At 44.9% G+C, this 144,179-nt stretch overlaps 2 protein-coding genes, 1 non-coding gene and 1 pseudogene across 4 annotated transcripts; 3 read left to right on the top strand and 1 right to left on the bottom strand.

Annotated features, from left to right (window-relative positions):
• The first annotated feature begins 12,480 nt into the window (after window positions 1-12,480).
• On the top strand, window positions 12,481-59,973 carry LOC124006006 (annotated as a pseudogene).
• Window positions 59,974-72,421: 12,448 nt separating this feature from the next.
• LOC124004988 (Wilms tumor protein 1-interacting protein-like) lies at window positions 72,422-117,276 on the top strand. 2 transcript variants are annotated; one of them, XM_046313790.1, is made up of 8 exons: window positions 72,422-74,547; window positions 93,905-94,006; window positions 107,561-107,628; window positions 108,356-108,418; window positions 109,179-109,309; window positions 111,549-111,600; window positions 115,679-115,747; window positions 116,781-117,276. In XM_046313790.1, the coding sequence occupies exons 1-8, from the start codon at window positions 73,134-73,136 to the stop codon at window positions 116,922-116,924; spliced, it is 2,043 nt and encodes a 680-aa protein (XP_046169746.1). In that variant the 5' UTR covers window positions 72,422-73,133; the 3' UTR covers window positions 116,925-117,276. The 2 variants fall into 2 exon arrangements, with proteins under 2 accessions (XP_046169746.1, XP_046169747.1); XM_046313791.1 differs by lacking the exons at window positions 115,679-115,747; window positions 116,781-117,276 and adding an exon at window positions 115,241-115,672.
• Window positions 117,277-119,999: 2,723 nt separating this feature from the next.
• On the bottom strand, window positions 120,000-120,072 carry trnar-acg. The gene has a single exon. It is a non-coding gene; the product is annotated as a tRNA-Arg (tRNA).
• A 173-nt stretch (window positions 120,073-120,245) lies between these two features.
• On the top strand, window positions 120,246-138,977 carry LOC124004987 (phosphatidylinositol-3-phosphatase SAC1-B). The gene is made up of 18 exons (XM_046313789.1): window positions 120,246-120,375; window positions 120,915-121,012; window positions 121,716-121,790; window positions 121,949-122,076; window positions 122,766-122,915; window positions 129,155-129,214; window positions 129,327-129,360; window positions 129,983-130,084; window positions 132,275-132,447; window positions 132,616-132,764; window positions 132,961-133,059; window positions 133,200-133,338; window positions 134,338-134,407; window positions 134,599-134,671; window positions 135,123-135,216; window positions 135,321-135,413; window positions 135,548-135,605; window positions 135,882-138,977. Exons 1-18 carry the CDS (start codon window positions 120,347-120,349, stop codon window positions 136,016-136,018), a joined length of 1,761 nt encoding a protein of 586 aa, XP_046169745.1. The 5' UTR covers window positions 120,246-120,346; the 3' UTR covers window positions 136,019-138,977.
• The last annotated feature ends 5,202 nt before the right edge of the window (window positions 138,978-144,179 follow it).

The following is a 144,179-nucleotide window of genomic DNA, read 5'->3' as shown; positions in this document are numbered from 1 at the left end:
TTACCGTGAAATGCTTTACTTACAAGCCCTTAACCAATTCCAGTTCAAGAAATATTTACTAAATAAACTAAAGTTTAAAAAATGTACATCTAAAAGTAACAGAACAAAATGACATAACAATAACGAGGCTATATAGAGTTTGTGACAGACAGCCGTTATGGAGTAGCTATGGTGCACTCAAGGATAGCCAGGCACATCAGTGAACATCTGTCTCTCTCTATAAGTGTCGGTAGGGCACCTTGTGAGAGTAACTCAGCTGTTCTGTGACACATAGGAATAGTCTTTGACTGTATTTAATGTTGGAAAATACAATGAACCTGTCACGACTTCTGCCGAAGTCGGTCCCTCTACTTGTTCGGGCGGCGTGCGGCGGTCGACGTCACCGGTCTTCTAGCCATCGCCGCTCCATCTTTTATTTTCCATTTGTTTTGTCTTGTTTTCCTGCACACCTGGTTTACGTCTCCTCATAATTACTATGTGTATTTAGCCCTCTGTTCTTTCCATGTTTGTGTGGGGTATTGTTTATTGTCGAGGTTGGCATGCTTCCGGCTGGTTAGCGCCAGGTTTTATGTATACCTGTGTTTTGTGGCAGCCGGTACTTTGTACTTTGTTTGTGGTACTGTGTGCGGCCTTACTCGTTTTGGGCATTTGGTATTGGTGACGCTGTTGCGTTCTGGTCTTACTACTTGCCTCAGTAAAGTACTTCGTGTTCACTCATCTCTGCTCTCCTGCGCCTGACTTCTATGCACCAGCTACACCCACCGTTGACAGAACCTCAATGTGTTAGGAACACCTCCATTTTGTGAGTTGGGAAACCTGATTAGAATTACAGCCACAGTACTGGGGCAGAGCTGGCTGCAGTGTTGGCAGGGCTCTTTAATCAAGGTTTACATATTTTACTGACACACCTGTTCTACTTTGGCATGTGACAATGTCCGAAACCTCTCATCTGCCACCATGTAGGCTATTGTTCTGGTTTTGTATAGATTTGACTAGATTACGCTCACACATATTGCTGTGTCACAGAGTCCAATGGAAGACGTCTATATCACATGTCTGGCTTGAAGCCTGGCTGAAGAGAAAAAAACACATTCTGACTGCTTGTCTTGTTGTAGTTGACAGTTTCAAAACAGAGAATTTATCCCACAAAACACTTCATAATTTAGACCACAGGTATGCATAAATCACATTCATTGCAGGGTGAAATAAACTAAAGATGATTGTTACGAATTCCCTGCAGGTGACTGTTATCAGCACCTCACAACTGTAAGCTCCATACTCCACTCCCCATCCCCCATGACCGGAGCCTGAGAATCTAGACTCTAGTGGGTAACAAAAACCTGCCCCGCAAACTCCCTCTGACCTGTATGACCTGTGTGACCTGTGCCCTGATAGATCGCTAGGGAGGTTACTAGAGGTCCGGACATCTGCCCATCATCTTGACTCTGCAGGTTACACTATACTGTCAGTCTCCCTCAAGCAGTGGTAGAGAGCAACATCTGTCTCTGACCATCAACAACTGGACTCACTCATATCTCTGGACTGGTGGGATGGTGTGGGTGTCCAAAGTGAGTTGTGTGACATTTGTATGTTGTTCTTCATAGTTAGTTGCTATGATTGTCTATTGTATGTCACTCCTCTGAGTTGGCATATGCAATCTATACAGTCCTTTCACATTTACTACTGCTATATTCTGTAAGATTCTGTATCTATGCATTTGTGCCCTGATGTATTCGTTCGGTATGTGTGTATTATTTACCTCTGTTTCTGTCCATTACAGAACCATTACACTCTAAGAAAAAATGTGATATCTAGAACCTTAAAGGGTTCTTTGGCTGTCCCCATAGGAAAACCCTTTGAAGAACCTTTTTTTGGTTTCAGGTAGAACCCTTTTGGGTTCCATGTAGAACCCTTTCTACAGAGGTTTCTACATGGAACCCAAAAACGGTTCTTCCTGGAACCAAAATGCTTCTCCTATGGGGACAGCCGAAGAACCCTTTTGGAACCCTTTTCTCTAAGAGTGTACCATTTCACGATCTTTCCCACCTTATGTGCATCCCCATATTAACCTTCCTCTGTGTGTTTAAATAAAGTTCCTGTGTGTTAACTCTTAGGCAGCTTTATTCCCCTCTAACCGGGGGCGATGCCATTGAGTCACAAACCAGTAAAATACTTGGAGCCGGATCACTGTCTTTCACTGATATACACTGATGTCATATGGGATATTCCTTATTCTAACTGCCGTTTAATGTTTCAGCCAGAAAACCACTATTAACGTGAGAGCCCTTTTCAAAAGATAAGAGCCAGGCTTTACAGGGTTAACCGTCACAAGGGTCATCAACTTGGAGAGTGAAAAAAGCAAAACAACAATGACACAGTTTCTCTTTTTATGTTTGTCGGGAATATGTATGACACTTGTATGAATGATATTTCCCTTTGAGCTGCTTGAATGGTTTAATTTGCTGTGAAGGACTGCCTCCAGCCTTTTGATGTGAGCACCAGCTGAAGTAAAAGACAGGTCACCTCTGGCCTCAATTTGCACCTGAAAACACCTCTCCTCCTCTATTCCTCCCCTGTTGTTTATTAGGTCCTATTCTGTTCCATCTTTTCCTTCGAAACTCCCACACACACTCCTCCACTACACACACACACACACACACACACACACACACACACACACACACACACACACACACACACACACACACACACACACACACACACACACACACACACACACACACACACACACACACACACACACACACACACACACACACACACACACACACACACACACTGCTTGACACACTGATCGAAACACACAATTACAGAGACACTGACACACCAACTCACCCACACATTCCCAAATACTGGCCCCCTCCAAATATCAAATATGCTCCAGACAATGTGCCCGGCGAATGGAGCGAAAATGTCAATTACTTTCTTGTTCATTAATTATGCTATAAAAATGTAAATTGCTTCAGCGCCAAAAATGCTAATGGGACAGAGATAAAAGTCTCTCTTGTGCCAAAGGAGAATGTATAAAAGATTCATTTTCTCAGAGTGTATCTCTTTTTACCGGGGACCTTGCTAAAAAGAGACCTGTTCGTGGCTCCTGGTCTCTCCTCCATCCACCCTCACTGTGCAGGAGCAGACAGGCACTATTTCTCTGTACTATCGGCTGCTCACATAGACAACGTGTTTAATTAGATATTGGCTATTGGACACATTTGTCTTCACATCCTCCGTGCTCTCACTCCTTCTGTGGATCTGAGCCTTGTGACTGACTCCCTTGATACTTCCTACTTCTGCTGTTCCTTTTCATTCCAACAATGGCAAGGCAAGTCCCCTGACCCATCACCATGGTAACCAGCTGACCTTTACTTATTGGTTGAGATGAGGGACAATTTAGAAGTGGAGAGATTTAGAGAGGAATGATATTATTAATGCCCATTTTTAGGAGAAATGTGAAAAGTGCCTCTGGGTAGGATGTGTGTTCAGTTTAGGGTTTATGTTCGTTTCTATAGCTACTTGCAAGGCTGGTGCATTGACTTACATCAGATAGCACGTTGATTCCACCTGCACGGATTGAGGGACGAGCATCGCGGAAAAGTGACGCCATCTGACGTGAGACAATGTGGCTGGAGTGGTTTCGTGTGTACTCATACAGTGAATGAGAAGTTTGATATGATTACATTTGTATATGCCTTAAAAAACTACAACAGCGACAACACCAATATAAATGAGGGGACTGACACACCAACACACACACACAGAGACACTAACACATACATTATTTTTGTACTGTTTGTATATGAATGTATTTTACATTTGTGTGACTGTCCTTGTCTATCAGTGTAGCAGTGTTTTCTGATTTATCATGTTTTGTGTTTTATGTGGACCACAGGAAGAACAGCTGCTGCCCCTGTGAAAGCTAATTGGGATTGAAATAAACAAATCAATCAAATGGACTACTATATAGATTGAGTGTTGGACAGGCAGACTCAAATGCACCCAGCATATATTGTGATTTTGTGGAGTAACAAAATGTTTCGATCGGCAGAGATCAGGGTACCCACCACCTTCCCTCCCCCTAACCCCCAAGTCTGTGAGACTGCAGAGGGATCCACAGGAGAGAGGAGCACTAATTAGTAGCATTAACTAACGAGGAGTCCTGTTAGGAGCCGGGCGGGATGGCGGGCGAAGGAAGGAAGGAAGTGCTGTGTTGTTATGTACTGTATGTGGAAGTGCTCATCTCTCTCACAGGAAACAGAACTATCAGCCTTGATGAGGCAAAGCAGCACAGTTTATTAGACACACAACATCAAGACACTGATTAAAACAAGACAATGTGAATCTGAACTCCCATGTCAACCTATTATAATGGCATGGGAAAGATCAGAGGAATGATACCAACTATAATGTCTCTGTATTTCTTAAAAGGCCCTCTCAGGAGATTCAGTGGTTGTTGTGGGCTGGATGGGTTAGTATGGGGCAATATAGTTTGGGGCAAATTATGGATTTGATTAGAAACTCATGTATTGGCACGTGAGGTATAGGCACTAATACCAAACTACTTTTTCGTTAAGTTATGTATCTGAGTTTATTGTAATGCAGTTTCTTACTACAGTACTATGATGGTTTGTCAGAATGCATACCCCTGTTAGTGAAAAGTAAGAAACTGTAAAACAATGCTTCTGAGAAGTAATCGTTCTCAAAATAGAGCTGATCTTGCTGTTCCATCTGACAAATAAGAACACCAGGATCATAGTTAACACACTTGCTTGAACACCAAGGCAAATGTTACAGTTGACATGCTAATGAGCTTGGATGTCGGTGTCCAGGCGTTTCTATGGTCTCTATAACTAACAATTCTACTCCTTCTGCCTATCAGAACCGTCCAGCTTCACCATACCACCGTGTTCCTCCTTTTCTATCTTTGTCTTCTCTGGGAAAAGATCAAAGAAGGACACAGTGCACAGGAGGCCGGGCCCATGCTGAGGGGCTGTCGACGTGAAATAGGCCCTGGAAATAACATCACACTTATCAGACCCTCTGAACAATGGTCACAGGCAGAGGCTGATCAGGCCCTTCCTCATTGGACTCTGGGAGCCAAGATGGTGTGAGATTGCTTCTTGCCTGCGCCGATGCCGCCACTTCTCAGCACGGCTGACGTGGACGTGAATTACATGGCCGTCCTCCAAAAGGTCACCTTTTGATGGGTGGGAACCGACCAGTCCCCCACATCACCTTCCACCCAAACACCCCACCGACACCTCTCCTCTATCCAGTCACACAGAGGAGGAACGTTCTCTCTCTGATGCTGTGTGGTCAGTTGTCTTCTGTCTGTGTGTGTGTGTGTGTGTGTGTGTGTGTGTGTGTGTGTGTGTGTGTGTGTGTGTGTGTGTGTGTGTGTGTGTGTGTGTGTGTGTGTGTGTGTGTGTGTGTGTGTGTGTGTGTGTGTGTGTGTGTGTGTGTGTGTGTGTGTGTGTGTGTGTGTGTGTGAACTGTAACCACCCTCCGAAACATGGCGAGAGGGTGTGATTAACATGGGTTGTTTGTCATGGTTGAGCCTGAGAGGAGGGAGGGAGGGGTGTGGGTGAAGGTGGATTTCTGCTTGCAGAAGAGATTACTTTAGTTTGAAAACAGGCATCAGAGAAAGTGTTTGAAATTACATTCAAAGGCAAAGAGGGAGCTGATCAAATCTGTCAGTCATTAGCTCATCCCAGAGTAATTGTGGACGAATAGATGGCTGTGTTATTTTCCTTTATTGGTTTGAGATCTATTACTTAAATTGCAAATTAAAGAAGTAGAATCATGTAATAATTGTGAAACTAAGATGGAGAGAATGAGAGAAAAATAGATGAAGGGTAAAAGAGAGTCTTATCCCAACCACTGAGCAACTTATCCTGTGTGTCCCCTCCAAACCAAAAACAACCTTCCAACAACCACAATAAGATGACATTCCTGGTTCATTGCAGCCATTGAAATAACCCACAGTCCTCCTGCTTTGATCTCACATAACCTCCCACACTGTTAAAATGAACTAAGGCAGTGTTTCACATCTACCTTCTACCGCATCTACCTTCTCACATGCATACCAGTGTTACATCTGCTATAACTTACATAGTCCTAAACATTTTGATTGTAACATTATTTATAATCTCACAATGGGCCTGGCAGCTATTGCCTATAACAAGTCCCAAAGTCTACCATATAGGAGCAATTTTCATTTCACAGTCTTCTTTAAAATGTTAACAAAATACTGACTGTAATTATCCATCAATATGTATGCTATAAACCAATTAAACATGTAAAACTATTTGATTGAATGAGAGACACAGTCTAACAAAACATAATTTTTGTGTTTTAATGCTACCTTTTACATGCACTGAAACACCAAAAAGGGTTTTCACAACACTCTTAAAAACACAACAAAACCCTATTAAAAACACAATTACTCAGGTTGAAGAACCACTTTGGGTGTTTCAGGCTGCTTCCATTCTGTTTTGAAATCATTTGTATCAGACAGAACACTTACATTGCGCTTACATTCAAACACCCTCCAAACACCAGATCTCAGTTTAAGTGCACTATTTATGGTTTCACTACACGATGATAGTGTTTTGAGTCGTTCTATTTTAACAGTACAGAGTCCAGGAAGATAAATCCTTTGTCCACACAGAGAACTCCCTCACACTGTGAAGTGAACTCCCAGGCTGTTTCACCTTGTGTCTTTAGCTAAGGGTCTGTATTGAACCACAACATCAAAGCACATCAATGGAGATTGACTTTAGGATTAGGGACCCTCAGACAAACCCATCCTGTTCTCAAATTTCTAAATACAATCCATTGTCTATCTATACAACTCATAGGCAATCCTGTTATAGTTTCATGACAATCCTCCTACTGGCCTTGTTTCTTTATTTTTAAGATCAGATGATAGAACAGTACCACTTTGAATCGAAGGAGAATTTTGACCTTCATGAATGTATCAAGTACATAAGTACTGTACTTATGTGCCCAGTGTCCTGTTCGTTCATTCATTCATCAGTGATCAGCTGAAGGAAGCGTATTCTTTAATAGGGCAGGTGATGGAAACTGTCTAAATAGTGTCAAAAACCCATTTTCCTCTTCCATACTTCTCCTCATAACCACATGCTGTGAGTTGTGTCCTGGGCAGGGACGTGGTCCGCTTGACTGTGATATACAACATGACAGCAGACCGGCCACGGCACCCCAGGTTAGTTTAGTACACTGACATCAGACTATGGATAGTACAGAGACTTTCTGTTCTGTGCTGTTTCTCTGCCTCTCACTATCCCTCCCACCCCACCACACCTCCACCAACCACCCGTCTCTATCTTTCACTTCTATTTTCCCCTTTTCTGTGTTCCTTCCCTCTGTCTGCTAGTTAGTCAGATCAAAGGTGCATGCTCAGGGGATCTCTCATAGAGAAATGCCTCTGATTAGACGAGGCATCCTCCTCCATGTTGGATCTATCTCTTCTGTAATGGAGATGGAGTGCATGGGAACACTAGTCTGTACTCTATACAGTCCTCATATTACCATGGAAGTCGACATCAAAGAGGCACGTGCTACTGCAAGACATAACAGAAGGCCTTTCTGTTTTTGTGTAGTAGTTAGTGATTTTATAACTTTCGCTCTGTAACAAGTTTAAGGAGAGCCTTTGTGTGTGTGTGTGTGTGTGTGTGTGTGTGTGTGTGTGTGTGTGTGTGTGTGTGTGTGTGTGCGTGCGTGCGTGCGTGCGTGCGTGCGTGCGTGCGTGTGTGTGTTGGTTCGCCTAACTCATTCCACAAATCTAAATCCTTTAACTGAAAACAATCTGGTGTGGAGATAAAAGGGTTGCTACGGTAACCAGCAGAACCATCTCGTGCCTGCCAGCCATTACAATGAATAAAATAAAGCAAATGCTGTTGTGTAAAGTTTGAACCTTTTACATGTATAGCTCAATATTTAGCTGTTAGATCCAAGTTATTTCATTTGAATGAGAACAATAACTTATGTGTAGCCTAAAGTCAACAATTTCCCTTTATTGACACCAAACACTCCATAACCTATGCAATACAGACTCACTGAATGTAATACAGACTCACAGAACGTAATACAGACTCACTAAATGTAATACAGACTCACAGAATGTAATAGAGACTCACAGAACGTAATACAGACTCACTGAATGTAATACAGACTCACAGAATGTAATAGAGACTCACAGAACGTAATACAGACTCACTGAATGTAATACAGACTCACTGAATGTAATACAGACTCACAGAATGTAATACAGACTCACTAAATGTAATACAGACTCACTGAATGTAATACAGACTTACTGAATGTAATACAGACTCACTGAATGTAATACAGACTCACTGAATGTAATACAGACTCACTGAATGTAATACAGACTCACTGAATGTAATACAGCCTTACTGAATGTAATACAGACTCACTGAATGTAATACAGACTCACTGAATTTAATACAGACTGAATTAGAAGATAGAAGTTGGGGTTGACTACACAGTATATCTTGGTCATTGCTGACTGTTATTGTCAAGGTGACTATGTATTTCTTTCAGTTGGTGCCTGAGGATATCATCATGTGACAAAACAGGTTGACAATGTGGGCAGAAACCATGTCATTTTAGAATGCAACTGCAAGTTTTTCCCTTTCAGATCACAACTATGGGACAAATTGCATCAAGGCGGCACTGAGAATGCCTATACTGAATTTGTATCAGTCGGCATGGTGTCTGTTATGACAGTGAAACAGAGAAAAGTTGAGGTGTTTGAAATATATTCACATCACATCGACAACAATGAACAAACGAGAAGTTGAGCTGACTGTGCAACTAGGACATGCTGACCTTGAGAAAATAGTCTCAATCCTATCCCATCTAACTTCATCCAAAGCTTCAAATAGACTTTTCTATTTCTTAGTATCCAAAATGCCCACATTTTCATATACATTAATCTGTCATGTTTTGATTGGTTTCAGTTAACTGATTTGTTTTCATTTTGGGGATAATGACAAGATGCCTTGTCTGGTAGGCACACATAGGAACTCAGATGAACTCACATGCCCGTCCGCCCGCCCGCCCGCCCGCGCGCGCGCACACACACACACACACACACACACACACACACACACACACACACACACACACACACACACACACACACACACACACACACACACACACACACACACACACACACACACACACACACACACACACACACACACACACACACACACACACACACACACACACACACACACACACACACACACACACACACACACACACACACACACACACACACACACACACACACACACACACACACACACACACACACACACACACACACAAAGGAAATATATGAGCACAGCTGCAGATAGAGATAGCCACACACTGTAGGAGAGACCCCCTAACTCCCCTGGCTGCCCAAACAGTTGAGTTGTGGAACAGACCAGACCCGTTTTGGATGACTGTTGGGTATAAAATAATGTCTAGGGTCCTGCAAAAGTGTGCCACACAGATGACATGTAACATGTTACACTCAGAAAAAAAGGGTTCTAAACAGGTTCTTTGGATGTCCCCATAGGATAACCCTTTATTGATTCCAGGTAGAACCGTTTTAGGTCCCATGTAGAACCCTCTGTGGAAAGGGTTTTACATGGAACCCCAAATAGTTTGACCTAATACCAAAATAGTTCTACCTGGAACCAAAAAGGGTTCTTCAAAGGGTTATCTTATGGGGACAGCTGGAGAACCCATTAACCCTTACATGTAGAAAATGATATCTCAAACGTATATTTAACCTCTTAATTTAAAATTCATAGTAATCAAAAAACGAAAAACATTAGTGTTTATTAGTAAAGTACTTTGGAATCCACCCTGTTACAATGTTCTAAGAGGAAGCTGTCAATAAAGCTTTTAAAAACAAACACGGCGGCACACATGGAGGATGTGTGAGCTATGACAACAGGGGTAATACAACGACTTTACGTGCACAAGAACATTTTGAATTTGATATAGATAATGGATCATGATAAAATCCATATAGCTTAACGCAAGGAGTTGGAAATTGAACACAGTGAGTAACTTCAAACCCTGTGATCAAAGCTTTTTTTTAACAGACGTTCAACAATGCATCTAGCTTACAAATGTCACTAGCTAGTTAATGTGGCTGTCAGTGTCATGTCAAGAATGGATAGCTCGAGTCGCGATCTAACTTAGCTAGCTAGCTATGTTTCTTATTAACTCTTATTAACGGTATTCGTGATTCATTTCTTGAATAACTAACAAGCACATAAAACTATCTTACACAAATACTAATGTGTTTACCCAATGTGAACTTGGAACAACGTGATTTGCATCGCCTGAATCTCTCAAGGTTTATGCAAGGCTCTCCATGGTAAAGATATGGAATTCACAAGGGTCAATGTAACCATAGAAACATCTCATTCTCCATCTGTCTCTCCTACACACTATCATATGCATAGACACAACGTTGTTTATGTCTCTTTCTACCTATATCTCTCTCTCTCTCTGCTCTATCTGGAGGATAGTGTGTTTGTGGCATTCCACTGATGTCCCATAGAGACTATAGAGTAGCTAGGCTACAGCAGAGAAGATGTCTCTACCTATGGTTTGAGTGGGTGTTTGAGGAGAATGAATGGTGCTGACTGGTGAGCGAGCGACACTTACTCTACAGTCTGCAGACAATCATCATTTCAAATGTTTCAATATTATTGACTTGGTTGTGCATGAAATATACTGACATTTACTGTTTGTGTATTTAGTGATTTTTTTTGTGTGCTTTGTTTGTCATATTTGGAGGTACTAAACATTTGGTTGAATTCTCAAAGACAGATAGCTTATGTGAAACAACTCCTTCAAGTTATCCATATCAGTAGGCTTACTGATTCATTGTGTCGTCACCTGTATAGATATGGATGAGCTAACTACCACTAGGCTATAGGCTCTTTAGAGAAGTCCCCAGGGGGTCCCTCCATAGGCCCAGTCCACCAGCTCAGGGATATAGTCTAGCATACTGTATAAAGTGAGAACCTCTAACTGTCTTCTATGGCAGTCTTGCAATGATGATTTAGTGACCAGGAAAATACCCTACTACTAAAGGCAGTTGCAAGGGGCAATTGTAGGTTGACACGTCTGACCCACTTGTGTTACCAAGGGCCTTGACTTATATGCTGTGTGGGATGGAACACTTCTTGGTAAATATTTTCATGATGTGTCATGTCAGCAGCATCGGTGTCACTTGAGAGGCTATGTGTGTGTACTCTGTTCCCAAGGTTGTTGTTGCTATTTGAATTCAATCACTTTTTGACAGCATCCCTTTTGATTTAAATAACGTTCTATACTTGTTTGCCCGTCATGGAAGAAGTGGATGGGCAGTATCCAGATTTTCATATCGTTCTCTCACCGTGGGATATACGTTTATTTTTAGATATATACAGTACCAGTCAAATGTTTGGACACAATTACTCATTGCATTTGTTTCTACATTTTCTACATTGTAGAATAATAGTGAAGACATCAAAACTATGAAATAACACACATGGAATTTTTCTATAAACCAAAATAGTGTTAAACAAATCAAAGTATATTTTATATTTGAGATTCTTCAAACTAGTCACATTTTGCCTTAATGACAGCTTTGCACACTCTTGGCATTGTGTCACACTCTGACCATTATTTGCGTTGTTTGTGTCTATGTTTTGTTTGGTCAGGGTGTGATATGAGTGGGCATTCTATGTTGCATGTCTAGTTAGTCTGTTTCTATGTGTTTTGGCCTGATATGGTTCTCAATCAGAGGCAGGTGTTTGTCGTTGTCTCTGATTGGGAACCATATTTAGGTTGCCTGTTTTGTATTGTGGTTCGTGGGTTATTGTCTATGTCTAGTTACCTGTGTCTGCACTGTTGATATATAGCGTCATGTTTGTTTGTAGTTTTGTAAGTTTGTTTCAGTGGTTTTTCTTCATTAAATATAGAACATGTATTCATATCACGCTGCACTTTGGTCTCCTCACTACGACGATCGTGACACATTGAGTTATTGGGTATGAAAAATGGGTCAACTTTGAGCACATTCGTGTACAAAAGGTCACTTTCTGAGCACTTCTACAATGGGCAAATATGTATGGAAGATTTAGTTGAAATCAAAAGGAGTGCTGTCAAAAAGTGATTGAATTCAAATGGATTTACCCTAAAAATATCTTCTTGGGTTACCTTGGTGACTGTGTGAATGTGTGTGCCTTTTTGCAGCAAAGTTTTTGCCTTATGCGATCTGATGCCTTCAGGTGTTATTGAACATCTATTACTGTGTTAATTAACAGGTATTACTCACCAGCTATCGTTAACCAGAATCAAACTCCAGACTGTTATTTTCATCCTGTTCCAAGCAGCCTATTTTCCTTAAGAATGGGTACGAGCTGACTGAGGCTTTAGCTGCAGCTACTGTGTGCTCTGCTGTCTTTTCTTGTGAGCAGAGCACTGACTAATAGAACTGTGTCCTTGTGTTGCCTAGGTAACAGAGCCATGCAGATGGCAGTGTACAATGTGTCTCTCTGCCCGCGTGACAGTGGCCTGTTCAGGTTGGGATTGGGCAGACCCAGGTCCAGGGCTGACTGTGCCCTCATGGCCCCCATGCCCCACCTCCTCTCCTCCTGCCCCAGAGTCAGGGCTCGGACCCTGTTCAGCGAGACAGTGGTCTGGGACAGGGACTATAAAGCGGACACCAGACACAGGGTGGAGTGCTGGTGGCACCCCCCGTATCATGGAGCAGTGGTAAAGGGATACGCTGGAGGAGGTGAGTTGGCAGCAATTCTTAAGTTCTCTCTTTGCTTTATGTTGGCCCTTAGTAGAGGCTTCTGGGAAAGATTGTCAGATTAATATTTTAAAACACCCCTGGCTTTAGTTCCAATTATAATCTAGCCTAATATTAAACCATACTCTGGTCATTAAGCATCCTTCAGAATAACCATAGTCATCATGGGACATTAGTACCTGGCCCTATTGCTATGTTTATATGTGTGTGTCTGTCTGGTTGAACCCTGTTTAGTGTTCCCTTTGGGAGGCCTTCTGGTTTGCATAGACTCTAAAACATTCATTAAATCATTAACTTACTGTCTAATATTCTTGACTCAGGTGTAATATGCTTAGTAATGAAGTAACCTATTCACAGTCTCCTGTTTGTCCGTCTCTGTTTTTTGGTTACTGTTGTCATGACCATCCTCCAAGGCAAGTAGTACTGTAGCTGACCCTGACATCCAACCTTGTGTTACGACATTGTTACAAACCCACAATGCGCCATGATTCAGCCCAAGCTTTCCACACAAAAGTATTCAGACCATCAATGAGCTCCTTCAAAACTGTTGTTTTTGCCTATATAAAGGTTGTTTAGTCAGTCTGAGCTCATTGAGTTATTCAGGCCCCTCTTGGCCTTGGGTGATTCATACAGAGGGAAGTCCGAAATGCCAACCTATTTCCTATTTATTGCGCAGGTTGACATTTATTGTCATGAGTTTTGTCATGGAGGCAGAACTGAGCGATTGCCCCTTAGATGGGCCAGCTGCAAAGTCAAAATTGGCTATTTTGTAAAGACGTATGAAAACAAAAATGTGCTTTTTGTTCCTAATTTGGGATTAGGCATTAGGATTAGCCGTGTGGGTGAGGTTAGGGTAAAGATTAAGTTTAAAATCTGATTTTATGACTGTGTGTCTGTGCCAGCTAGTTACCACTATGCAGAGCTGCCTCCAGAACAAGATTCGTGAGGAAAAACGCAGTACTTTTGACCATGGACCGTAGGAAATAGGGTGCCATTCAGAATGCAGGCTGTGAGTAGTCCAGATAGCCCCTCACTCTGCCATCTATCTGGTCTGGCTGGCCTTTCTCAAAGACACTGGGAATCATTAAAGAACTGCTGCCTCACACACTCTGGAAACCTGCTGCAGCTGCACTCAGACATACAGACTAGGGTTACAAAGGGTCAGAAACTTTCTGGGAAATTTCCATAATTGTTCCATGAGAATTTAAGTCTGGGAATTTGGGGAATTTTGCTAAAATTCATTTAAAAAAGTTAGCTTATAACAGTGAACCTTTTTTGTGGGATACACATAAGGCAATTCTAGGTCTTGTGGCATATTTTGGTTAAACTATCCCCAATTCAATGGAATTGCAACCCTCTACATGCACAGTGCATTATTCCATCACGTGCAGTGCACTTTTCTATCACATGTACAGTCTTGGCCAAAAGTTTTGAGAATGACACAAATATTAATTTTAACAAAGTCTGCTGCCTCAGTTTGTATGATGGCAATTTGCATATACTCCAGAATGTTCTGAAGAGTGATCAGGTGAATTTGCAATTAATTGCAAAGTCCCTCTTTGCCATGCAATTGAACTGAATCCCCCAAAAACATTTCCACTGCATTTCAGCCCTGCCACAAAAGGACCAGCTAACATCATGTCAGTGATTCTCTCGTTAACACAGGTGTGAGTGTTGACAAGGACAAAGCTGGAGATCACTCTGTCATGCTGATTAAGTTCAAATAACAGACTGGAAGCTTCAAAAGGAGTGTGGTGCTTGGAATCATTGTTCTTGTGTTGTGAAGAAGGCTTCTGGGAGCCCAAGAAAGTCCAGCAAGTGCCAGGACTGAGTTGATTCAGCTGCGGTATCGGGGCACCACCAGTACAGAGCTTGCTCAGGAATGGCAGCAGGCAGATGTGAGTGCATCTCCGCGCACAGTGAGGCGAAGACTTTTGGAGGATGGCCTGGTGTCAAGAAGGGCAGCAAAGAAGCCACATCTCTCCAGATAAAAACATCAGGGACAGACTGATATTCTGCAAAAGGTACAGGGATTGGACTGCTGAGGACTGGGGTAAAGTCATTTTCTCTGACGAATCCCCTTTCCGATTGTTTGGGGCATCCGGAAAAAAGCTTGTCCGGAGAAGACCAGGTGAGTGCTACCATCACTCCTGTGTCATGCCTATAGTAAAGCATCCTGAGACCATTCATGTGGGGTTGCTTTTCAGCCAAGGGAGTGGGCTCACTCACATTTTTGCCTAAGAACACAGACATGAATAAAGAATGGTACCAACACATCCTCCGAGAGCAACTTCTCCCAACCATCCAGGAACAGTTTTGTGATGAACAATGCCTTTTCCAGTATGATGGAGCACCTTGCCATAAGGCAAAAGTGATAACTAGGTGGCTTGGGGGAAAAAACATTGATATTTTGGGTCCATGGCCAGGAAACTCCCCAGACCTTAATCCCATTGAGAACTTGTGGTCAATCCTTAAGAGGCGGGTGGACAAACAAAAACCCACAAATTCTGACAAACTCCAAGCATTGATTATGCAAGAATGGGCTGCTATCAGTCAGGATGTGTTCCAGAAGTTAATTGACAGCATGCCAGGGCGGATTGCAGAGGTCTTGAAAAGAAAGGTCAACACTGCAAATATTGACTCTGCATAAACTTCATGTAATTGTAAATAAAAGCCTTTGACACTTGCTTGTAATTGTACTTCAGTATTCCATATTAACATCTGACAAAAATATCTAAAGACCCCGAAGCGGCAAAATTTGTGGAAAATAATATTTGTGTCATACTCAACTTTTGGTCATGACTGTACAGCTGATTCTCAAGATCTTTCACACGAATGAGATGCTATTGAGCCCACACTACTACACTGTCTGAGCCAAGGACTACATGCTTCCTGGTAAGGTTTGATTATGATACTGGGCGGGGTGAATCTATTTTATATGACATACATTATTTTTTTGTTAACTAGTAAATAGTAGCCTACAGCAAAGTGTGTTTAAATAATTTCTAACTTATTAACAATTTCTGCTAGTAAGTCTTTGCTACCATGTGAGTTTTAGCTTGCTTGAGCCTGCTAACTGATGAGTGTTAATTCACCTGTTTCCATACATGTTTCATTTAAAAAGATTTATTTTACAAAGAAGTTGTTTAATCTAACTGCTTAACTATTTATCTGTACCTGGAATTGTATTGTTTTTTTTAACTCATTTTTTAATTACACGAAAATGCCACGGGCACCATCTGATGTGTGTCAGGATTTGGCCAGGGTTGTTCCGGTTTTTGGTCACTCGATGCCCCCATTGTGCCTTTTGACCTTTTGTTTTCCCTTGATCCCCATTATTATTTGCACCTGTGCCTCGTTTCCCCTGATTGTATTTAGACCCTTTGTTTTCCTCAGTCCTTTGCTCTGTGTTTGTATGTTAGCACCCAGCCCTAGTTCTCTGTGAACTCTTGTTGATCCCGGTGGACTCTCTTGTGGAATTCTGTTTTTTGTTCTTGTTTGTTTGTTTTTGAGTATTTTTTGAGGCTTTTTGTGCTATACCTTCCACCTTGTGGATTTACCTTTTTGTCTTGGAGGATTACCTTTGTTCTTCTGGAATTCCTTTTGAGGTTGTGGAGTTACATGTTTTCCTGAAGAACTTCACTTTTTACTTCATTAAATACACCGTCTCAAGTACTGCTGTGTCTGCCTCATCTTCTGGATTCTGCCAACTATTCGTGGCTCAGTTGGTTAAGTGACTGATTCTCACTCCGGAGACCCGGGTTCGTAACCAGGTCCTGACAATGTGTGGAGACATTTCACTGCAGCTAATGTAGAAGGAAAAGCTGTGTACATTTGCAAATACTGTGCCAAATCATATGTGAAGAATGCAGCAAAGATGCAGAATCATCTGGCCAAGTGCATAAAGTTCTCTCAGCACTCACAACAAGCAACCTCTGACAAAAGTCCCTCTACTGCTATTCGAGGTGAAAATGATTAATTGTACACCTTATCGATAGCAACAGCTCATGGTCCTCCTGTAATTATATATATTTTTTTTTACTCAATGGAGGAACGTAGTCAGAGAAATGTTGATGAATGTCTTGCTCAAGCTGTGTATGCAACTGGTTCACCTCTGATGCTCACAGGCAATGTGTATTGGAAGAGATTTCTGAATGGTCTTTACCCAGCATACACTCCTCCAACCAGACATGCTTTATCTACTCATTTTCTGGATGCAGATTTCAACAGAGTTGAAGTGAAGGTCTAGCAAATCATAGAGAAAGCAGACTGTATTGCAATCATCTCTGATGGGTGGTCGACTGTTCGTGGGTAAGGAATAATTAACCATCACTTCCACCCCTCAACCACTATTCTACAAGAGCACAGCCACAAGGGACAACAGACACACCGGTCTCTACATTGCAGATGAGCAGAAGGCAGTCATCAAGGAACTTGGACCACAGAAGGCATTTGCACTGGTGACAGACAATGCTGTGAACATGAAGGCTGCTTTGTCTAAAGTGGAGGAGTCCTACCCTCACATCACACTTATTGGCTGTGCTGCTCATGCATTGAATCTGCTCCTCAAGGACATCATGGCACTGAAAACAATGCATACACTCTACAAGAGAGCCAATGAAATGGTTATATATGTGAAGGGTTATCAAGTTATAGCAGCAATCTACCTCACCAAGCAAAGTGAGAAGAATAAGAGCACTACATTGAAGCTGCCCAGCAACACCCACTGGGGTGGTGTTGTCATCATGTTTGGGGTTTCAGGTAGCCTAGTGGTTAGAGCGTTGGGCCAGTAACCGAAAAGTTGCTAGATCGAATCCCAGAGCTGACAAGGTAAAAATCTGTCTTTCTGTCCTTGAACAAGGCACTTGTAAATAAGAAATTGTTCTTAACTGACATGCCTAGTTAAATAAAGGTTGAATGAAAAATAAACAATGTTTGACAGTTAATCCGCTTTTCCTAGGCCGTCATTGTTCCTAGGCCGGCAACTGCTCCTCCCACAACCATAAGGCTCTCCAGAGGGTAGTGAGATCTGCGCAACGCATCCCGGGGGAAAACTACCCGATGTCACAGGAAGGCCATAAAGATTATCAAGGACAACAACCACCCGTGCCACTGCCTGTTGACCCTGCTATCATCCTGAAGGCGAGGTCAGTACAGGTGCATCAAAGCAGGGACCGAGAGACTGAAAAACAGCTTCTATCTCAAGGCCATCAGACTGTTAATCAGCCACCACTAACATTGAGTGGCTGCTGCCAACATACTGACTCAACTCCAGCCACTTTAATAATGGAAATTGATGTATGAACTGCTGACACTCCAGCCACATGAGGTCTAGCATTGTCTTGCATTAGGAGGAACCCAGGGCCAACCGCACCAGCATATGGTCTCACATGGGGTCTGAGGACCTCATCTCAGTACCTTTGGGGAGCACATGGCCCCCAAAGAAATGCCACCCCAACACCATGAATGACCCACTGCCAAACCGGTCATGCTGGAGGATGTTACAGGCAGCAGAACGTTCTCCACGGCGTCTCCAGACTGTCACGTCTGTCACATGTGCTCAGTGTGAACCTGCTTTCATCTGTGAAGAGGACAGGGCTCCAGTGGCGAATTTGCCAATCTTGGTGTTCTCTGGCAAATGCCAAATGTCCTGCACGGTGTTGGGCTGTAAGCACAACCCCCACCTGTGGACGTCGGGCCCTCATACCACCCTCATGGAGTCTGTTTCTGACCGTTTGAGCAGACACATGCACATTTGTGGCCTGCTGGAGGTAATTTTGCAGGGCTCTGGCAGTGCCCCTCCTGCTCCTCCTCGCACAAAGGCGGAGGTAGCGGTCCTGCTGCTGGGTTGTTGCCCTCCTACGGCCTCCTCCACGTCTCCTGATGTACTGGCCTGTCTCCTGGTAGCACCTCCATGCTCAGGACACTACGCTGACAGACACAGCAAACCTTCTTGCCACAGCTCGCATTGATGTGCCATCCTGGATGAGCTGCACTACCTGAGCCACTTGTGTGGGTTGTAGACTCCGTCTCATGCTACCACTACAGTGAAAGCACCGCCAGCATTCAAAAGTGACCAAAACATCAGCCAGGAAGCATAGGAACTGAGAAGTGGTCTGTGGTTATCACCTGCAGAACCACTCCTTTATTGGGGGTGTCTTGCTAATTGCCTCTAATTTCCACCTGTTTATTCCATTTGCACAACAGCATGTGAAATTTATTGTCAATCAGTGTTGCTTCCTAAGTGGACAGTTTGATTTCACAGAAGTGTGATTGACTTGGAGTTACATTGTGTTGTTTAAGTGTTCCCTTTATTTGTTTGAGCAGTGTATAATGTTTACATACCCTACATTACCCATCTCATATGTATATACTGTACTCTATATCATCTAATGCATCTTTGTGTGATACGTGTATCACTAGCCACTTTAAACTATGCCACTTTGTTTACATACCCTACATTACTCATCTCATATGTATATACTGTACTCGATACCATCTACTGCATCTTGCCTATGCCGTTCTGTACCATCACTCATTCATAAATCTTTATGTACATATTCTTTATCCCTTTACACTTGTGTGTATAAGGTAGTAGTTGTGGAATTGTTAGGTTAGATTACTTGTTGGTTATTACTGCATTGTCGGAACTAGAAGCACAAGCATTTCGCTACACTCGCATGAACATCTGCTAACCATGTGTATGTGACAAATAAAACTTTGATTTGATTTGAGTAATGGGACAAAATTCACCCAACTTATTGTGGGAAGCTTGTTGAAGGCTACCCGAAACGTTTGACCCAAGTTAAACAATTTAAAGGCAATGCTACCAAATACTAACTGAGTGTATGTAAACTTCTGACCCACTGGGAATGTGATGAAAGAAATAAAAGCTGAAATAAATCATTCTCTCAAATATTTTTCAGACATTTCACATTCTTAAAATAAAGTGGTAATCCGAACTGTGCGAATTACCTAAGTGCTCTTTGCCACAAGACCACTTTTCAGTGGGACTACCTACGCGTGGCACATTACCAGACGGGATTACGGCATAAAAGGGTTTCATGTCAAAACAATGACTCTTTCAGTTGGTGAGCCCCTCTAAGACATCTATCTGCCTTTAAGTGTTTCTGCAGGGGTAAAACAGGGAGGGAAGCTCCCACTACCCATTCGAAGGTGTTGATGACTCTCCACCTCATAGAAAAGTGTGAAAGATGTGTGTTGGTGTTTTAAGAGAGATGATGATCACACCGCTGGTGTCCTACAAACCACTGGTGACAAATGACTCCACAGAGACACCATTCGGATTTGTCACTGTGTCCCCCAATGCAGCCAGTCACCCACAGCTTGAAATGGTTACTAAAGAATTCACTGTGACCCTCACTCATCTCACTCTTTCTCTCTTTCCTTCTCTCTCTCTTCATCCTCCCCCCCCCCTCTCTCCCTCCTCTCTTACCCTCCCTCCCTCTGTATACTGTTCTAAACCATTACTCCAGACATTTTTCTCTTTGTCACAATAACAACCCACTCCCGCTCCTTAGCGAGACGGACAGCATTTCTTTGGTGTGTGTTGTGTTGTAGGCCCTCCTCTCTCAGGCTACGTACCAAATGGCACCAGATTCCCTTTTATAGGGATTTTATTTTTTTACCAGGGTCCATAGGGCTGTGGTCCAAAGCAGTGCAATATATAGGGAATAGGGTGCCATTTTGAATGAGTCCTCAGGGTTTGATTTAATGGAGCCTGACAAAGTGCTGTCAATGTTGTGTGAGTGTAGCACAACGGGCCTGTCATTGTTTTGTAAGCAGCAGGGTTTTGTTCCCTCCCACTCAGAGAGAGATGGCTAGGGGTTGGAGAGAGACTGAGGTTCAGGAGAAGCAAAGAGGAGACTGAGGAGTAGAGTAATTCTGAGCACCATCGCTTGGGTCGTGTTCATATTGAAGCAGGGAGGGACTGGTACAATAACACATTTTTGTTTTCCGTTGCATGCCCTAATGAACACAACCCTGATGTTTCATCCATCACACTTGATTCAATAAGACCTCAGGGTTTACTAATCCATTAACAACCTGCTGTATGTCATGCAGCTGTGACTGTGACTGAATATATCTGCAGGTGTGTTTGTTGTGTATTTGCTGCTCATAGCTTTGCCCAGCTGGTTGTTTACTAAGCAAATGCCCTCATCCACTCAAAGGGTCACAGTGTTGGCTACATTTCTGTCTTCATATGGACTTTATTTGTCTTAGCAGGTAGCATCTGGGCTACCAGCAGTAGGGCTGTAATGCTGTCTTCCTAACCACTTTTATTTCAGCTGTCGTATGGACCGTCATGGATAGACAGCTACACGCTGCTGACCAAGGGTATATTTGTCTGTCAGCGTCTGTCAGAGAGAAAGATAATCCATTTACTTTGTCCACACACACAAACATGCGAGCACAGACACACTAGAGAGAGAACAAGTTGTCTTCAACTACCGTAGTTCATTCATTCAACGAGATTACACTTGTAGAGACAAAATCCCTTCCCTGCAGCCTAGTTGTGGTGTGATGTTTAGTGGTTATACTGCCTGTGGCTCTGCTCTGCTTTCAGCCTGCAGCTCGTCTCTTCACAGATGGAACCAGAGCTTTTGGGATGTGTGTGTGGGTGGACACACATACACTTTAGTATAGCCGTGCTAGTGTGTTGCATGCCCAAAATCAGCCCCCTCCCCTGGGACTCCTGTCTGTCAGGCTGTCCTGCTGGCCTGGATGGACAAGTCACTCCCTAATATACATCTAAGTCTTCCACTCTGTGGACAGGTTTCTCTCTTAGCTCCTCCTCTATCCATAGGTTATCCATAGGTTAAATGTAGGCAATACAGTCGTAGTGGGGGAGTTAGAGACTTGACTTTGGCCCTGGGGTTGTTGTGGAGCATCGACTCTTAAAAAGCGATGATAGTTTGCCTCTGACAGTCTCTTTGGGCTGACAGCCTGTCCCTGTCTGTCAGGAGTTCATCTCTTCTCGACAACAGATCAGCTAAAGGTCCTCCTCACTACATTAGATAATGTGCACATTTAAACTGATAAAACGGTGTATTAACACGGCAAGCACATCTATTTTAATGACTGTAGGGACTTCTTTATATTTCTACATCTATAGGTACTCATTTCTCTAGTCAATGTCTGTATATTTTACCTCGGCACGAAGGCGCTCACTTAGACTGATATTTTCCAGCACTCGGCTTTACAAATTAGGCCCAGGCAGTTACCAAGGATACCGATTTTTGTCTGAAACGTCAGACTCGTTAGTTGATGCACACTGCTCTCCTCTCCTGTTCCCCTCACCTCTCTCTCTTTCCACTTCTCTTCCATTCTCTTCTCCTCTCCACTCCTCCCTTTATTGCCTCTCCTCTGTTTTCTTTCTCTTCAGTAAGAGAAAGCGAAGCATGAAGAAGGAATAGAGAAGGGTGAAAGGAGGTTATCAATTCTTAATAGTGTTGTGAGAAGCGGAGGGAAGGAGGGAGACACTGGTATGAAGAAGTGGGAGTAAGTGAGAAAACACATTATGAGGAGAAGGATTGAACTGACTGCCAGCAAGCAAAAGCTGTAAGCCTGTGTAAACCTCTGATCACATCTGTCAGTGCTGCAAAATACAATGCCTTTCAACACGACATCCCCATTCTAGTGTGAATGAAATATAGATGATGATGATGAAAACAGAGAGGCCCTGGTTCCTATTACCATCCTCCATTTAACACATCCAATCAGACCAGCGCCGGTATGTTCCCCGTATAACTCACATTACAACATTAGGCCTTTATGGGCCTGTGCACAGCCACTCTACATGCATTAGATGTTATGTTCCCTCACCTCTCTGCCTTACACTCTGGTTGGGTTTAACAGCTTCTACGTATATTACATGCCTTCTGGCATAGAACAGAGAGCTATAGCTGTGTTAGTAATTGCCCGGCCCAAGGGGACAAATCAAGTATTTTAAATTGAATTGAACTGTTGTCTTGGGGGCTGTGTGTAACATGTAGAACCCCAATGGGCAGGGAAGAACAGACAGGTGTGATATGTAACTGATTTTTGTGTAACAGTTTTTAGGTGCTAAACCCAATGGGCTGGGATGCTATGGACTCCCAGCAGAGAACGCTGCCATCGAGAGAGGCCTTGACCCGGAGGAATGGACGAAGAGGTACAATACAAGATACGACACAAACACCTCTCTCTCTCTCTCTCGCTCTCTCGCTCTCATTCCCCCTAACGTCCTCCTCTCCCCTGTCTGTCTCCGTCCCCAGTAATATCCAGTCCATGCGGGAGCAGCTCGACAGCCTAGGGTTCTGCTTTAATTGGGACAAGGTGAGTAATGGGAGGAGCTGAGCACCACCTCCAACCTTCCGGTGGGAGGCTGTGTGGGTGGATTACTATTTTCTCTCGTGTGTGTGCGTGTGTGTATGAATCATCTTGTGGATCCCTCTGCTTCCCTCTCCTCTGACCAGGAGGTGACCACCTGCCTGCCAGAGTATTACAGGTGGACCCAGTGGCTGTTCGTCAAGCTCGGCCTATCAGAAAGAGGTAGGTTCGGGGTCCTTGAGTCTGAGTCTGTCCAATCCTTGTCATAGGCTGTCTCAATATTCCAAAGTGGTTTCCTCTCATCATCTCCTTTCCATCTCTGCTGACGAAGAGATGACAACACTTTGAACTAATGTGATGCAGTCATGCCCCTGGTATTGTCATGAGCTGTGTGTAAGAGCTCCAGGGAGGCAGGATGAGGGAGACACACCCCAGGAGGATGACTCTCAGGCTGGCCACAGAGACTCAGTGGCCTGGGGAACAGTCTTCAGTAACTATGGAGCCTCCTTTGGCTTTGTGAGGAAAACACATTTTGTATAGTAGATTACAGACAATCGGAAAATCTGTGCTGTAGTGGAGAAGTCATGTAGTTTAATCAGATGCAAGGTATTTTGGCACTCGTATCAGTAGACATCTGTCTCTTTCTCTGATTCGATCAGCTCCTGTGATGTTGGCTTATGTCTGTCTTTGTGTCTGTGTGTAGTTGTAGTAATTGTAATCTGTGCATGTGTGTGTTCCAGGCGGTGGTGAACTGGGACCCTGTGGACCAGACGGTGTTGGCTGATGAGCAGGTGGATGACAACGGCCGCTCCTGGAGGTCTGGAGCTCTGGTGGAGCAGAAATTACTCAGGCAGTGGTTCATTAAGACCACCAACTACGCCAAGGTAGGTGTGTGTGTCTCGTGCGTATCATTTTACAGATGTATGTTGCAGTACAGCGCCCTTAACCACTGCGCCACCCGGGAGGCTGGAATCAGAAGTTTTTTTTTAACGTAATGAAGTAACGTAGTCAGAGAAATGTTGATGAATGTCTTGCTCAAGCTGTGTATGCAACTGGTTCACCTCTGTTGCTCACAGGCAATGTGTATTGGAAAAGATTTCTGAATGGTCTTCGCCCAGCATACAACCCTCCAACCAGACATGCTTTATCTACTCAAGGAGTAGGAGTCTCTCCAAGAAATGGTCCATATCACAGTCTGCCGATATGGACAGCCCCATCAAGAGGATCCTCCTGGATGATGTATTTTGGGAGTGAGTGGTAAGCAGCCTGAAACTCCTGAAACCTATAGCAGTAGCCATTGCATGGATTGAGGGAGACAATGCCATCCTGTCTGATGTTCAGACTCTGCTTGCAGATGTAAGAGAAGAAATCCATACTGCCCTGCCCACTTCACTGTTGCTCCAAGCAGAGGAAACTGCAGTTCTGAAATACATCAAAAAGCGTGAAGACTTCTGCCTGAAGTCCATACACGCAGCAGCATACATGTTGGACCCCAAGTATGCTGGCAAGAACATCCTGTCTGGTGCAGAGATCAACAAAGCCTATGGTGTCATCACTACTGTGTCTCGCCACCTTGGCCTGGATGAAGGCAAGGTTCATGGCAGTCTGGCGAAGTTCACTTCCAAGCAAGGGCTTTGGGATGGAGATGCAATATGGCAGTCGTGCCAACATATCTCATCAGCCACCTGGTCATAGGGAATTTGTGGATCTGAGGCTCTTTCCCCTGCTGCCTCCATCATCCTCCAAATCCCACCAACATCAGCCGCCTCAGAGTGCAACTGGTCCTTGTTTGGGAACACACACACCAGAGCACGCAACAGGCTGATCAATACAAGGGTTGAAAAATTGGTGGCCATCTAGGCAAATTTGAAGCTTTTTGAGCCTGACCATGAGCCATCCTCAACAAGGTTGGAGTGACAGTGAAGATGAGGTCTCAGAGCCTGATGTTCAAGAGGTGGACATTGAGGAGGTCCAGGGAGAAGACATGGAAGCCTGAGAGGATGACGGCAGGTAGCCTAGTGGTTAGAGCGTTGGGCCAGGTTGCTAGATTGGTTGCGAGATTAAATCCCCAAGCTGTCAAGGTAAAAATCTGTCGTCCTGCCCCTGAACAAGGCAGTTAACCCACTGTTCCTGGCCCGTCATTGCAAATAAGAATTTGTTCTTAACTGATTTGCCTAGTTAAAGGTTAAATAAAAAACAACCAAAGCTTTTGTTTCTAGACTATCATTTTACAGATGTATGTTGAAAAGGTTTTTGGGAGATGCAATGTATGATTGGAGATCATTCAATATTCCCTTTCTTTTGTTGTTCAGTGAAATCACCCCATGTGAACAGAACTCGTTTCATCAAATTTAAATTCATAATAAAATAGTTTTAAAAAATTTCAATTGGAATAATTTGCAGTTATGTCTACTTATGATAAGTTAAAAGGTTTATGTTTCTGTCTCCATATGGTATGGTAAATATATCCTATGCCAAAAAACATCTACATTTAAATGCTATTAATATTCATTTGTATATATTTCCATTAATTCCCATATAGTCCCGTTATTTCCCATATATTCCTTTTAATTCCCACGGAAAGTTTCCACCTCTAATATTCCCCAAAATGTGCAACCTTACCTGCCACTGCACTTTACATCTGAGATTCACACACACACATACACACACGATGAACACAATTAATACTTACATTGACAATAGATGTTTTCTATTTCGTGCATAATCACACACACTGATGGGACTCTCATTTGAACACATCACACTGTAGTGTCATGTAAATCAACAACATGGCATTCACTTCAATTACCAGCCTCGCACAGGCTACACATAGATTCATCATTTTACACAGGCATACAAACATACACACTCTAGTAAGCTTTGCTAGATTGTTCCATAGGCAGCCTCAGATATATTCACATGCATGTGTTAAGGTGATCAAATATTTAATGTATGAACGCATGTAGGAGAGATGCTACAAAAGATGCAGGGAAACACACTCGCACGCACCCACACGGACATTGACACGCACCCACACAGACATTGACACGCACCCACACGGACATTGACACGCACCCACACGGACATTGACACGCACCCACACGGACATTGACACGCACCCACACGGACATTGACACGCACCCACACGGACATTGACACGCACCCACACGGACATTGACACGCACCCACACGGACATTGACACGCACCCACACGGACATTGACACGGACACACCAAAAAAAAAATTCTAGTGAGCCACCCTCACTTTATTGATATAGAATTTTACAGCTTTACTAGGTTGCCATGGAAACCTTTGGAATTGGCCCAGCCATAGGCCTACATCGCTGGTTAAACCTGACGGTTTATGTGGCTCCAATGATGTTGTTTCTTTTCTGGAGACAAAGACACAATTTAGTTTAGTTTTTTTCTCTTCATCTCATGGTTTGAGCAGAGTACCACCTCACCTCCGTTCCCCTCAGCGGGCGTTTGTTCTTGGTGACATCGCTGTGACTGGCATTGTTGCTAGGCTGCTTGACTGACACACAGACACCAGCATTTATGGCAAGACACCAATCTCTTTCTCACTCTCTCAGATTCTGTCTTCTCTCTCTCTCTCTCTGATTGTCTCTCTCTCCATCCATGCTTTAGAAACGGTGAAATAACATTGATACACACTGCAATTACAATCATCCTTATCGCCATTGTTAGTATTGGTTGTATTGCTGTTATTGGTGTTATTACAGTGTGTTGGGTAGAGATCTCAGAGGGTGGTTTAGTAATGGGTTGTGATAGTGGGGGAGAGGTATATCAATTTGGTGCTGTTGCCTTTTTATATTCTCCATTCAGACAGAAGAGGAACGCAGCTGGGGCTTTCTGGCCTGCCCCTTTTTGTTATGCATAGCTTCTTTTTAAAAATGTGTGTGTGTGTGTGTGTGTGTGTCTCTCTCTTTCTCTCTACATCTGTATCTCCCTCTCATTATGAAACTGTTGAGTCATGAGCGATTGCTTTGCGATAAATGCAAAAGTAGGCCTTGTGGAGGTCAGGATTTCTAAAATCCCTCTATGACTACATAATATGAGACGAGGTAGAATGTGGTATTGTGCCAGGAGATTGACCAAGCTTTGGAAGAGCCTCTCGGGGTAAAGAGGAAGTGTCGATGATGTGCTGATCTGGGACTTGAACCCAGTGGGTGTTCCCCAAATGTACACAGTATCTTCATCTAACATTACAATATGATTGAACATCTTTAGGATATATTTAGCATCAGTATGATAAATGTAAAAAAGTATGATGTATCTCTCTCTCCCAGCCCCTCCTGGACGCCCTGGCGGAGCTGCCAGAGTGGTACGGGGTCAAGGCCGTGCAGGCCAACTGGATTGGAGACTGCACCGGCTGCTACTTCGACTTCCACCTCAAGGTTAGACTCACATGTCTCATCTGTTCCTTCTTGTCAGTCCATCCTGGTTTAGTTTGGACTACTTAGTTTTCCAGGTATAAACATTTTAAGGTATTCTAGGATTATCGCTAGGATTAGCGCATAGATTCTCACCTGCTACATCATTCTCATTCAGCTAGCAGCACCAGTCATCCCTCTGCAACCAGCAATTTAATCAAACATAGTGACTCTGTGTTTATTTCCATTGAAATATCCAATGAACTTTTATAATGTTGAAAGAGTATTGACATTCTGAAATGGTTTTACTAAAAGCCTATTGTGATCTCCAGTCACCCCAGTCATAGAATTCCTTGCAGCAGACGGAGGAAATGTATTAGGTTGACGCCTTCCTTCCTTATTAAAATCGTAATCATATTTATGGTAAAGGGGGTTGTGACTCTTTCTCACTGTGTGTGTGTGTGTGTGTGTGTGTGTGTGTGTGTGTGTGTGTGTGTGTGTGTGTGTGTGTGTGTGTGTGTGTGTGTGTGTGTGTGTGTGTGTGTGTGTGTGTGTGTGTGTGTGTGTGTGTGTGTGTGTGTGAGGGGGGGTTCTCATAAATCAGTCAGATCCTGGCAGAGTGGGTAATTAAAATTAGTGCCATCGGTGGTTTTGTAGATGGGAAGCAGGAACCAGTCCCATTACATCTTTAACATTGACAAGGGTGTTCTGTACTAAATGACTCCCAGAGTGTCTGTATTATGATTCTGTATTTTTGGTGACAATTTAATGGGATTTCTGTCAGGCGATAGCATGTTAACGTATTAACGTTAAAACATGATCAATTGCTAAATATTGCATACAAACCTTGCTATGGTGTTTTCTTTTTTCTTACCGACTAGTGTTATGTTTGTTTTTTTAACTCTCCTTTACCCTGATCAACAACAAATGTAGCCAAGTTACTGTCCTTCCATGTATTTATCCATAAACTGTGTGTCTCTCTATCCTTCCCTCCATGAAGGTGAATGGGGAGGAGACAGGGGAGACTCTAGCAGGCTACACCTCCAGCCCAGAGGCAGTGTTTGGGGCTGCCTACCTGTCCATTGTCTCCCCCCACAGACTGCTGCATGGTACCAGCCCAGTCCGCTCAGCTCTGGAGAGAGTCCTGCAGACAGGCAGAGGTAGGAAGGAACCACTGTCCAGACCTGGTAGTCTGTGATCATTTTTAAGTGCTGCTTTAATCTAAAGTGGCTTACAATAAATATTTAGTATATGTGGCCCATTGTAACTCTGTCAGAGCAATGGCACATTTTACTGAACAAAAATATAAACTCAACATGCAACAATTTCAAAGATTTTACTGATTTACAGTTCAAATAAGGAAATCAGTCAATTGTAATACATTTATTAGGCCCTATTTTATGGATTTCACATGACTGAGAATACAGATATGCATCTGTTGGTCACAGATACATTAAAATGGGCCTCTGGATCACTTCATGGTATTTCTATGCATTCAAATTGCCATTTATTGGGATTCCCCTGAATCGCTCTCTTTATCTATCTCTTTCTCTCGCTTTCCCTCGCTCTCTCTTTCTCGCTCCCCCAACTCTGTCACTCTCTTTCACTGTCTATTCTCTCTCTCTCTCTCTCTCTCTCTCTCTCTCTCTCTCTCTCTCTCTCTCTCTCTCTCTCTCTCTCTCTCTCTCTCTCTCTCTCTCTCTCTCTCTCTCTCTCTCTCTCTCTCTCTCTCACACACACACTATTCTCTCTCTCTCTCACTCCCCCACATCTCTCACTCTTTTTCACTATTTGAAGGTCATCTAGACACTGTCATCGGTACGTGGATGTGTGTGTGGGTTTGAACGTCCACATGGCTTGCACATACAGTGTGTATTATTGGCCTCTGAGCTTTTGTTCGTCTCTCTGATTGAAATAACCTATTTATAAATCCCATTTTACATCGGCCGATGTCACAAAGTGCTATACAGAAACCCAACCTAAAACGGCAAGCAATACAGATGTAGAAGCATGGTGGCTTGGAAAATTTCATGAATCCCATTCAGCCTTTTCCTGTGTCCTGTACATGTTTGTAGATGTCACTGTGCCGGTGTGTCTTTGAGCCTGCAGTGTGTCTCTGTCGTACACTGGGCGTTTGGCTGCTGTTGGAATGATGTAACTTTAACTCTCTAGAAGGGAGTTCCCTGCTTGGTGCTTTTGGTGTTTTTCTCACTCCACGAGTCCACAAGGAGGACAATACCCATGAGGAACTAGCCATATCCCAGCAACCCACGGCCCCCTCTTTTTTTTAGGCCCTTGAGACCCCGACTGAGTTGAAATTGGTCCAACTTACAGTTAATGGAATAATAGAATACACAAGGTGCAATTTTGAAATTTGGTTGTGCATCAGCAGTCACTCAATTAGCCCATGTCATTAAAAAAATGTAGGTTCGTAAGTTAGTCTAGCGGCCAGCTACAGTGGGGCAAAAAAGTATTTCGTCAGCCACCATATGTGCAAGTTCTACCACTTAAAAAGATGAGAGAGGACTGTAATTTTCATCATAGGTACACTTCAACTATGACAAAATGAGTAAACAAAATCCAGAAAATCACATTGTAGGATTTTTTATGAATTTATTTGGAAATTATGCTGGAAAATAAGTATTTGGTCACCTACAAACAAGCAAGATTTCTGGCTCTCACAGACCTGTAACTTATTCTTTAACCTGTTGCGACGAGCAATCCCGTATACGGGAGCGTAATCATAGCCTCAAGCTCATTACTTTGGATGTTTTCAATGAGGAGACTCTCAGTTAGATAGCAAATGTTCAGTTTTCCCAAAAATATTATTTGTGTAGGAGAAATCGCTCCGTTTTGTTCATTACGTTTGGCTAAGAAAAAAACCCGTATACGGGAGTGTAATTATAGCCTCAAGCTCATTACCATAACGCAACGTTAACTATTCATGAAAATCGCAAATGAAATTAAATAAATATATTGGCTCACAAGCTTAGCCTTTTGTTAACAACACTGTCATCTCAGATGTTCAAAAAATGCTTTTCAACCATAGCTACACAAGCATTTGTGTAAGAGTATTGATAGCTAGCATAGCATTAAGCCTATCATTCAGCAGGCAACATTTTCACAAAAACAAGAAAAGCATTCAAATAAAATAATTTACCTTTGAAGAACTTTGGATGTTTTCAATGAGGAGACTCTCAGTTAGATAGCAAATGTTCAGTTTTTCCAAAAAGATTATTTGTGTAGGAGAAATCGCTCCTTTTTGTTCATCACGTTTGGCGAAAAAAAAAACCTGAAAATTCAGTCATTACAACGCAAACTTTTTTCCAAATTAACTCCATAATATCGACAGAAACATGGCAAACATTGTTTAGAACCAATCCTCAAGGTGTTTTTCACATATCTATTCAATGATAAATCACTCGTTGCAGTTTGGTTTCTCCTCTGTTCAAAATGGAAAAATGCACGCACCTGGAGATTACGCAATAGTTTCGACGGAGGACACCCAGCGGACACCTGGTAAATGTAGTCTCTTATGGTCACTTTTCCAATGATATGCCTACAAATACGTCACAATGCTGCAAACACCTTGGGGAAACGACAGAAAGTGTAGGCTCATTCCTTGCGCATTCACAGCCATATAAGGAGACATTGGAATACAGCGCCTCCAAAATCTGGCTCACTTCCTTTATGAAATTTCATCTTGGTTTCGCCTGTAGCATTAGTTCTGTGGCACTCACAGACAATATCTTTGCAGTTTTGGAAACGTCCGAGTGTTTTCTTTCCAAAGCTGCCAATTATATGCATAGTCGAGCATCTTTTTGTGACAAAATATCTTGTTTAAAACGGGAACGTTTTTCATCCAAAAATGAAATACTGCCCCCAGAGGTTCAAGAGGTTAAGAGGCTCCTCTGTCCTCCACTCGTTACCTGTATTAATGGCACCTGTTTGGACTTGTTATCAGTATAAAAGACACCTGTCTACAACCTCAAACAGTCACACTCCAAACTTCACTATGGCCAAGACCAAAGAGCTGTCAAAGAACACCAGAAACAAAATTGTAGACCTGCACCAGGCTCGGAAGACTGAATCTGCAATAGGTAAGCAGCTTGGTTTGAAGAAATCAACTGTGGGAGCAATTATTAGGAAATGGAAGACATACAAGACCACTGATAATCTGCCTCGATCTGGGGCTCCACGCAAGATCTCACCCCGTGGGGTCAAAATGATCACAAGAACGGTGAGCAAAAATCCCAGAACCACACGGGGGGACCTAGTGAATGACCTGCAGAGAGCTGGGACCAAAGTAACAAAGCCTACCATCAGTAAAACACTACGTCGCCAGGGACTCAAATCCTGCAGTGCCAGACGTGTCCCCCTGCATAAGCCAGTACATATCCAGGCCCGTCTGAAGTTTGCTAGAGAGCATTTGAATGATCCAGAAGAAGATTGGGAGAATGTCATATGGTCAGATGAAACCAAAATATAACTTTTTGGTAAAAACTCAACTCGTCGTGTTTGGAGGACAAAGAATGCTGAGTTGCATCCAAAGAACACCATACCTACTGTGAAGCATGGGGGTGGAAACATCATGCTTTGGGGCTGTTTTTCTGCAAAGTGACCAGGACGACTGATCCGTGTAATGGAAAGAATGAATTGGGCCATGTATTGTGAGATTTTGAGTGAAAGCCTCCTTCCATCAGCAAGGGCATTGAAGATGAAACGTGGCTGGGTCTTACAGCATGACAATGATCCCAAACACACCGCCCGGGCAATAAAGGAGTGGCTTCGTAAAAAGCATTTCAAGGTCCTGGAGTGGCCTAGCCAGTCTCCAGATCTCAACCCCATAGAAAATCTTTGGAGGGAGTTGAAAGTCCATGTTGCCCAGCAACAGCCCCAAAACATCACTGCTCTAGAGGAGATCTGCATGGAGGAATGGGCCAAAATACCAGCAACAGTGTGTGAAAACCTTGTGAAGACTTACAGAAAACGTTTGACCTCTGTCATTGCCAACAAAGGGTATATAACAAAGTATTGATAAACTTTTGTTATTGACCCCATACTTATTTTCCACCATAATTTGCAAATAAATTCATTAAAAATCCTACAATGTGATTTTTCTGGATTTCTTTTTCTCATTTTGTCTGTCATAGTTAAAGTGTACCTATGATGAAAATTACAGGCCTCTCTCATCTTTTTAAGTGGGAGAACTTGCACAATTGGTGGCTGAACCTTTTTGCCCCACTGTATCTAAACTTATAGGAAGCATGGTCGAATTACCGACTGCGGTGGGGCTCATTGTTTAACAGTTATCATATTATAAACTGCAAAGATTTGCCTCCACTCTATTGCAAAATGTGTAGAATTGCAGGGAATTAGTGTTATAAAATGGTATGTGTGTGATAAATGTACTGTGTGTGTGTGTCCCTGGCAGGAATCGCCGACAGGAGTGTAGAGGATGCTTCTGTGTCCAGGGCTCTGGGTCTGAGCTGGAGCCCAGTCCTGAAGAGCCAGGAGGATGGAGGACACACACTGCTCAACTCTGTTGAGGTCTTTGTGGACACACAGCAACACACACTGTCACTCTACACAACGTTACCAGTAAACCAGCTTTTTAGTCATTCTACCAATTTCTTTTTATGGCTATTAATGGAAGACCCTTATTTATGGTTGAATTAAGTATCGGCAAATAGTTGTTTTGTTTTCGTGAATTCGTGTCTGTTTGAGCTCATAAGCTGTCATCCTGTTCTCTCTCTGACCATCCCCCTCTTCTGTGTAGTTCACAGGCCTCAGCAGGGAGGAGGCATTTGACTCCATTACCCAGAAGGCCAGAGAGAAAAGTGGGTGGCCACCTGACCAGCACCAAGCTCAGGGATTGGCTGATTTCCCGGCAGCGGTACTGGGGCACGCCCATCCCCATGGTGCATTGTGGGTCTTGTGGTCCTGTGGCGGCCCCTGAGGAGCAACTTCCAGTCACCCTCCCCAAACTACTGTCCCTCACAGGGAAGGGGGTATCCCCTCTGGAGCACGCTGATGATTGGATTTGCTGTACCTGTCCCAGGTGAGAACACACTGACACTCTGAGTGAGGTGTGAGAACACTTCAGTTGCATACCAAATGGCACTCTATTCCCTACGTAGCACACTGCTCTTGACCAGGACCCATCAGCCTGGGTCAGAATCTAATGCCATCTGGTCAAATGTCCAGTTTGGAAATGAATGCTGGTGCTGTCAGTTGGATTGGAAGTTCATAGCTAGTTCACAAACATAAGTGACGGAGTTCCCTTTATTCCACTTACTTATATTAAAACCAAATCATTTTTCCAAGGTTGAATATCTTTCTCAATGGTTAGTCAGCGACTTGCTCTCTTGCTCTTAGGTTCAGGCAATTATTTCTGATGCTTACAGTTTTCCACTCCGTCAGTTTCCCCTTTTTGCCTGTACTAAAAGTCAGGATAAATGAGTCCAAGGCCAGATCAGCTTTGAGTCCCGACACCCTCCCTGTGATTTCAGAGAGTATACAGAAAGCATCCCATATGGAGTCTGGTCAAAGGTAGTGCACTATAAAGTGAATAAGGTGCTATTAGTGATTCAACCACTGTGTATTGAGGATATGAATACCGGCTAGTTTTTAACACACAGGGACCAGGGTTATGTAATGAGTGACAGATGTCACCGTGGTTATATAAACCAGCTGAGGCCTACATACCGGGCATGTCTATGCCCCCACCACACAAAGACAGGCAGACGGTGACTGTCAATGAAATGCTGCTCGTTAAACGGCAGTTGCATCCCAGATGGCACCCTATTTCCTATATAGTGCACTACTATTGACCAAGGCCCACCGTGCAAACCCAGCTTCTCATGACCAAGACCCTCACCAACATAGGATTTCTTCATGGGGAGATTCCTCCTTTAAAAAAATGATAGTTCCATAATTGGAAGTGGAATTTTGATACAGTAACTAGGAAATGCTGTTTCAACAGCTCAATCAGACAGTCATACAGAGAGAGAGATGGGGTCGTCTGGTCTGACGGCTATATCCAGAGACGTTCTCCTCCTCTTCCTTTTCTCTCCATCTCTTGTTGACGGCGTCTGAGGAAATTCACTCTCTTAACTCAACAATCATGTCCAATTAACCGTCGGGTGGAGGGTACAGAAGGTGTTTGATGAGAGATGGTGGGGGAGATGGAGCTTTATCTGTCTGTCTCGTCCTTGAGAAGTAATTTCCTCCACCGCTGATATTGTCTCTGCTCCCTGTCTGCCTACTGCTGTGAATTGGCCCCTCAGTTGAACCCTGTGTGTAATTAGTCCAGCTAGCTTGCTACACCAGGATAGTGTTTCTGATTCCCGTTTTGGCTTGCCTGGTGACATCACCAGGCGGTATAAGTTAATAGACCAAAAACAAAGCGAGTTCCAAACCTCTCTGCCAATAACAGCTAGTTATCAGGTTAAACATCCCTCCCATCAGGCCCCCTTCAATTAGGTTCCTCACTCCCTTATGTTGTAGATAAATTATTGCTTGCTATCTGGTTGGAATTGTAGCTCCGCTACTCTGTCATTCCTGAAATCAGCCTATATACAGCAGGACAGGGAATAACCATAGTCATAGATAGCACATGTGTCCAACAATCACAGCCTCCCAGGAGTCTGAAACTGTATGTCTGTCAAATTACAACAATCTGTACCCTGAATGGTCGATCATAGAGAGGGAAAACCACAGGAGAGTGGTGTGCAGCCGCATGGAATTCTTGGAATAATATAATGCCTCTTCTGTGTGGGTTTTTAATTCTTTATTTAGCTATTTTGTCATGAAAGGCTCATTGGTATGATGGTGCATTTTGAACTCATGAAATGGCACCTAGGTATTAACCTGCTACACCTCAGCCTTGTTGCTAAGCATCCCCTCTGCCTTATTAAAGTGTGTGTGTGTGTGTGTGTGTGTGTGTGTGTGTGTGTGTGTGTGTGTGTGTGTGTGTGTGTGTGTGTGTGTGTGTGTGTGTGTGTGTGTGTGTGTGTGTGTGTGTGTGTGTGTGTGTGTGTGTGTGTGTGTGTGTGTGTGTGTGTGTGTGTGAGAGAGAGAGATTGTTGATGAAGAGGGGTATTCTCACTTTAGGAGTAAAGTGTGAGGGTGTGTTGATATGCTTGTGTGTGACAACTTTTGCCTGTTTGTGCCATTAAAAGCGCCATGCTAAAGAGGACCAGGTATGGTGCTGTAGTGTTCTTCTCTAGTGTTGCTGATGGTCTGCCTGGCATGGTGATACTGACTGGGTGCTGTAGTGTTCTTCTCCAGTGTTGCTGATGGTCTTTCTGGCATGGTGATACTGACTGGGTGCTGTAGTGTTCTTCTCTAGTGTTGCTGATGGTCTTCCTGGCATGGTGATACTGACTGGGTGCTGTAGTGTTCTTCTCTAGTGTTGCTGATGGTCTTCCTGGCATGGTGATACTGACTGGGTGCTGTAGTGTTCTTCTCTAGTGTTGCTGATGGTCTTCCTGGCATGGTGATTCTGACTGGGTCTGTAGTGTTCTTCTCTAGTGTTGCTGATGGTCTTGCTGGCATGGTGATACTGACTGGGTGCTGTAGTGTTCTTCTCTAGTGTTGCTGATGGTCTTCCTGGCATGGTGATTCTGACTGGGTGCTGTAGTGTTCTTCTCTAGTGTTGCTGATGGTCTTCCTGGCATGGTGATCCTGACTGGGTGCTGTAGTGTTCTTCTCTAGTGTTGCTGATGGTCTTCCTGGCATGGTGATACTGACTGGGTGCTGTAGTGTTCTTCTCTAGTGTTGCTGAATGGTCTTCCTGGCATGGTGATACTGACTGGGTGCTGTAGTGTTCTTCTCTAGTGTTGCTGATGGTCTTCCTGGCATGGTGATACTGACTGGGTGCTGTAGTGTTCTTCTCCAGTGTTGCTGATGGTCTTTCTGGCATGGTGATACTGACTGGGTGCTGTAGTGTTCTTCTCCAGTGTTGCTGATGGTCTTTCTGGCATGGTGATACTGACTGGGTGCTGTAGTGTTCTTCTCTAGTGTTGCTGATGGTCTTCCTGGCATGGTGATCCTGACTGGGTGCTGTAGTGTTCTTCTCTAGTGTTGCTGATGGTCTTCCTGGCATGGTGATACTGACTGGGTGCTGTAGTGTTCTTCTCTAGTGTTGCTGATGGTCTTCCTGGCATGGTGATACTGACTGGGTGCTGTAGTGTTCTTCTCTAGTGTTGCTGATGGTCTTCCTGGCATGGTGATACTGACTGGGTGCTGTAGTGTTCTTCTTTAGTGTTGCTGATGGTCTTCCTGGCATGGTGATACTGACTGGGTGGTTCTATTCTATGGAGACTCATTAAACAGTGAGACACATTCTCAGTTCCAATGTGCATGTTGAAAGTAGGTACAAAAAAAAGTTTTTTTGTCACTTGCCTTTGCCAGTGTCATGTGTTGCTCTCTGTGAGGCTGACAGATGAGCAGTGTGTACATAGAGCTCTGTTTGGATTGGATGAAAAGGGCTGGGATGGCACTTCCAACAGACACACAAACACACCAAGCTGGTGCACACACACACCCACCCACCCACCAAGCTGGTGCACACACACACCCACCCACCCACCAAGCTGGCATGGTGCTGGCCGGTTCTGTGTCCCTCTGGCAGTGCTATTTAGTCAGGGCACAGGAGCAGGGATCTGATGGCTGTGTAGTGTAGTGGTTCCAGCCTGACTGTGGCATCTCCTACGGGACATGACCTCCACAGACAGAGGGTTCCAGCTCACATTAGATACACACTACACAGGCCAGTCCTCTGGACACTTTATGCTTACAAACTAAACTAACAAAAGTAATTTCACATTAGGACAATAGAGGAGATGTTTATAATTTCTTAAATGACTGCACTTTTCACTCTCATGTGTCACTATAAATAAGAAACGGTGATTCAAACCAGCTCGCTAGCTACATGACAAAATATCCACGAAGACTTGAGCCGTGTCATGTTCAATCATTATACTGTGTTTGACATTTGGAGTCATATCTCCCTCCTGCTGGAAATTAGGTTCAAGTGCTAACTGTTACATTTGTTGCATTGTTTTAAATGCACATTAAACAAATGTTGTTCTGGTTCTATTTGACCCCTCTCTCCTGTTGTGTCTTGTCAGGTGTAAAGGGCCGGCCAGATGGCAGACCGACACCATGGACATGTTTGTGGACTTATCCTGGTACTATTTCAGATACTGACCCCCACAACCAAGACAGGTGATCTGTGATTTTCCCTTCCTCTGTCTGTAGTATCGCTCTCTCTGTTTGTTTTATCTATCCTCCTATCCCCCCCCCAAAATATAATCTCTACTTTTACATCAGTCAGTAGCAGTCCCTACAACATGAAAGAGGGATAGAGAGCGGGAGAGGGAGTGTTGTAGGACCTGGTACTGACTGATTTAAAAGGGAAGATTAGAGATGATATTTTTTGGGACTGTTCCAAAATGAAACAGAAGTAGAGACAAAAGTCACCTTAGGTAAATAGTTTTGTATACAACGAGAATCTAGACAAATATTACAAATGTAATATGCATTGTCCATTTAATCACTGACAAATGTTTTTTCCACCCACACATCAGCGCACCATTTTACACTTTCTCTCAAACAGTTAATTTCGTACACACGCAAACAAGCACACATATCCTTAACTTGTATTCCCTGCTGATGGAGATGATAAACTCCTGGCCGTTAGCTGCTGGGGCGGTGGCGATACCCAGAGCTTTAACAAAAGAGATTAATTTCCCCAAAGGCAGGACTTGTCTTTCCTTCACTGACCTTGCTGGGTAAATCCATTTCAATTCAATCACTTTTTGACAACACCCCTTTTGATTCGAACAAAATCTTACATATACATATTTGCTCATTTGTGGAAGTGCTCAGAAAGTGGCGTTTTGGACCTGAATGCCCAAACAATCGAGAGATAAAGATGCTCAAAGTTGACCCATTGTTGTATAGTGCACAGTACCAGGATACATCCAAGTCGTCATCACTGGAAAAGATAAACAGTTGAGATTGATATCATTTCAAAGCTTATAAACAGGGTTGTCAAACTATTTAATAATTTATGGATTTTTTTTTTTTATATATATATCAGTTGAAGTTACACTTTAGCCAAATACATTTAAACTCAGTTTTTCTCAATTCCTAATCCAAGTAAAAATTCCCTGTTTTAGGTCAATTAGGATGACAGCTGCCTGGTCCAATGGTGTTTATACTTGTGTACTATTGTTAGTACAGATGAACGGGGTACCTTCAGGTGTTTGGAAATTGCTCCCAAGGATAAACCAGACTTGTGGAGGTCTACAATTTTTTTTCTGAGCTTTTGGGAAAATTATTTTGGTTTCCCCATGATGTCAACAAGGAGGCACTGAGTTTGAAGGTAGGCCTAGAGATACATCCACAGGTACACCTCCAATTGACTCAAATGATGTCAATTAACCTATCAGAAGCTTCTAAAGCCATGACATCATTTTCTGGAATTTTCCAAGCTGTTTAAAGGCACAGTCAAGTGAGTGTATGTAAACGTCTGACCCACTGGAATTGTAATACAGTGAATTCTAAGTGAAATAATCTGTCTGTAATCAATTGTTGGAAAATTACTTGTCATGCACAAAGTAGATGTCCTAACCGACTTGCCAAAACTATAGTTTATTAACAAGAAATTTGTGGAGTGGTTGAAAAACGGGTTTTAATGACTCCAACATAAGTGTATGTAAACTTCCGACTTCAACTGTGTGTGTGTGTGTGTGTGTGTGTGTGTGTGTGTGTGTGTGTGTGTGTGTGTGTGTGTGTGTGTGTGTGTGTGTGTGTGTGTGTGTGTGTGTGTGTGTGTGTGTGTGTGTGTGTGTGTATACAGTGGGGAGAACATGTATTTGATACACTGCCGATTTTGCAGGTTTTCCTACTTTCAAAGCATGTAGAGGTCTGTAATCTTTATCATAGGTACACTTCAACTGTGAGAGACGGAATCTAAAACAAAAATCCAGAAAATCACATTGTATGATTTTTAAGTAATTAATTAGCATTTTATTGCATGACATAAGTATTTGATACATCAGAAAAGCAGAACTTAATATTTGGTACAGAAACCTTTGTTTACAATTACAGAGGTCATACGTTTCCTGTAGTTCTTGACCAGGGTTGCACACACTGCAGCAGGGATTTTGGCCCACTCCTCCATACAGACCTTCTCCAGATCCTTCAGGTTTCGGGGCTGTCGCTGGGCAATACGGACTTTCAGCTCCCTCCCAAAGATTTTCTATTGGGTTTAGGTCTGGAGACTGGCTAGGCCACTCCAGGACCTTGGGATGCTTCTTGGAGCCACTCCTTAGTTGCCCTGGCTGTGTGTTTCGGGTCGTTGTCATGCAGAGTTCCTCTGTGGAGATGGGAGAACCTTCCATAAGGATAAACATTTTTGCAGCACCACCAATCAAGCCTTTATGGTAGAGTGGCGAGAAGGATGCCACTCTTCAGTAAATGGCACATGAAAGTCCGCTTGGATTTGGCCATAAGGCACCTAAAGGACTCTTAGACCATGTGAAACAATATTCTCTGGTCTGATGAAATCAAGATTGAACTCTTTGGCCTGAATGGAAAGGGTAGTGTAGAGTGTGATTGAGATTTGCGTCATCTGTGGATCTGTTGGGGTGGTATACGAAGTGGGGTGGGTCTTTGGTTTCTGGGATGATGGTGTTGATGTGAGCCATGACCAGCCTTTCAAAGCACTTCAAGGCTACTGACGTGAGTGCTACGGGGCAGTAATGTGTAAGATGGCACCGGAGAAGAAGGCAGACGTTTGTGTTGTGTTTTTTCGTTTGTTTGTAACTTATTTTTTTACTTATTTTGTACATAATTTTGCCACTACCGTCTCTTATGACCGAAAATAACTTCGGGACATCAGAACTGCGATTACTCACACAGACTGGCAGAATCCTTTTTTCCCATTGACGAGTCTGACGAGGCCGACGTAAACAATATACTGCTTTTTCAGGAACAGGCCCAGATCCCTATGATTTACGTGAAGAAGAGGCGGAGAAACAGGGGCCTGAGGGCGTGCTGCCTTCTGAGAATTCGAATAAACCCCCACTTCTTTCCATTCTGCTATCAAACGTGCAGTCTTTGGAAAATAAAATAGATGACCTACGCGGAAGATTAAATGACCAACAGGACATTCAAAACCTTAATATCTTATGCTTCACGGAGACACTATCGACATACAGCTGACTGGTTATACTTTGCACCGTCAGGATAGAACAGTGGCGTCTGGTAAGACAAGGGGCGGCGGTCTATGCTTTTTTTATACATAAAAGCAGGTGCACGATCTCTAAGGAAGTCTCAAGCTATTGCTCGCCTGAGGTAGAGTATCTCATGATAAACTGTAGACCACACTACCTACCTAGAGTATTCATCTGTATTTTTCGTAGCTGTTTACATACCACCACAGTCAGAGGCCGGCACTAAGACAGCATTGTATGAGCTGTATTCTGCCAAAGGCAAACAAGAAAACGATCACCCAGAGGCGGCACTCCTAGTAGCCAGGGACTTAAATGCAGGGAAACGTAAATACATTTTCCCAAATTTCTAAAAACCCTGGACCACCTTCACTCCACACACAGAGACGCATACAAAGCTCTCACTCGCACTCCATTTTGCAAATCTGACCATAATTCTTTCCTCCTGATTCCTGCTTACAAGCAAAAATTAAAGCAGGAAGCTCCAGTGTATAGATCAATAAAAAGTGGTCAGATGAAGCAGATGCTAAGCTGCTGTTTTGCTAGCACAGACTAGAATATGTTCCGGGATTCCTCCGATTGAGGAGTACACTACATCAGTCATTGGCTTCATCAATAAGTGCATCGATGACATCGTCACCACAGTGACTGTATGCATATACCCCAACCAGAAGCCATGGATTACAGGCAACATCCACACTGTGCTAAAGGGTAGAGCTGCCGCTTTCAAGGAGCAGGACTGCAACCCGGAAGCATATAGGAAATTACGCTATGCCCTCCGAAGAACCATCAAACAGGCAAAGTGTCAATACAGGACTAAGATTGAATCGTGCTACACCGGTTCCGACCAACCGTTACAAAGGGAAGCACAGCCGAGAGCTATCCAGTGACACGAGCCTACCAGACGAGCTAAACTACTTCTATGCTCGCTTCAACGCAAATAACACTGAAACATGCATGAGAGCACCAGCTGTTCTGGAAGACTGTGTGATAACTCTCTCCGCAGCCGATGTGAGTAAGAACTTTAAACGGGTCAACATTCACAAGGCCGCAGGGCCAGATGGATTACCAGGACTTGTACCGAGAGCATGCCGGCAAGTGTCTTCACTGACATGTTCAACCTCTCCCTGTCCGAGTCTGTAATACCAATATGTTTTTTTACATTTTTTTGATTTTCTCCCTTTTTTCTCCCCAATTTTGTACTATCCAATTGGCAGTAGTTTACAGTCTTGTCTCATCGCTGCAACTCCCGTACAGACTCGGGAGAGGCGAAGGTCGAGAGCCATGCGTCCTCCGAAACACAACCCAACCTAGTCGCACTGCTTCTTGACACAATGCACATCCAACCCGGAAGCCAGCCGCACCAACCAGTGCGCGATGAGACAAGGATATCCCTGCCGGCCAAACCCTCCCTAACCCGGACGACACTGGGCCAATTGTGCGTCGCCCCATGAACCTCCCGATCGCGGCCGGCTGCAACAAAGCCTGGGCTCGAACCGAGAATCTCTGGTGGCACAGCCTTAGATCACTGCACCACCTGGGAGACGCAATACCAACTTGTTTTAAGCTGACCACCATAGTGCCTGTGCCCAAGAACACGAAGGTAACCTGCCTAAATGACTACCGACCCGTAGCACTCACGTCTGTAGCCATGAAGTGCTTTGAAAGGCTGATCATGGCTCACATTAACACCATTATCCCAGAAACCCTATACCCACTCCAATTTGCATACCACCCCAACAGATCCACAGATGATGCAATCTCTATTGCACTCCACACTGCCCTTTCCCACCTGGACAAAAGGAACACCTATGTGAGAATCCTGTTCATTGACTACAGCTCAGCGTTCAACACCATAGTGCCCTCAAAGCTCATCAAAAAGCTAAGGACCCTGGGACTAAACACCTCCCTCTGCAACTGGATCCTGGACTTCCTGATGGGCCATCTCCAGGTGGTAAGGGTAGGTAACAACACATCCGCCACGCTGATCCTCAACACAGGGCCCCCTCAGTGTTGACTCCAACACCATCATTAAGTTTTCCTATGACACAACAGTGGTAGGCCTGATCAACAACGAGCCAGCCCATAGGGAGGAGGACGGAGACCTGGCCGTGGGATGCCAGGACAACAACCTCTCCCTCAATGTGATCAAGACAAAGGAGATGATTGTGGACTACAGGAAAAAGAGGACCGAGCATGCCCCCATTCTCATCGACAGGGCTGCAGTGGAGCAGTTTGAGAGCTTCAAGTTCCTTGGTGTCCACATCACCAACAAACTAACATGGTCCAAGCACACTAAGACAGTTGTGAAGAGGGCACGACAAAATCTATAACCGGTACCCCTCAGTATATAGTCTCGCTATTGTTATTTTACTGCTGCTGGTTAATTACTTGTTACCTTTATTTCTTATTCTTATCCGTATTTTTTTAAACTGCATTGTTGGTTAGGGGCTTGTAAGTAAGAATTTCACTGTTGTATTCGGCGCATGTGACTCATAATATTTGATAATATTTTAGGCAGGTTACCATCGCTTTCTTGTGCACAGGAACTATGGTGTTCTGCTTGAAACACATCAAAATGGATGCTGTCAAAATTGAATTGAAATCAAATGGAATTACCCTGCTGTAAAGCTACTTTAAGAGGGTGCTGGCCTTTCCCTCTTTTATGTATTAGCTGGACAGATTATGCCAGAACTGAAAAAGCAATTAAACTGTTTGAGCATCCTGTTGGCTTGCTGTGGCCTGGGCTGAGGTTTTGGTAGGGTGGGGGCCACCAAGAGGTTAGTGTGTTTGTGTGCGTGTGCGCGGGTGTGCATGTGCATGTGTTTTTGGCCTGACACCAGTACACAGGGAGGGTAGGTCATTTTCTGCCCAGTGAGTCTAACTCGTTTAGCCAGTTCAATTATTCTGAGACATCATCCACTGGCAGAGAGGATTAGCATTATGTGATATAGCATTATCTAAGGAGCATTGGGAGTTTTGAGCCGAGGTACAGTGTTTTCCCAGCCAGCCAAACTTACGTCTTCATTCTCTTCCTCATTGTTGTCTGGTGACTTGGTCAGATCTACAACCAGACAGATCCTCTCCTCTCTGAGCTCTGATTACTCATCATCAGGATATACATTTATTTGTGAGTGTGTGTGCGTGCCTTCAGGAGGATGCTCCTTGACTTGTGGGATAGATGATATTAAGCCCAGGCTGCCCTCTAGAGGATATATCTACACATACAGTTGAAGTCGTTACATACATTTAGGTTGGAGTCATTAACTTGTTTTTCAACCACTCCTCAAATTTCTTGTTAACAAACTATAGTTTTGGCAAGTCGTTTACGACATCTACTTTGTGCATTTCCAACAATTTTTTATAGACAGATTATTTCATTTATTTTTCACTGTATCATTTTACATTACATTTAAGTCATTTAGCAGACGCTCTTATCCAAAGCGACTTACAAATTGGTGCATTCACCTTATGACATCCAGTGGAACAGTCACTTTACAATAGTGCATCTAAATCTTAAAGTGGGGGGGTGAGAGGGATTACTTATCCTATCCTAGGTATTCCTTAAAGAGGTGGGGTTTCAGGTGTCTCCGGAAGGTGGTGATTGACTCCGCTGTCCTGGCGTCGTGAGGGAGTTTGTTCCACCATTGGGGGGCCAGAGCAGCGAACAGTTTTGACTGGGCTGAGCGGGAGCTGTACTTCCTCAGTGGTAGGGAGGCGAGCAGGCCAGAGGTGGATGAACGCAGTGCCCTTGTTTGGGTGTAGGGCCTGATCAGAGCCTGGAGGTACTGAGGTGCCGTTCCCCTCACAGCTCCGTAGGCAAGCACCATGGTCTTGTAGCGGATGCGAGCTTCAACTGGAAGCCAGTGGAGAGAACGGAGGAGCGGGGTGACGTGAGAGAACTTGGGAAGGTTGAACACCAGACGGGCTGCGGCGTTCTGGATGAGTTGAAGGGGTTTAATGGCACAGGCAGGGAGCCCAGCCAACAGCGAGTTGCAGTAATCCAGACGGGAGATGACAAGTGCCTGGATTAGGACCTGTGCCGCTTCCTGTGTGAGGCAGGGTCGTACTCTGCGGATGTTGTAGAGCATGAACCTACAGGAACGGGCCACCGCCTTGATGTTGGTTGAGAACGACAGGGTGTTGTCCAGGATCACGCCAAGGTTCTTAGCGCTTTGGGAGGAGGACACAATGGAGTTGTCAACCGTGATGGCGAGATCATGGAACGGGCAGTCCTTCCCGGGAGGAAGAGCAGCTCCGTCTTGCCGAGGTTCAGCTTGAGGTGGTGATCCGTCATCCACACTGATATGTCTGCCAGACATGCAGAGATGCGATTCGCCACCTGGTCATCAGAAGGGGGAAAGGAGAAGATTAATTGTGTGTCGTCTGCATAGCAATGATAGGAGAGACCATGTGAGGTTATGACAGAGCCAAGTGACTTGGTGTATAGCGAGAATAGGAGAGGGCCTAGAACAGAGCCCTGGGGGACACCAGTGGTGAGAGCGCGTGGTGAGGAGACAGATTCTCGCCACGCCACCTGGTAGGAGCGACCTGTCAGGTAGGACGCAATCCAAGCGTGGGCCGCGCCGGAGATGCCCAACTCAGAGAGGGTGGAGAGGAGGATCTGATAGTTCACAGTATCGAAGGCAGCCGATAGATCTAGAAGGATGAGAGCAGAGGAGAGAGAGTTAGCTTTAGCAGTGCGGAGCGCCTCCGTGATACAGAGGAGAGCAGTCTCAGTTGAATGACTAGTCTTGAAACCTGACTGATTTGGATCAAGAAGGTCATTCAGAGAGAGATAGCGGGAGAGCTGGCCAAGGACGGCACGTTCCAGTGGGTCAGAAATTTACATACACTAAGTTGACTGTAACTTTAAACAGCTTGGAAAAGTCCAGAAAATTATGTCATGGCTTTTGAAGCTTCTTATAGGTTAATTGACATCATTTGAGTCAATTGAAGGTGTACCTGTGAATGTATCTCTAGGTCTACCTTCAAACTCAGTGCCTCTTTGTTGACATCAAGGGAAAATCAGAAAACACATTGTAGACCTCCAAGTCTGGTTCATCCTTGGGAGCAATTTCAAATGCCTGAAGGTACCACGTTCATCTGTACAAACAATAGTACGCAAGTATACCATGGGACCACATAGCTGTCATACTGTGCAGGAAGGAAGCACGTTCTGTCTCCTAGAGCGTAAAAGTGCAAATCAATCCCAGAACAACAGCAAAGGACCTTGTGAAGATGCTGGAGAAAACAGGTATCTACTGTATATCTACAGTATAACGAGTCCTATGTCGACATAACCTGAAAGACCACTCAGCAGGGAAGAAGCCACTGCTCCAAAATTGCCATAAAAAAAGCCAGACGATGGTTTGCAACTGTACATGGGTACAAAGATCGTACTTTTTGGAGAAATGTCCTCTGATCTGATGAAACAAAAATATAACTGTTTGGCCATAATGACCATTGTTATGTTTGGAGGAAAAAGGGGAGGCTTGCAAGCCGAAAAACACCATACCCACTGTGAAGCACAGGGGTGGCAGCATCATGTTGTGGGTGTGCTTTTCTGCAGGAGGCACTGGTGCACTTCACAAAATATACAGCATCATGAGGTAGGAAAATGATGTGGATATATTGGAGCAACATCTCAAAACGAAGTTAAAGCTTGGTTGCAAATGGGTCTTCCAAATGGACAATGACCCCAAGCATACTTCCAACGTTGTGGCAAAATAGCTTAAGAACAGCAAAGTCAAGGTATTGGAGTGGCCATCACAAAGCTCTGACCTCAATCCTATAGAACATTTGTGGGCAGAACTGAAAAGGCATGTGCGAGCCTACACACCTGACTCAGTTACACCAGCTGTGTCAGGAAGAATGAGACAACTTATTGTGGAAAGCTTGTGGAGGGCTACCCGAAACGTTTGACCCAAGTTTAACAATTTAAAGGCAATAATACCAAATACTAATTGAGTGTATGTAAACCTCTGACCCACTGGGAATGTGATACAATAAATAAAAGCTGAAATAAATCATTCACTCTACTATTATTCTGACATTTCATATTCTTAAAATAAAGTGGTGATCTTAACTGACCGAAGAAGGGAATTTTTACTTGGATTAAATGTCAGTAATTGCGAACACCTGAGTTTAAATGTATTTGGCTAAGGTGTATGTAAACTTCTGACTTCAACTGTAATATCAAAGACCAGGCACCTGACACATATTTACTATAACAGCTTCTATAGTTGAGCTACTTGTTATATTGGTGAATTCCTTCACATTATTATTATTATTCTCTCACTATACTGTAAAAAGAAGTTTAAAAAGAACAAATCGACAGAAAACACCACATATAAATTGGAGTCATAACAGTTTACTTCACTCAAACTAACATGTGCCCCCCTCTCTCCACCCCAGGCCTTTTGAGCGCTCCCTGTCAGACCACTGGCTTCCTGTGGACGTGTACATTGGGGGGGAAGGATCATGCTGTTATGCACCTGTACTATGCACGCTTCCTCAGTCACTTCTGTAGGGATCAGGGCCTAGTGGGACACAGGTACAGCAACTATTGTTCAGCCGTCGATATCAATAGAACCATTGTGCCAGAAGGTTGAACCCTCTTAGGGGTGAATTCTAACTTCCAATGAAGCTGAATTTTCACTTAGTCTCCCATTGACATCAAGTGAGAATGTTCACTTAAAAGTAAGTGGACGCTAACTGAAGAAGGCACCATTGGCAAAACGTCTTTGTAACGTCTGTGTAATTATCCCCTGCAGAATTTTTTTTTTAAACGGCTAAATGAAATAAGCTCTTTGAATGTCCACTCCAGGGAGCCTTTCAAGAAGCTGCTGGTGCAGGGCCTCAACAAGGGCCAGACGTTTAGAGCTGCAGACAGAGGACAGTACCTGAAGAGAGACCATATGGACTTCACAGGTGGGCACAGCAGGGTGGCGACTTTACACGTCTGCATTCACAGGTTCGAGTTAGTAGACATCCCTCACAGATGGATTCCTGAGGTTGCTCAGAAGTTTTTCCTGGTCAGGTCCTAGAGGAAGGAATAGAGGAGCACCGTCTTAACCCTTAGCCTACAATTTCTGTGTCCTTGCGGAAATCAAATGAACATAATCAAAAAATACCCATAAAAATGTGTCTGTTTAAGCAAGAGATATCGCCCTTCTGCATCTGGTGAAAGGTGGTAGAGCTAAAGCCGTGTTTGTCAGACCATGAGACATCCCGAAAATCTTCTCACCAATGTCTGTAGCGTCCGAACAGTTTAGCCTACAAACTATTATGAGCATTCTAAGATTCTCACAAACACAGTGGTGCTCTCCGTTTTCCTCTAGGATGACCACAAGCCTCACAAGACTTGTCTGAAGTCGGTACAGCCTCCTCTGCCAACTTCTGTCTGTAGCGTCCAAAACTCTTGTAGCTACACACTAATATGTGTGAGGAAAGCTAACAAGCTGAGACTCTCACGAACATGATGGTGTTCTTCGTTTTTCTCTAGGATGCCCATAAGCCTCACAAGACTTGTCTGAAGGTCCCCGGTACCAGTTTAAGATATTTATGGAAGTACAGTATATGGAGATAGTTTAGTACCTAAAATAAGGGGATACAGTGCCTTCGGAAAGTATTCAGACCCTTTGACTTTTTCCACATCTTGTTAACGGCCTTATTCTAAAACGTATTCAATTAATAAAAATCCTCAGCAATCTACACACAATACTGCATAATGACAAAGTGAGACCAGGTTTTTAGAAATGTTAGCAAATGTAAAAAATAAAAACAGAATACATAACTTTTCAGACCTTTTGCTATGTGACTCAAAATTGAGCTCCGGTGCATCCTGTTTCCATTGATCATCCTTTAGATGTTTCTACAACTTGATTGAAGGCCACCTGTGGTAGATGCAATTGATTGAACATGATTTGGAAAGGTACACACCTGTCTATATTAGGTCCCAAAGTTGACAGTGCATGTCAGATCAAATGCCAAGCCATGAGGTCGACGGATTGAACTCTTTGGCCTGAATGCAAAACCTCACGTCTGGAGGAAACTTGGCACCATCCTTAAGGTGAAGCATGGTGTTGTCAGCATCATGCTGTGGGGATGTTTTTTCAGCGGCAGGGACTGGGAGACTAGTCAGGATCGAGGGAAAGCAGAACGGAGCAAAGTACAGAGAGATTCTTGATAAAAACCTGCTCCAGAGCACTCAGGACCTCAGACTGGGAGGAAGGTTCACCTTCCAACAGGACAACGACCCAAGGCACACAGCCAAGACAACACAGAAGTAGCTTCGGGACAATGGCTTTGAATGGCCGGACTTGAACCCGATCTCACATCTCTGGAGAGACCTGACAATAGCTGTGCAGCAACGCTCCCCATCCAACCTGACAGAGCTTGAGAGCATCAGCAGGGAAAAATGGAAGAAACTCCCCAAATACAGGTGTGCCATGCGTGGTGTCATACCCAAGAAGACTCGAGGCTGTAATTGCTGTCAAAGGTGCTTTAACAAATTCCTGGGTAAAGGGTAAATGGCATATTTCTAAAAACCTGTTTTTGCTTTGTCATTATGGGGTACTGTGTGTAGATCGATGAGGGGGAAAAATGTTTGAATTAATTTTAGAATAACGCTGTAACCTAACAAAATGTGGAAAAAGTCAAGGGGTCTGAATACTTTCTGAAGGCACTGTAAATACCTGATCGTTCTTATATCTCTCAGATATAGGACAGACACATCAGAACAAACTTACTTTTAGTTTTTTTTCTATCTCTTGTTTCAGGTATTGACTCTGTTATTCGCTACATTTGCTTATAGCAGTAATGTCAAATTCAATGATTCATCAAATAATTTTTAAATATATTTTTTTGATACCTTCTTAAAATTCTGAATCAAATAGCTAAATGATCCTTGGTATCTTAAAACAATTCCCCCAACCCCACGGCTTAAACAGGGCTTAGAATCTAGACAATCAATCAATCAAATGTATTTATAAAGCCCTTCTTACATCAGCTGATGTCACAAAGTGCTGTACAGAAACCCAGCCTAAAACCCCAAACAGCAAGCAATGCAAGTATAGAAGCACGGTGGCTAGGAAAAACTCCCTATACAGGCCAGAACCTAGGAAGAAACCTAGAGAGGAACCAGGCTATGAGGGGTGGCCAGTCTTCTTCTGGCTGTGCCGGGTGAAGATTCTAACAGAACATGGCCAAGATGTTCAAATGTTCATAGATGACCAACAGGGTCAAATAATAATAATCACAGTGATTGTCGAGGGTGCAACAGGTCAGCACCTCAGGAGTAAATGTCAGTTAGCTTTTCATAGCCGATCATTCAGAGCATCTCTACCTCTCCTTCTGTCTCTAGAGAGTTGAAAACAGCAGGTAGCACGTCCAGTGAACAGGTCAGGGTTCCATAGCCACAGGCAGAACAGTTGAAACTGGAGCAGCAGCACGGCTAGGTGGACTTGGGACAGCAAGGAGTCATCAGGCCAGGTAGTCCTGAGGCAGGGTTCTAGGGCTCAGGTCCTCCGAGAGAGAAAGAGAGAGAGAATTAGAGCGAGCATACTTAAATTCACACAGGACACCGGATAAGACAGGAGAAATACTCCAGATATAACAGACTGACCCTAGCCCCCCGACACAAACTACTGCAGCATAAATATTGGAGGCTGAGACAGGAGGGGTCGGGAGACACTGTGGCCCCATCCGACGATACCCCTGGACAGGGCCAAACAGGCAGGATATAACCCCACCCACTTTTCCAAAGCAGAGCCCACACACCACTAGAGGGATATCTTCAACCAACAACTTACCATCCTGAGACAAGGCAGAGTATAGCCCACAAAGATCTCTGCCACGGCACAACCCAAGGGGGGGCTCCAAGCCGGACAGGAAGATCACGTCAGTGACTCAACCCACTCAAGTGACGCACCCCTCCTAGGGATAGCATGGAAGAGCACCAGTAAGCCAGTGACTCAGCCCCTGTAATAGGGTTAGAGGCAGAGAATTGCAGTGGAGAGAGGGGAATTGGCCAGGCAGAGACAGCAAGGGTGGTTCGTTGCTCCAGTGCCTTTCCGTTCACCTTCACACTCCTAGGCCAGACTACACTCAATCATAGGACCTACTGAAGAGATGAGTCTTCAATAAAGAAAGGTTGAGACCGAGGTCTGCATCCCTCACATGGATAGGCAGACCATTCCATTAAAATGGAGCTATATGGGAGACTACCCTGCCTCCAGCTGTTTGCTTAGAAATTCTAGGGACAGTAAGGAGGCCTGCGTCTTGTGACCGTAGCGTACTGTCGGTATGTACGGCAGAACCAAATCGGAAAGATGGGTAGGAGCAAGCCCATATAATGCTTTGTAAGTTAGCAGTAAAACCTGAAATCAGCCCTTGTCTTAACAGGAAGCCAGTGTAGAGAGGCTAGCACTGGAATAATATAATCACATTTTTGGATTCTAGTCAGGATTCTAGCAGCCGTATTTAGCACTAGCTGAAGTTTATTTAGTGGTAGAGCATTGCAGAAGTCTAACCTAGAAGTGACAAAAGCATGGATGAATTTTTCGGCATTATTTTTGGACAGAAAGTTTCCTATTTTTGCATTGTTACGTAGATGGAAAAAGCTGTCCTGGAAACAGTCTTGATATGTTCGTCAAAAGAGAGATCAGGGTCCAGAGTAACGCTGAGGTCCTTCACAGTTTTATTTTAGACGAATGTACAACCATCAAGAATAATTGTCAGATTCAAAAGAAGATCTCTTTGTTTCTTGGGACCTAGAATAAGCATCTCTGTTTTGTCCGAGTTTAAAAGTAGAACATTTGCAGCCGCCCACTTCCTTATGTCTGAAACACAGGCTTCCAGGGAGGGCAATTGTCGGGTTTCGCCATGTTTCATTGAAATGTAAAGCTGTGTGTCAGCCGTATAGCAGTGACTGTTAACATTATGTTTCCGATTGACATCACCAAGAGGTAAAATATATAGTGAAAACAATTGTGGTCCTAAAACGGAGCCTTGAGGAACACTGACATTTACAGTTGATTTGTCAGAGGACAAACCATCCACAGAGACAAACTAATATCTTTCCGACAGATAAGATCTAAACCAGGCCAGAACTTGTCCGTGTAGACCAATTTGGGTTTTCAATCTCTCCAAAAGAATGTGGTGATCGATGGTATCAAAAGCAGCACTAAGGTCCAGGAGCCCGAGGAAAGATGCAGAACCTCGGTCTGATGCCATTAAAAGGTAATTTACCACCTTCACAAGTGCAGTCTCAGTGCTATGATGGGGTCTAAAACCAGACTGAAGCATTTCGTATACATTTGTTTGTCTTCAGGAATGCAGTGAGCTTTTTCTACAATTTTTGAGAGGAATGGGAGATTCGATATAGGCCAATTTAGTTTTTTATATTTTCTGGGTCTAGGTTTGGCTTTTTCAAGAGAGGCTTTATTACTGCCACTTTTAGTGAGTTTGGTACACATCCGGTGGATAGAGAGCCGTTTATTATGTTCAACATAGGAGGGCCGAGCACAGGAAGCAGTTCTTTCAGTAGTTTAGTTGGAATAGGGTCCATTATGCAGCTTGAAGGTTTAGAGGCCATGATTATTTTCATCATTGTGTCAAGAGATATAGTACTAAAACACTTGAGTGTCTCCCTTGATCCTAGCTCCTGTTAGAGTTGTACAGACTCAGGACAACTGAGCTTTGGAGGAATACGCAGATTTAAAGAGGAGTCCGTAATTTGCTTTCTAATGATCATGATCTTTTCCTTAAAGAAGTTCATGAATTTATCACTGCTGAAGTGAAAGCCATCCTCTCTTGAGGAATGCTGCTTTTTAGTTATCTTTGCGACAGTATCACAAATACATTTTGGATTGTTCTTATTTTCCCCAATTAAGTTGGAAAAATAGGATGATCGAGCAGCAGTGAGGGCTCTTCGATACTGCACGGTACTGTCTTTCCAAGCTAGTCAGAAGACTTCCAGTTTGGAGTAGCGGCATTTCCTTTCCAATTTTCTGGAAGCTTTCTTCAGAACTCAGGTATTTTCTGTATACCAGGGAGCTAGTTTCTAATGACAAATGTTTTTAGGGGTGCGACTGCATCTAGGGTATTGCGCAAGGTTAAATTGAGTTCCTCAGTTAGGTGGTTAACTGATTTTTGTACTCTGACGTCCTTGGGTAGACGAAGGGAGTCTGGAAGGGCATCTAGGAATCTTTGGGTTGTCTGAGAATTTATAGCACGACTTTTGATGATTCTTAGTTGGGGTCTGAGCAGATTATTTGTTGCGATTGCAAACGTAATAAAATGGTGGTCCGATACTCCAGGATTGTTAGGAAAAACATTAAGATCCACAACATTTATTCCACTGGACAAAACTAGGCCCAGAGTATAACTGTGGCAGTGAGTAGGTCCGGAGACATGTTGGACAAAACCCACTGAGTCGATGATGGGTCCGAAAGCCTTTTGGAGTGGCTCTGTGGACTTTTCCATGTGAATATTAAAGTCACCAAAAATGTGAATATTATCTGCCATGACTACAAGGTCCGATAGGAATCCAGGAAACTCAGTGAGGAATACTGTATATGGCCCAGGAGGCCTGTAAACAGTAGCTATAAAAAGTGATTGAGTAGGCTGCGTATATTTCATGACTAGAAGCTCAAAAGATGAAAATATCTGGGGGGGTTTATAAATTGAAATTTGCTATCATAAATGTTAGCAACATCTCCACCTTTGCAGGATGCGCTGGGGATATGGTCACTAAGTGTAACCAGGAGGTGAGGCCTCATTTAACACAGTAAATTCATCAGGCTTAAGCCATGTTTCAGTCATGCCAATCGTATCAAGATCAGTGATTAGTTCGTTGACTATAACTGCCTTGGAATTGAGGGATCTAACGTTAAGTAGCCCTATTTTGAGATGTGAGGTATCACAATCTTTCAATAATGGCAGGAATGGAGAAGGTCTTTATTCCAGTGAGATTGCTAAGGCGAACACCGCCATGTTTAGTTTCAATGGGGATAGCTGAGCTGACTACACTGGCTGTGCTAGTGGCCGACTCCACTGAGCTCCATCTCATTGTGGAGCTAGAGGAGTTCGAGCCCTGTCTATGTTCATAGATAAGATGAGAGGTATAGAGGGTTAAAAACCATATTTGTTCATTCTTGTCCTCTGAATGTTTTTCTGGATTTGTTTTGTAGCTTTTCTCCTCCTCTTCCCGTTGCTTGGCAACTGGGTAAACATGAACACTGGCTCCGGTTGTGGAGGTGAGGCTTTATATCACTCTGTCTGAGGGCTTCCACACTGGACACGCACACAAATTAGTTCCAGCCCTGAGTAAACAGACTGATCAAGGGATTGACTGAAAGATCATTCATGTCTATCTGTCTGTATCTCAGAAAGCTTTTTTTGAAACTATTTTTCTTCTACTGTCAGTATTAGTTTTTTACATGTACCTGCAGGCAAATCTGAAATGGCACTCTATTACTACTTTTGTAGTGCACAATATAGGGTGCCATTTCAGACAATGGACAGTTTGCTGTAGATATATAGAGGTGTCCAGTGCTAACCATTGCCTTGTCTCCTGTGTCAGGTGAGGAGCCGGTGCAGGTGGGAAGTAAGGCCGGGCTGCAGGTGACATGGGAGAAGATATCCAAGTGGAAACACAACGGCCTGGACCCTCAGCAGCAGTATGGCATCGACACTGTTCGTCTTTACATCCTCTACGCTGCTCCCCCTGAACAGGACATCCTCTGGGACGTCAAGAGTGAGTTACACGCATCCTGTGACCCCCCCACCTCTACCCAACCAACAATAGACTGTGTGGCATAGCATTATTGATTTTGCAGTCAAATTACTGTATGTTGTGGGTGTTCCTAAACACAGAGAAGTCCTGGTTTCATTATTCTATTGTTTGTTTTGTACTACCCACCTTTACCAGTAGGTGTCACTAACTGCAGTCACTGTAGATGACTGAAACTGCCTTATCATACTCAGACCGTATACCTGAATATGTAAATGCATTGAACATTTGTATCATCTGGGTCTTCTTACGTGTGACATCTGAAATGGGTGTTTGTCATACCAGTATTAGTCTCTCTGTGTTCCCGCTGCGGAGCTTGTCATCAAATGTTCAATTAGTGCTGCAGGTTTCACATGAAGTGTGAATATGACTCTGGAGGCCTCCCGAGTACAGCAGTGTTGCTGTGCTACTAGAGATTCTGGTTGGAATCCAGGCTCTGTCTCAGGGAGACCCATGGGCTGGCCCAACGTCGTTCGGGTTAGGGTAGTGGTTTGCTGGTAGGGATGTTCTTGTCCCATCGCGCTCTAGCAACTGCTGTGGCAGGCGCAATGCATGCTGTCTTGGTCGCCAGGTGTACGGTGTTTCCTCCGTCACATTGGTACAGCTGACTTCCGGGTTAAGCAGGGATTGTGTCAAGAAGCAGTATGGCTTGATTGGGCCGTGTTTCAGAGGACACACAGCTCTCGACCTTCGTCTCTCCCGAGTCCGTACCGGAGTTACAGTGATGAGATTTTAACTACCAATTGGAAAGCACAAAAAAGGGGAGATTTTTTTTCTCTATAAATAAATATAAAAATTAGAAAAGATTGACACTATGCTAGCTATAGCACCTTATCGTATTGCATGAGGAATTATAGGCTACATCCACACTACATTTTAGCCTCAGCGCTGCATAACAGGAGAAGCTGCTGTTGTCATGTCATCCTGGGATCTATATGGTAACCTGAGACCACTCTCCGGTCTGGCAGCCCAGAGTAGCCTAGCGGGTGTGAGGAGCAGAGAATGGAAATTGATTTGATATCCAATAGTGACGCTTTCACACTTTATAAATAGCCGGCTTCGGTTCCGACTCCCTCAGTGTGGTCGGTGGGGTTTGATTCTCTTCTCGCCCTTCAGAGTCCTTGCTGTTGAAGGGCCCTGTGCGTGTGCGCGTGTGTATGGCCCGGCCCACCCTAAGCCCCCCCAAAGCACCGGCCATCCTTTGATCCGCCCTCTGTCTTTGACCTTCTCCCAAAGGCCCGTGCCAAAAGGGTTCTCTTTCCCAGAATACTTAGCTGTGGAATGTTCACATGCACAGCCTTCTTGTTTTTAAACACAGTGTGAGCCAACCAGTTCAGAACCAATCAGAACCATGTATAGTGATGACATGGTGAAAAAGCTTTTATCCTCTGGTCCTATTGTTGTTTTCCATTCATCACCATGAACCATCACAGGCAGCTGGGAGGTCCTCCCTGATGTGTGTGTGTGTGTGTGTGTGTGTGTGTGTGTGTGTGTGTGTGTGTGTGTGTGTGTGTGTGTGTGTGTGTGTGTGTGTGTGTGTGTGTGTGTGTGTGTGTGTGTGTGTGTGTGTGTGTGTGTGTGTGTGTGTGTGTGTGTGTGTGTGTGTGAGAGAGAGAGACACAGGCAGACAGACGTGCAGAGAGAGCTCTGTCCACGCTGTGTGTGATGGCCCCTGGCCTCTGGTGGGCCACCACATTGAGGGAATTAATAAATAAATAATGGACAATAATATGAATGATATTTGTTTGTGTCAAAAGATGAATGATGTGTCACATGATGTGTTGCTATGACGATCCCATTCCAGAGAGGGAAAACGAATAGTCTGCTACACTCCTATCCAGACAGAGACCGACTGGAGAGGAGATGAAAGGACCGTCTGGAATGATGATGTGGGTTTGGAAAGAATCCAACAGGAAGTTACCTCAGGGTGTCATGTTGATGGGGCCTCTTATCTAACACGCACAACGCTCTGCAACGCCCTGGTGATGTCATCACAGTCCATTGAGATAATTTGTTTGTGTGTGGTGTACCCATGTGAATACTTCAAGAATATGAGCTGATGAACCAAAATTGACATGAAAAGCTATGCAACGGTCAAGGTCTACGAGTTGAGTATACAATAATTTCACAGGAATCTCCTCCAGAATGTGGTTGTGACCAAATATCCCCTGACCCAAACTGAGAATCCCCAGCCCTATCACATGAACAATGTAGCTGATGCTGTCAGGACAAAGGTTGACCCATGTGACCTGATGGTATAAAAATAGCCGGAAGAGGAAGTGTCCCCTCTGCTTTCCAGTAGAACATCCTCCTATTGTCAAACACACAGAAACAAGCCCTCTATTGAGGGGCTGGATATCTGGGCGAGGGGCTAGGAAGCTGGGGCTGGGAGTAGGGGCTAGTGGGCTGGGAGTACGGGCTAGTGGGCTGGGAGTAGGGGCTAGTGGGCTGGGAGTAGGGGCTAGGGGGCTGGGAGTAGGGGCTAGTGGGCTGGGAGTAGGGGCTAGTGGGCTGGGAGTAGGGGCTAGTGGGCTGGGAGTAGGGGCTAGTGGGCTGGGAGTAGGGGCTAGGGGGCTGGGAGTAGGGGCTAAGGGGGCTGGGAGTAGGGGCTAGTGGGCTGGGAGTAGGGGCTAGGGGGCTGGGAGTAGGGGCTAGGGGGCTGGGAGTAGGGGCTAGTGGGCTGGGAGAGGGGCTAGTGGGCTGGGAGTAGGGGCTAGGGGGCTGGGGAGGGGCTAGTGGGCTGGGAGTAGGGGCTAGTGGGCTGGGAGTAGGGGCTAGTGGGCTGGGAGTAGCGGCTAGTGGGCTGGGAGTAGCGGCTAGTGGGCTGGGAGTAGGGGCTAGGGGGCTGGGAGTAGGGGCTAGGGGGCTGGGAGGAGAGGCTGGGAGGAGGGGCTAGGGGGCTGGGAGGAGTGGGGGACAGGGATCTGGAGTAGGGTCTTTTTGGGAAAAGGCAACATCCTCTTGCTGATAGCCACAGTCAGGGAATTTGAGGGATGAACATGGACAAGATAAACTGTGTGTGGTTCTCGCTCGCTCACTTTCTCTCTCTTCACCTCTCCCTCATAGACAGAAAGGACTAAGTAAGTTAATATCCTTCATGGAAGCCCCTGTGGGACCCCCCCCACATTAGCGTAAGGAGGCGGTGGGTGGGCAAACTGAAGGACTGTTGTTAATCCTCAATCTGTAGGGAGCTCTTGAAAGCTTTCCTGTAAAGCTCCATAGAGTTTTCAAAAGTTATAAAGGTCCCTTATTACATGAGGCATGACCATAGAGATCACAGTGGTGAGATGGTCAGTCAGTGTGGTGAAGTTGTGTGTAGGCTGAGTGTCTGTAAAGTACTATAAAGGGCTATAAAAAATCAAATATGATTGGTTGATTGATTGCTAGTTTGTGACTTGTTGTCTTCTCCTCCATTCAGGGCTGAGCCAGGTGAGGAACCCCCTGATCCCTCTCCTCTCCCGCGGAGGAGACGTGCTGCAGCAGCCGTGGCCCACCCCAGACCCTCTGTACCTGGAGACCCCTGATACCCTGGAGCTGGTAGTACGGGTGAGGCTGTCAAACGCACACTACGTCTTCGGTGCCTGGGGACCAGTGGGTTAACTGCCTTGGAAGAATGACAGATTTGTACCCTGCACCTTAGAGACTTCTGCCCTATGTGTACATAGTCATTGAACAGTGGTCACTTAAATAATCTTTATATAATGTTTATTGTTCTGAGATCGTATTGTTCCAAAATCATTTATTTTGATCACTGAGAAATTAAGCTAGTTGATGACTTTATCAGTACATACTGTGTTCTCAACATATCTCATCCATATAACTACTGCTGAAAATACCTTCCTACTTATATACTGTATATTGTTCACCACGTGTTTATATACTGGACCCTTTTCTTCTTGTTGGGGGGGATTATTTGCGTGTTAGTATTGTACAGTTAGAAACTTACTGCACTGCTGGAGCTAAAACACAAGCATTTCCCCACACCTGCTTTAACATCTGCTGATCTGTGTACGCAACAACTAAACAATGTTTTGATTTGACACACACACACACACACGTCTCACACACTCACTCCCCTTTCACTCACACACATGCCAAGGCACACACCCCTACAGAAAATGATACAGACTGAAATCAAATGCCACACACTCAGACATACTCTTGTGTATACTCAAAATGGCACTCACACTTCCTTGAACCAAAACAGCCATAGCCCCATTCATGCGCTCACTCTCTGTAATTTACACAGAGCCTATTATCATATGGCTTGATAGGGAAAGTGTGTGTGTGTGCGTGCAGCCCAGGGTGCCTAGGCAATCAGCAGGCAGTCCAGCTGTGGTGGGCAGGGTCACAGAGTCAGCTGTTCAAAGATGAAAGTCTCTGAGAGATCCCTGCTGGGGGGAATCAGAGTCCTCACACACACATCTCGAAACATTGACTCCGATAATGGATAATGGCCAGCTAAAGACTGCGTTCATCTGAAGTAGATGTTTTCCTCCTCTCATGGCCTGTCCCGTGAGGGAGCTGTATAATCCTTTCAAACACTCATTAAGGAAACACAACCATTTGCCTTTCCACAGTCATCATAAAGGTTCCTCCTATTCGGCTGTAGAGGATCTGACTGCCCAGCCCATTTTCACCACAAGCTGGCTGTTTTTAGACAGCTCAGGTTACTGAAAGGAGAGGAGGAAAGGCATATGCATGTTCTATAGTCCCTGATGTAATTAGAGCGCTTTCGATGCAGCCACAGCCTCCACTAAGAGTTGTCTCAGTCAGTGTATATTATTTATAATATGTCTGGACCAAAGTTTGCTCTTACTCAATGTTAACTAGCGATTTAGAGTGTTTAATGGGATGGAGGTCAAAGTATTCAGGTTTGTACTCTTAACCTTTTAGATTTTCTCTCCTCCCTTCCATCTCTCCCTTTCACCTCTCAGATCAACAACAAGGTGTATGGGATGGTGTTTGTGCCTCAACAGGTGGCCCAGGATACGGAGCAGGTACTGGTTCTGGGGAGCAAGCTGGGACAGCACCTCCTAGGTTACCGGACCATCAAGAAGGCCATTCTGTTCCATAGGACCGCCCTCATCAACTTCCTCATAAAGGAGCGACCACTCAATCCTGGATGCTGATTGGTGGACTGTCATGTCAATCAGAAGACCACAGCCACTCACAGACTTAAAGGCGGGGACATCATGTGAATGGAAGGATGAAAGACTATTTGTAAAATAAAACAATAAGTAGTATCAACAGACATATATATATTTTGTATTTGGTCTGATCTTTTATGAAATGTATAAAGCTGAAGAGGAACGTGTGGTGTTTGTGCTCACAGTATGTGCTATAGAACCTACAGAACATAGTGCTGAAACTAGCATCATGAAAAGCTGATGAGTGAAATAGAACATCCGTCTGTCAGTTGTGAAACCAGGATTCATACACTGATACTGGAAGTGTTTTCAGACTGGATGACATGTGTATCACTTTCCCCTTGTCACCATGGTGACACCAGACCCTACTCCAGTGCAGAGTTGTTTTGCGATCTGAAGTCACCATGTTAACATACAGTCATGCATGGTTACGAGGTGATATGGCTCCAGTGTGTCTCTAACATCTGTCCCCAGCTATTCAACAGGGGAGTGAGGGTTAAGCCACATAGAGTCCACTGATAATGTGATGTGATTAGGTCCCACTCATGTTGGCCTCTCCATCAGTGGCGTCCATGTTTGAACAGAAGTGCTGAGGAACATTCCAGGACCTCTGGCCTCAGTGGGAACACAATCACGTTCCATTCAGAACACTAATTCCATAACCACACAGAACTCCATGTATGTTGTTGAGACAGACTGCAGCAGGGACAGATAAGACAGGGCTTTGCAGACAGTTCAGTGTGTTAAATCGGAGGGCATGTTGTCCGGTCCTCTGGCAGTCTCTATGGGGGTTCAATTCTCGGGCCGACTCTTTTCTCTGTATATATCAATGATGTTGCTCTTGCTGCGGGTGATTCCCTGATCCACCTCTACGCAGACGACACCATTCTGTATACTTCTGGCCCTTCCTTGGACACTGCTATCTAACCTCCAAACAAGCTTCAATGCCATACAACACTCCTTCCGTGGCCTCCAACTGCTCTTAAACGCTAGTAAAACCAAATGCATGCTTTTCAACCGTTCGCTGCCTGCACCCACACGCCCGACTAGCATCACCACCCTGGATGGTTCCGATCTAGAATATGTGGACATCTATAAGTACCTAGGTGTCTGGCTAGACTGTAAACTCTCCTTCCAGACTCATATCAAACATCTCCAATTCTAAAATCAAATCTAGAGTCTGCTTTCTATTCCGTAACAAAGCCTCCTTCACTCCCGCCGCCAAACTTACCCTAGTAAAACTGACTATCCTACCGATCCTCGACTTCGGCGATGTCATCTACAAAATAGCTTCCAACACTCTACTCAGCAAACTGGATGCAGTTTATCACAGTGCCATCCATTTTTTTTTACTAAAGCACCTTATACCACCCACCACTGCGACCTGTATGCTCTAGTCGGCTAGCCCTCACTACATATTCGTCGCCAGACCCACTGGCTCCAGGTCATCTACAAGTCCATGCTGGGTAAAGCTCTGCCTTATCTCAGTTCACTGGCCATGATGGCAACACCCACCCGTAGCACGCGCTCCAGCAGGTGTATCTCACTGATCATCCCTAAAGCCAACACCTCATTTGGCTGACCTTTCCTTCCAGTTCTCTGCTGCCTGTGACTGGAACGAATTGCAAAAATCGCTGAAGTTGGAGACTTTTATCTTCCTCACCAACTTTAATCATCTGCCATCTGAGCAGCTAACCGATCGCTGCAGCTGTACATAGTCCATCGGTAAATAGCCCACCCAATTTACCTACCTCATCTCCATACCTTTTTTATTTATTTACTTTTCTGCTCTTTTGCACACCAATATCTCTACCTGTACATGTCCATCTGATCATTTATCACTCCAGTGTTAATCTGCAAAATTGTAATTATTCGCCTACCTCCTCATGCCTTTTGCACACAATGTATATTGACTTTTTTTTCCTACTGTGTTATTGAATTGTTAATTGTTTACTCCATGTGTAACTCTGTGTTGTTGTCTGTTCACACTGCTATGGTTTATCTTGGCCATGTCGCAGTTGTAAATGAGAACTTGTTCTCAACTAGCCTACCTGGTTAAATAAAGGTGAAATAAATCAAAAGGACAGGGTGAGTCAGCCAGACCAGAGATCAGACAGAACAGGTGTTGATTCCAGGTGTTGAAACTGTTGTTTGAGAACAGAGGAATTTGACTGGTGTCTGGAATCACAGCTGGTAATCTGGTCTGACTGATGTCATCAGTGTATTGGCCAATGGATACAGGTTGCGGCTGGTTTAGATTGATGAGGTCATAGGAATGGGACAGAGGTACATGAAGTGAAGAGGGCACAAGATATTTGAATCCAGTCTCCCCTTACCACAGCCCATTCATTGCCGGTCATTAACATCATCTATCAGTGAGCCACCTCATGGCTTGTAAATGGGACTCTCCTTCCCTGTCGTGTATACCCCAGTGACTGAGCACAGAGTCCTCTGTCTAACATCTCCTGACTAGACCCATTACTGGTTCTAAGTGAGTCACTCAGATCATGTTGCTGGCAGGACGTTTTATTCCAGCAGAAATTTAAAGGTTTCCATCACAACATGGACAGCTCCCATCAGCAGGATTAGACATGCATTCTGAGCAATCAGGAAGTTGTCATTTGATTACCGGACTCTATGTGATGTGCCAGTCTCAAGATCAGTCTGTCAGTACCCATCTCTTGTTCCATCCTGACCTTCTATGGTCCTTTTATATGAATTGTATAGCCTTGTGTCTGTTTTGATGTTACTCCTTTTGTCTCCTACTGTGGCTGCTACTGTGTGAATGTTCAAGGTGACATTGAATGTATGTAATTGATAAACAGACCTTATAATGCATGGTCTGAAACTCTGGGTCAGCTCAGAGAAGGAGAAGCCTGTCTGTCATTCTATTATGATGTTGTTTTAGATTTGACAAGGTCGGACAGTGTGATGTGTGATCAGGTGGAACATTTAAATAACAGGGAATAAGGGAGACGGATTAATATAGGGGAAGGAGGGAAGATGGTTGCTTTTAAAGAATGGCAGAGGCTGAGCGGTGTACTATAGGAAGCCTTTCTGCCTCAGTGACCTGACCTTTGGCCCAGACCCCCTGGACATTCCATGTGTATCTCTAACCATCAGGTGGACAGGAAATTACTCACAGGAGAGACAGAATAACAGGAAGTTAGAAAAATGTCCCAGGAATTAAGGGATGAGCTAAGGACCAAAGGCCCTTTTAGAAAACAATTCCCCCACAATCCTTGAAGTAGTTGCAATTCACTCGATTTTAAGTTGGATACTTATTAGCTGATAATGACTGGCTGAGATACCCTAATGGTGCAGTTTCGAGCAGTAATAAGCAGGTGTTATCCTAATGTTGCAGTAATGTAGTCAGGTTAATGCGAGGGAGAGCTGTGACACACTGGTCTGAACAGGACAAGAGCCGTCGTTAATGCAGAAGTTGGCTTGAGCTTTGATTGGTTCTCTCAAACATTGTTTTTCCCAGGGGGGTTGAAAAATCTCATTGTTTGGATTTTAAAATCCAACAGTTGTATTGAAAGGGGGCGGGGCTCGTGGGCTGTGTGTTGCTGCCCATGTGGGTGTTTGAGTGAGAAACACAAAGGCGAGCCAATCAGTAAAAAGGCACAGCCCCCTTCATTATCGACTCCTTTTGCCTACAACATCATGGAGCCTTCCCAGACTGATGTGAAAAAGACTTTGAGTTAGGTGTCAGCCAGACTAGCAGTAATCAGCAGTTATAAGCAGTTATGACCTCTTGTTGAAAATGACTCAAGCTGAACTGAGGATTTATTGTTTAGTTGACAGACACCATAGCTGTTTTATGAGAAGGTAAAAAACATGTTTTATTCTCATAGTGTTACAAGTGAAATAACAGAACCCAACCTGGCTAGTACTCTCTTTACTGGTGATGCCACCAGAGAGAACAAAATGGAGAGGAAGGAAAGAGAGATAGGGAAGGAGAGAAATATACATTCTAGCTACTCTCATCAGTGTTTCTCTTTTGGCACATGTGGTGTGTTTTGTTTCACACTGCTGAGGCATGACTCAAGGCTGTGTGGGATATGAGGGAGATGGTTGTGAATCGTTATCAGCCACCTGATTCCCTCCCCTTTCTCTCTCTGTGTTGTTATTGCTCCTTCGCTGTTACATTCTCTCTCTGGATCCACAAGTGTTCGAGCCGGGAATCCACACTGAATATCACACAAATGTAGTGAAATGGACACACTTGCTAGTCAACTTCAGTAGCTTTCTCATGGTGTTTTTGAGCTCCTTGCACACTGCTTTCGTGGAGGAGAGAGACACTAAGCAGGTTTCCATTGACCCAGGTTTATTCGACAAAAGCGTTGCAAGAAATAAATAATAATCATTGCGCCATCTAATGGAAACGGCAGATATATAAATATTTAAAGATCGAAAACAGTTTTATACGTTCGACGGGTGGATTGTTTTAAAAAACAAATTACGGTGAAAACGCTGTTTTTAGAATACATGATGATTGACGAATAATTCTAAAGGTACGCGGGGCACGTGATGTCAGGTAGCCTAACTATTAACTCCACTCCACATTTAATTCTAAATGCCTAGTCTACTGCTTGCTAAACACATTTGCTTTGCCTGACAAGAATTGTCCTGACTTTCAAGACTGCCTGAATTGCTTCGCTTTGCTTTTCTGGTTGGCCGGGAAGTTGTGTGCTTGACAACCTGCCCGCTTGACCCTATCCCCTCCTCTCTTCTCCAGACCATTTCCGGAGACCTTCTCCCTTACCTCACCTCGCTCATCAACTCATCCCTGACCGCTGGCTACGCCCCTTCCGTCTTCAAGAGAGCGAGAGTTGCACCCCTTCTGAAAAAACCTACACTCGATCCCTCCGATGTCAACAACTACAGACCAGTATCCCTTCTTTCTTTTCTCTCCAAAACTCTTGAACGTGCCGTCCTTGGTCAGCTCTCCCGCTATCTCTCTCAGAATGACCTTCTTGATCCAAATCAGTCAGGTTTCAAGACTAGTCATTCAACTGAGACTGCTCTTCTCTGTATCACGGAGGCGCTCCGCACCGCTAAAGCTAACGCTCTCTCCTCTGCTCTCATCCTTCTAGACCTATCGGCTGCCTTCGATACTGTGAACCATCAGATCCTCCTCTCCACCCTCTCCGAGTTGGGCATCTCCGACGCAGCCCACGCTTGGATTGCGTCCTACCTGACAGGTCGCTCCTACCAGGTGGCGTGGCGAGAATCTGTCTCCTCACCATGCGCTCTCACCACTGGTGTCCCCCAGGGCTCTGTTCTAGGCCCTCTCCTATTCTCGCTATACACCAAGTCACTTGGCTCTGTCATAACCTCACATGGTCTCTCCTATCATTGCTATGCAGACGACACACAATTAATCTTCTCCTTTCCCCCTTCTGATGACCAGGTGGCGAATCGCATCTCTGCATGTCTGGCAGACATATCAGTGTGGATGACGGATCACCTCCTCAAGCTGAACCTCGGCAAGACGGAGCTGCTCTTCCTCCCGGGGAAGGACTGCCCGTTCCATGATCTCGCCATCACGGTTGACAACTCCATTGTGTCCTCCTCCCAGAGCGCAAAGAACCTTGGCGTGATCCTGGACAACACCCTGTCGTTCTCAACTAACATCAAGGCGGTGGCCCGTTCCTGTAGGTTCATGCTCTACAACATCCACAGAGTACGACCCTGCCTTACACAGGAAGCGGCGCAGGTCCTAATCCAGGCACTTGTCATCTCCCGTCTGGATTACTGCAACTCGCTGTTGGCTGGGCTCCCTGCCTGTGCCATTAAACCCCTACAACTCATCCAGAACGCCGCAGCCCGTCTGGTGTTCAACCTTCCCAAGTTCTCTCACGTCACCCTGCTCCTCCGCTCTCTCCACTGTCTTCCAGTTGAAGCTCGCATCCGCTACAAGACCATGGTGCTTGCCTACGGAGCTGTGAGGGGAACAGCACCTCAGTACCTCCAGGCTCTGATCAGGCCCTACACCCAAACAAGGGCACTGCGTTCATCCACCTCTGGCCTGCTCGCCTCCCTACCACTGAGTAAATACAGTTCCCGCTCAGCCCAGTCTAAACTGTTCGCTGCTCTGGCCCCCCAATGGTGGAACAAACTCCCTCACGACGCCAGGACAGCGGAGTCAATCACCACCTTCCGGAGACACCTGAAACCCCACCTCTTTAAGGAATACCTAGGATAGGATAAGTAATCCTTCTCACCCCCCCCCTCCTTTAAGATTTAGATGCACTATTGTAAAGTGACTGTTCCACTGGATGTCATAAGGTGAATGCACCAATTTGTAAGTCGCTCTGGATAAGAGCGTCTGCTAAATGACTTAAATGTAAATGTAAGTTTCACCATCCAATTATTTCAGATCTGAAAGTTACACAATGGCACGGACCCTGGCGATATGTGAGCACATGAGACATTAGAATATGTCAAATATAGTCAATTATTGCATTCTATCCATGCTGACTTTCGCGGTCTACCTAGACATTAATAGGTGTCAGGACATATGGGCTGTGGCAATTTATTAATGTACAATTTGCCTAAATGGGCAATGGAAACACTTTTTTTATGCAGGTATGACGTCATTACGTCCAGCTGTTTTTATCGACACACAAGATAGTTAAATGGAAAAACACCATAGCAGGCAATTGTCGGATCTATTTTCTATGCAAACTTTCTAAATGTCGACAAAAACAATCTCTAGATAATTTAATGGAGACAGAGCTAGTGTCTCAGAGGAAGGCTTGTGATAGTCATTAGTGATTTTTTTTTAAAGTCAGGTATTACTTTATGCTGACATAAATACATTTCATTGCCCAGTTATCATACAGTATATTGACACAGTTCAGACCGAAATTCCCCTGAACACACATTTAATTGTGTTAGCAACAGCCCCCGAGACATTTGGCACTTTCATCAGAGCAGCTGTTTCCATGGCTACTGTAAATCATTAAATAGGCAACAATATTCCACTGTGACTCAACTACCAGAGGAAGACCACAATCCTAGCAGCAGGCCCTCTCCAGAGACTTACAGAAGGCCTACATTAACATAGTCTTTGATGGGTTTGAAAGTGTCCCTGCCCCGATCTCGACTTGGTGGAAACTAAAGGGTGGAGTATGTGTGAGCAAGGGTGGAGTATGATGGATAGTCACACAAGCATTCTCCATTTCACTAGTCTGATCCCAGCCTGCTTAATTGTTTGAAGGGGATAAAACATACTAGCCTGGTACAACCAGACTGATCTGGCAAACTGTATATATAAGCTCACCAAATCAGTGTGGTTGTACGAGGCTAAAAATATACAGGAGCTGGCTAATTTTCTCAGAGACTGAACTAAATCGGGTAATTTGGTCTTCCAAGGAGGTTTGTTTGTTGTATTGAATTGTTTTGATGGTAAAGCTAAAGCATTGGTGTGTATGGTAAAGGACCACATTAAGCCACAGTTATTATGTTGTTTACCTCCATAGCAACACATCACTTGGAGCAGGTTGTCTCAAGTTCTTTTACATTACAATTTCATGTTTTTAACTGTACATTGGTATTTCATATTTTTAAACGTAAATACATTATGAAATTAGGTCTCAGTTCTATTGCTAACTTCACCTTTTCCAAATGAAAATGTAACATCTCTGTTGTTGCTAGTGTCGTGTATTCATGAAAGCCAAGGGAAGCCAGGTTTAAATTCGCAAGAGGCTGAATGTACTGTATCTCACTGGAGAAAGCATCCGAAACAGTCCCCCTTTGTCTCTGTATGTGTAACTCATCTATCTGATGCTGTCTGGTCAAAAATAGTATGACATAGAATAGAGCCAAACAGAGTTGAGCTCAACTGTGAATGGTCCTGATGCAACAAAAAGAAGTGTCAACTGAAGCCAGTTTGGATTTGGCTTCACACTAATCACATCACATTGATAGCTAAATGTAATTGACAGAAAAAACTTAAATTGATGTCTCGTTGTGTTGTTGTCCTGATGGCTAGCTAGCTACTGTAGATAACATTGTCCCTTTCCTAAATTAGCCATGGATGGAGATAGCGATTTGGACTTGAGGTTTTACTTATTTCTCCATACTGGCCAATGATTATAACGGTAATTCTGATCCAACCAAAAATTCATACATTGTGCCCCTGGCCTGAGAGGATGGAAGTTGAATATGTAGCTAGATGTAGTAGGCTAATGTTAACTAGCTGGCCCTTTCGTTCTCCATGAAAGGAAGTTAGGCTAGTGACCAAGCATTTTAGCCAGGTAGTCGAGGACAACAAAAACTAAAACCGTGTACTGTACGATGGAGTCATAGACCATTTTGTCAACATGAAAGAGAGGAGGATGGCATTTTTCTACATGTAGGGTGAGTAGACATGTTTTTTCTACTTGCACGAATGCACACACACACACACACCAGAACCATGGACAGCTAATTCATATTTACCTTACACTGATTTAACTAAATTGTTTTTGGTATCTTTTAGAGGTCACTGTATTAGACTAAGCATAGGTGATTTGATGTTAAAATGGTGCTGGAAAAATGGAGGCAGCTCCTGTTTTATTTGTGACTTGCGTTAACTATCTGGTGTTCTAAATCAATAGTTGTTTAGTGGTCCGAAAATTTTGGAAGCATGAACTTGCTTGACCATGCTGTAGGTCATGTAACTGTTTGTTCCATGCAATATGCTTTGTGGACTTCACCGGACAGATGTTGCTCTCTGGTTTTGTGATGAAACAAATGTGTTGTTGAATTGATTTTGCCATTGTGTCTTCTTATTTTCTCTGCCTTAGGCGTATATTTCACAGTGTCAAGGCATATGAACTAACAGGTTATAGAGCAAACAACCTATTATGGCTTTCCCAGTGATTTTACCCACGCACCTGTTACGCACACCTCTATGAAGAGGGAACGCAACACCCTGCTACAACTAAACTCTCCATGAAGTGAAAAGGGTATGGACTGTAGGTGCGAGGTACCGTTTACAAGGACTTTATTCCTTCACATGGTAATATGGGGAGAAGGGGCTGGATAAGAGCGTCTGCTAAATGACTTAAATGTAAATGTAAACCAAAGCAAAGAAAGTAAATCTCAAAGCCCCCCCTCTCCTATCTTACCTGCCTACCCACTACTTACCTAATTTAGCACCACCTGGTGCCCTAACCAAAATACAGGGGGTGGTCCGCCCAGGTCTTACATAGTGTGCCTAGACAGCGAATATGCTACGGGTATATGTATGCTAAACATACCAACTATCAGCAATGAACTCCCAGCAAAATCTCTAGCAAAATCTCTTTCCTACAAAATTCTCTAGCAAATCTACCTCCAGCAAAATCTCTCTAGCAAATCTACTTCCAGCAAAAATTCTCTCCTCCTGCACAGAACACTGGCTTTTATATAGCTTCTGGTATAGGTAATTGGAGACAGCTGCGTCTTGACGAGGGGGCAGGGTCAGCTCTCCAATTAGCCCTGGAGTCGACCAATCAGCTGCTTGATGGATTTCAGGAAGCCATTTCCTGAAATAAACACATGCAAACATACAAACTACAACACATAAACTGGGGAACGTAACACACCGCTAATTGTTGTTGTCAGAAACTGTTCCATTTGCTGGGAAGGGAGAGCTCTGCCTTAATAAACATCCATATTCTAATTGTTAGAGCTGATTAATCCGAGCAGTAAAACAACATGATTTTCTCCAACAAGATTTCCATCACAATCTTAATGAGCTCAAAGTAGTGCCTGCCTGTTGTTGGTGGGTATTTGCATGAGAACGTTATAAACAAGTGTACTTAGCTCCTTTTTGAGGATGGCTGTTTGTGGGGACCGTTTCCTAATTAGTGTACAGATGGTTACTGACTGTGCCTTATAAACAGTCTCTTTTGATTACATCACAGCCAACCACCCCTCTCACAGTCTCCATGCTTCTACAGTGGGGAGAACAAGTATTTGATACACTGACGATTTTGCAGGTTTTCCTACTTACAAAGCATGTAGAGGTCTGTAATTTTTATCATAGGTACACATCAACTGTGAGAGACGGAATCTAAAACAAAAATCCAGAAAATCACATTGTATGATTTTTAAGTAATTAATTTGCATTTTATTGCATGCAATAAGTATTTGATCACCTACCAACCAGTAAGAATTCCGGCTCTCACAGACCTGCTAGTTTTTCTTTAAGAGGCTCCTCTGTCCTCCACTCATTACCTGTATTAACTGCACCTGTTTGAACTCATTACCTGTATAAAAGACACCTGTCCACACACTCAATCACAGACTCCAACCTCTCCACAATGGCCAAGACCAGACAGCTGTGTAAGGACATCAGAGATAAAATTGTAGACCTGCACAAGGCTGGAATGGGCTACAGGACAATAGGCAAGCAGCTTGGTGAGAAGGCAACAACTGTTGGCACAATTATTAGAAAATGCTCCATGCAAGATGTCATCTCGTGGGGCATCAATGATCATGAGGAAGGTAAGGGATCAGCCCAGAACTACACGGCAGGACCTGGTCAATGACCTGAAGAGAGCTGGGACCACAGTCTCAAAGAAAACCATTAGTAACACACTACGCCGTCATGGATTAAAATCCTGCAACGCACGCAAGGTCCCCCTGCTCAAGCCAGCGCATGTCCAGGCCCGTCTGAAGTTTACCAATGTCCATCTGGATGATCCAGAGGAGGAATGGGAGAAGGTCATGTGGTCTGATGAGACAAAAATAGAGCTTTTTGGTCTAAACTCCACTCGCCGTGTTTGGAGGAAGAAGAAGGATGAATACAACCCCAAGAACACCAACCCAACTGTGAAGCATGGAGGTGGAAACATCATTCTTTGGGGATGTGTCACGTTCTATCCATTGTTCGTATGTGTTTTCCTTGTTTTAGTGTTGGTCAGGACGTGAGCTGGGTGGGCATTCTATGTTGTGTGTCTGTTTTGTCTATTTCTATGTTTGGCCTGATATGGTTCTCAATCAGAGGCAGGTGTTAGTCATTGTCTCTGATTGGGAACCATATTTAGGTAGCCTGTTTTGTGTTGGGTTTTGTGGGTGATTGTTCCGGTCTCTGTGTTTGCACCAGATAGGACTGTTTAGGTTTTCACTTTTCTTGTTTTGTTTAGTCTGTTCATGTATAGTCGTCTTTATTAAAGACATGAATAACCACCACGCTGCATTTTGGTCCGCCTCTCTTTCACCAGAAGAAAACCGTTACAGGATGCTTTTCTGCAAAGGGGACAGGACGACTGCACCGTATTGAGGGGAGGATAGATGGGGCCATGTATCGCGAGATCTTGGCCAACAACCTTCTTCCCTCAGTAAGAGCATTGAAGATGGGTCGTGGCTTCGTCTTCCAGCATGACAACGACCCGAAACACACAGCCTAAGGAGTAAGAAGCATCTCAAGGTCCTGGAGTGGCCTAGCCAGTCTCCAGACCTGAACCCAATAGAAAATCTTTGGAGGGAGCTGAAAGTCTGTATTGCCCAGTGACAGCCCCGAAACCTGAAGGATCTGGAGAAGGTCTGTATGGAGTAGTGGGCCAAAATCCCTGCTGCAGTGTGTGCAAACCTGGTCAAGAACTACAGGAAACGTATGATCTCTGTAATTGCAAACAAAGGTTTCTATACCAAATATTAAGTTCTGCTTTTCTGGTGTATCAAATACTTATTGCATGCAATAATAGGCAAATGAATTACTTAAAAAGCATACAATGTGATTTTCTGGATTTTTGTTTTAGATTCCGTCTCTCACAGTTGAAGTGTACCTATGATAAAAATTTCAGACCTCTACATGCATTGTAAGTAGGAAAACCTGCAAAATCGGCAGTGTATCAAATACTTGTTCTCCCCACTGTATGTATACAGCTCGGCTCCACAGACATTGGGATTCATACACGGTACTTAAACTCCCAACCAAGGACACAGAAAAATACAGATGTATCCCAACTTGTCCGTTTGAGAAAGACCCCCCCCCTCCTCCTTTTCCACACACAGTTAGTAATATTTACATATTTTTCATTACTCATCTCATATGTATATACTGTATTTTATTATATTCTCCTGTATTTTAGTCTATGCCGCTCTGACATTGCTCATCCAAATAAGAATATTTTCTTAATTCCATTCCTTTACTGTTGGAGCTAGAAACACAAGCATTTCGCAACACCGGCAATAACATCTGTTAAAACCATGCACGTGAACATGTCGAAGCAGCCGATATGCATCTGTCAGCACATCATATGAACTTGAGACATCTGAAGGTATAAATCCACATTACCCATGTGTGGCCAATTATTTTTATAGGGACTATAATACTCATTTAGATTGCAAATCACACTTTGTAGCCCTACATGATTCCTTAGCTATTACACTGTGTTGATTCATAATTAACTTGAATTTAGTTGATCCTGTACCAACAACGTAGCCAAAGAGATTGTGGGTATAAAGTAAACTTATCAATAAACAATGTGTGATTAAAAAAAAGAACATAGCCTAAAGGTACATTTTGTTATGCTATGTGTATTGAGTGATCTGGTGGTCCGGATATCATGAACAAATCTACCCCAGAATGAAGTGAACACTGCGCCTTTAAAATCAAACAGCGCACCCTAATCCCACGGTCGACTCCACACTATCCACATTCGGATCAAGAGGTTTGCTTTAGTTCAGTGTTTTGCTAACCCACTTGTAATAACCGTTTAATTATAGGCGAGCTAAGTTGGCGTTGTGAGAGGACCACAGAGGAATTTGTTCAGCAACAAGTTTGGAACACATGCACTCGCTACAAAGTTGCAAACAACGTTTTTTGAATGGAGGCTTCGGCTGTGAGAGCCATAGTGAAGTTCGGAGAGGGGGCGCAGGCTGGGGTGGTAGGCTATCTGATTTGACGTTATAATCAGACAGTATCCTGTTGCGAGCAAGAGTCAGCTGGCTCACCGAGGAGAGGACGGAGCTTATTCTCGCTATTATTCGGATCTTTGTCCATTCCGGAGTAGACCTAGGTATAATTGCTTCCGCGGGATAGCTGACACACTACGGGAGAAACTACTATAACTTCGGGTTGGGATCTCCACGTCAGAATACCGCGTGACAGTGCTCTCTCTCCGCTGACTGGACTGGACAGTAGACTGCGGTAATATTTTACTTTGGGAGTAACGAGAGTTTGGATTTCATATTTTCGTTTCAATTGTTTACTGTGTTGAACGTTGTTTTTATTGGCTAGCCTACTTTTAAATAAATTGGACAGAACATTTTTTTTGTGAAAGTTGTGGCTCGAACCTTAAATCAGATCATAGTTTATACACATTTTGTAATTCACTTCAAGATGGATAAATACGACGATTTGGATCTTGAGGCAAGTAAGTTTTTAGAAGACCTCAATATGTATGAGGCATCTAGGGACGGGCTGTTCCGAATGAAGAAGGATGCACGGAACAACTCCGACTTTGAAGAAACCAGGAGAGTTTTTGCCTCCAAAATGACAAAAATCCACATACAGAAACAGCAAGAGGAAATTGCCAAAAGCAATTTGGTTGTGAGAATGAACGGGGGTCAAAACAGAGCGGCAGACAGCACGTTTTACACCAAAGACAGGCCGCCTATCAATAGCTACAGACCGGCAGGGGAAGCTGCAGCCAAGCCTCCCATACTCTCTGGCCCTTTGCCAGGCACCGCCAGTGGCGCGAGTCAGTACGCGCCCTATGACGCTCTGAAACACCATTCACCCAGTCAACAGTCATACGGCTACGGAAACAATTACGATAACAAGGAGCGTTTTGAGCCGCATTCTTACCACCACGCCTTGAGTCCCACCAGCCCTGGGAACGCACACACACATGCTTCTGGTCACCCTGCCAGTCCCTCGGGCACTTCGGCCTCCTACTCCTCCAGGGGTGGCCAGGCCTCCTCAGGATCCTCCAGCCCTGCTGGATCATCAGGCCTTATGTGCAGCCCATCTCAGCAGCCCCCACACCACTCACCATCTCCCCCCTTCTCTGACAGCCTACAGTCTCTGAGCCCCACTAGACTGCACCAGAGCAAGGCTGCCACCCTACTGGTGCAGCAGAGACCCCCCATGTTGTCTGATGCTGGGGCTGCAGCAGACTGGATGCGGAGCTTGGGGCACCCAGACCTGTTAGAACCACTCCCTCTGAGTGCCTTCACTGGCGGAGCTGACCTGTACCAGCAGCTGTCTCCCCAACTTGCCACTGTTACACCACCAACAGGCCCTTACTCAGCAGCATCCTCTATGAGCCCAAGATCAACAGCCAACCATGGAAATCTAGGCCAGAACGGGCTCTCTCAGAGTCCTGTGGTTCTCACCCCCAGCCCCACCCGTGCTCAAGTGGCTGTCCCAGCCCCACCTGCACCCCCATCTGAGGCAGCCCAGCCCAAAGCCACAGCTGGAGCTTACTTCCCTGCCTCTGCCTCTCCCTCTGGAATCAGTGTCTCTAGAAGCTTTGGCCATGGTCAAGGTGTAGGCCAGGCGCAGGGCAGGCAAGTGGCCATGGGGGTGGATGTGCCCTCTGGCCTAGACAGCCAGCTGTCCTCTGGTGGTGAGGCATGCCAACCCCAGCCCCAGTCTGAAGCCCCCAGCACCCCCAGAGCTCTCAAACTGCCCAGCCAGACTCTCCATGTCCAACCGGAGCAGGGGCCGTCTGCCGCCGAGATCAAATTAGAAGCCCTGACCAAGCGTCTGGAGAAGGAGATGGACGCCCAGCCCAAGGCAGACTACTTCGGTAAGCTTAGTTTGACATTTTGATCGACCTGGTGTCTCTCTTTAATCAAATTCACTATTTCTCTGTGTGGGTCACAGAGTTCGAAAATGGCCCACTGTTCAAAACTTTTCACCTCGTTCATTTAACCTTGTCTTTGTGTATGTGTGTGTATGTTTTGGTTTGCTCGTGCCGGATCAAGTGGAATAGTTGTGAAGGCGTCCTAGCGGCCATTCTGTCTGTGTATGTTTCTGATCATCGTGGCTCATACTGTTGTTCAGTATTGAACTCGACAGACAAAGCGTTTAGCCAGAGGCCTCTTCTATTCTCTTCTTCGTCTTTTAGTCTAGAATGAATAATTGTCTAATTTGTTTCTTCTCGTTCTCCTTAAATCCTCCCGTCTGGGTATGTCACTGACGGCCACCAGCCCGCCTACCTCTCAGGCTCGGCCCAGGGCCAACCAGGAGAAGGTTGTCTTCTCCTCTCAGCTGTAATAAGCCTGGTGGATTAAGTGGAGGACACATCAATAACTAAATTAATTAGTAACAGGATATTGGCTGCTTTTTTTTTAGATCAGCGCTGCGCGTTTGACATCGTTTGTAAAACATCCGTTCTCTCCCCGATCACATCCGTTCTCTCCCCGATCACATCCGTTGTCTCCCAGATCACATCCGTTCTCTTGTCATGTGTTTGACTCAGTCTTTCCAAATAACATCATCACATGGCCGAGCACAGACCCGGACTTGAACATTCTTGCTCTAAACCACCATGTGCATGCTCGCACACACACATGCATCCATATACACACACACACACACACACACACACACACACACACACACACACACACACACACACACACACACACACACACACACACACACACACACACACACACACACACACACACACACACACACACACACACACACACACACACACACACACACACACATGCATCCATATACACACAAAGGCACACACACACACACACCTTTTGTACGCAGCCACAGTCTGGGGAATACAGACAATGACAACTGAATAACAGCACCTGTTAGTGTTTTTCCATGTAGCCTGTAGCTGCCCTAGGATACATTACATCAGTCTCTTTAGTTTAAGTACAGATTAATATATAACTGGTTACGAGTAAATTTACACTTTTCCCTTTTAATGCAGAAATAACTATTGAATATAATATTTGTGCCCAATGTGTGCAACAGGAGAAGTGGAAGTGAAAGAGATGAGAAAAGCTTTGAGGAAGAAAGAAAGAGGAAAAGGAGAGAGTGAGAGAGAGGTAGGGCAGGAGGAGAAGAGAGAAAGAGGTAGGGCAGGAGGAGAAGAGAGAAAGAGGTAGGGCAGGAGGAGAAGAGAGAAAGAGGTAGGGCAGGAGGAGAAGAGAGAAAGAGGTAGGGCAGGAGGAGAAGAGAGAAAGAGGTAGGGCAGGAGGAGAAGAGAGAAAGAGGTAGGGCAGGAGGAGAAGAGAGAAAGAGGTAGGGCAGGAGGAGAAGGGAGGAAGGAGGAGGAATACAACTGGTCAGCAGAAACAGATTTATAAAAGGCCCAAGAGCATGGCTTTCTGCTCCTTTTTTTAAGCTAGTGCCACGCAGCACCCAGTTTGCGTGCTCTCATGAAATTGTTCTTTGGAAAAACGGGGAGAAAATAAGTGCTTGGCTGTCTTTCCCCCAGCTATACTGCTGTACCGTACCAGACCTGTACTCTGTGTGCTGCAGTTATAAACTGCTGACAAGGTGTTTATTACTCTGCTCTGAGAGCCCAGTTCCAGGCTAGTCCTGGTGGAGAATATGTGTACAGTATACTATGTCCTGAAGGTAAGGCCCAGAGTTTTTCCTCCTCATCCAGATGTGTTTGGCATGTTGAGGCGCAAGGCCAGAGAGAGAGAGAGAGAGAAGAGAGAGAGAGAGAGAACCTGTCATGTTTTGTCATTTATTATCATGTCTTGTCCCTGTGCTTCCCATTCTATTCGTTTCCCTCTGCTGGTCTTATTAGGTTCTTTCCCTCTTTCTAGCCCTCTCTCTCCCCCTCCCTCTCTCACTCTCTCGCTCTCTCTTCTCTCTATCGTTCCGTTCCTGCTCCCAGCTGTTCCTATTCCCCTAATCATCATTTAGTCTTCCCACACCTGTTCCCGATCCTTTTCCCTGATTAGAGTCCCTATTTCTCTCCTTGTTTCCCGTACCTGCCCTGTCGGATCCTCATCTATAATTCACCGTGCTGTGTCTATGTTTTGCCCTGTCGTGTCGTGTTTCCCTCAGATGCTGCGTGGTGAGCAGGTGTCTGAGTCTGCTAGGTTCAAGTGCCTTCCCGAGGCAACCTGCAGTTCTCGATCAAGTCTCCAGTCCGTTCTCGTCTTTACGTGTAGTATTATGCTTTTTGTTTTGTAAAGTTTATACTGGATTAAATACTCTGTTTTCGCCAAGTCGCTTTTGGGTCCTCATTCACCTGCATGACAGAAGGATCCGACCGAGGAATGGACCCAGCGACTACAGACGCTCGTAACACTGCCGTCGAGATCCAAGGAGCCATGCTCGGCAGACACGAGCAGGAATTGTCTGCTGCTCGCCATGCCGTGGAGAACCTGGCCGCTCAGGTTTCCGACAGTTCCAGAGTCTTCGTCTCGTGCCACCTGTTACTTCCTGGCCTGCCGAGCCTCCAGAACCTAGGGTTAATAACCCACCTTGCTACTCCGGGCAGCCCACTGAGTGCCGCTCCTTTCTCACCCAGTGTGAGATTGTGTTCTCTCTCCAACCCAACACATACTCTAGAGAGAGAGCTCGGGTTGCTTACGTCATTTCACTCCTTACTGGCCGGGCCCGAGAGTGGGGCACAGCTATCTGGGAGGCAAGGGCTGATTGTTCTAACAATTACCAGAACTTTAAAGAGGAGATGATTCGGGTTTTTGACCGTTCAGTTTTTGGTGGGGAGGCTTCTAGGGTCCTGGCTTCCCTATGCCAAGGTGATCGATCCATAACGGATTACTCTATAGAGTTTCGTACTCTTGCTGCCTCTAGTGACTGGAACGAGCCGGCGCTGCTCGCTCGTTTTCTGGAGGGACTCCACACAGTGGTCAAAGATGAGATTCTCTCTCGGGAGGTTCCTTCCAGTGTGGACTCTTTGATTGCTCTCGCCATCCGCATAGAACGACGGGTAGATCTTCGTCACCAGGCTCGTGGAAGAGAGCTCGCATCAACGGTGTTTCCCTGCTCCGCATCGCAACCATCTCCCTCCTCTGGCTCTGAGACTGAGCCCATGCAGCTGGGAGGGATTCGCATCTCGACTAAGGAGAGGGAACGGAGGATCACCAACCGCCTGTGCCTCTATTGCGGATTTGATGGACATTTTGTTAATTCATGTCCAGTAAGAGGCCAGAGCCCATCAGTAAGCGGAGGGCTACTGGTGAGCGCTACTACTCAGGTCTCTTCATCTAGATCTTGTACTACTATGTCGGTCCATCTACGCTGGACCGGTTCGGGTGCTACATGCAGTGCCTTGATTGACTCTGGGGCTGAGGGTTGTTTCATGGACGAAGCATGGGTTCGGAAACATAATATTCCTTTCAGACAGTTAGACAAGCCTACGCCCATGTTTGCCTTAGATGGTAGTCATCTTCCCAGTATCAGATTTGAGACACTACCTTTAACTCTCACAGTATCTGGTAACCACAGTGAGACTATTTCTTTTTTGATTTTTCGTTCACCTTTCACACCTGTTGTTTTGGGTCATCCCTGGCTAGTATGTCATAATCCTTCTATTAATTGGTCTTGTAATTCTATCCTATCCTGGAACGTATCTTGTCATGTGAAGTGCTTAATGTCTGCCATCCCTCCCATTTCTTCTGTCCCCACTTCTCAGGAGGAACCTGGCGATTTGACAGGAGTGCCGGAGGAATATCATGATCTGCGCACGGTCTTCAGTCGGTCCCGAGCCAACTCCCTTCCTCCTCACCGGTCGTATGATTGTAGTATTGATCTCCTTCCGGGGACCACTCCTCCTCGGGGTAGACTATACTCTCTGTCGGCTCCCGAACGTAAGGCTCTCGAGGATTATTTATCTGTGTCTCTTGACGCCGGTACCATAGTGCCTTCTTCCTCTCCGGCCGGGGCGGGGTTCTTTTGTTAAGAAGAAGGACGGTACTCTGCGCCCCTGCGTGGATTATCGAGGGCTGAATGACATAACGGTTAAGAATCGTTATCCGCTTCCCCTTATGTCATCAGCCTTCGAGATTCTGCAGGGAGCCAGGTGCTTTACTAAGTTGGACCTTCGTAACGCTTACCATCTCGTGCGCATCAGAGAGGGGGACGAGTGGAAAACGGCGTTTAACACTCCGTTAGGGCATTTTGAGTACCGGGTTCTGCCGTTTGGTCTCGCCAATGCGCCAGCTGTTTTTCAGGCATTAGTTAATGATGTTCTGAGAGACATGCTGAACATCTTTGTTTTTGTCTATCTTGACGATATCCTGATTTTTTCACCGTCACTCGAGATTCATGTTCAGCACGTTCGACGTGTTCTACAGCGCCTTTTAGAGAATTGTCTCTACGTAAAGGCTGAGAAGTGCTCTTTTCATGTCTCCTCCGTTACTTTTCTCGGTTCCGTTATTTCCGCTGAAGGCATTCAGATGGATTCCGCTAAGGTCCAAGCTGTCAGTGATTGGCCCGTTCCAAGGTCACGTGTCGAGTTGCAGCGCTTTTTAGGTTTCGCTAATTTCTATCGGCGTTTCATTCGTAATTTCGGTCAAGTTGCTGCCTCTCTCACAGCTCTTACTTCTGTCAAGACGTGTTTTAAGTGGTCCGGTTCCGCCCAGGGAGCTTTTGATCTTCTAAAAGAACGTTTTACGTCCGCTCCTATCCTCGTTACTCCTGACGTCACTAGACAATTCATTGTCGAGGTTGACGCTTCAGAGGTAGGCGTGGGAGCCATTCTATCCCAGCGCTTCCAGTCTGACGATAAGGTTCATCCTTGCGCTTATTTTTCTCATCGCCTGTCGCCATCTGAGCGCAACTATGATGTGGGTAACCGTGAACTGCTCGCCATCCGCTTAGCCCTAGGCGAATGGCGACAGTGGTTGGAGGGGGCGACCGTTCCTTTTGTCGTTTGGACAGACCATAAGAACCTTGAGTACATCCGTTCTGCCAAACGACTTAATGCCCGTCAAGCTCGTTGGGCGTTGTTTTTCGCTCGTTTCGAGTTTGTGATTTCTTACCGTCCGGGTAGCAAGAACACCAAGCCTGATGCCTTATCCCGTCTGTTTAGTTCTTCTGTGGCTTCTACTGATCCCGAGGGGATTCTTCCTTATGGGCGTGTTGTCGGGTTGACAGTCTGGGGAATTGAAAGACAGGTTAAGCAAGCACTCACGCACACTGCGTCGCGCGCGCTTGTCCTAGTAACCTCCTTTTCGTTCCTGTTTCCACTCGTCTGGCTGTTCTTCAGTGGGCTCACTCTGCCAAGTTAGCTGGTCATCCCGGTGTTCGAGGCACTCTTGCGTCTATTCGCCAGCGATTTTGGTGGCCGACTCAGGAGCGTGACACGCGCCGTTTCGTGGCTGCTTGTTCGGACTGCGCGCAGACTAAGTCGGGTAACTCTCCTCCTGCCGGTCGTCTCAGACCGCTCCCCATTCCTTCTCGACCATGGTCTCACATCGCCCTAGACTTCATTACCGGTCTGCCTTTGTCTGCGGGGAAGACTGTGATTCTTACGGTTGTCGATAGGTTCTCTAAGGCGGCACATTTCATTCCCTCGCTAAACTTCCTTCCGCTAAGGAGACGGCACAAATCATTATCGAGAATGTGTTCAGAATTCATGGCCTCCCGTTAGACGCCGTTTCAGACAGAGGCCCGCAATTCACGTCACAGTTTTGGAGGGAGTTCTGTCGTTTGATTGGTGCGTCCGTCAGTCTCTCTTCCGGGTTTCATCCCCAGTCTAACGGTCAAGCAGAGAGGGCCAATCAGACGATTGGTCGCATACTACGCAGCCTTTCTTTCAGAAACCCTGCGTCTTGGGCAGAACAGCTCCCCTGGGCAGAATACGCTCACAACTCGCTTCCTTCGTCTGCTACCGGGTTATCTCCGTTTCAGAGTAGTCTGGGTTACCAGCCTCCTCTATTCTCTTCCCAGCTTGCCGAGTCCAGCGTTCCCTCCGCTCAAGCGTTTGTCCAACGTTGTGAGCGCACCTGGAGGAGGGTGAGGTCTGCACTTTGCCGCTACAGGGCACAGACTGTGAGAGCCGCCAATAAACGCAGGATTAAGAGTCCTAGGTATTGTTGCGGCCAGAGAGTGTGGCTTTCCACTCGCAACCTTCCTCTTACGACAGCTTCTCGTAAGTTGACTCCGCGGTTCATTGGTCCGTTCCGTGTCTCCCAGGTCGTCAATCCTGTCGCTGTGCGACTGCTTCTTCCGCGACATCTTCGTCGCGTCCATCCTGTCTTCCATGTCTCCTGTGTTAAGCCCTTTCTTCGCACCCCCGTTCGTCTTCCCTCCCCCTCCCGTCCTTGTCGAGAGCGCACCTATTTACAAGGTACATAAGATCATGGACATGCGTTCTCGGGGACGGGGTCACCAATACTTAGTGGATTGGGAGGGTTACGGTCCTGAGGAGAGGAGTTGGGTTCCGTCTCGGGACGTGCTGGACCGTTCACTCATTGATGATTTCCTCCGTTGCCGCCAGGATTCCTCCTCGAGTGCGCCAGGAGGCGCTCGGTGAGTGGGGGGTACTGTCATGTTTTGTCATTTATTATCATGTCTTGTCCCTGTGCTTCCCATTCTATTCGTTTCCCTCTGCTGGTCTTATTAGGTTCTTTCCCTCTTTCTAGCCCCTCTCTCCCCTCCCCTCTCACTCTCTCGCTCTCTCTTCTCTCTATCGTTCCGTTCCTGCTCCCAGCTGTTCCTATTCCCCTAATCATCATTTAGTCTTCCCACACCTGTTCCCGATCCTTTTCCCTGATTAGAGTCCCTATTTCTCTCCTTGTTTCCCGTACCTGCCCTGTCGGATCCTCATCTATAATTCACCGTGCTGTGTCTATGTTTTGCCCTGTCGTGTCGTGTTTCCCTCAGATGCTGCGTGGTGAGCAGGTGTCTGAGTCTGCTAGGTTCAAGTGCCTTCCCGAGGCAACCTGCAGTTCTCGATCAAGTCTCCAGTCCGTTCTCGTCTTTACGTGTAGTATTATGCTTTTTGTTTTGTAAAGTTTATACTGGATTAAATACTCTGTTTTCGCCAAGTCGCTTTTGGGTCCTCATTCACCTGCATGACAGAACCCTGTCCCAGACCCCCAGAGGTCCACTCATTCAGTATGTAAGGGAAGATGTTCTGGGGCATGTCGCTGTCATGCTGAACACACCCACACAGATTCATAAGCACACATGTTATAGAGATTCCTGTGGGGGGCCGCAGTAGAAGATGGTAGAACCTTTGTGTATGACAATACTGTAACGCTGACACGCTCACAGCACACACACCCAGCACACACTAATTTTCTGCGTTACGCTGTCGTGCCATAAAATAGCCTGCGTGACGGCCAGATGCAGTTCTTGGCCTGGTCTACATACTGAACTGAAAGAGAAGCTCCATCCCTGACCTGCTTTTTCCACTGAAAGGAGAGGAGTATTCTTTCAGCCTGAACCATAGGTCTGGATACTCAGAGCAAGCACAGTGGCTAGGAGAAACTCCCTAGAAAGCCAGGGTCATAAGAAGAAACCTAGAGAGGAACCAGGCTCCGAGGGGTGGCTGTGTCGGGTAAAGTTTATAAGAGTATATGGTCATTAAGGCCAGATTGTGTTGAGTTACTCCTCTTTAACAAGCAAACTATGGCTAAATGAAGAACCATACTACTATGGGAATGATGTTCTATTCCAGGGTTATCAGTTCAATATGTAATTTATTAAAGGATTGCCTCATTTGTATGATACAGTATATTATTGACCAGTGTGACTATAGAGTATGAAGTATGTAAGTCATATTTACACTGGGGGCATATACCTAGTGATGTAGTAGGTTCGTGTAAAAGGGAGATTAGTGTGGCCATCCTAAAGGCTCATATGGGCCACCTCTAAAATGATACCCTGTTGCCTATTTAGTGCACTACTTGTGACCAGGGCCCATATAGTAGTGCACTGTATAGGGTGCCATTTCAGACCCATGCCTAGTGAGTTCCAGCCAGCTAGGGCTGGGGTCTCTCATATCATATACTCTCTGCTCTGATTGGCAGAGCTGTAGCTGGATGTTCTGGGAAACTGAGTGCCGTGCCAAACGGCTGCACCAGGGGAACACAGAGGAATGTCTGGAGGACGGGACGGGGCTGACGAATATAAAGAGTGGGTGGGGAGCTCACTTAGTTTCATAAATGATTAGATTAGCAGAAGGTACTTCGGGTTAATTTATAGAACCTTTTGGTGCGTCTTTGGCTGTGAGAGAGAGAGGGAGGGAGGTAGAGCAGGGAAAGAGAGGCAGAGTGGAGAGCAGATTTATGGGTGGGAGGTCAGACAGGAAGGGTGAGTGGTGGGACAGGACAGAGGGTGGAGGGGATCACTGTCGCCACACACAGATAGTAGAGGTTGAGTGCTTTGTATTGTGTTGTGATTAAGGATGGCTTTCTCCTATCAGGCTGTAGTCTGTCTGTGGACTGGACAGTTTACCTTAACTCTTCCCAGGGTGTCTTGGCTTCTGCTTTGGCACTCAATCTGTACCCCTGACAAGTCCTGCAGGAAGCCTTTGTGTGTGTGTGTGTGTGTGTGTGTGCATCTCTCTCTCTCTCCTCCCTCTTTATCTCTCTCTGTGTCTGGGCCTGGTGCCTTGCTTCAGTGTTTGATTGGTTGTATTAGTAAATGTGTGTGAGTGTAGTGAGAGAATGTTTTTGTGATGTTGGGCTGTTGTTTTGGGTGGGACCAGTGTTGATGTGATTTCATAATGTTCTAGCTTTGGATTCTAATACTTCCATATGATACACACACAAAATAATAACTACCATATGGATATTACTAAGTGCAGTAGTCTTATTTGGCTTCTAACATGACAAGTCAACTACCATAATATCAAGTTCCTGTCAGAGATTGTGGAGGTTTATGAAGAGGCTTGTTGTGAGCCATTGGGAGGCAGTAGAGGCAGACGTTTTGACAACTGGGCTGGTGTTTGGGGGGTGAGGTGAGGGGGAGGATGGTGGGTGAAGTTTTGGCTCTGTGTTTTGGTTCCATTCCCCCCTCAGCCATGCCCTCATAACCAATAAAGAAAGCACTCCCCTATAAAATCACAGGGGTTTTGGAATATGGGACTGTGATCAGGGAGAAAAATGTTGCTTCTTTACCTAAGAATGTTTGTCCCAAACAGGAACCAGTTTGTTTGGTTGTTTATGTATCCCTCTTACTTTTCAGTGCATTTTATAGTTTCAATGGCATGTGCATTATAAACACCAGCTGTGACTTTCAACTCTGGTGGAAAATCATGCAATTCTCAGTTTTGAAAAGTCAACCAAGTAAAACGAAAAGTTGAGCTAAACAAACCCAACCCTGTTGAGTCCATATAGTAGAACTGACTGTCTGTCAGTCAGTCTAATGATGGATTAAACCTAGAAGGGTTGAGGCCAGATTTTGGAGGAGAGGAGAGGAGGGGTAGAGGAGGGATAGAGGAAGAGGAGAGGAGGGATAGATGAAGAGGGAGGAACACATGATGAGAGGAGTAGGCCCTTAATCTCCAAATCAAATCAAAATCAAATCAAATGTATGTATATAGCCCTTCGTACATCAGCTGATATCTCAAAGTGCTGTACAGAAACCCAGCCTAAAACCCCAAACAGCAAGCAATGCAGGTGTAGAAGCACGGTGGCTAGGAAAAACTCCCTAGAAAGGCCAAAACCTAGGAAGAAACCTAGAGAGGAACCAGGCTATGTGGGGTGGCCAGTCCTCTTCTGGCTGTGCCGGGTGGAGATTATAACAGAACATGGCCAAGATGTTCAAATGTTCATAAATGACCAGCATGGTCGAATAATAATAAGGCAGAACAGTTGAAACTGGAGCAGCAGCATGGCCAGGTGGACTGGGGACAGCAAGGAGTCATCATGTCAGGTAGTCCTGGGGCACGGTCCTAGGGCTCAGGTCCTCCGAGAGAGAGAAAGAAAGGGAGAATTAGAGAGAGCATATGTGGGGTGGCCAGTCCTCTTCTGGCTGTGCCGGGTGGAAATTATAACAGAACATGGCCAAGATGTTCAAATGTTCATAAATGACCAGCATGGTCGAATAATAGTAAGGCAGAACAGTTGAAACTGGAGCAGCAGCATGGCCAGGTGGACTGGGGACAGCAATGAGTCATCATGTCAGGTAGTCCTGGGGCATGGTCCTAGGGCTCAGGTCAGTTGAAACTGGAGCAGCAGCATGGCCAGGTGGACTGGGGACAGCAAGGAGTCATTATGTCAAGTAGTCCTGGGGCATGGTCCTAGAGCTCAGGTCCTCCGAGAGAGAGAAAGAAAGAAGAAGAGAATTAGAGAACGCACAGGACACTGAATAGGACAGGAGAAGTACTCCAGATATAACAAACTGACCCTAGCCCCCCGACACAAACTACTGCAGCATAAATACTGGAGGCTGAGACAGGAGGGGTCAGGAGACACTGTGGCCCCATCCGAGGACACCCCCAGACAGGGCCAAACAGGAAGGATATAACCCCACCCACTTTGCCAAAGCACAGCCCCCACACCACTAGAGGGATATCTTTAACCACCAACTTACCATCCTGAGACAAGGCTGAGTATAGCCCACAAAGATCTCCGCCACGGCACAACCCAAGGGGGGGGGGGCGCCAACCCAGACAGGATGACCACAACAGTGAATCAACCCATTCAGGTGACGCACCCCCTCCAGGGACGGCATGAGAGAGCCCCAGTAAGACAGTGACTCAGCCCCTGTGATAGGGTTAGAGGCAGAGAATCCCAGTGGAAAGAGGGGAACCGGCCAGGCAGAGACGGCAAGGGCGGTTCGTTGCTCCAGAGCCTTTCCGTTCACCTTCCCACTCCTGGGCCAGACTACACTCAGTCATATGACCCACTGAAGAGATGAGTCTTCAGTAAAGACTTAAAGGTTGAGACCGAGTTTGCGTCTCTGACATGGGTAGGCAGACCGTTCCATAAAAATGGAGCTCTATAGGAGAAAGCCCTGCCTCCAGCTGTTTGCTTAGAAATTCTAGGGACAATTAGGAGGCCTGCGTCTTGTGACCGTAGCGTACGTGTAGGTATGTATGGCAGGACCAAATCAGAGAGATAGGTAGGAGCAAGCCCATGTAATGCTTTGTAGGTTAGCAGTAAAACCTTGAAATCAGACCTTGCTTTGACAGGAAGCTAGTGTAGAGAGGCTAGCACTGGAGTAATATGATCAAATTTTTTGGTTCTAGTCAGGATTCTAGCAGCCGTATTTAGCACTAACTGAAGTTTATTTAGTGCTTTATCCGGGTAGCCGGAAAGTAGAGCATTGCAGTAGTCTAACCTAGAAGTGACAAAAGCATGGATTAATTTTTCTGCATCATTTTTGGACAGAAAGTTTCTGATTTTTGCAATATTACGTAGATGGAAAAAAGCTGTCCTCGAAATGGTCTTGATATATTCTTCAAAAGAGAGATCAGGGTCCAGAGTAACGCCGAGGTCCTTCACAGTTTTATTTGAGACGACTGTACAACCATTAAGATTAATTGTCAGATTCAACAGAAGATCTCTTTGTTTCTTGGGACCTAGAACAAGCATCTCTGTTTTGTCCGAGTTTAATAGTAGAAAGTTTGCAGCCATCCACTTCCTTATGTCTGAAACACATGCTTCTAGCGAGGGCAATTTTGGGGCTTCACCATGTTTCATTGAAATGTACAGCTGTGTGTCATCCGCATAGCAGTGAAAGTTAACATTATGTTTTTGAATAACATCCCCAAGAGGTAAAATATATAGTGAAAACAATTGTGGTCCTAAAACGGAACCTTGAGGAACACCAAAATTTACAGTTGATTTGTCAGAGGACAAACCATTCACAGAGACAAACTGATATATTTCCGACAGATAAGATCTAAACCAGGCCAGAACATGTCCGTGTAGACCAATTTGGGTTTCCAATTTCTCCAAAAGAATGTGGTGATCGATGGTATCAAAAGCAGCACTAAGGTCTAGGAGCACGAGGACAGATGCAGAGCCTCGGTCCGATGCCATTAAAATGTCATTTACCACCTTCACAAGTGCCGTCTCAGTGCTATGATGGGGTCTAAAACCAGACTGAAGCATTTCATATACATTGTTTGTCTTCAGGAAGGCAGTGAGTTGCTGCGCAACAGCCTTCTCTAAATTTTTTGAGAGGAATGGAAGATTCGATATAGGCCGATAGTTTTTAATATTTTATATATTTATATTTTTTATATTTTCTGGGTCAAGGTTTGGCTTTTTTTCAAGAGAGGCTTTATTACTGCCACTTTTAGTGAGTTTGGTACACATCCAGTGGATAGAGAGCCGTTTATTATGTTCAACAATAGGAGGGCCAAGCACAGGAAGCAGCTCTTTCAGTAGTTTAGTTGGAATAGGGTCCAGTATGCAGCTTGAAGGTTTAGAGGCCATGATTATTTTCATCATTGTGTCAAGAGATATAGTACTAAAACACTTGAGCGTCTCTCTTTATCCTAGGTCCTGGCAGAGTTGTGCAGACTCAGGACAACTGAGGTTTGGAGGAATACGCAGGTTTAAAGAGGAGTCAGTAATTTGCTTTCTAATAATCCTAATCTTTTCCTCAAAGAAGTTAATGAATTTATCACTGCTAAAGTGAAAATCATCCTCTCTTGGGGAATGCTGCTTTTAGTTAGCTTTGCGACAGTATCAAAAAGGAATTTCGGATTGTTCTTATTTTCCTCAATTAAGTAAAAAAAAATAGGACGATCGAGCAGCAGTAAGGGCTCTTCGGTACTGCACGGTACCGTCTTTCCAAGCTAGTCGGAAGACTTCCAGTTTGGTGTGGCGCCATTTCCGTTCCAATTTTCTGGAAGCTTGCTTCAGAGCTCGGGTATTTTCTGTGTACCAGGGAGCTAGTTTCTTATGGGAAATTTTTTTAGTTTTTAGGGGTGCAACTGCATCTAGGGTATTGCGCAAGGTAGGTTAGGTGGTTAACTGATATTTGTCCTCTGGCGTCCTTGGGTAGGCAGAGGGAGTCTGGAAGGGCATCAAGGAATCTTTGTGTTGTCTGTGAATTTATAGCACGACTTTTGATGCTCCTTGGTTGGGGTCTGAGCAGATTATTTGTTGCAATTGCAAACGTTATAAAATGGTGGTCCGATAGTCCAGGATTATGAGGAAAAACATTAAGATCCACAACATTTATTCCATGGGACAAAACTAGGTCCAGCGTATGACTGTGACTTTGAGTGGGTCCAGAGACATGTTGGACAAAACCCACTGAGTCGATGATGGCTCCGAAAGCCTTTTGGAGTGGGTCTGTGGACTTTTCCATGTGAATATTAAAGTCACCAAAGATTAGAATATTATCTGCTATGACTACAAGGTCCGATAGGAATTCAGGGAACTCAGTGAGAAACGCTGTATATGGCCCAGGAGGCTATAAAAAGTGATTGAGTTGGCTGCATAGATTTCATGACTAGAAGCTCAAAAGACGAAAACGTCATTTTTTTTGTTGTAAATTTAAATTTGCTATCGTAAATGTTAGCAACACCTCCGCCTTTGCGGGATGCACGGGGGATATGGTCACTAGTGTAGCCAGAAGGTGAGGCCTCATTTAAAACAGTAAATTCATCAGGCTTAAGCCATGTTTCAGTCAGGCCAATCACATCAAGATTATGATCAGTGATTAGTTCATTGACTATAATTGCCTTTGAAGTAAGGGATCTAACATTAAGTAGCCCTATTTTGAGATGTGAGGTATCATTTACATCATGATCTCTTTCAGTAATGACAGGAATGGAGGTGGTCTTTATCCTAGTGCAATTGCTAAGGCGAACACCGACATGTTTAGTTTTGCCCAACCTAGGTCGAGGCACAGACACGGTCTCAATGGTGATAGCTGAGCTGACTACACTGACTGTGCTAGTGGCAGACTCCACTATGCTGGCAGGCTGGCTAACAGCCTGCTGCCTGGCCTGCACCCTATTTCATTCTGGAGCTAGAGGAGTTAGAGCCCTGTCTATATTGGTAGATAAGATGAGAGCACCCCTCCAGCTAGGATGGAGTCCGTCACTCCTCAGCAGGTCAGGCTTGGTCCTGTTTGTGGGTGAGTCCCAGAAAGAGGGCCAATTATCTACAAATTCTATCTTTTGGGAGGGGCAGAAAACAGTTTTCAACCAGCGATTGAGTTGTGAGACTCTGCTGTAGAGCTCATCACTCCCCCTAACTGTGAGGGGGCCAGAGACAATTACTCGATGCCGACACATCTTTCTAGCTGATATGCACGCAGAAGCTATGTTGCGCTTGGTGACCTCTGACTGTTTCATCCTAACATCGTTGGTGCCGACGTGGATAACAATATCTCTATACTCTCTACACTTGCCAGTTTTAGCTTTAGCCAGCACCATCTTCAGATTAGCCTTAACGTCGGTAGCCCTGCCCCCTGGTAAACAGTGTATGATCGCTGGATGATTCGTTTTATGTCTAATACTGCAGGTAATGGAGTCGCCAATGACTAGAGTTTTCAATTTGTCAGAGCTAATGGTGGGAAGCTTCGGCGTCTCAGACCCCGTAACGGGAGGAGTAGAGACCAGAGAAGACTCGGCCTCTGACCCCAACCCGCTGCTTAATGGGGAAAACCGGTTGAAAGTTTATGTCGGCTGAATGAGCGACACCGGTTGAGCTTTCCTACAGCATTTCCTTCCAGAAACCGTGAGAGAGTTGTCCGGCTGCGGGGACTGTGCCAGGGGATTTATACTACTATCTGTACTTACTGGTGGCACAGACGCTGTTTCATCCTTTCCTACACTGAAATTACCCTTGCCTAACGATTGCGTCTGAAGCTGGGCTTGTAGCACAGCTATCCTCGCCGTAAGGCGAGTACAGCGACTGCAATTAGAAGGCATCATGTTAATGTTACTACTTAGCTTCGGCTGTTGGAGGTCCTGACGAATCGTGTCCAGGTAAAGTGTCCGGAGTGAAAAAGTTGAGGAAAAAATAAATAAATATATGAACGGTAATTAAAAAGTGAAAACCGTAAAGTTGTCAGGAAGCAAAATAGGTTGTCAACAAAACACACAGCAACTCAAAAACAAGCCTGCAATCTCCAGACATTGTTATATAAGGGGATAAGGTAGATGTGGCTGTGCTGTAGGCTACAGTGGTTTATTGTTATTTTGAGGGGAGGGTTAATTCAATAAGGTGTGTATATAGCTCATTCCTATATTGTTTTACAGTATCAGAGGTATTCCTGTATTGTTTTAAAGTATCAGAGGTATTCCTGTATTGTGTTACAGTATCAGAGGTATTCCTGTATTGTGTTACAGTATCAGAGGTATTCCTGTATTGTGTTACAGTATCAGAGGTATTCCTGTATTGTGTTACAGTATCAGAGGTATTCCTGTATTGTGTTACAGTATCAGAGGTATTCCTGTATTGTTTTAAAGTATCAGAGGTATTCCTATGTTGTGTTACAGTATCAGAGGTATTCCTGTATTGTGTTACAGTATCAGAGGTATTCCTGTATTGTGTTACAGTATCAGAGGTATTCCTGTATTGTGTTACAGTATCAGAGGTATTCCTGTATTGTGTTACAGTATCAGAGGTATTCCTATGTTGTGTTACAGTATCAGAGGTATTCCTGTATTGTGTTACAGTATCAGAGGTATTCCTGTATTGTGTTACAGTATCAGAGGTATTCCTGTATTGTGTTACAGTATCAGAGGTATTCCTATATTGTTTTACAGTATCTGAGAGTCATGATAGACAGGACAAATGTCTTAAAGCCAGTCATAGGTTATAAGGCCAGACTAGAGGACTGTGTTGTAGTTAACAGGAGATGTTGATTCAATTAAGTATATACACTTAAAACAGCCTCAATTCGTTGGGGCATGGACTCTACAAGGTGTTGAAAGCATTCCACAGGGATGCTGGCCCATGTTGACTCAAATGCTTCCTACAGTTGTGTCAAGTTGGCTTGATGTCCTTTCGGTGGTGGACTATTCTTGAGCATGGAAAAACCCAGCAGTGTTGTAGTTATTGACACAAACCGATGCGCCTGGCACCTACTACCATACCCTGTTCAAAGGCACTTCAATCTTCTGTCTTGCCCATTCTATCAGGTATCAAGGTAAGACCCAAGTGCAGACTGTGTGAAGTAACTATGTTTATTGTAAAAACAGGGGCAGACAAACGACAGGTCAAGGTAGGCAGAGGTCGAAAATCCAGAGTAGGAGCAAAGGTACAGGACGGCAGGTAGGCTCGGGGATGGGAGGAGTGGTCAGGTAGGTGGGTACAGGGTCAGGACAGGCAAGGGTCAAAAACTAGGAGGAAGAGAAAAAGAGAGGCTGGGAAAAGACAGAAGCTAACAGGACGAATGCTGTTAAGCTTGACAAACAGGACGGACTGTCACAAGTACAAGGACAGGTGAAACAGATCAGGCGGTGACACATTCACCCTCTGAATGGCACACATACACAATCCGTGTCTCAAAAATCCTTGTGTAACCTGTCTCCTCCCCTTCATCTACTCTGATTGAAGTGGATTTAATAAGTGACATCAATAAGGGATCATAGTTTTTATCTGGATTCCCCTGGTCAGTCTATGTAATGGAAAGAGCAGGTGTTTCTAATGTGTTGTATACTCCGTGTACATTCAGTTTATTAGGTACACCCATCTAGTACCAGGTCAGACTCCCCTTTGCCTCCAGAACAGCCTGAATTCTTCGGGCATGGAAACATTGCTCAATTGATTTCAAGGGACCTACTCGTGTGCCAGGAAAACATTCCCCACACCATTACACCACCAGCCTGTACCATTAACACCAGGCTGGATGGGGCCATGGAGTCATGCTGCTGACACCAAATCCTGACTGCCACCAGCATGACGCAACAGGAACCGGGATTCATGTTTTTCACTCCTCAATTGTCTCGAGTTGGTGATCGTGTGCCCACTGGAGCCGCCGCTTATTCTTGTTTTTAGCTGATAGGAGAGGAAGCCCGTGTGGTCGTCTGCTGCATTAGCCCATCCATGACAAGGACCGACGAATTGTGCGTTGCGAGATGCCGTTCTGCACACCACTGTTGTACTGCGCCGCTATTTGTGGCCCGCCTCTTTGCTTGCACAATTCTTGTCATCCTTCTTCGACCTTTCATCAACGAGCTGTTTTCTCCCACAGGACTGTCGCTGACTGTTTGTCGCACCATTCTCGGTAAACCCTAGACACTGTCCTGCGTGAAAAGCCCAGGAGACCGGCCGTTCTGAGGTACTGGAACCGGCGAACTGGCTTCGATGATCATAACATGCTCAAAGTCGCTTAGATCCCTCGTTTTGCCCATTCGTTCAAACAGTAACTGAATGCCTGTCTGCCTGCTTTATATAGCAAGCTACAGCCACATGACTCACTGTCTGTAGGAGCAATCCATTTTTGTGAACATGGTGCACATAATAAACTGTGTATAGCTCTATATTGTGTGTAAAGCTCAATATTGTGTGTATAGGTCTATACTGTGTGTATAGCTCTATATTGTGTGTATAGCTCTATATTGTGTGTAAAGCTCTATATTGTGTGTATAACTCTATATTGTGTGTAAAGCACTATATTGTGTGTATAGCTCTATATTGTGTGTATAGCTCTATATTGTGTGTATAGCTCTATATTGTGTGTATAGCTCTATATTGTGTGTAAAGCTCTATATTGTGTGTATAGCTCTATATTGTGTGTAAAGCTCTATATTGTATGTAAAGCTCTATTTCGTGTGTATAGCTCTATATTGTGTGTAAAGCTCTATATTGTGTTACAAGTATGAAGAGTTGAAACTTAATGTTGTCTCTTGTCTGTGACTGACAGTGGATGTGTTGAAATGGTCCCCTATTCCCAATGTAGGGAGTAGAGGAGCATTGGGGATGCTGCCAGTGGGTTAGGGGAGGCGTACAGACGTAGTGCCTGGGAATGTCTGTCTGCAGGAGAGCAGGCCAGAGACAGAAGGTTCTTTGTGAGTGGCCAGGCGAGGCGGTACTGTCCCTGGCGTGGTCTTCGTCCCCCTGGGGAATGTTGTGTGTGTGTAACGCACTGTTGTTTCAGCACAGTGCCACGCCATGCTGCTGTGGGCTCATGTTGTTCTGTTACCACATCTCTCTCAGCACACTGCCAACCGTTCAGCTCAGTCAGAAGGCCACAGCACACAAAACACCTCCGAGGACACATGACACAAGAGCTCTTTCTATTTTCACTGGACTCTCTTTCACTCTCTTTCTGTCTTTCTTTCTCTCACTCTTTCTGTCTTTCTTTCTCTTACTCTCTCACACTCTCTATCAGTCTATGGAACTTTCCACCTCTGCTGCCTGTCAGCTGACTAGATTATACTGCATGATTAGCTATGTGTGTGTGTGTACGTTGCTATGCACTGCAGTATGCACATGCATGATTGAAGAGGGTGACAGAACAAACCACTGGCTGTGAAGACCCAACATGATACATTGATCAAGACATGGCATGTTCTGGGTGACAACCCAATAACAGTTGGCCCATATGAACTACTGAACCTCACCCTCCACAGGTATACACACCTGCTTGGACAGCTCTCCAACTTGCATTACCGTCTCTTACTTTTCTATCCCTTTCTCCTCTGTCCTCTTTCTCTCACCCCTTTCTCTCTTTTTCCTTCTCTTGTCTGTCTCTACCACCAACCTCTCACTTCCTGTCCTGTCCGACTGGTGGTCTATAAAGGGGAGGCGAAAGAGGTGTGTGTGTGTGTGTGTGTGTGTGTGTGTGTGTGTGTGTGTGTGTGTGTGTGTGTGTGTGTGTGTGTGTGTGTGTGTGTGTGTGTGTGTGTGTGTGTGTGTGTGTGTGTGTGTGTGTGTGTGTGTGTGTGTGTGTGCGTGCCGTCTGTCTAGCTGCAGTGTGTGCAGGGAGCAGCATTTGGTAGGAACAGGTCTTTTATGTGACAGACTCCTCTAACCCAGAGCCAAACCAAACAAGCAGATTGGAATATATTTCCCCTTTCAATGATACAGCATGGCTAACTCATTTCCTTTGACTGTTGTTAGGCCTTTTTCATTCCATTGTTTGTGTCTGGTTTTGTCAGGCTGCTTGTTATGGATCCAGCCTCTTTATTCATGTTATGGAATGTGTACAATTCTAACGTTCTATTCTAACAGGACAACTGCTTAAGACTGAGACAGTAGTGGTGCCAAAGTACATGATGGTGGCACAGTGTGTGTTCATGTCTCTGACCCGGCTGTTGTGTTGTGTTCCAGGGAGCTGTGTGAAGTGTAACAAGGCGGTGTACGGAGCCACTGAGGCCTGCCAGGCTATGGGAAGCCTCTATCATGATGTCTGCTTCACCTGCAGCGCCTGCAGTAAGTACTACTACAGTAAACCCTGTCTACCTCACCTACTCTCTCCTTACCTCTAACATGACATACTTCACCTGAAGTAAGTAACCTACCACTTTCCCCCCTATATTAATATATATGTATAAAATATATATTTAAAAAAATATATATATAACTAACATTTTATAATTATTAAAACTATTTTGTATATTTTTTTAATGGATGGTAAATCGTATTCTGTGTTAACTCAAACGACTTAAACCAGATATAAAGTATGTAGGAAATATAATGGAGCTATATATATTTTTATATGATCATCTTTTGAGAACTAAACATTTTAGAACTAACAATCACCAAAATAAAACTAGACAGGGAAAGCCTAAAATTCAAAAAATGTCATGGCATGGGGCCCCCACTGATTTTATTATAACGTTATAGTTACTCAGATAGCATAAGAACTTAGCTAGGAAATGAGCTTTAAAATTGCACATTTGTCTCTCAGCATTTTGATTAAGGGAGCCCTCCGCACCTCTCTGATTCAGAGGGGTTGGGTTAAATGTGAAAGACACATTTCAGTTGAATGTATTCAGTTGTGCAACTGACGAGGTATCCCCCTTTCCCGTGAAAGAATGTGTAGAATGGCAGGAAATGAGCAAAAAACAGCAACATGTTGTCTCTGCGGCCAAGAGGACAGCATCTAAAATTCGGATCTACGGATACCGCGCCATTGGCATCGACCACTACCACTACTACGACCACTACCACCACCACTAGTTCGACCACTATCACGACCACTACCACTACTACGACCACTACCACTACTACGACCACCACCACCACCACTAGTACGACCACTATTATGACCACTACCACTACTACGACCACTACCACTACTACGACCACTACCACCACCACTAGTACGACCACTACCACCACCACTAGTACGACCAATACCACTACTACGACCACTACCACTACTACGACCACTACCACCACCACTAGTACGACCACTACCACTACTACGACGACTACCACTACTACGACCACTACCACCACCACTATCACGACCACTACCACTACTACGACCACTACCACGACCACTACCACTACTACGACCACTACCACCACCACTAGTACGACCACTATCACTACCACTACCACCACCACTAGTACGACCATTATCACGACCACTACCACTACTACGACCACTATCACGACCACTACCACTACTACGACCACTATCACGACCACTACCACTACTACGACCACTACCACTACTACGACCACTACTACGACCACTACCACCACCACTATCACGACCACTACCACTACTACGACCACTACCACGACCACTACCACTACTACGACCACTACCACCACCACTAGTACGACCACTATCACTACCACTACCACTACTACGACCACTATCACGACCACTACCACTACTACGACCACTATCACGACCACTACCACTACTACGACCACTACCACTACTACGACCACTACCACTACTACGACCACTACCACCACCACTAGTACGACCACTATCACTACCACTACTACGACCACTACCACCACCCCTAGTACGACCACTATCACTACCACTACTACGACCACTACCACTACTACGACCACTACCACCACCACTAGGACGACCATTAACACGACCACTACCACTACCACTACTACGACCACTACCACGACCACGGCCACTAATACGAACACTACCACTACTACGACCACTACCACTACTACGACCACTACCACCACCACTAGTACGACCACTATCACGACCACTACCACTACTACGACCACTACCACGACCACGGCCACTAATACGAACACTACCACTACGACGACTACCACTACTACGACACTATCACGGCCACTGCCAGGACCACGGCCACTACCACGACCACTACTACAACACTATCACGGCCACTACCAAGACCACTACCACCACCACTAGTACGACCACTATCACGACCACTACCACTACTACGACCACTACCACTACCACCACCACTAGGACGACCACTACCACCACCACTATCACGACCACTACCACTACCACTACTACAACCACTACCACTACTACGACCACTACCACCACCACCAGTACGACCATTATCACGACCACTACCACTACTACGACCACTACCACCACCACTAGTACGACCACTATCACGACCACTACCACTACTACGACCACTACCATGACCACGGCCTCTAATACGAACACTACCACTACTACGACCACGACCACGGCCACTAATATGAACACTACCACTACGACGACTACCACTACTACGACACTATCACGGCCACTGCCAGGACCACGGCCACTACCACGTCCACTACTACAACACTATCACGGCCACTACCAAGACCACTACCACCACCACTAGTACGACCACTATCACGACCACTACCACTACTACGACCACTACCACCACCACTAGGACGACCATTATCACGACCACTACCACTACTACAACCGCTACCACTACTACGACCACTACCACCACTACGACCACTACCACCACCACCAGTACGACCATTATCACGACCACTACCACTACTACGACCACTACCACTACTACGACCACTACCACCACCACTAGTACGACCACTATCACTACCACTACTACTACTACGACCACTACCACGACCACGGCCACTAATATGAACACTACCACTACGACGACTACCACTACTACGATACTATCACGGCCACTGCCAGGACCACGGCCACTACCACGACCACTACTACAACACTATCACGGCCACTACCAAGACCACTACCAGGACCACGGACACTACCACGACCACTACCACTACTACGACCATTACCACCACTATGACACTATCATGGCCACGACCACTACCACAACCACGGCCACTACCACTACTACGACCACTATCACGACCACTACCACTACTACGACCACTACCACTACTACGACCACTACTACGACCACTACCACCACCACTATCACGACCACTACCACTACTACGACCACTACCACGACCACTACCACTACTACGACCACTACCACCACCACTAGTACGACCACTATCACTACCACTACCACTACTACGACCACTATCACGACCACTACCACTACTACGACCACTATCACGACCACTACCACTACTACGACCACTACCACTACTACGACCACTACCACTACTACGACCACTACCACCACCACTAGTACGACCACTATCACTACCACTACTACGACCACTACCACCACCCCTAGTACGACCACTATCACTACCACTACTACGACCACTACCACTACTACGACCACTACCACCACCACTAGGACGACCATTAACACGACCACTACCACTACCACTACTACGACCACTACCACGACCACGGCCACTAATACGAACACTACCACTACTACGACCACTACCACTACTACGACCACTACCACCACCACTAGTACGACCACTATCACGACCACTACCACTACTACGACCACTACCACGACCACGGCCACTAATACGAACACTACCACTACGACGACTACCACTACTACGACACTATCACGGCCACTGCCAGGACCACGGCCACTACCACGACCACTACTACAACACTATCACGGCCACTACCAAGACCACTACCACCACCACTAGTACGACCACTATCACGACCACTACCACTACTACGACCACTACCACTACCACCACCACTAGGACGACCACTACCACCACCACTATCACGACCACTACCACTACTACAACCACTACCACTACTACGACCACTACCACCACCACCAGTACGACCATTATCACGACCACTACCACTACTACGACCACTACCACTACTACGACCACTACCACCACCACTAGTACGACCACTATCACGACCACTACCACTACTACGACCACTACCATGACCACGGCCTCTAATACGAACACTACCACTACTACGACCACGACCACGGCCACTAATATGAACACTACCACTACGACGACTACCACTACTACGACACTATCACGGCCACTGCCAGGACCACGGCCACTACCACGTCCACTACTACAACACTATCACGGCCACTACCAAGACCACTACCACCACCACTAGTACGACCACTATCACGACCACTACCACTACTACGACCACTACCACCACCACTAGGACGACCATTATCACGACCACTACCACTACTACAACCGCTACCACTACTACGACCACTACCACCACTACGACCACTACCACCACCACCAGTACGACCATTATCACGACCACTACCACTACTACGACCACTACCACTACTACGACCACTACCACCACCACTAGTACGACCACTATCACTACCACTACTACTACTACGACCACTACCACGACCACGGCCACTAATATGAACACTACCACTACGACGACTACCACTACTACGATACTATCACGGCCACTGCCAGGACCACGGCCACTACCACGACCACTACTACAACACTATCACGGCCACTACCAAGACCACTACCAGGACCACGGACACTACCACGACCACTACCACTACTACGACCATTACCACCACTATGACACTATCATGGCCACGACCACTACCACAACCACGGCCACTACCACTACTACGACCACTACCACTACTACGACCATTACCACTTACTACGACCACTACCACGACCACTGCCACTACTACGACCAATTCCACTACTACGACCACTACCACCACAATGACCACTACCACTGCCACTACTACGACCACTACTACGACCACTTCCACTACTACGACCACTTCCACTACTACGACCACTACCACTACTATGACCACTGCCACTACTACGACCACTTTCACTACTACGACCACTGCCACTACTACGACCAATTCCACTACTACGACCACTACCACCACTATGACCACTACCACTGCCACTACTACGACCACTACTACGACCAATTCCACTACTACGACCACTACCACCACTATGACCACTACCACTGCCACTACTACGACCACTACTACGACCACTTCCACTACTACGACCACTACCATTACTACGACCACTACCACTACTATGACCACTTCCACTACTATGACCACTTCCACTACTATGACCACTTCCACTACTACGACCACTGCCACTACTACGACCAATTCCACTACTACGACCACTACCACCACTATGACCACTACCACTGCCACTACTACGACCACTACTACGTCCAATTCCACTACTACGACCGCTACCATTACTACGACCACTACCACTACTATGACCACTTCCACTACTATGACCACTTCCACTACTACGACCACTGCCACTACTACGACCACTTCCACTACTACGACCAATTCCATTACTACGACCACTACCACTACTACTACCACTACCACTACTATGACCACTACCACTACTATGACCACTTCCACTACTACGACCACACCCACTACTACGACCAATTCCACTACTACGACCACTACCACCACTATGACCACTACCACTGCCACTACTACGACCACTACTACGACCACTTCCACTACTACGACCACTACCACTACTACGACCACTACTACTTCCACTACTACGACCACTGCCACTACTACGACCACTACCACTACTACGACCACTACCACTACTACGACCACTACTACTTCCACTACTACGACCACTGCCACTACTACGACCACTACCACTACTATGACCACTTCCACTACTACGACCACTACCACCACTACGACCACTACTACTTCCACTACTACTACTATGACCACTACCACTTCCACTACTATGACCACTAACACTACTACAACCATTACCATGACCACTACTACGACCACGACTACGACCAATACCATTACTACTACACAACCACGGCCACTACCACAACCACGGCCACTACCACTACTGCGACCACTACCAGGACAACGGCCACTACCACGACCACTATTACTACGACCACTTCCACAACTACGACCACTACTACTACCACTACCACGACCACTACTACAACACTATCACCGCCACTACCACTACCACTACTACGACCACCACCAGTACGACCATTATCACAACCACTACCACTACTACGACCACTACCACCACTACGACCACTACCACCACCACCAGTATGACCATTATCACGACCACTACTACAACACTATCACGGCCACTACCACTACCACTACTACGACCACCACCACCACCACCAGTACGACCATTATCACAACCACTACTACGACCACTACCACCACCACTAGTACGACCACTATCACGACCACTACCACTACTACAACTACGACAACACAACTACGACCACGACCACTACTACGACCACGGCCACTACCACTACTACGACCACTACCACTACTACGACCACTACCACTACTACGACCACCTCCACTAGCACTACTACGACCACTACCACTACTACGACCACCTCCACTAGCACTACTACGACCACTACCAATACTACGACCATTACCACTTACTACGACCACTACTACGACCACTACCACGACCACTGCCACTACTACGACCAATTCCACTACTACAACCACTACCACCACTACGACCACTACCACTGCCACTACTACGACCACTACTACGACCACTTCCACTACTACGACCACTACCACTACTACTACCACTACTACGACCACTACCACTACTACAACCACTACCATGGCCACTACCACTACTACTACCACTACCACCACTACGATCACTACCACTGCCACTACTACGACCACTACTACGACCACTTCCACTACTTCGACCACTACCACTACTACTACCACTAGTATGACCACTACCACTACTATGACCACTGCCACTACTACGACCACTAATACTAACACAACTACTACTACGATCACGACCACTACCACGACCACTACCACGACCACTACCACCACCACCACCTACTACGACCGCAAACACTACTACGACAACTTCCACTACTACGACCACTACCGCTACTTCGACCACTACCTCTACTACGACCACTATCACTACTACAACCACTACCATGACCACTACTACGACCACGACCACTACTACAACCGCTACTATGACCACTACCACTACTACGACCACGACCACTACTACGACCACTACCACTACTACTACCACGACCACTACCACTACTATGACCACTACCACGACCGCTACTATGACCACGCCGGCCTTCCCCCAAACCTACTGATCTATATACACAAACCCAACCTGCCTCACTCACTCTTTCCTCACCTTCTGTGTACTTGCATGTAAGCACGTGCATGCGCACACACACACACACTAACAAACACACACACACGGTTGGGCAGATAAAGGACAACGCAGGGTGTGTTAATCAGCGAAGGTAGAGCATGAGCTTTCAGGTCAGGGGTCAGGAGGCCTCACATTGCCCTCTAATGGGCATGGGCAGAGGTCAGAGATCATCTCCACAGGGGGATTTTAATTGGTCGACTCATCTATAGATACCAGAGCAGCGACCATCTGGACAGGATGGCTCTGGAATCCCTCTGAAGTTCTAGTAAGGAGATCACAGTGAAAACACAAGCTCATCTATGAGAGAAGCCAAGGTCATGGGAGGTGAGGAGACAGACAGGCAAGGGCAGGGGGAAGCCAATTTGGTGCAGCCAGGGAACCATCCAAGCTGAACATCACTAAATCAGTGAGACACTGAAACATAAAGTTGGTGAACTACTGAATCACTGATTCTAAGAATCCCTGAGTAACTGAATCACATCGATTGATTTGATGAATCAATGAGCCACTAAACTGCAGCTGTGGTGTTCTAGCTTCATGTCCCAGGGTCTGTGTGTTCTGATGTGGCATTCTCTTCTCTTTGTGTGGGCTGAAGGAGAGACTGACACACCCTGAAACTAAACACCACAGTTCCTGGGTTATAATCATGGAGCTGATGGTGTGTGTGTGTGTGTGTGTGTGTGTGTGTGTGTGTGTGTGTGTGTGTGTGTGTGTGTGTGTGTGTGTGTGTGTGTGTGTGTGTGTGTGTGTGTGTGTGTGTGTGTGTGTGTGTGTGTGTGTGTGTGTGTGTGTGTGCCTGGGGCGGGGGATGAGTGTCGGAGAGATGATGTGACAGTTCCATTTAGTAGAACAGGAACTCAGCATACAATACAACTCATAGCAACATGATCTGACATGAGCTGCATGGGTGCCTGTTCAACACACTGGGTGGACTAGGTCAGGGATTCCCAAACTCAGCCCTGGGGCCCCCACATCTGGGTGCACGTTGTGGTTTTTGTCCTAGCACTACACAGCTGATTCAAACTACCAACTGATCATTACGTTTTGATTATTTCAATCAGCTGTGTAGTGCTAGGGCAAAAAACTAAATGTGCACTCAGTGTCACCTAGGACCGAGTTTGGGAAACCCTTGACGAGGTGACTAGGTGACGTGTGTGTGTGTGTGTGTGTGTGTGTGTGTGTGTGTGTGTGTGTGTGTGCGTGCGTGTGTGTGTGACTGTGTGAGGCACTAAAAAGAAGAACCACGGAATGGACAGAGTTAGGGAGGCTGGTAGTGTCTAAACTGGGGGGAGTTAGGTAGATATACACTGACTACATACCGCCCATACCCTTCTCCATCTGAGGGCACAGAGGCTGTGGCCGGCTCCACAGGGAGAGGGACCGGGCCGGGGAGGAATGCATGCGTAGGGGGCCTCCGAGTGGGAATCCGAGGAGAGGACACAGACTGGTGTTATGCCAGCTGGACCCAGGGAGGTAGGGGTGCACGGGGCAGGACAGGAGGACCATTCAGAACTACCTACCACCCACTGTCAAGTTCCACCTATGCTGGAACACACACACACACACACACACACACACACACACACACACACACACACACACACACACACACACACACACACACACACACACACACACACACACACACACACACACACACACACACACACACACACACACAACAACGGTCTTGTTAAGCAGACTCTCCCTCCCCCTTCACCCCTCTACCACCTTCATGGTTCTTTTGTTGCATAACATAATCTTTATTACCCTGAACTTAAAATACTTAAAGGGGAAGGTATTAAAGTTGGCTATAGAGTGGGCTTCCAGGTCTATTAAAGTTGGCTATAGAGTGGGCTTCCAGGTCTATTAAAGTTGGCTATAGAGTGGGCTTCCAGGTCTATTAAAGTTGGCTATAGGGTGGGCTTCCAGGTCTATTAAAGTTGGCTATAGAGTGGGATTCCAGGTCTATTAAAGTTTGCTATAGAGTGGGCTTCCAGGTCTATTAAAGTTGGCTATAGAGTGGGCTTCCAGGTCTATTAAAGTTGGCTATAGAGTGGGCTTCCATGTCTATTAAAGTTGGCTATAGAGTGGGATTCCAGGTCTATTAAAGTTTGCTATAGAGTGGGCTTCCAGGTCTATTAAAGTGGGATATAGAGTGGGCTTCCAGGTCTATTAAAGTTGGCTATAGAGTGGGCTTCCAGGTCTATTAAAGTGGGCTATAGAGTGGGCTTCCAGGTCTATTAAAGTGGGCTATAGAGTGGGCTTCCAGGTCTATTAAAGTGGGCTATAGAGTGGGATTCCAGGTCTATTAAAGTGGGCTATAGAGTGGGATTCCAGGTCTATTAAAGTGGGCTATAGAGTGGGCTTCCAGGTCTATTAAAGTGGGCTATAGAGTGGGCTTCCAGGTCTATTAAAGTGGGCTATAGAGTGGGCTTCCAGGTCTATTAAAGTGGGCTATAGAGTGGGCTTCCAGGTCTATTAAAGTTGGCTATAGAGTGGGCTTCCAGGTCTATTAAAGTGGGCTATAGAGTGGGCTTCCAGGTCTATTATAGTTGGCTATAGAGTGGGCTTCCAGGTCTATTAAAGTTGGCTATAGAGTGGGCTTCCAGGTCTATTAAAGTTGGCTATAGAGTGGGATTCCAGGTCTATTAAAGTTTGCTATAGAGTGGGCTTCCAGGTCTATTAAAGTGGGCTATAGAGTGGGCTTCCAGGTAGTCTATGACAATAATCTGTTGTTCAAGACAAAGGGCTGTTAGAAGGAGCAACAAAACCAGAAGGTGAGCAGAGACAGCAAAGCTCCAGCAGGCCGCTAAAGACCAGAGTAGGTGAGAATGAGAGTGAAGGTTTGTAGGATATTACACATCTCAGGAGCAGATCAGCAGACTGGACGGCTGGGAAGTGCACTGGACGGGAAATTACATTGGCAGGAAGTGGTTTTGGTCGCTGTGACGTCTAAAATATTTTTGCCACCATGAATTGTAATGTTTTACTTTCTGTTTAAGACCTTTATTTATTTTGCACTTTCATTCTCATTCAAATACTCATCTTGCTCACAACTTTGGACCAGAGAGAATGGAACACCTTTAATACCAGCACGACTAGAGATATTTGCCTCTCAGTAAGTGTTGTCTTTGTCCCCCTCAATAAAGAGGCCCTGTTCTTACAAACGTAGAGTCTAAATCTGCCCTCACGGCACACAGTTAGGCAGTCATCTCCCAGCTTTTCCCAGTGGAACTTGATTCGGCATGATTTGATCAAGCGGAGAGAAGCATAGTGCGTGTGTGGAATAGAGCATCTGGCTGAGGTGAGAATGGAGGGGATGTGGTTTTTTTGTGGGAACAGAAGTGTAATTGTTGTGTCCTGAGCCCAACCAATCCCAACCCAACTTACAAACATGGATTGGAGGTGACGTTAGTGATCGGAAAACTGCTGCGGTTTGAATGCTGGCACTCTTAGATGGTGGATAGTTTGTGAAGCTGAAACACCCTACCCTGTCCCTGTGTCCCCACACTCTACATCTGATGAATGTGATTGAGGTAAGGGAGGAGTTTGCTGTGAGTAAAAATTTCCTCCAAATAAACACTTCTAGGCCCTATTGGACACATGATGTTGTGCTGGGAAATAAGGATTAGAGAGGATTCAACTAAATGAACCTTCATTCACATGCTTTTTGTGAACCATTACAGCTTTTCTAAGGAAGAGTGGGTTATGGGTATTATGAATGTACTAGTGTTTATAGTAGAGTAATAGACAGGCTTATAAATAATTCATGAAAGGTGTTGGAGAAGTGGACATATAGATCTTAGAATCAACCTTGAGGTATTAAAGAACGTTTTCACTAGAAAACAGCCCAGGCCTGTGTGCGTTTTCTGTCTCTGAGGCATTTATTTATATTAAGGGGGGGGACAGTCATCATTCTTCTGGAACTCTGTCATTACTGTCAGCAGTCTTCTTCTGCCATTCATTCATCTTATCTTCTCGCAAGGCTCCCTGCCTTTTCTCTCTCTCTCTCACTCTGTCTCTCTCCCTCTCTCTCTTTCTCTAAAAAAGTCAGGAATGTGAAGAAGTGTTCATCCCCCCATTCCATCCATCACGCTTTTCTTCGTTCCTGAGGGAAATGAAGGGGGAAATAGGGTTATTCAATTATGATTATTCAACGGACAGTTTTGCACCTTTTCCTGATGCAGAGATGGTTGTCTTGTTGTTGTAACGATTGCCTTTCTGACCTTGATATTGTCAGTTTATCCCTCTGAAGTACAGGCAGGATAGGCATGTCATATGGCACTTATTACAAAGGAATGTTACATTCCATTCAAATCAGTTCAATGTAATTCAATTAAAGGTTGTACATGATAAGACCGTTAGTTCTGAGTTTTGTCAGGAAGCTTGGCCAGTTTTATAATGCTACTGAATGCGCAGGTTCAAAGCCTTGATAGAAGTATAGTACAGGATGTCTCATTGTTTGGCTCTATCCATGTCCGTAAGAGGATCAAACCCTTTCAGGAGCTCTACTGTGATTTAGTGTCTATTGTTGTTACCCCTGAGAGGGTCCAACATGGTGTTAGATGTTTTTAGGATAATGTAGGTTTATCACAGATTTAGAGTTAAAGTACCAGAGAGGAGGAATCAGTGGAAAGTCTTATTTTTCATTATTTTCCCTGGAGGGAGGGGTCATTAGGGTCATGTTCTGTAGGGGAGAAAACCTTAACTCAGGGAAACAGGAAGGTACTACCTGAACTTCAGCATTCTTATTGGACAAAACTACCTGAACTGTCAGTAAGAACACACATGTCCGTTGTCCATTGCAAAAGGTTTCGCTACAGTGTGCCCAAGCTGTTTGTCTGAACTCTGCTGCCTCCTCAATGCCATGATCAGGTCACCACTGGTATCAACCGGTGCTCTGCTCTTCTCTCCATCCCAGGCCTGTTGTGTTAAGACCCCCATTCCCTCAGCCATTTTCTGACATTGAGACCTGTGAATAAAACATATCAGTTCCTAATCGGTTAGTGATTATTTTAGCAGTTATTGATTGTTTTAGCACCATCTCTCTACTCGCCTTTCGACATTTTTGATTAGTCTAACGTGTGTAGCTAATGGCTCTGTGGCAGACAGGGGATTAAGGCTACCATTCACTAGTGTTCCCTCCCCTCCCCCGTCCCTCCTTCACCTCCTCCCTGAAAATGTGTGGAATGTTTCCCCTTCCTGTGGGATGGAGGGAGGGGAGGGGAGAAGGGGGTATATTATGGGGGATTCAGACAGACAGACAGGAAGTGTTCTCGGTGTGTGGAGCGATCTTGGAGAGAACAGACAGAAAGCAGGAAAGAAGAAGAGCTAGCACTGCCTCTGGGCCTGAGGCCTGGGTCTCAATTCAATTTAGGGGGCTTTATTGGCATGGGAAACGTGTTAACATTGCGAAAGCAAGTGAGGTAGATAATATACAAAAGTGAAATAAACAATCAAAATTAACAGTAAACATTACACATACAGAAGTTTCAAAACAATAAAGACATTACAAATGTCATATTATATATATATATATATATATATATATATATATATATATATATATATATATATATATATATATATATATATATATATATATATATATATATATATATATATATATATATATATACAGTGTTGTAACAATGTACAAATGGTTAAAGTACACAAGGGAAAATAAATAAGTCTCTCTCTCTCTCTCTGTCTCTCTCTCTCTCTCTCTCTCTCTTTGCCACGTGAAGCAAACCATTAGAGAACTCTGTTTTAATCAGTTACGCTCTGTTTAGTCATTGTATTCAATCACACCATTTTCTCCTCATGTGCTAGTGATTGTCTCAGCGAGGCCCCAGATGTGTTCCCAGTAGTTCCCAGTGCAGCAGAAAGCTGTCCAACCAGGCCCGTCTCTCTCTGAAGCAGATTAAATCAAGAGGCTGCTACAGTATTAGACTCAGTGTTTATTTGAGTTGGTGTCTGGGAATTAGCAAGACTTAATGGATTCTGTCTGACGTTCTGGAGCCTTTGAACTGAAATAAGTTACCACAGTGCTTAGGAGAGATGTATAGGGCTCATTAGCCTGGTCCCAGATCAGTTTGTGCGGTCAAATAGATCTGAGACCAGGCTAGGATTTCATATGGAGTTCACAAATCTCTCCGAATACTCCCAGATTCCTTCCGTGTGATCTGCTGCAATTTGGAAAAAGTAATATTTGGTCTAATCATGGTCAGACAGTTTGATCTCATGGTTGGGCCTAGCCCAAATTGTTCAGTGTCGTTTCAGTTAAGTCTATACTCTAAAAGCCCATCTCTCTGTTCTTCGTCCCAGGCAGAAGGCTACGGGGGAAAGCATTTTACTACGTCGGTGGGAAGGTGTTCTGTGAAGAGGACTTCCTGGTAAGTAGTCCGTCTGGATACTGTATCTAGAACCCTGCATAGAATAGCAGTATGTGAATAGAGTATTATCTATATTTCTGATAGCAGTATGTGAATAGAGTATTATCTTTCTGACAGCAGATATGTGTCTTCCATCGTGTGCTACTGTGACTATATGTGACCGGGACCTGTGGACTCCAGATTATAGTTTACATTTGATTTCTTCACCTCGTGGCCCAGGTTCAAGTTTCTAAGAAATTCTGGATCAGTTTACTCCTGTAGGGGCATTAGGGAGGGGGGGGGGGGTCGGGTAACTGGAGCTTGTACTTATCCATGTTTTAGAGGCATACGCCCCTGGGCATTACACAGTGACACCTTGTATAAAGAAGGACAAGCAGGAGGACCCATGTTTACCTCAGCTGCCCTGTCACAACAACACGCTCCATTACATTACAGTTTGTCTGTTACTAGTCGATTCAATCAGTTGTCCTACTGTCTCTGTGCTGCTAATGAGTCTAACTCACTGTATCTCGCCTGGTATTAGAGAGGACTATTTCTAGGACATGGTTGTGTTTATCCCTAATTAAACATTAAGTTGATGTGGGAGAATTCCCTCATGTATCATATGAGGTGGACTGGGCTCATATGAGAAGAAGACTAGGAGTCAGTCTAAGATGCCAGCAGTTTCCTATGAGATGATGTAGCAGCCGTAACCTCACTGTCCTCCCCTCTCCTCTGCCTGTTCCAGTATTCTGGATTCCAGCAGTCTGCAGACAAGTGTAACGCATGCGGACATCTGATCATGGATATGGTGAGTGTTTCTGCTGCCTGTGTGTGTGTGCGTGCATGCGTGTGTGCGTGCATGCGTGTGTGCGTGCCCTCCATCAGTGTGTTGGGCAGCAGAAACATAGAGTCACTCCTCCTTCAGGGAACTTCCTGTGGTTACATCTGGAGAAAGCTTAGGAGGAAGTGGTGGTTTCAGGACACGCACACACACAAACACACACTCTAGGGTAAAACCAGGACACATAGAGAGAATATAAAACCCAAGGCCAGTAGTCATCAGCAGGTATAGTAACACATGAAGGATTTACCATGACATGCCTTTACACATGTTAACCATACATAGCTGTAGCAGGGGGGGACAGATCTGTTTTCCTAATATCACTGTCTCTCTCTCCAACACACTGCTTCCCTCAGCTACTTACTGTAAGACAATCAACTCTATGCTCCATGGATGAGTGATCAGCGATCCACTACTTGTTCGATATGATAAAGCATTGAAATTCTCTCTCTCTCTCTCGCTCTCTCTCTCTCTCTCTCTCTCTCTCTCTCTCTCTCTCGCACTTACTCCCCTTCTGTTGCTCTCTCTATCCCCTTCTCTCTCTGTGCCTTTCTCCGTCGCCCCTTCTCTCTCTCCCTTTCTCTCTCTCTCTCTCTCGGTCTCTCTCTCCCTCTCCACCCCTTTCTCTCTCTCTCCCTCTACCCTTCTCTCTTTCTGTCTTTCTCCCTCTCCTCTCTTTCTCTCTCTCTCCTCTGTCTTTCTATCTCTCCCCCCTCCACCTCTATAGATCCTGCAGGCCCTTGGGAAGTCCTACCACCCTGGCTGTTTCCGTTGTGTCATCTGTAATGACAGTCTGGACGGAGTGCCCTTCACTGTGGACACAGAGAACAAGATTTACTGTGTCAAAGACTACCACAGGTATGTGGGTAAAGCCGTTATGAACACTGCAAAACATAAACATATTAGGTTAACTGGCGCTAACAATACGGCCTGAAGTCATGTTGCTATAACAGAAGTCAGCGGCAGTTCCATTTGGACATAGCAGGATCAGGTTTTTGTCACGTTGAGAGGAAGGGGGAGAGGGGAGATGTTAGGTAGGAAGAGCTGAGTCGCCTGTGGAAGAGCAAAGGGAGTAGCAGCATGGGGTCACCTCAGCCAAGTACAACAGACACACTGAATCAGGAATCTGGTCACAATGGAATCCACAGCAGCCGGCCAGGCCAGACAAGGGCAACCACCCAGGAAACTAAGAGCCATGGGCCTTATGTTAGAGCAATCAGAGCTCACTGTACTGAAGCCACCAGATGTATTTTCCCGCCTATTCATGGTGAATTGTCACTAGCATTCATTCTCTAGCATACTGTTGCTTTGATTAAAGGGATAGTTCACCCAAATTACAAAATGACACATTGGTTTCCTCAATCTATAGGCAGTCTATGGACAAGGAATGACATCAATCAATGCTTTTGTTTAGTTTCCCTGGCACTGCTTCCACATGCTAACATTTTAGCATTCATGGCGCCAATCCCATTGAAGTAATGAAACCGATATTTGCATTTTTCGTGCATCATGTCCAAATCATCATTTGGCTCCCGAGTGGCGCATCTGTCTAAGGTACTGCATCTCAGGGCTAGAGGCATCACTACAGACCGTGGTTCGATTCCCGACTGATCACAACCGGCCGTGATTGGAAGTCCCGTAGGATGGCGCACAATTGGCCCAGCGTCGCCCGGGTTTGGAAGGGGTAGGCTGTCATTGTGAAGAGGAATTTGTTCTTAACTGATTTGCCCAATTAAATAAAGGTTCAATAAAAATGTAAAATAAATAAGTGGTTGTGAAGCTCAACATTTACATTTATATTTTAGCGACTTACAAGAGAAATTAGGTTTAAGTGCCTTGCTCAAGGTCACACCACCAGATTTTTCACCTAGTCGGCTCGGGGATTCGAACCAGCATCCTCAACAAAGTAACTTATAGATGCTGTGAACATGATGCCCAAAAAATGCTAATGCTAATTGGTCACATGACTTGAATGGTATTTGTGCCACAAATGCTAAAATGTTAGCATGTGGAAGCAGTGCCAATGAAACTAAACCAAAGCATGGATTACTGTTATACCTTGACCATAGACTGCTTACAGGATAAGGAAACTATGTGTAATTTTGTAATTTGGGTAAACTATCCTTTAAACGCAAATCAAAGTCTGTGGTATTACACTGGGCTATTAACACAATAATACTCTTATAAATACTGCACAGAGTCCAGGAAAAACAGGAATTTACGCATATATCTAGGACAAGAAATGTGTGTGGTTTCTCAATCAGACCTAGTCATGCCCACTACACTGAGAGGGCCTTTGTTTTACAGACTCAGACATTCAGGTGCCAGCCAGCTGCACACGGTGTGTGCGTCTGTTTGTGTGGGGAAAGAATGAATGTATTTTTCTGGATTGGTTGAATCACGTGTGAGGCTGAGCCAGCACATCTGCAGACCTGGAGACTCACCACCTTTCCTTAGCAGTCTCAACGCTTTCATACACACACACACACACTGAAGGGGAGAGACGGGGCAAAGGAGGAGGGAAGGGGCAAAGGAGGAGGGAAGGGGCAAAGGAGGAGAGAAGGGGCAAAGGAGGAGGGAAGGGGCAAAGGAGGAGGGAAGGGGCAAAGGAGGAGGGACGGGGCAAAGGAGGAGAGACGGGGCAAAGGAGGAGAGACGGGGCAAAGGAGGAGAGACGGGGCAAAGGAGGAGAGACGGGGCAAAGGAGGAGAGACGGGGCAATGGAGGAGAGACGGGGCAATGGAGGAGAGACGGGGCAAAGGAGGAGAGACGGGGCAAAGGAGGAGAGACGGGGCAAAGGAGGAGAGACGGGGCAAAGGAGGAGAGACGGGGCAAAGGAGGAGAGACGGGGCAAAGGAGGAGAGACGGGGCAAAGGAGGAGAGACTGGGCAAAGGAGGAGAGACGGGGCAAAGGGGGGACTGGTGAAAGAGGAAAAAGGGTTAGAAGTATTAACCAGAAAAAAGAGTAACAGATACAAGTGCTGTATCTATATCAAGCCTGGTGTTCTTTCTGTAGGGAACCCGTATAAACCAGACATATATTTTCAGTCTGAAACTGTTATTTTTATCAATTGATTTATCTTCGTTGTTTTTTCAGGGTCTTGGCCCCCAAATGTGCAGCATGTAACCAGCCCATTCTGCCTTCAGAGGTAAGCTCTCTTTGAACACAACATCTTCAAGTAATAGCCTAAGGACTTACATGTATACAGCCATAAAATAGGTGTTTTTCTGATCATGTCATGTATGATAAAAATACCAAATTGATCGGTTGCCTACTAGAATGGTTTCGGAATGGTTCCTGTCTGCAAAGTGATTTCAACAGGAAGAATTCCTGTCCGTAGTAATGATTAATGATAATCAAAATGTTCAGGCATATATTATGGTTTACGATGCAAACACTTCCAGTCCCATCCCATGTCAATATAGACAGTCACATTGCAACCCCTGACCTGATTCCCTCAGGGTAAAGATTGATAAACAACCCCAGTGTTTAACCTGAGACATGAGCCAGATGTGAGGAGAGAGTTTCTCTGGCATAGCAAACGATCAAGTATCCTACTGAGGCAGTAGAAAACGATCAAGAATCCTGAGGCAGAAGCAAACGATCAAGTATCCTACTGAGGCAGTAGAAAACGATCAAGAATCCTGAGGCAGAAGCAAACGATCAAGTATCCTACTGAGGCAGAAGGAAACGATCAAGTATCCTACTGAGACAGAAGCAAACGATCAAGTATTCTACAGAGGCAGAAGCAAACGATCAAGTATTCTACAGAGGCAGAAGCAAACGATCAAATGTCCTACTGAGGCAGAAGGAAACGATCAAGTATTCTACTGAGGCAGAAGCAAACGATCAAGTATTCTTCTGAGGCAGAAGCAAACAATCAAGTATTCTACTGAGGTAGTAGAAAACGATACAGGATCCTACTGGGGAAATAGCAAACAATCAAGTATGCTACTATCCTAGGTCAGGCTCTAGTGTCGGAGAAGGAGGAAGGGGTGTGCTCTGTTTTAACATGTTGCACATGAGCAGGTATCCCTTTAAGCAGTTGTTCGGATTTAGAGGGACTTGAAAGGGATCTCAGGCATGATGATCAGCTTTCCCTCTTTAAACATTTGGAACTTGTCTGTGAAGTCACGCTCTGTAATGAACACGATAGGAGACAGAGAGCTGGTTTCAAGCGCAGGGCGCAGCAGGTGTTTATTTGTAAAAGACCACAGGAGGAGGCAGGTAGCTGGGTCCAGGGACAGGCAGAAGGTCATACACAGGGGGTCCAAAAAGGCAACAGTACAGGCAGGGAATAGGATAGTAACGTCGTCCATGAGATCAGGCAATAGGTCCGATAGGCTAAGTACAGGCAGGGAATAGGCAAAAACTATCATACACGGGAGGAGTAAATTAAGGGGAAACCCAGTGCTCCGAATAGAAGTGTGTCACAAAACAAACAATACCTCACAATGATGGGGTGCAGAGAACTTAATTAAATAGTGTGTGATAATGACATACAGGTGTGTGAACAGGTGATCAGAATTCAGGTGATTGGGATCTGGAGAGTGAGCTGCGTTCAGGGGATCTACGTGTTTGAGAGTGTGAGCTGGAAAGTGGGCTGGAAAGTGAGCGGCATTCAGGGGATCTACGTGTTTGAGAGTGTGAGTTGGAAGCAGACATTGCAGGCTCTCTCCTGAGCCAAGCAAGCTGCAGTCAGGATTCAGGAAGACATCAATTTTCACAGCTATTTACTCAGTCTAATGTCTGGGCTGTAACAATAAACCAACCTGATAACAACCTGGGAACATCTCTTGTTGTAATGGCTGCCATAGTTACATGCAGGTCAGCAGACATCCCCCCCAAACATTTTATTTATTGATTTAGTGGTTGATTGAGCTGGTGCAAATGGAACCAATGGAATAGTCCCAAAAGAGCAAACCCAGAGGATCTGGCACTCCATTCAGGCTCAATCAAACTATCAATGTATCTGAAAGAGCGCTATTTGAAACAGAGGCCCTACTAGGACACCATCCACTGTGGTGTAGATTCAGGGCTGGGCTTCTATTGGAGACCTCTGTGTGTAGGCCTACGTGGGGTGGTTTTGGGAGGGGTGTTGTTTGCATCTTTTGGTGTGTGGTTCAGATGCAGGCACTGCACCCTAATGCCTCACTCAGTGCATGACTGTTACCCTAAACGTTATCCCTCCCTCTTAAAAAAATGTCCAAAATTAGAGTTGACTCTACAGGAATGTGGCCCCTCCTCACTGAGGCTATAAGGGTAGAATTCAGAGCTGGGGGGGGGGCAGTTTGTGTTGGACGTGCATGTACTTTGTCATGAAAAAGACCAGATAAATTCATGCCTACTAGCAGGTGGTTTGTAGGACCACTACAGTACAAGGGGGAGAGTTTAGAATAGGTTTTATTTCATGTGTATAACTGGTTTTAAATGAGTTGGTAGATAGTTGAAAGTCTTCCATGTACCCTCCAGAGTGTGTCTGGCTGATGTAGAATATAAGAAGTCGGTTGGCTGAATAGTTAATTCTTTCATAATGTCATTTCTGACCAGCCTTACTTCACTATCACATACCAATGGTATATAACCACATGACCATGATGAATAGCTTGCGTGATGACAGTAATAATTAGTGAAAGTCTAATATATACGGAACATTCCAGCTGTAGTACCTGCCCTCTGAAGCTGTCGCAGGCTGAACCCAGACTGTCTGTCAGAAGCTGACTGTTGGTTTAGCCTTGGTCTTTGACACCTGGCTGTTTTCTCAGGTGTAGGTCCACAGTACTGTTCAGAATGCTGTTATTGGCCAAAGGACAAGTTTCTACACAACTACCATCTTGACAATCTTGGCCTATGTGTAGTCCTATTCCAAATGCTGTAGTTTGTAAAGGTTGGATGAAAAAGGACATATATGGATGTCAGGACAAAGCCTAATTAGCTTGGTTGATATATCATCAGTAATTAGCTTACTGTACCTGTTAGCAATCACGGCTAACTATAGCCGAAAAAGAATCAGGCTAAATGAAAAGGCAATGGACAGAGGCACATAACGCAAAGGGATATTTTTATCCATGGATGCTCAGCATTAAAAAACACATGTACTGTAGGCTATCTAAGGATCTCAGCATCTCAATGCTGTAGGTCGTTATCAACGAAACGTCACAATAAGGTGCAGAGCGTTTGATTTGTCTGCTGGGGGGGGCAAAGAGGGTAGCCTCATGATATCTCTCAATATTGGCCACCATTAATTGGATATTTGAGTGATCTAAAATATAAGTGAATGATACCTTACAGGAATGAGAGGGAGCAGAAGGGCTCATTTGCCGATGTTCTGTTAGCTGATCATGTTTACTTTGCAAGCTACCAGTTAGCTAACACGAACCCTTTTCAACAACTAGCTACATGCCAAATGGATAGGCTATCCTCACAAATCTGAAAATACATGATCAATTGATGTTTCTTTATCATGACAAACATAACTCTGATGATAGAGCTAAATGTGGAATAATCTGAAATGTGTAGTTCTCACTATACTCTTCAAGGTGATGATATTAAAACCAAGTAGTTATAACATATATTTAACAATCCATTAAAAACACCATGTACAGTAGTTGTCAATGCTTTTAGTGGAGCTGGGTGACTCCTTGCCCCCCAGCAGCCGAATCAAAATGTTCTCAACTAGCCTACCTGGTTAAATAAAGGTGACATAAAAAACGCTCTGAACCTTATTGTGACGTTTTACTGATAACGACCTATGGAATCCCATCTGAATAGGCTCTCTTTGCTTACAGGGCTCTGATTGGCTGATGCATTTCCCACTGTCACCTGCACCTGCAGAAGATGAGAAGTGCTCTGAATTGAATGCACTCTGTTACTGCCAACATCTACTTGTGGTTTTGTCCATTAAACAAACAAACAAAACATCTTTGCTGATAACTATTGAGGAAAAATGTACATACTATGACTGTGATAAGTGGTTGTCACAGCCATAGAATCATTAATTTGGATCTCTATGCTCTCAACTATTTTAGGATGCACTGCCTGTCAATCGCTCTGGATCACGGAGGCTGCTAAATGTCTACATTTTTTAAATAGAATTTTAAAAGTCCACTGAACAGAGTTGTCCGGGCCATGCATGCCATGTTTAACTGCTTTAAATGAACCGATCCAGCCTCTACTGATAGCTACTCGGGTTCAGTGGACACTGAAAAGGCTGTCTGTCTCCACAGGGCTCTGATGAAACCATCCGAGTGGTATCCATGGATAAAGACTACCACGTGGAGTGCTATCACTGTGAAGTGGGTAAACATTAAGATACAAATTCCCTTTTCTATTTCCTTGATGTTTTCCCTATATCCTTGTAGAGACTGGATGTTCTGTGTTGTTGGTGACAAGACTAAATGTTAAAGTTGTCATCTTAGTAAGTATATCCACTATAAAATGGCTCATTATTTCTCCACATGAATATGCTTAAATACCAGGAATGAGATCCTATACCATATGTCAGCCTTCTCATCATATCATGAACTCCATATTTCAGTCATCATTTAGTCTTTTAAAATAAACGTTAGAGAGATTTGGTTATGGCCTCTGAGATTAGTCGTCGTAAAGTAAACAGAATTTTAAAGGAAAAACAAAGTGTCAGGAGAATAGTCTCACTTCGTTTGGTCACATATTCTGGAAAGCTATTTACTGCACACAGATCATAGACAAGGTGGTCCCAGTACTTAATTACAGTCTTGGTCCTAATTGCGAGCTAGAAAGAGGAGCTCAAGCACATGTTAATTGGCTTTGCTCATCAACACTGTCTGATTCTCCTCAAGTGCCTTTTCTCCTGACTCCCGCCTCAACAGCATTTGATTGACATATGGAGTTCTGAGAGCACTTGAAAACAAACAGCAGTGAGCCGTGTGGAGACGAGAGCTTTTGAGGATCTGTCTCTCTGAATTGCTCCACTGTGGAAGCCAGTTAAACAATTGCCCTTCTCAACTGCCCTTCTCATAGTCTGTCAAGCCTGCTGGGCAATTCAAGGGGATTTAAGAATCTTATCAAGTTATTTCGCCTTTGACAAGGTTTTGTTCTCAAATATGTTTACATTTGGGGATAGAATGGCCCACAATTCACCTTGCTGTCATTGATCGCTATACCTCTGGGATATAGACAAATGTGTATTTTAAACCAGCGTTTTGAATGCACATTTTGCCGTTCAGATCCCATAGAATCGGGTCGATGGAATCACAATCACCTTTTGGGGTAATGTTCAAGTGTTATTCAATTTATTTGATAGGCTTTTCCCTTTTATCTTCCTCATCCCTCTGTGCTGGTCTGTAGGACTGTCAGATGGAGCTGAACGACGAGGAGGGGCACCGCTGCTACCCGCTGAACGGCCACCTCCTCTGCCACGCCTGCCACCTGAAGCACATCGAGCCGGGCTGCGCCTCGCCCACCGCTGCCTCCTACCAGCACCAGTTCTAGTTTTAGGATCTAGTGCATGGTGCCACCAGGTGGCCCTCTGAACTAACTGCCAATAACCAGCCACAACCAATCTGCCAAAATAAATCTGTCTATAATGGTTTGGATGATAATGTGTGCCTTTACTGTACATCTCTGATGTAAGTGTGGTCTCAGTTAGGGTTAATTGTGCTATTTGTTGATTGATTGATTGATTGATTGATTGCGTGTGTGGGAGTGTGCTTGTAAATGACCTGTTATTATTTTTTGTGTAAAAATCAATTTCTCTATTGAAGACATTGTTTTATTAGTTGTAAAGTGTTGAACTTTCATCTGACACGAATGTTAATAATCTGGAAATAACAAACATTTTATAAAAAAAAAAATATATATATATATATATATATATATATATATATATATATATATTTACATACCAATGCCAAAGCACAGTTATATTTTAATGAATTATACTTCATGTGCTTATGTGTAAATATCTTGATCTTCATTTTCCCCTTTGTGTGCCACCAATTTCAGTTGCTCAGTTTGAATCAATGTATTTGTAGAGACTGATACAGTAGAAATAGTTTGCATGGCTTAATAGAGAAATTGCCCCGTGTTGTTGTATGTCTCCGTGTGTGAGTTATGAAGGTGTGTTTCCATTACATTTTATACTAGGAATACACGAATTGCTCATTTTAGCTAATATGCAGGCAGTGTCTAGAAAGTCAAAGTTAGCAATTTAATACACAAACTGTACATGGTCCTGTGTTATTCCATGTCAATGGGAATCATGTTGAATTAGTATTACATTTCTATTGTTAAATGAACCCTGGATGTTCTGTTCCCAACACTGATAATATTGGCTAATATTCCCACTGTCCTCTGTCACACACCACCCCTAGCATATACTTTCTATTGCATTATTAACCCAAATATGGCAGTTATGTTATGTCCGGGTCAACAATGTTTCCAAAATAGATAACTAGGTTTATTCTATTCCAATAAACCCCCGAATGCCCTGAACCCATTTTGGTTTGCAGTGTTAAAAAAGTGACTCTAAATGATTCTGTTTTAGTAAGCTTAGTCTATCATATTTCATGATTTATTATACAGTATTTATGCTTGTTAACAACAATTCCCATGATCATTAATCATTTGTATTCCAGTGGCTTACTATATTTAAAAATGATTTGAGAGATGTCCATAAGAAATATATATATATATATATATATAAATATAAATGCATTGTAATAGCCTGTCAAATTGTCTGTCTCTCCTTCATGAACAAGTAGCCTGTATAAAACAAAAGCTTTTGCACACCTGTAGTGGGTATATCTTTACACGGGTATTTAGGATAATCCAAATAAATGTAGGCCTAAAGGGGCAATCAGCAGTTGCAACGAAAACAAAGCCCTCTCCACCACTGTTTCAGTAAAACATTGATGGATTGGGCTGGAGAAATCTAATTCCTATCCATAGACATAGCTATGGATGCAAAAATTTTTTTTTTTTCATGTTTTGAGGTTATACAGTGTTTATTCACATTTAATTTTTATTTTATTTTTACATTACATAAAACAAGTTTATTTATTTTTTGCGGCCGGCAGGGTAGCCTAGTGGTTAGAGCGTTAGGCTCTAGTTGGACTAGTAACCGAAAGGTTGCAAGTTCAAATCCCCCAGCTGATAAGGTACGAATCTTTCGTTCTGCCCCCAAACAAGGCAGTTAACCCACTGTTCCTAGGCTGTCATTGAAAATAAGAATTTGTTCTTAACTGACTTAAAATAAAGGTAATTTTTAAAAATATTTTGGTTCTGATGGGGTATGACAGTTAAAATACATGTATGAGGCATTTATAAATGATATTCTTCAATAATCAAGGGGTACAGAGCATTAATGTATTTTTTTTCACCTTTATTTAACCAGGTAGGCTAGTTGAGAACAAGTTCTCATTTGCAACTGCGACCTGGCCAAGATAAAGCATAGCAGTGTGAACAGACAACACAGAGTTACACATGGAGTAAACAATTAACAAGTCAATAACACAGTAGAAAAAAAGGGGAGTCTATATACAATGTGTGCAAAAGGCATGAGGAGGTAGGCGAATAATTACAATATTGCAGATTAACACTGGAGTGATAAATGATCAGATGATCATGTACAGGTAGAGATATTGGTGTGCAAAAGAGCAGAAAAGTAAATAAATAAAAACTGTGGGGATGAGGTAGGTGAAAATGGGTGGGTTATTTACCAATAGACTATGTACAGCTGCAGCGATCGGTTAGCTGCTCAGATAGCTGATGTTTGAAGTTGGTGAGGGAGATAAAAGTCTCCAACCTCAGCGATTTTTGCAATTCATTCCAGTCACAGGCAGCAGAGTACTGGAACGAAAGGCGGCCGAATGAGGTGTTGGCTTTAGGGATGATCTGTGAGATACACCTGCTGGAGCGCGTGCTACGGATGGGTGTTGCCATCGTGACCAGTGAACTGAGATAAGGCGGAGCTTTACCTAGCATGGCCTTGTAGATGACCTGGAGCCAGTGGGTCTAGCGACGAATATGTAGCGAGGGCCAGCCGACTAGAGCATACAGGTCGCAGTGGTGGGTAGTATAAGGTGCTTTAGTGACAAAACGGATGGCACTGTGATAAACTACATCCAGTTTGCTGAGTAGAGTGTTGGAAGCAATTTTGTAGATGACATCGCAGAAGTCGAGGATTGGTAGGATAGTCAGTTTTACTAGGGTAAGCTTGGCAGTATGGATATAACAACTGCTGATTGTCATTTTAAGGCTATTGGGACACAAAAACATATGAATACAAAAGTTTGATCAACTGTAATATGAGCAGTAACGTTTGACCAGACAGCGCTGTTTTTTCAACAAACTCGCGGGCAGTGCAGAATCAAATATGCAGTAGCCCATTGGCGAGGAAAAGGTCCGAATCAGAGGATCCGAGTCAGCCAAGAGTCGAACTCAATCAAACAACTCATAATAGCATCGAAACAAGAATAAAGTCTTCCTTCATCATGACAACAAAAAACCAATAGCTTAATCTTCGTAGAATAAAAAGATCAGAGAAGATCCGGAAAGAAAAAAGAACGAGCTAGCCAGGAGTCGAACCTAGAATCTTCTGATCCGTAGTCAGACGCGTTATCCATTGCGCCACTAGCCCGATGAAAATGGTCTAGAAAGTGTTGCCTTATAAAGTTATGATGATGGATTTCATGGTCTGAAATGAGGATTCGTAGAGTAATAGTGCGATTACTAAACTGTATCTTTGATCAAATAATGGATTTCTGTGTGCTACATAATAAGTAGCTGCCTGTACTTTATCATAGTTTTCAACTACGACGCTAAATGTCTGACCCTGGACGCGAATCGCGGTCAGCCATAATATACAATGTGCGCATTCATTGGCACGTCACTATGTCAGACCTCCTCTAAAGATGGCGACCGCCTACGAGAAATTCAACCTGTAAGTCTTGAAAAATATATATCGTTTTCAGTCTTTTATTTTCAGAAGCTAGCGAGTACAACTTTTCTGAAAAAAATTGCCATATTCTGATGAGAGAAAATTGCCGTAGGTGTACGTCTAGAGCTAGCTAGCAGATTATAAGCTATTTAGTGAACGTTCAACTGCAATTACAGGCTGCAGTCATTCGTATGCGGGATTTGTTTCAGTTTACAGTATTGTAGATAGTTTACAGTTATGTCAATGATGTGTAGTTGTGTTGTCCGTAACAGTACCTATTTAGCCATCTGCCTTTCGATTTAATTGAGTGGTAGAATTCAATCGATCTTGTTGATGAATAGAGTTAGCTTAGCTGTTAACGTTAGTTAGCCCATTGAGCCAGCTAGTATGTGTGAGCTAGCTTGTGGTGACGTTAGCCACTATGTTGAGCTTTGCTAAATCAAGCCAATGGTTTGTTAGGCGGGATTCACCATGTCAGATGTTCGTCTACCAAGGTCACTGATTTTGTATCTCTCTCCTCTGTGCCTACTCTCCCCCCATAGGCACACTACCCCAGAGAAGTTTTACATTGAGGCATGTGATGACGGCTCCAATGATGTATTGTCCATTGACAGGGTGTCCACAGAAATGATCCTCACCGGTATGTTAAGTACTCTGTGTTTGTGCGCGTTCATCATGACATGATGACCAAAGTCCACATTACATTTGATTTAACTAGGCATGTCAGGTAAGAACAAATTCGTATTTACAATGGCGGCCTACCAAAAGGCCTCCTGTGGGGATGAGATTAAAATGACATTTAATAAAAATATACGCCAAAACACACATCACAACGAGAGAGTCAACACTACATAAAGAGAGACCTAAGATGACACACAGCATGATAGCAACACAACATGGTAGCAGCACAAAGCAGGGTACAAACATTGTTGGGCACAGACAACTGCACAAAGGGCAAGAAGGTAGAGAAAACCATATACCATGCAAAGCAGCCACAACTGTCAGTAAGTGTCCATGATTGAGTCTTTGAATGAAGAGATTAAGATAACTGTCCATTTTGAGTGTTTGTTGCAGCTCGTTCTAGTCACTAGCTGCAGCGAACTGAAAAGATGAGCAAATGGTGGTTTGTGATCATAAAGGCAATGAAAAGATGATGTGGCTCAGTTGGTGGATCACTGTACTTGTAACAGCAGAGTTGTAGGTTTGATCCCCATGGGAGACCAGTACAAAAAAAAAATGAAAATATATGCACTCATAAGTCGCTCTGGATAAGCATGTCTGCTAAATGACTAAAATGTTGTTGTTTTTTATTAAAAAATGATTATTTGTCTCTGTCCCTCTAGTGAGGAAGGACATTCCTCCCCATGCGGTCACCAGGCCAATATGTGGGATCATGGGAACTATCCGTCTGGTGGCAGGTAGGTTCAATCTTGCACTCTTTCAACGTGAGTCAGTTCAGACTCTCCAGTAAAATCATCCACTGAGAAGTCTTTACCTGTGCATTACACACAAATGTTCTCAACAGGGTGAGTGTTTACTTTAGCGACACCTGTGCTCCTCTGCCTACCCTCCACAGGCACGTACCTCATCGTTATCACAAAGAAGAAGAAGGTGGGTGACCTGTTGGGCCATGCCGTGTGGAAGGCTATGGACTTTGACGTTATCTCTTACAAGAAGACTGTGCTGCACCTGACAGACAACCAGGTAGGAAGGTGTGAGTTGGGGCCCTTAGTGCCAGCCCACAAGCACCCAAGCTCAACATGACTGTGAATGTTTCAGGCCAAGAAGAGAGTGTTTCACAATGATTCCTTGTTAATGACAGTGGGTTGTTTTGATGTGGATGTCAAAAAGCCTAGCCTGATACTCTGGGTTATTTGCTAGCGGCAGAAGTCACTTTCCTTCACTACTGTATGTGACCAATAGGAAAGCAGCATATTGGACAGAGAATGCTAGGCGTCTGCGCTGACATAGATGCCCTGTGTTGAATTGGCTATGGAGCCGGTCAACGACAGACAGTGTGTCTGTAGACAGTCGAGTGTATGTGAAGGGCAAAGCTGTCTATCAGTCAGAGAACGAGACCCCTTCTCACAGAAAGAACAAGTACTGCTTTCAGACTGTATCATCATCATGTAGCTGTTACAAGAACACTCTGTTCTGTCCCCAAGTCTAGACAAGTGTTTCTCTATTAGTGGGCATCTCTATGTTGGATTCAAGTTGAATTACTGTTGGAGGAAATGTTATTTATAGTATTTCAGTTTAGATTCCTTGTATATATTATTTTTAGAAATATAGTGGTCATCTGATACTTTCTAACCACCGTTCCACCTAACTTCTGTTTTGCTTTCCTTTTTCAACCTGCCTCCTGACCCATCTTTAACCTCTGACCCCATCAGATGCAGGACAACAAAGCCTTCCTGTCCATGATCAACAGTGTTCTGCTCACAGACGGCTTCTACTTTGCTACAGACTACGACCTGACCCACACTCTGCAGAGACTTGCCAACACCAGTCCTGAGTTCCAGGAGATGAGCCTGCTGGAAAGGGTGAGAGAATGTGGGGATGGATATACAGTGGGGCAAAAAAGTATTTAGTCAGCCACCAATTGTGTAAGTTCTCCCACTTAAAACGATGAGAGAGGCCTGTAATTTTCATCATAGGTACACTTCAACTATGACAGACAAAATTAAGAAAAAAAATCCAGAAAATCACATTGTAGGATTTTTAATGAATTTATTTGCAAATTATGGTGGAAAATAAGTGTGTGTGTGTGTGTGTGTGTGTGTGTGTGTGTGTGTGTGTGTGTGTGTGTGTGTGTGTGTGTGTGTGTGTGTGTGTGTGTGTGTGTGTGTGTGTGTGTGTGTGTGTGTGTGTGTGTGTGTGTGTGTGTGTGTGTGTATGTATGTGTGTATGTATGTATATGTATATGTATATATATACAGTTGAAGTTGGAAGTTTACATACACCTTACCCAAATACATTTTAAACTCAGTTTTTCACAATTCCTTTTTCACAATTCCTGGCATTTAATCCAAGTAAAAATTCCCTTTCTTAGGTCAGTTAGGACCACCACTTTATTTTAAGAATGTGAAATGTCAGAATAATAGTGATTTATTTCAGATTTTATTTCTTTCATCACATTCCCAGGTCAGAAGTTTACATACACTCAATTTGTATTTGATAGCATTGCCTTTAAATAGTTTAACTTGGGTCAAACGTTTCGAGTAGCCTTCCACAAGCTTCCCACAATCAGTTGGGTGAATTTCGTCCCATTCCTCCTGACAGAGCTGGTGTAACTGAGTCAGGTTTGTAAGGCCTCCTTGTTCACACACGCTTTTTCAGTTGTGCCCACACATTTTATATGGGATTGAGGTCAGGGCTTTGTGATGGCCACTCTAATGCCTTGACTTTGTTGTCCTTAAGCCATTTTGCCACAACTTTGGATGTGTGCTTGTGGTCATTGTCAATTTGGAAGACCCATTTCTGACCAAGCTTTAACTTCGACTGATGTCTTGAGATGTTGCTTCCAATATCCACATAACTTTCCTACCTCATGTCGCCATCTATTTTGTGAAGTGCACCAGACCCTCCTGCAGCAAAGCACTCCCACAACATGATGCTGCCACCCCCATGCTTTGCGGTTGGGATGGTGTTCTTCGGCTTGCAAGCGTCTCCCTATTTTCCTCCAAACCTAACGATGGTCGTAATGGCCAAACAGTTATAATTTGTTTCATTCGACCTGAGGACATTTCTCCAAAAAGTACAATCTTTGTCCCCATGTGCAGTTGCAAACTGTAGTCTGTCTTTTTTATGGCGGTTTTGGAGCAGTGGCTTCTTCCTTGCTGAGCGGTGATTCAGGTTATGTCTAGAGGACTCGTTTTACTGTGGATATAGATACTTTTGTACCCGTTTCCTCCAGCATCTTCACAAGGTCCTTTGCTGTTGTTCTGGGATTGATTTGCACTGTTCGCACCAAAGTACGTTCATCTCTAGGAGACAGAACGCGTCTCCTTCCTGAGCAGTAAGACTGCTGCGTGGTCCCATGGTGTTTATACTTGCGTACTATTGTTTGTACAGATGAACGTGGTACCTTCAGGCATTTGGAAATTGCTCCCAAGGATGAACCAGACTTGTGGAGGTCTACATTTTTTTTTTTTTTTTTCTGAGGTCTTGGCTGATTTCTTTTGATTTTCTTATGATGTCAAACAAAGGCACTGATATTAGGTTCCGGTTCCGGTTGGAGCGAGTGGTCGCATCTGCACTTCGCTCCAACGGGTAGTATAACTTTTTCATTATATTTCATTATATCACAACGGTTTGATTTGTCTTATCTTAGCAATTTCTTCTCAGCTAGCTACATAGCCGTCTTTGTATCAAAGATAATTGCGTAATTATCGTATTTCGCCGTCCTAACGTAGTCTTCACTAGCCAGCTAGCTAACGTCCACTGATTAGCTGCACTGGAGAAACTATTACACTCAACTGAACGACTTGATTAGTTTAGTGTTAGCTAGCTACATAGCTGTCTTTGCTGTCTTCATATCATCGTATCCAAGATAATTGTGTTGTTTAGGTTTAGAGTGTGTAGTCTTAGAGTGGTTATCTTAATTTACCGAGGTTAGCTAGCCAGCTATTTGTCGTCCTTAACGTAGGTGACTCTGCTAGCTAGCCAACGCTAGCCAACGTCTTCTGTATAGAACTAAACTACCCGGTCGCATTCACAGGTAGTATCACATTTTCACTTCATTTCATTACAGTACAACGGTTTGATTTGTTTGATCGTAGCTAGCTACTTAGCTAGCTACATAGCCGTCTTTGTATCAAAGATAATTGTGTAGTCTAGAGCGATTTTCTAGGTTCGCTAGCCATCTATTGTCGTTCTTTTAACGCAACGTAACGTAAACAACACTGCTAGCTAGCCTGCTAGCCCCCGAATAGCAACACTGCAGAAACTATTACACTCAACGGAACGACTTGATTAGTGTAGTGTCAACAACGCACCCACTGCCAGCTGGCCTACTTCAGCAGTACTGTATCATTTTAATCATTTTAGTCAATAAGATTCTTGCTACGTAGCTTAACTTTCTGAACATTCGAGACGTGTAGTCCACTTGTCATTCCAATCTCCTTTGCATCAGCGTAGCCTCTTCTGTAGCCTGTCAACTATGTGTCTGTTTATCCCTGTTCTCTCCTCTCTGCACAGACCATACAAACGCTCCTCACCGCGTGGCCGCGGCCACCCTACTCTGGTGGTCCCAGCGCGCACGACCCACGTGGAGTTCCAGGTCTCCGGTAGCCTCTGGAACTGCCAATCTGCGGTCAACAAGGCAGAGTTCATCTCAGCCTATGCCTCCCTCCAGTCCCTCGACTTCTTGGCACTGACGGAAACATGGATCACCACAGACAACACTGCTACTCCTACTGCTCTCTCTTCGTCCGCCCACGTGTTCTCGCACACCCCGAGAGCGTCTGGTCAGCGGGGTGGTGGCACCGGGATCCTCATCTCTCCCAAGTGGTCATTCTCTCTTTCTCCCCTTACCCATCTGTCTATCGCCTCCTTTGAATTCCATGCTGTCACAGTTACTAGCCCTTTCAAGCTTAACATCCTTATCATTTATCGCCCTCCAGGTTCCCTCGGAGAGTTCATCAATGAGCTTGATGCCTTGATAAGCTCCTTTCCTGAGGACGGCTCACCTCTCACAGTTCTGGGCGACTTTAACCTCCCCACGTCTACCTTTGACTCTTTCCTCTCTGCCTCCTTCTTTCCACTCCTCTCCTCTTTTGACCTCACCCTCTCACCTTCCCCCTACTCACAAGGCAGGCAATACGCTCGACCTCATCTTTACTAGATGCTGTTCTTCCACTAACCTCATTGCAACTCCCCTCCAAGTCTCCGACCACTGCCTTGTATCCTTTTCCCTCTCGCTCTCATCCAACACCTCCCACACTGCCCCTACTCGGATGGTATCGCGCCGTCCCAACCTTCGCTCTCTCTCCCCGCTACTCTCTCCTCTTCCATCCTATCATCTCTTCCCTCCGCTCAAACCTTCTCCCACCTATCTCCTGATTCTGCCTCCTCAACCCTCCTCTCCTCCCTCTCTGCATCCCTTGACTCTCTATGTCCCCTATCCTCCAGGCCGGCTCGGTCCTCCCCTCCCGCTCCGTGGCTCGATGACTCATTGCGAGCTCACAGAACAGGGCTCCGGGCAGCCGAGCGGAAATGGAGGAAAACTCGCCTCCCTGCGGACCTGGCATCCTTTCACTCCCTCCTCTCTACATTTTCCTCCTCTGTCTCTGCTGCTAAAGCCACTTTCTACCACGCTAAATTCCAAGCATCTGCCTCTAACCCTAGGAAGCTCTTTGCCACCTTCTCCTCCCTCCTGAATCCTCCGCCCCCTCCCCCTCCTCCCTCTCTGCAGATGACTTCGTCAACCATTTTGAAAAGAAGGTCGACGACATCCGATCCTCGTTTGCTAAGTCAAACGACACCGCTGGTTCTGCTCACACTGCCCTACCCTGTGCTCTGACCTCTTTCTCCCCTCTCTCTCCAGATGAAATCTCGCGTCTTGTGACGGCCGGCCGCCCAACAACCTGCCCGCTTGACCCTATCCCCTCCTCTCTTCTCCAGACCATTTCCGGAGACCTTCTCCCTTACCTCACCTCGCTCATCAACTCATCCCTGACCGTTGGCTACGTCCCTTCCGTCTTCAAGAGAGCGAGAGTTGCACCCCTTCTGAAAAAACCTACACTCGATCCCTCAGATGTCAACAATTACAGACCAGTATCCCTTCTTTCTTTTCTCTCCAAAACTCTTGAACGTGCCGTCCTTGGCCAGCTCTCCCGCTATCTCTCTCTGAATGACCTTCTTGATCCAAATCAGTCAGGTTTCAAGACTAGTCATTCAACTGAGACTGCTCTCCTCTGTATCACGGAGGCGCTCCGCACTGCTAAAGCTAACTCTCTCTCCTCTGCTCTCATCCTTCTAGATCTATCGGCTGCCTTCGATACTGTGAACCATCAGATCCTCCTCTCCACCCTCTCCGAGTTGGGCATCTCCGGCGCGGCCCACGCTTGGATTGCGTCCTACCTGACAGGTCGCTCCTACCAGGTGGCGTGGCGAGAATCTGTCTCCTCACCACGCGCTCTCACCACTGGTGTCCCCCAGGGCTCTGTTCTTGGCCCTCTCCTATTCTCGCTATACACCAAGTCACTTGGCTCTGTCATAACCTCACATGGTCTCTCTTATCATTGCTATGCAGACGACACACAATTAATCTTCTCCTTTCCCCCTTCTGATGACCAGGTGGCGAATCGCATCTCTGCATGTCTGGCAGACATATCAGTGTGGATGATGGATCACCACCTCAAGCTGAACCTCGGCAAGACGGAGCTGCTCTTCCTCCCGGGGAAGGACTGCCCGTTCCATGATCTCGCCATCACGGTTGACAACTCCATTGTGTCCTCCTCCCAGAGCGCCAAGAACCTTGGCGTGATCCTGGACAACACCCTGTCGTTCTCAACTAACATCAAGGCGGTGGCCCGTTCCTGTAGGTTCATGCTCTACAACATCCGCAGAGTACGACCCTGCCTCACACAGGAAGCGGCGCAGGTCCTAATCCAGGCACTTGTCATCTCCCGTCTGGATTACTGCAACTCGCTGTTGGCTGGGCTCCCTGCCTGTGCCATTAAACCCCTTCAACTCATCCAGAACGCCGCAGCCCGTCTGGTGTTCAACCTTCCCAAGTTCTCTCACGTCACCCCGCTCCTCCGTTCTCTCCACTGGCTTCCAGTTGAAGCTCGCATCCGCTACAAGACCATGGTGCTTGCCTACGGAGCTGTGAGGGGAACGGCACCTCAGTACCTCCAGGCTCTGATCAGGCCCTACACCCAAACAAGGGCACTGCGTTCATCCACCTCTGGCCTGCTCGCCTCCCTACCACTGAGGAAGTACAGCTCCCGCTCAGCCCAGTCAAAACTGTTCGCTGCCCTGGCCCCCCCAATGGTGGAACAAACTCCCTCACGACGCCAGGACAGCGGAGTCAATCACCACCTTCCGGAGACACCTGAAACCCCACCTCTTTAAGGAATACCTAGGATAGGTTAAGTAATCCCTCTCACCCCACCCCCCCCCTAAGTTTTAGATGCACTATTGTTAAGTGACTGTCCCACTGGATGTCATAAGGTGAATGCACCAATTTGTAAGTCGCTCTGGATAAGAGCGTCTGCTAAATGACTTAAATGTAAAATGTAAATGAGTTTGAAGGTAGGCCTTGAAATACATCCACAGGTACACCTCCAACTGACTCAAATGATGTCAATTAGCCTATCAGAAGCTTCTAAAGCCATGACATCACTTTCTGGAATTCTCCAAGCTGTTTAAAGGCACAGTCAACTCAGTGTATGTAAACTTCTGACCCACTGGCATTATGATACAGTGAAGTAATCTGTCTGTAAAGAATTATTGGAAAAATTACTTGTTTCGTGCACAAAGTAGATGTCCTACCTGACTTGCCAAAACATTAGTTTGTTAACAAGAAATTCATGGAGTGGTTAAAAAAAAGAGTTTTAATGACTCCAACCTAAGTTTATGTAAACTTCTGACTTCAACTGTATGAGGGAGGAAAATAATGTAAAAACATGTTTCCATTTGGAGACACAGTCATGAAAACACGAGTAATGTGTTTGTACGTGCGTCCTGTCCAGATGCAGACATTTCCTATGCAGGGCATGTGGAAACAAGTTGAATGGTATGATAAAGATGTGTTGTTTTCTTGCCCTCATTTTAGGCAGATCAGCGGTTTGTGTGGAATGGTCACCTGTTGAGAGAATTCATGCCACAGCCAGAGGTAAGGACAGAGCTGACACATGTTAAAACCACTTGTGGTAAATATAAAATATGTTCCAGTACAGATCTTATGGTCTTTCTAAACTGCATTGTCTCTGTTCTTCTCTTGACAGCTGCACAGGTTTGCTTTCCCTGTTGTCCACGGCTGTATCCTTTCAGGTTTTTTTATTTGTTACAAACTCCAGATGAAGACTTTTCCCTCCTTTTCAATTCTCATAAACAGGAAGACCTCGTTACCACTTCCTGTAAGACAACAGATATTACCCATGTGAGATGTCATTCACGGGGTGGTTGTTTGGAGTGAATGAACTGTTAAACAGCATTGCAGTTTAAACCCTGTAATCTGTCATTGGTTGGAAATCTACCCTCTGTGATGGGAGCACACTACATCACATGGTCATTTTTACGTTAATATTTTCCATGAAGTTTGGTGGTCTGAGTGACTGGATGTAAAGCCCATTACTCTGCATTAGTCATTCTTTTCCCTGAGAAAAACTTAAACTGTTTGACAGACCATGAATATCAATAGAAGTTAACTTGCGGTTTTCTCCATTAGCCACAAGGGGGAGCTAGAGATTCATATACGTCGCATTATAATTGGGAAAGTGGATCCATTGACATATTGTGATGGAGCCCACATTTCTAAGCATCACAGCAGGCCCAACTCCAAAACATTTTCTGAAAAGGAGGCAGAGAAAGGTTGAATTCAGGAGGTAAAGTTAGGCTTTAAAGGTTAAGACTGTATTATCCCTAACCATGTGTTGTCCAGTCATCGTTATGAAGTCCTGCTGCATCAATGGGAAGATCTTTGACTGGAACATCATCTCCAGGCGGAGCTGCTTCAGGGCTGGAGTACGTTACTACGTCAGAGGTGACTGACTCCACATCCAACAACACGTCTAACTGGAGCTTTCTGACTAGAGCAGGGATGATGGACAATCTTTCCACAGTGGACCGGTGTAGGTGCAGTGGGTTTTGTTCCAGCCAAACAGTAATACATACAGTACCAGTCAAATGTTTGGACACGTCTACTCTTTCAAGGGGTTTCCTTATTGTATAATAATAGTGAAGACATCAGAACTATGAAATAACACACATGGAATCATGTAGTAACCAAAAAAGTGTTAAACAAATTCAAAATATATTTTAGATTCTTCAAAGTAGCCACCCTTTGCCTTGATGACAGCTTTGCACGCTCTTGGCATTCTCTCAACCAGCTTCATGAGGGATGCTTTTCCAACAGTCTTGAAGGAGTTCCCACATATGCTGAGCACTTGTTGGATGCTTTTCCTTCACTCTGCGGTCCAACTCATCTCAATTGGGTTGAGGTCGGGTGATTGTGGAGGCCAGGTCATCTGATGCAGCACTCCATCACTCTCCTTCTTGGTCGAATAGCCCTTACACAGCCTGGAGGTGTGTGTTGGGTCATTGTCCTGTTGAAAAACAAATGTTAGTCCCACTAAGCGCAAACCAGATGGCGTGGCGTATCGCTGCAGAATGCTGTGGTAGCCATGCTGGTTAAGTGTGCCTTGAATACTAATTAAATCACAGACCGTGTCACCAGCAAAGCACCATCACACCTCCATGCTTCATGGTGGGAACCACGCATGCGGAGATCATCCATTCACCTACTCTGCGTCTCACAAAGACACAGCGATTGGAACCAAAAATCGGTCTAATGTCTATTGCTTGTGTTTCTTGGCTCAAGCATGTCTCCTCCTTATTGATGTCTTTTAGTAGTGGTTTCTTTGAAGCAATTCGACCATGAAGGCCTGATTCACCCGGTGTCCTCTGAACAGTTTATGTTGAGATGTGTCTGTTACTTGAACTCTGAAGTATTTATTTGGGCTGCAATTTCTGAGGCTGTTAACTCTAATGAATTTATCCTCTGCAGCAGAGGTAACTCTGGGTCTTCCTTACCTTCCTTATTTTCGTTACCTGTGGCGGTCCTCATGAGAGCAAGTTTCATCATAGCAATTTTCCGTATGGACTGCCCTTCATGTCTTAAAGTAATGATGGACTGTCGTTTCTCTTTGCTTAACTGAGCTGTTCTTGCCATAATATGGACTTGGTCTTTTACCAAATAGGGCTATCTTCTGTATACCACCCCTACTTTGTCACAACACAACCGATTGGCTCTTTTAAGAAGGAAAGAAATTCTGCAAATTAACTTTCAAAAAGGCACACCTGTTATTTGAAATGCTTTCCAGGTGATGAAGCTGGTTAAGAGAATTTCAAAGCTGTCAAAGTATATTATTATATTATTATATTATGTTCTGAACGTTTTACTATGGTTCCCTGAAAGTTTTCTTGTTAGGTTTTATTAATGTCCTGAGCAAATATTTCAATAGGGCTTTTAACACTGCTATCTTAGTTTGGGTTAACTGCTTTGTGCACAGGTGCGACACATGGAAATTCATATGCTTAGGCATTAATCATTCAAACTTTTTACTATTTTTTATTGTGGCATGGCGATTGAAACCTATGCTCTTCTGGTCTCGATCTATGGAATTAGTCCAATGCGCCACCAGGATGGAGCTAGAATGCCATATATTTTTCTAACAAATACAAAATTGTTCATTTGAGTTTCAAATTATTCCCAATGTCAAACCACTTGGAGAACAATCCTAGAACATCACAAACATTGAAAGTCAATGTAACCATGTTTGAACTTTTAGTAAATGTACTGTTACGGTAATGAAATACAAAGTAAATTACATATATATATATCTTAAATGTGCTGAGAATGTTCCAAAGCAATGAACTATTCTGCACCATTCTCAGATAGTTGTGGGAAGATGTTTTGCTAAATAACCATAGGACATCCACACTCTCGCTAAGCTCCAAGAAACATGGTTCTCAGAATATTATATGCTAACTGGGTCTTCAATCAATATTTTGATTATTGGAATCAGGTTTTTTTACAGCTGGGTTGGAACAAAACCCTGCACACAATCCAGCCCTTTGCAGATAATATTGGCCTGTCCACTTCTTTATATTTTTACTGTCAAACACTCCTCGTTCAGACAGATCATTACATAATGTCTATTTGGTCCATCAGGCATTGACTCAGAGGGTCATGCAGCTAACTTTGTGGAGACAGAGCAGATTGTCCAGTACAGCGGGGGCAAGGCCTCATTCGTACAGACCCGAGGCTCCATCCCCTTCTACTGGTCCCAAAGACCCAACCTCAAGTACAAACCAAAACCTCAGATCAGTAAAACCATCAACCATGTAAGCTACCTGTTAAAATATTCATATCATTTTTCATATTCAATGTTTAAATGTAAAAACATTTCAATGTACAGTAGTAGTAGTCATTTAAAACAGTAGAGGTATGTGATATTGAGTATTACTATACTGAGTCAAGTCTTTCTTACCTTTATTGTCCTGCTTTCACAGCTGGATGGCTTCCAAAGGCATTTTGACTCGCAGATCATCATTTATGGAAAGCAAGTGATTTTAAATCTGATCGACCAGAAAGGCTCAGAGAAGCAATTGGAACAGGCCTTTGACAAAATGGTGTCCAGCTTGGGCAATGGCATGGTCAAGTAAGGACTATAGCTTTTCCCCATCATTCATTCTGATCCCACTATGCCCGTCTTCTTCTAACGTCATTCATGTATTTTTTATATTTTTTTTAGGGGTGAACATTCTGTCTAAAGCCATAGAACTCCAAATAACCCCTTAAGGAAAATGATTTAATTGGATTTGACATACCTTTCTCCCTGTACCGTGCACCTCTAGGTACATAGCGTTTGACTTCCACAAGGAATGCAGTCGGATGAGGTGGCATCGCCTGCAGATCTTAGTCGATATGGTGACAGAGATGCAGGACGAGTATGGGTAGGTATTTAGTCTGCATGGCCGGTGAGATGAGTTTGTGTACTTTGTGTTCATCTCCGTCTGTGGTTTGCTGATTTTGTTTTGGGACAAATGTTATTGTAAAATCAAATAGGAATCAAATTGTTTGATTGGTTGGTCAGGTACTTCCTGGTTGATGTGGATGGGAACGTTCTGGTGCAACAGGAAGGGATGTTCCGCAGTAACTGCATGGACTGTCTGGACCGTACCAACGTCATCCAGAGTCTGCTGGCACGACGCTCACTGCAGTCACAGCTGGAGGTAGGAACCACCAATCAGACATGTCCAATATATAGACACTCCCACTAGTTCTAGACACTTCTACCATTTCCATCTTAACTACAGGTGTCAAACTCATTCCACGGAGGGCCAAGTGGCAGCGGGTTCTCTAATCCCTCGTACTTGATTGATGAATTTAGGTCTCTGATTAGTAATGAACTCTCCTCACCTGGTTGTCTAGGTCTTAATTGAAAGGAAAAAGCTAAAACCAGCCGACACTAGGCTGTCCATGGAATGAGTTTCACATTCCTGATCTATAAACGTTCACCACATCTAGACTCACTCTTTCTGTGTCTTTGACATAATGAGTAATGTCATGTTCCTCCGTGTTCTACCTCAGGAGTTTTAGTTTTACTGTTCAATAAAGGTGTAGACCTAGCCTCCCCTTTTTACATTCTGTAAAAACAATGGTAAAAATCTTAATGGAAACTACATTTTATGAGGAGCTCGTCCATTTTGACCTAACATAGACCTTTTGACTTGACAAAGTCATACGTTTCACAACTTACATTACCTTGACTCACTTGACCCATATTTGCAAATGAGCAACAAACAGACATAACAGACGGGGAAAACCCAAACTCTATGTTGAAGGCCTCTGACTGCTGTCTCTATGGACTTTGACTGTGGGCTGTTTAGTTATCTGACCCTATGTGGGCTGTGAAAAGGTCAGGTCTCATCTCACCCAGGTAAAATAAATACTTCAGGTACCATTGTGTTTTTTCCTAAACTGTTTTAGCACTGTGGGTTAAACTGTCATTGAAACATGTATTAATAGTGTAGTAAGGCTGCTAGTTGACCCACAGGGTGACGAAGGTGAAGTTGCATCAAGGTCTTTTGGGTAAACAACAGTGCTGAATCTGATGGCGACCATCTTGGTTCCACCTTGCCCCCTGTGGTCAGGCGACCATCTTGGTTCCACCTTGCCCCCTGTAGTCAGGCCACTGCAGTATCTCACCACACATCTTTGTTTATCTGCAGCGACTGGGAGTTCTCCACATGGGCCAGAGGATTGAAGATCAGGCCGACTTCGAGAAGATCTACAAAAATGGTGATCCTCAGCTGAAATCTGCACACTTTCGTACCAGCACTCTCTGCCAGCACGAGCACAGCATTGTCTTCCTTATGAGATTATTCCAACACTTTGGTTTAACATGATTGAAATCCTCCCCGTTTTCCACTGACTAAATCTGTTTTTTCTTCTCTTTCTTCCTCTCCCTCTTTCACCCTTGCTCGCTGCAGCGTGGGCAGACAATGCCAATGCGTGTGCCAAGCAGTATGCTGGCACAGGGGCCTTGAAGACAGACTTCACAAGGTGAGAGAGAAGGGCTCACGTGTTTCTTGCTATTCTGGTGATTAGCAAACTAAGGCACAGGACTAGCTCTCTTCATAGAAACGTACTCCATTCCATCAGGAAGTCACTGAGTTCACCTGGCTTTAGGAGGATATTATGGATTCCAATAGAACTTGTCCATTATACAATGACTGAGAACTAGTTGTCTTTCTGCTGTCACAGTACCATCCCACTGTCAGTCACACCCATGAAGTTGGCCATGCATTATTGGCTATCAACTACATCAAAACATCCTACTGGATGTTGGTGCCCTAAGAACAGGGATTTTCTGCTTGTGATTTTTGTGATAACCAGGAAGACAACTCTGAGTAAGAGTGTGCTCAATGAAAGGGTGGAGGATGATGATGATTATTTGTAGTATGTGTGAGAGATGATTATGACAGGGATGACTGAAGCGTTGCTCATGTCTCAGAACAGGGAAGAGGACACAATGGGGGCTGGTGATGGACGGCTGGAACTCCATGATCAGATACTACAAGAACAACTTTTCAGACGGCTTCAGACAGGTGTGTGTGTGTGTCTACTGTGCATGTGCCATTTATTAGTCATGTTTTGTAAATTATTGACGTGTGTGGTAACTGATAATTGAGACATCTCTCCTGATCATCAGGACTCTATTGATCTGTTCCTGGGTAACTATGCCATTGATGAGGCAGACATGACCACACCCCTTCACGAGACCAAAGATTGGAAGTTCCTCACGGTGAGATCTGATTGGCTAGGCTTGATCAGTGCTATGTATACTGATAGGCTACAATATGTGTTGGTTTCAGTCACAAGCGGTAGATTGAGATTCCGTTATCTTATTTAACTCCTGTTTCCCCTCTCCCCCTCTAGTTGCCCATTATCATGGTTGTGGCATTCTCCATGTGTATCATCTGCCTCCTCATGGCTGGTAAGACAGCAGTGGACTCCCTTGTCAATTCTGCATTGAATCCTAATAGGGGCATGGAATTTATTTGAAAATTCTAGTTATACCTGCACCGATCTCAAGTTAAGATTTTGTCCATAAACACATTTTGCAGGACTTAATTTTACAATACTGTTTCTACTTGTACTGAACTGGTACTGACTAGGCAAGTATGTGCTATCAATGGGAACTTTTTCGGTACATAGTTATTATCCGTAGTGACCCTCAGTGTGTGTGTGTGTGTTTTCGTCCCCCCCTCAGGTGACACGTGGACGGAGACCCTGGCGTATGTGCTGTTCTGGGGCACAGCTAGCTTCGTGACGGCCGGCGTCATCCTCTTCAACGGTCGGGAGTTTGTAGACTCGCCCAAGCTGGTCCAGAAGGAGAAGATGGACTGAATGTGTGCGTGTGGAAAGCAGCTACGCCCCACAGACTTCTCCTCTTCCTCTTCATCCCACTCTTCTTCATCATCGTACCCTCAGGATCAGCGGGCCTGGAGCCTGTACTGATTACTGAGCCAACGGCATGAGGAAGAGGAGGAGGAGGATGGGGTGAGAGAAAGGCCAGGTGTATGATGTAGGGCTGTGAAGCATACAGGGACTCGCTCTACACTGGCCTGCTGCTGTCCACACCACTAAGCAGGTTGTTTGGGCTGGGGAAGATCCCTAACCTTGTCCATAGACTGACTGTATAAGCTGAAAACTGTCTGATTTTATGATACAATACCCCACTACAATACCCCACTACGGTAACACAGTTACCCCTCTGCATACAGGGACTCGCTCTACACTGGCCTGCTGCTGTCCACACCACTAAGCAGGTTGTTTGGGCTGGGGAAGATCCCTAACCTTGTCCATAGACTGACTGTATAAGCTGAAAACTGTCTGATTTTATGATACAATACCCCACTACGGTAACACAGTTACCCCTCTGCACGGAATGCATATGAACGGACACTGGCACTGCTGTTGTTGCCATAGCAACCTTGACACAGGAACTACTTTTTCAAAAATCTTGCCCTTTTTGTCATTGTTTTTGTTGATTTGTCGCCTTCTAACTACATCATATCATATTTTCTCTGTTGGTTGCCATATTGTTTGTGTCATTGCCCCTGAAGGGTCGATCTGAACGTGGTGTCTTAGTGTGATAGCCACTGGCACCCAATATGTCAGCTGTCTGACGGCCCAGCCCAAGCCATGATCCCAAAACTAGCTCACCGATAGTCATGGAGAGAATGTGCTAGCTGGCCAATAGGCAGGAAGAGAACGTGCTAGCTGGCCAGTGATTGGGGAGAGAATTTTCTAGCTGGCCAATAGTTGGGGAGAGAATGGGCCAAACTTTCAATAGGGAACTTTAGTTATGGTGTCCCACCACCATTAATGCCATTGTAACTGGCCATACTATTCTCAATCACTGCACTTCTGAGTGCACAGACAGACCCTCAAAGGGTTTCACATGAGGATTCCTCTGAGATGTGACGAGAGGAATGTTTGTCTGTCTGGCAGTCTAGTCTTCCCAGGGATGGAAAGCTTCATGAAACAGCTGGAAAGACAAATCCGCATTAGTTTCTGACAACTAAAAGGTGTGAGAGAGCATCAAACTATATACTATAGTGAGTAGGATCTGTCTTTGACCAGTAGACTGCGAGGCCCAGACCTAGGCTAATAATGAAGCATGGATTTAAAGGTCCAAATACGGCCATTTTTATATCCATATCAAATCATTTCTGGGTAACCGCTAAGTACCTTACTGTTATTGTTTTCAATTAAAATGGTCAAAAAGAAAATAATTCTCTGGGAATGGTTTAGGGGAGGTGTAAACTGAACTATATGTTATGGGCAGAGAGGTTTGGAAATCTTTCTTATTAATATATTAACTCATTTTTACCGTCGGGTGATGTCACCAGGCAGTTCAAAACTCCATCCCACCAAAACAGGCTGAAGTTTCAGGCGGTCTTTTCTAACACTAGAAGAGCATTATTATTTCACAGTGTTATTCCAACCTGGTAATATATATTAATCATGGGAAAATATAGTTTTTGACTGAACTGGGCATTTAAACGAACCAAAGTCTCATGGGGCATTGGGGATTTTAAATGCCACTTAATGACAATTGCCACTCAATGACAATTTCTTTGTTTTAGTGTGTCTCTGGATGGAAATGTGAACTGTTGCTCTCTCTTACACAATCTTTCTCTATATTATTTCTCCTTTGATTACTGGCTGTTCTGTAGCACTAGCCCCAAGTCAAATTATGCTGCCTTACGACAGGTAAGAGATGGTGTTTAGTAGCAGGATTGGGGCCAATTCCATATAAATTCAATTCAGGAAGTAAAATCCAATTCACAATTGTATTCTCATTGAAAAGCATTGAGAACATGTTTAATTGGAATAGGAATTTCAGTTTACTTCCTGAATTGAAATTAAATTGAGCCCAACCCTGGTGTAAAGTGTACATAATCATTACAGGATCACACTTACTTTACCTGCTGTTAGAGTGGCACCTGCTGATCTGAGAATGTTTAAGTATGTAATATTAAATTGATTATATTGCCGCTTATGTGTCTTTCCACTTCAACTGTAGTGGTACAAAACGACAATGAGAATATGTATGTCCTTTAAATGTAGTGGTCCAATAATACATCGGGGTATGGTTACTATGATGAAGCATAAGTTGGTTATTATGCTTCTCAAATGGCTCATTTGCTGTAGCTATAACCCTTGGTATACATAGGATGCCATGCAAATGGACAACAGTACATTCCGCTGTGCATTATCAGCCATAAGCCTATCAAATACAAGAATCAGCCAGCATAGTGTCTCTTGCTGTTCTGGGTTTTTAAACAGATGATTTAGGTGCCATGTTAACCTAGATACAATTTCATGTAATGACAAATCATTGTATGCTTGTAAGAAAGATGTGCTATTTAAGCTGAGTCATGTTTGAGCGGTTTTAGACAAATATTTTTGGTTTGACTGCTTTACCAATGGAAATGGGTTGCTACTGTTGGCTCAATGCAGTAATAAGAAAACAAGCTGGACCAGTTTTAATTGTTTTCTAGGCCTATATTATTGTCACTTGTTTTGTTTATCGGAGGATTTAATTTGGGGGTGTTATTTTCCAGGATTTTAATTTGTTATTGTGTTTTTTTTGTCACTTAAAACATTGTGTCCAAGAATGTGTAATAAATGTGTCATCAGTCATTCTGTTCCATTTCCTAATATTGTTCTATAGAAATTGTTATTTTACACAAAATGTAGCATATTTATTGTCCATAGTGTTTTCTGGTTTAGTTAAGATTTAAGTGACAATATGGAAAATACTATTGGTACTTGTAATAAAAATCCATTTCCTTTAGGGGGTAGTTTATGTATGTGTGTAGCAGTCCATTTGAGCAAGTGTATTCTTTATTAGATAATGGTTAATCATTGTCTGATTTCTTTTCAGAAAACAACAGAACTGCCCTTTTCTTGGAAGTTTTTCCCTAGGTGGCATAGTGCCACAAAGTGGTACCCACCCTTACCAGTGCTGGTACACAACAGAAAGTAGTTTAATTTTTGAACAAAATGTTCATACTTTAGTTTGAGGATGTGCATATACAGCCTGCTCTTGGTGTTATTCCCTCCATCTATGATGCACTGAGGCACAGTATGTCAGTATGTTGATTTGATTAGGATCCACATTAGCTGACCCCATGACGAAAGCTAGTCTACCTGGGGTCTGACACTTAACAGAAAATACATTAGACATTAAGAAACATTGACAAGTACACATTAGAGACATTTAAAATACCTGAAAGGTCACATTTAACAGTCCATTTTCATATTGAGTGATCAATCTCATCAGAATGTTCTCTTGAATTTTAACGTGCTTTTCCCTTGAAATGTCAACCAACTATCACAAATATTTTTATATATATATATATATATATATATATTTTAAATGGTGTCCGCCACACAATTTAGTTTGCATTGCATTTCAAAGGTAGTGGGCTATACTTTTTCGTGTGACTGTTACAAATGTTGAATAAGTCATTTGTATATTTCACAGTATGTGATACTGTGTTGCAGAGTCAATAGTGTTTCGGCGTTGCGGTCATTGTAGTATAATTAAACGCAGACAGCGAAAATGATTTTGCCATTAGCAGGACCGCAGATATTGATTGAGAAGAGTGAGATGCAAGACATCGCTCTCACACAGTCACACAGTATCTGCATGTGCACAGGTTCCCTTCGCAGCGTGGAAGTTGAGCCTTGCGTTTCAACACTCTCTTTGAGTTGTTGCGGAAATTGACCCACTATGCTGTTTATTTTTCTGCATCTATGTCACATTGCTGAGACTAACTTTAATGTGTAATGTTTTATCTGCTGAGGAGTAGGATAGCAGATGTAACAGATATACCAGGCACCTCACCCTTCTCTTTATCCAAGCTGTGATAAACAAGACACAGATGCTCTCGCCGTAACGTTAACAGAACGCCTGTGTAACGTTACTGGAGTACTAGCTAGCGCACAGTGTCATTTGCTCCCGCCTGCCGAGCACCTGCCCTTGCCGTAACGTTAAAACTGCTAGATAGCAGAGTGCGGCAGGCGGGGGCGAACGACACTCCGGTTGTCTTAACTAGCTAGCTGCTGGTGTCGCTCTCGCTGTGTACCTGTGTTAAAACAGACATCTGGAGCGTCTGAGCAGTTGGCTTCTGAGCCCTCACCCGCTGATTCTACTTTGGTCTGACACACTACAAGATGTCCGGAAAGAACCAGGCAGATGTGTCCATGTCCAGAGTTTTATTCTCTTAGTCAAAACACACACACACACACACACACACACACACACACACACACACACACACACACACACACACACACACACACACACACACACACACACACACACAAAGTGATTTTTGTGGTTTCTATAGAAGAATATAACTAAACATGCATATTGGGGCTCCTGAGGGGTGGGGTCTAAGGCACTACTCAGTGCTAGAGACGTCACTACAGACTCTGGTTCGATTCCAGGCTGTTTCACAACCGGACGTTATTGGGAGTATCATAGGGTGGCACACAATTGGCCCAGCGTCGTCCAGGTTAGGGTTTGGCTGGGTAGGCTGTCATTGTAAATAAGAATTTGCTCTTAACTAATAATAATAATAATAATAATATATGCCATTTAGCAGACGCTTTTATCCAAAGCGACTTACAGTCATGTGTGCATACATTCTACGTAACTGACTTGCCTAGTTAAATAAAGGTTAAATAAAAATATATTTTTTAACAATGGTACTGCAAACTACACAGTTTGATATTTACATAGCCCAATAAATAACAAGTGCACCTATTGGTAGATGAGGGGAAAAAAACAGACATTGAATATTATTTTGAGCATGGTGAAGCCATTTGTACTTTGGATGGTGTATCAATACACACAGTCACCACAAAGATACAGATCTCCAGCACCCCGTTTGGAGGACAAATATCTTAGCTTTTATGCTAAATATACATAAATTTTATCTATACATTTTACATAGACATTTTACATACATGGTACTTTTATATATAACAACAATACATTACCAAACAAACGTTTTACTCCCAACCCTCAGCCCATCCCACCTATCACCATAGACCTCAGCCACTCTCAGCCCATCCCACCTATCACCATAGACCTCAGCCACTCTCAGCCCATCCCACCTATCACCATAGACCTCAGCCACTCTCAGCCCATCCCACCTATCACCATAGACCTCAGCCACTCTCAGCCCATCCCACCTATCACCATAGACCTCAGCCACTCTCAGCCCATCCCACCTATCACCATAGACCTCAGCCACTCTCAGCCCATCCCACCTATCACCATAGACCTCAGCCACTCTCAGCCCATCCCACCTATCACCATAGACCTCAGCCACTCTCAGCCCATCCCACCTATCACCATAGACCTCAGCCACTCTCAGCCCATCCCACCTATCACCATAGACCTCAGCCACTCTCAGCCCATCCCACCTATCACCATAGACCTCAGCCACTCTCAGCCCATCCCACCTATCACCATAGACCTCAGCCACTCTCAGCCCATCCCACCTATCACCATAGACCTCAGCCACTCTCAGCCCATCCCACCTATCACCATAGACCTCAGCCACTCTCAGCCCATCCCACCTATCACCATAGACCTCAGCCACTCTCAGCCCATCCCACCTATCACCATAGACCTCAGCCACTCTCAGCCCATCCCACCTATCACCATAGACCTCAGCCACTCTCAGCCCATCCCACCTATCACCATAGACCTCAGCCACTCTCAGCCCATCCCACCTATCACCATAGAACTCAGCCACTCTCAGCCCATCCCACCTATCACCATAGACCTCAGCCACTCTCAGCCCATCCCACCTATCACCATAGACCTCAGCCACTCTCAGCCCATCCATTACATTACATTACATTTACATTTAAGTCATTTAGCAGACGCTCTTATCCAGAGCGAATTACAAATTGGTGCATTCACCTTATGACATCCAGTGGAACAGTCACTTACAATAGTGCATCTAAATCTTAAAGGGGGGGGGAGAGGGAATACTTATCCTATCCTAGGTATTCCTTAAAGAGGTGGGGTTTCAGGTGTCTCCGGAAGGTGGTGATTGACTCCGCTGTCCTGGCGTCGTGAGGGAGTTTGTTCCACCATTGGGGGGCCAGAGCAGCGAACAGTTTTGACTGGGCTGAGCGGGAGCTGTACTTCCTCAGTGGTAGGGAGGCGAGCAGGCCAGAGGTGGATGAACGCAGTGCCCTTGTTTGGGTGTAGGGCCTGATCAGAGCCTGGAGGTACTGAGGTGCCGTTCCCCTCACAGCTCCGTAGGCAAGCACCATGGTCTTGTAGCGGATGCGAGCTTCGACTGGAAGCCAGTGGAGAGAACGGAGGAGCGGGGTGACGTGAGAGAACTTGGGAAGGTTGAACACCAGACGGGCTGCGGCGTTCTGGATGAGTTGAAGGGGTTTAATGGCACAGGCAGGGAGCCCAGCCAACAGCGAGTTGCAGTAATCCAGACGGGAGATGACAAGTGCCTGGATTAGGACCTGCGCCGCTTCCTGTGTGAGGCAGGGTCGTACTCTGCGGATGTTGTAGAGCATGAACCTACAGGAACGGGCCACCGCCTTGATGTTGGTTGAGAACGACAGGGTGTTGTCCAGGATCACACCAAGGTTCTTAGCGCTCTGGGAGGAGGACACAATGGAGTTGTCAACCGTGATGGCGAGATCATGGAACGGGCAGTCCTTCCCCGGGAGGAAGAGCAGCTCCGTCTTGCCGAGGTTCAGCTTGAGGTGGTGATCCGTCATCCACACTGATATGTCTGCCAGACATGCAGAGATGCGATTCGCCACCTGGTCGTCAGAAGGGGGAAAGGAGAAGATTAGTTGTGTGTCATCTGCATAGCAATGATAGGAGAGACCATGTGAGGTTATGACAGAGCCAAGTGACTTGGTGTATAGCGAGAATAGGAGAGGGCCTAGAACAGAGCCCTGGGGGACACCAGTGGTGAGAGCGCGTGGTGAGGAGACAGATTCTCGCCACGCCACCTGGTAGGAGCGACCTGTCAGGTAGGACGCAATCCAAGCGTGAGCCGCGCCGGAGATGCCCAACTCGGAGAGGGTGGAGAGGAGGATCTGATGGTTCACAGTATCGAAGGCAGCCGATAGATCTAGAAGGATGAGAGCAGAGGAGAGAGAGTTAGCTTTAGCAGTGCGGAGCGCCCCCGTGATACAGAGGAGAGCAGTCTCAGTTGAATGACTAGTCTTGAAACCTGACTGATTTGGATCAAGAAGGTCATTCAGAGAGGGATAGCGGGAGAGCTGGCCAAGGACGGCACGTTCAAGAGTTTTGGAGAGAAAAGAAAGAAGGGATACTGGTCTGTAATTGTTGACATCGGAGGGATCGAGTGTGGGTTTTTCAGAAGGGGTGCAACTCTCGCTCTCTTGAAGACGGAAGGGACGTAGCCAGCGGTCAGTGATGAGTTGATGAGCGAGGTGAGGTAAGGGAGGAGGTCTCCGGAAATGGTCTGGAGAAGAGGGGAGGGGATAGGGTCAAGCGGGCAGGTTGTTGGGCGGCCGGCCGTCACAAGACGCGAGATTTCATCTGGAGAGAGAGGGGAGAAAGAGGTCAGAGCACAGGGTAGGGCAGTGTGAGCAGAACCAGCGGTGTCGTTTGACTTAGCAAACGAGGATCGGATGTCGTCGACCTTCTTTTCAAAATGGTTGACGAAGTCGTCTGCAGAGAGGGAGGAGGGGGGAGGGGGAGGAGGATTCAGGAGGGAGGAGAAGGTGGCAAAGAGCTTCCTAGGGTTAGAGGCAGATGCTTGGAATTTAGCGTGGTAGAAAGTGGCTTTAGCAGCAGAGACAGAGGAGGAAAATGTAGAGAGGAGGGAGTGAAAGGATGCCAGGTCCGCAGGGAGGCGAGTTTTCCTCCATTTCCGCTCGGCTGCCCGGAGCCCTGTTCTGTGAGCTCGCAATGAGTCATCGAGCCACGGAGCGGGAGGGGAGGACCGAGCCGGCCTGGAGGATAGGG

Source organism: Oncorhynchus gorbuscha, linkage group LG19 (genome assembly GCF_021184085.1).
Source record: "Oncorhynchus gorbuscha isolate QuinsamMale2020 ecotype Even-year linkage group LG19, OgorEven_v1.0, whole genome shotgun sequence".
NCBI lineage: Eukaryota > Metazoa > Chordata > Actinopteri > Salmoniformes > Salmonidae > Oncorhynchus > Oncorhynchus gorbuscha.
This window is presented reverse-complemented; position numbering and strand designations above follow the sequence as displayed.

Bases quoted from the DNA above. Each gene is read 5' to 3' on its own strand.
- LOC124004988 (XM_046313790.1), top strand. From the start codon at position 73,134: ATGGATAAATACGACGATTTGGATCTTGAGGCAAGTAAGTTTTTAGAA. The intron at 74,548-93,904 runs GTAAGCTTAGTT...GTTGTGTTCCAG, and splicing joins GCCCAAGGCAGACTACTTCG to GGAGCTGTGTGAAGTGTAAC. The intron at 94,007-107,560 runs GTAAGTACTACT...TCTTCGTCCCAG, and splicing joins CTTCACCTGCAGCGCCTGCA to GCAGAAGGCTACGGGGGAAA.
- LOC124004987 (XM_046313789.1), top strand. From the start codon at position 120,347: ATGGCGACCGCCTACGAGAAATTCAACCT. The intron at 133,339-134,337 runs GTAGGAACCACC...GTTTATCTGCAG, and splicing joins CACTGCAGTCACAGCTGGAG to CGACTGGGAGTTCTCCACAT. The intron at 134,672-135,122 runs GTGAGAGAGAAG...CTCATGTCTCAG, and splicing joins TTGAAGACAGACTTCACAAG to AACAGGGAAGAGGACACAAT.